Source organism: Ceratotherium simum, chromosome 32 (genome assembly GCF_057802395.1).
Source record: "Ceratotherium simum simum isolate JZ-2026a chromosome 32, ASM5780239v1, whole genome shotgun sequence".
NCBI classification, from domain to species: domain Eukaryota; kingdom Metazoa; phylum Chordata; class Mammalia; order Perissodactyla; family Rhinocerotidae; genus Ceratotherium; species Ceratotherium simum.
In genome coordinates, this window is record NC_141931.1 from 33,184,744 (window position 1) to 33,328,922 (window position 144,179).

The 144,179-nt window shown below is 42.3% G+C and overlaps 1 protein-coding gene across 3 annotated transcripts; it reads left to right on the top strand.

Annotated features, from left to right (window-relative positions):
* The first annotated feature begins 24,068 nt into the window (after positions 1-24,068).
* On the top strand, positions 24,069-118,665 carry LARP4B (La ribonucleoprotein 4B). 3 transcript variants are annotated; one of them, XM_087420882.1, is made up of 18 exons: positions 24,069-24,305; positions 49,764-49,898; positions 50,824-50,883; positions 66,859-67,009; positions 67,259-67,399; positions 81,090-81,168; positions 82,798-82,934; positions 88,789-88,892; positions 92,758-92,868; positions 93,970-94,023; positions 94,110-94,319; positions 102,062-102,168; positions 102,724-102,975; positions 107,367-107,412; positions 110,504-110,668; positions 113,205-113,329; positions 113,423-113,531; positions 114,965-118,665. In XM_087420882.1, exons 2-18 carry the CDS (start codon positions 49,818-49,820, stop codon positions 115,235-115,237), a joined length of 2,205 nt encoding a protein of 734 aa, XP_087277008.1. In that variant the 5' UTR covers positions 24,069-24,305; positions 49,764-49,817; the 3' UTR covers positions 115,238-118,665. The 3 variants fall into 3 exon arrangements, with proteins under 3 accessions (XP_087277008.1, XP_087277007.1, XP_014639186.2); XM_087420881.1 differs by lacking the exon at positions 24,069-24,305 and adding an exon at positions 59,882-62,337 and having other exon boundaries at positions 49,871-49,898; XM_014783700.2 differs by lacking the exons at positions 24,069-24,305; positions 49,764-49,898; positions 50,824-50,883 and adding an exon at positions 56,896-62,337.
* Positions 118,666-144,179: the final 25,514 nt, after the last annotated feature.

The window sequence follows — 144,179 nt, forward strand, 5'->3', positions numbered from 1 at the left end:
GGAGAAAGCCTGGCGGTTGGAGGAGTAAAAGAGGCCTGCAGTAGCTGCAGATTGCTGAGGACGGAGAGGGAGGTAGGGCTCAGGCCACGCAGGAACATTTCAGACTTTGCCGTGTGTGAAGACTCAGAATGCATCACCAGAACCAACTTCACCTCTCTGGGATTTCCCAGCCTGGACCAAGTGGCCGAGGGCCAGATGTTCTCTTGCTCTGCTGCAGGACTTAAAACCCCTGTCCCCTTGAACTAAAATCAAAATATGACAAACAAATGGGGAAAAAAGGAAAACGTTCTTGGGATTTTGAATGTTATTTGGACAAGGACAATGAATAAAGCTCCTCATTTGGCTCTGTTATCACTGAGTGGGTGTCAAGTGTTGGCTTTGTCATGGACCCTTTTGGGGTGTGGATTAAGAGAGGCCACAGTCCAGGATCTAAAGCAGGATTCACACTGTGGTTCCAAGGAAGAGCCTTTGGGTCTATGCTGACCTGAATGACAAAAATACATGGGCATTTTTCTGGGAACATGTCCATTACTTCTTCCCTCAGATTTTGAAAGAGGTGTGAGACCTCATCGACATGCTGAGACCTACTAAGACAGCACAACCCAGATCATGAAACACACTTCACCTCATGCCTACATATTACTTAGTAGTTAGGAGGACGCCATTCATTTATGTGAAAGTGTGTTCTTCAGACTCACATTCATAAAACTGCACCTCAAAGGTCCAAGGGAACTGTAGGTGGAATCCACACACCCTGCAAAGCAGCAGAACCCGGAGGTCAGTGTAATTAGAGGCCAGGCCTCTAGCATCAGCAGGGTTCTGGAATAATTGCATAGCTCAGACCCTGTACTTTCTGACATTCCATGTGTTGACTTGCCAGAAGGACTGAATCTGAGTATTTTATTTGAACGTTAGAAAAGAAATTGGAGAATATGTAATTGACGATTATTCTGAACGTCGGATAATAGTATAGGAAGAGAGTTGTTTTCAAGTCAAGAAATATAAGGGGTTTATTGTTTTTTTAAAAGGAGTGATAGGAAACAAGAGAGATTATTTATCACCCCTCACTGTCCAGAATAGCAGGAACACTTGAGAGCAATCTAGTGGAACAAAGGGGAGAAGGCTTTACTCTGGACTCCTGCAAAAAGTACACAATGATAAAAAACTCTGGAAACTATTTAGGCCACGTACTTGCTGTCAGATTTCCCAGTGATTTTCTAAGTAAAAACATTCTTGAACCTTCCCAAATGTGGAGAGAGTAGGGGCACCGGCCGATTAATATATCTTGCTGGAACTATTTGACTTCCAGGAAGGAATCTCCTAATAAGCAATAGTCTTACTTTAAGACCTTCCTCGTCTGATGTTCCATTTTTATTTCTCTCTTTTCTTTTAGGAAAGTTTGTGAAAACATTTACCATATACCAAATTTCTTACTTAAAAAGCTGACTTCTCTTTGCAAAACTAAAAGTTGAAGTTTCCGACGTTCCAAGCCAATGTGAGGAGAAGATGTCCCCGTTGCCCAAAAGGTGCCAAAAGATAAGGTTTGGGTGAAAGAAGGGATGAGCCAAAGTTGAGATATTATTTTTTGTCATAAATCCTTGTCTTTCCTTACCTCAGTTTCCTTACCCATCATGCATCAAGGAAAGCAGCTGTCATGCTATGCCTGCCCGCAACTCACAACCCTTCTTCCTCCACCTCCACATGCTCTATCAGCTGTCCTAACACATCCCTTGATCTTCCCTAGATGACGCTCTGCTTCAGCAGGCACCTCTCCTGGTCCCCACCACGCACATCTGCGTTAGATGCGTGCAGGTGTGTGTCCTGCTCTGTCTGCAGGAAGCTTCTCTTTCCTGTCCTCCTGCCTCAGAGCCTTCCACCTTCCTCCTCAGGACGACCATCCCTTGCCATAGATTCAGATCACCACAACACCTTCAAATCTTTCTAAGTTCACTCTACCACAAGCAATCCTTCCTTTAGTCATGTAAGTAAATTCATTCAATACATTCAGGAAATATATGAACACTTTTTCATATGCGGGACACTATGGGTGATGTAAAACATGTCAGAAATGTCTAGGCCACTTAAGAGATTAAAGTCTGATATGGAAAATAAGATATGTTTAGACAACTACAACAAGAGACAGAGCAAGGGACATAATGCGTTTACAGCAACTTAGAGGAGTGAGACGACTTTTACCCTACAAAATCCATGTTCGCTCAGTTCCTACACGTTGGGGAAGTGAGGAGGAAACCAGGATCTAGGAGGGGGTGCTGACCCAGGGCATAGGGCTGGCCCCACTCTCCAATATGCAGTATTCAGGCCTGACCTAGACAGAAACTCACTTCCTGGAAGAACGCAACAAGAAGACGGGACATGGCAGCAAAAGTAGACAGTGGGTGATACTCAAAACTGCAGGGAGGTGCCAGCACGGTTCCAGGAACAGGAGGAAAGAAGAGAGAGGACCAGGGAGGGAGGGAGACTGGCAAAGAGTGTCAAGGCTTTAGCCAAATAGGCCAGATTTCTGGACAAGACTGATTTCAGCAGGAAGCTGAGAGAAGCCGGCCCAAAAGCAAGCCAACACACATGGGGCAGAAGAAGGTGCAGCCTGAGAGTCCCTTCACCCAGCCACCCAAAGGGCAGACCCTTTGGGCAGACTCAACGACTTTTTTTTTTTTTTTTGAGGAAGATTGGCCCTGCACTAACATCTTTTGCCAATCTTCCTCTTTTTCTTTTTTCTCCCCAAAGCCCCAGTACATAGTTGTACATCCTCATTGTGGGTCCTTCTAGTTCTTCTATGTGGGACGCCGCCTCAGCCTGGCTTGATGAGCTATGAGTAGGTCCACACTTAGGATCCGAACCTATGAACCATGGGCTGCTGAAGCGGAATGCACAAACCCAACTGCTACGCCACCAGGCTGGCCCCGCAGTGACTTTTTATACAAGTACTTTCATTTGTGCTACTTGATTAATTGACAAAGAATTGTGCACATAAGCTAAATACAAACCATTCAAAACAGTTTATAATAAAAATAATTGAATGTGGGTGGTGGCTATATGGATGTCACTGATACTCTACCTTCAATGTTTCAGTATATTTGCAAATATTCATATAAAGTGGTGGGGAGGGAAAAAATCACGCTCCTCCATCAAAGCCTCACTGCCAGCTCACCCTCCACCCTCTCTCCTGCCAGGGCAATCGTTTTTTAAGCACAACTGATCCTTGCTCCCTAACAGTTTGCCCTCATTAGAATGGCTCAGGGACAAAGTCAGCAGAACTGAGAAGGACTTTCTACGCAGGGGTTAGGAACGGATGGGGGAGGCACTAGGCATGCCCAGGGTATGGCAGGCAGACAGGCTGGCCTAATGCCTGCCCGTGTACCTCCTGCGTCCAACACACTGGGTTAGGCAGTGAATAAACTCATAAAGGATCAGATCCTAGAACACAAGAGCTTATGGTCTACTCAGAGAGTCAAAATGCATGCAACCACGCAAAACTGTGTGAAAAATGCTAATGACAGTTTTCAGAGGCAGGAGGAATCCCATATGTAGACAGCTTCCCGAAGAGAAAAGATGTGAGCAATACTTTGAAGGAGGGGTAAGATTTGGATAATCTGAAAGAAGAAAGCAAAGTTTTCTGAGCGTGTGTACATGTGCATGCACTCGTGTAGCGGAGGGCAAGGCTGTGTAAGGTAGTGTTTCCTGGCTTTTCCTCTCATTTTGTTCAGCATAGATAGAACTACTGACTACGGTTGTCCTCCTAATTTTCTCATTATCTCTGGGCACTGGCAAGGGTGAGGAGATGCTGTATGTGGAGGGAATGAATGGAAAGTCTGTTTCTCTGTTCTCTTACTTCCTACCCACTTCCAACTACCCTCCCTGCTTAGTAGATATGGTAGGATGCTTGGTTACAGGTGGAGTTAACCTAATGGGATACTTCTTGGGGAGCAGACTGGTCTGGACCTGTTGTCTCAAAGTGATATATGAACAAAATTTTAAGACCACAGTACATACCAGTGTCTTTAAGAGTGTTTCTGCTACTGGGCTTAAAAAGTCCTCCAGAACTCCTTTCACAATATATTTTTAAGAATATATGCTAGTTGAAGCATTAAGCGCCGTGAGAACTTGCTTCCATGAAGTAACAATTAAGGGCAATTGGCTTTCACAGTCATGCTTTCTTATGTTCACCTGCCTTTTCTAGGATATCTTAGTTTTGGAGTTTTTTTTTTTTAACTCCAATCTAACATAATCTCACATTTCCCATCATGAAAAACAAATGTGAATCAGAAAAATCTGAGTTCCAAGCTTGTCTTTGCCCCTTCCTAGTTTATTAAGTGAACTTGGATGAGTCATTCAACCTTTGAGCCTATTTCTTTAACTGAAATAAATTAAAAAGGTGAGACTAATACTGCCCTATTGATTTTACAACATTGATATGATGATCAAATAAAATATGTATGCATAAACACTAGCTCATTATATGAAATGTAAAGAATTATTAGTTTCAGCAAGTTAGTATGTACCAATTCCATATGACTAATTTTTTATGAGTGCCTTTCACTGACATACCATCAAACCATACATAGAAAGCAAGCACTTTGCCCAAAATATTAAAATCTCCAGGCCCAGACAATTTCCCTGCAGCATTCTACCAAACGTTTAAAGAACTAACTCCAGTTCTACACAATCTCTTCCAGGAAACAGAAGAGGACGGAACACTTCTCAATTCATTTTAGAAGCTAGTATTACCCTGATACCAAAACCAGGCAAAGACAGTACAAAAAAAGAAACTTACAGACCAACTTCTTCATAAAGATAGATGCAAAAATTCATAATAAAATAGCAAATAGAATTCAGCATATATAAAAAAAATTTTATACCATAACCAAGTTTATTCTAGGAATGTAAGTCTGGCTCAATATTCAACTATCAATCAATGTAATCTATCACATTAACAGGTTAAAGAAGAAAAGTCACATGAGCATATCAATTGATGCAGAAAAAGCATTTGACAAAATTAACACCCATTCATGATAAAAAAACAAAACTCTCCGAAAAATAGGAATAAAGAGGAGCTTCCTCAACTTAATAAAACACATTTACAAAAAACCTACAGTTAACAGTATACTTACTGGTAAAAGAAAATGCTTTCCCCTTAAGATCAGGAACAAGGTAAGGAGGTCTGCTCTCACCATTCTCATTCAACAGGATGCTGGAAGTCCTAGCCAGTGCAATAGGAGACAAAAGGCATACCTATGAGAAAGAAAGAAAGAAAACTGTCCCTATTTACAGATGACATGATTGTCTACATAGAAAATGCCAAGGGATCTACCAAAAATCCCCTAGAATAAGTGAATTCAGCAAGATCACAGGATACACAATAAACAAAATAAATTGTATTTGTACACATAGTACTAGCAATGAACAGACACAAAAATTTAAAAATACAATGTAAGTCTCTTCAATAAAGGGTGTTGGGAAAACTGGACAGCGACATGCAAAAAAATGAAAGTTGACCATTACCTTACACCATACACAAAAATTAACTCAAAATGGAATAAAGACTTGAATGTAAGACCTGAAACCATGAAACTTCTAGAAGAAAACATAGGCAATGCGCTCTTCGACATCAGTCTTAGCAACATATTTTCAAGTACTATGTCCGACCGGGTAAGGGAAACAATAGAAAAAATAAACAAATGGGACTACTTCAAACTAAAAAGCTTCTGCACAGCAAAGGAAACCATCAATAAAACAAAAAGACAACCGAACAATTGGGAGAAGATATTTGCAAACCATATATCTGATAAGTGGTCAATATCCAAAATATATAAAGAACTCATACGTCTCAACAACAAAAAGACTAACAACCCAATTAAAAAATGGGCGAAAGATCTGAATAGACATTTCTCCAAAGAAGATATACAGATGGCCAACAGGCACATGAAAAGATGTTCAACATCATCAACTATCAGGAAAATGCCAATCAAAACTACAATGACATATCACCTTACTCCCGTCAGAATGGCTATAATTAACAAGACAGGAAACAACAATTGTTGGAGAGGATGTGGAGAGAAGGGAACTTTCATCCACTGCTGGTGGGAGTGCAAACTGGTGCAGCCACTATGGAAAACAGTATGGAGATTCCTCAAAAAATTAAGAATAGAACTACCATATGATCCAGCTATTCCACTGCTGGGTATTTATCCAAAGAACACGAAAACACGAATACATAAAGATACATGCATCCCTGTGTTCACTGCAGCATTATTCACAAGAGCCAAGACTTGGAAGCAACTTAAGTGCCCATCAAGGGACGAATGGATAAAGAAGACGTGGTACATATACACAGGGGAATACTGCTCAGCCATAAGAAACGATGAAATCCAGCCATTTGTGACAACATGGATGGACATTGAGGGTATTACGCTAAGCGAAATAAGTCAGAGGGAAAAAGTCAAATACCGTATGATCTCCTCATAAGTAGAAGATAAAAACAACAACAAACAACCGAATAGGGACAGAGATTGGATTGGTGGTTACCAGAGGGAAAGGGAGAAGGGAGGAGGGTGAAAGGGATGATTAGGCACATGTGTGTGGTGATGGATTGTAATTAGTCTTTACGTGGTGAACAAAGTGTAATCTATGCAGAAATATAAGTATAATGATGTACACCTGAAATTTATATAATGTTATAAACCAATGTTACTGCAATAAAAAAAAGAAATTCACACAAAAAAGTTTTAAAAAAATTAAAATACAATGTAATTTACAATCACTCAAAAAAATGTAATACTTAGGTATAAATCTAACAAAACATGTATAGGATTTGTATGCTGAAAACTACAAAACACCAATGAAAGAAATCAAGGAGAATTTAAATAAATAGAGAAATGTATGGTGTTCATGGATTGGAAGACTCAACATAGTAAAGATGCCAATTCTCCCCACGTCGATCTAATACAGACATACAGATTTAGTGCAATTCTTGTCAAAATGCCAGCAAGATATTCTTAGATGCAGAAAATTTTAGAATTTATATGGAAAGACAAATGAACTAGAATAGCTAAGCTAATTTTGAAAAAAGAAAAATAAAGTGATGGAATCAGTCTACCCTATTTCAAGATGGATTACAGACTTAAATGTAAAACACAAAATTATAAAACTTTTAGGAAAAAAAACCCCGGAAAATCTTCAGGATCTAGGGCTAAGCAAAGATTTCTTAGACTTCATACCACCAAAATGATACATAAAAGGATAAATTGGATTTCATCAAAAATAAAACCTTCTGCATGGTTTTGCAGAAAACCATGTTAGGAAGATGAAAAGACAAACTACATGGGGCCAGCCCTGTGGCTTAGCGGTTAAGTGCTTGCGCTCTGCTACTGGCGGCTGGGGTTCGGATCCTGGGCGCGCACCGATGCACCGCTTCTCCGGCCGTGCTGAGGCCGCGTCCCACATACAGCAACTAGAAGGATGTGCAACTATGACATACAACTATCTACTGGGGCTTTGGGGGAAAAAAAAAAAAAAGGAGGAGGATTGGCAATAGATGTTAGCACAGAGCCGGTCTTCCTCAGCAAGAAGAGGAGGATTAGCATGGATGTTAGCTCAGGGCTGATCTTCCTCACAAAAAAAAAAAAAAAAAAAAGAAAAGACAAACTATAGACGTGGAGGAAATGTTCACAAACCACATATCCAACAAAGGACTAGTATCTCAACCATATAAAGAACATTCAAAACTCAACCCAACAGTAAAAAACAATCAAATTAGAAAATGAGCAAAAGATATGAAAAGACTTTTCACCAAAGAGGGTATATAGATGGCAAATAAGGACATGAAAAGATGTTCAATATAATGATATTCAACATAAGGAACCATCAGGGAAATACAAATTAAGACCACAATGAGATCTCACTATACACCTATCAGGACAGCTGAAATAAAAGATAGTGGCAACACCCAGTGCTGGCGAGGATGGGGAGAAGCCTGTTCACTCATACACTGCTGTGGGGATGTCAAATGGTGCTGCTACTCTGGAAAGCACTGTGGCAGTTTCTTAACAAACTAAATATGCAACTACCATACAAGCTAGTAACTGTCCTCCCGGGCATTTACCCCACAGAAATGAAGACTTATGCTCACACAAAAACCTGTACACAAACTTTCACAGCAGCTTTACTGTCACAGCCCACACTAGAAACAACCCAGATGTTTTCCACGAGTGATGCAATAGAGCTCTGCAATAGAGGGAACGATCTATCGATACACACATGACAACCTGAATGACTCCCTAGAGAATTACATGGAATGAAAGAAGCCAATGACAAAAGGCTACACACTGTATGATCCCATTGATGGAACATTCCTGAAATGACACAGTGATAGAAATGGAGACCAGATTAGTGGTTGCCAGGACGCAGGAGGATGTGGGCGTGTCTCTAAGAGGACAGCAGGACCCTTGTGGTGATGGAGCCTGTATCTTGACTGTATCAGCATCCGCATGCTAGTTGTGATGCTCACCACAGTTGTGCACAGTGCTCCCACTGCGGGAAACTGGGGAGAGGGGACCTGTGACTTCTCTGTATTATTTTTCACAAATGCATATGAAGCTATAATTACCTCAAAATTAAGGGGCCTGGCTGGTGGCGCAAGCAGTTAGCTGCGGGCGCTCGCTGCGGAGGCCCGGGGTTTGCCCGTTCGGATCCCGGGCGTGCACCGATGCACTGCTTGGCAAGCCATGCTGTGGCGGTGACCCATATAAAGTGGAGGAAGATGGCCATGGATGTTAGCCCACAGCCAGTCTTCCTCAGCAAAAAAAGAGGAGGATTGGCAGGTGTTAGCACAGGGCTGATCTCCTCACAAAAATAAAAATTAAAATTAAAATTTTAACTAAAAAGCAATAAAGCCATGTGCCTTCGCATTTGAAGGTATGTTTTCATGCTGTATTACTGTGCACAGTGTGTCCAGCATAGAGAACTGCCTGTTGAAACAGTATGCTGGACGGTCCCTGCCCTCATGCTGTCTTCTCTCCCTACTTAAGTCCACTATCACACTGTCAGCAGTTTAACTGTCAAGTTTTAAGCCACTTTCGTTTGATTTATTAATTTTTAAAAATTGTATAATTAAATTCATGATTTGGGGAACTTTTTACATTTAAAGAAGAAACCAGTATTCATCAGTCAATCAAGAAATTCTGAGACTTCTTAACCTCCTCTTCCAGGGCCAGAGGATATTTCCTTCTCGGTTCTAACAGGTTAAGGACTCTTCCCTCATTCCTGATATCACACTCTGCACCACGACCAACTGTGGCAGAAGTCTGACATCCTCTGAGTTGCAACGTGTGGGTCACTTGCTGACCCTCTGCTGCCCAGAGAACCACAGCACCTCTGCCATTTGTGCTGCCAGACAGAACTGAGTCGTATTTCTTCCATGCCTGAAAGAAGCAGAAGAAAACGTTTTTTTGTTTGTTGGCAAGAATTGGCAAGATATACTGGTTTTGATGATGAAATGCTGGCTCTTGCTTCCTTTTCACCCTGAAGTAGGTTTACTTCTGGAGCTCAGCTGATAAAAGTATTTCAGAGTCAAAGTTATGGCTGTTCTTATTTCCAGTAAGCTTTGACTGAAGTCCTCATCCCTGAATGTTTTCAAAAAAAGAAAAAGAATATTTTTGGAGTTTTTTTGTGTAATATATCTGCTCTGTTTAGCCATACTATAGTTTCTAGTTCAATCCTTTGATTCAACCAATGGGAGAAATGAGGTACCAAGAGCTTAAATAATTTGCTACAGGTTCAAGATAGAAATGGGGTCCCAGGTCCTGGATTCTTCCTGTACTTATACCACCTTCCACCATGTTACCACACTGAATTAGAGGACAAACTTTAAAGGAAATGTTTATTTTCTTAACTTTTAAAGATTTTTTTAATAAGAATCTTTAAAACTGGAGAAACTACTGTACTAATTGCCCTAAAAGTTATCAGAAAAGTAATTTCCTCACCTTCCTACATCCTTTTGGATAAATGTGTATTTATTTATAAAAATAACAATTATTCCCTAATTTGACAACTTAAAAATCTTTATAAATCCTTATATTTTCATTTAAAAACCAGCCTATGTAATTAAGAGCTAATATAGAACACACAATCCATAAGAAGGGTAAAAGATGTAAAGACCTTTCCAGAAATTTTCAGACAGAATGTGGAAATTAAAAAGTTTGCTTTTATTTTTACTAGTTGATTTTCAGTATTCCATAACGTGGGGTTAGCTGAGAACAGATAAATCTGGAAAAGTACCAGGAAGCAAATAATGTCTACAGAGAGGCTTTTCCCCAGGGGTCAGTCCTTTCATAATTGAGTTTTTCCTGTCCGTAAGTGCCACAGACTGGGTGGCTGCAACGGTAGAAATTTATTTTCTCACACTTCTGAAGGCTGGAAGTCCAAGGTCAAGGTTCTAGCAGATTCCGTGTCTGGTGAGGGCCACGTCCTGGCTCACAGACAGCCGCCTTCTCACTGTGTCCTCACACGGCCTTTTCTCAGTGCGCCTCCAGGAAGAGAGCACGAGAGCTCTCTGATGTTCCTTCTTATAAGGACACTAGTCCTATGGGATCCGGGCCCCATCTATATGACCGCTTTGAGTCTTAATTACCTCCTCAGATGCCCCATCTCCAAATACAGCCACACTGGGGTTTAGGGCTTCAACATAGGAATTTGGGGCAGACACAAACGTTTAGTCCATAATAGACAGTAATGCTAAAATGTCTTTAAATTACGTTAAAAAATATAATCATACAAAATATGAATTTAACCATGATTTATAATATATGCTTACTTATATTTTTATAATACATGAAAAATTGGAAACATTTAAAAATCCATAAACATAAGAATTAACAAATATTTATTGAATTTCAAATTTTGTTAGATATTATCAACAATTTACTATCCACTAATTGTGCATACAATGTGGACTATTATGTACCCTCTGAGGCTTAAAGCATCAGGGAATCAACCTTCAGACACTAACTTTTAACAAACTCTTTATCAACTGATTTTAATAAGAAATTAAAGAAGAGCACCAGAAACAGACGTTGGCAGGAAGCAAAGCACTTCAAGATCAGATGCAGGGACGCAGAGTCACAACACAGGGCCAGGGCAGGGCACACTGAGTGGCAGGCAGTCGAGGGCAGCCCGGTGAGCGCCACACAGGAGGGCCAAGAACAACACCCCACGCACCAGTGCAGGCGGGAAGGGAAATCCATTCTCCCCGAGACTGACTGAACGACAGGCACTCGTCCATTCAGCTGAGACCGGTAGGGGTCCAGGACGGGGCCAGCGTGGATGTTGAGATGCAAATCCAAATCCACTCGCTCCAAGACTCATGCGCTCTTCACCTTCCCTAAGGGCCATGACCTCAGGCCACATTCTCCTTGCAGTGAAAACTAACCAACTAGCTACCCAAGAAGCATGCGATTGGCCAAACTCTGACACAACGTTAATAAGAATACTTAGACTTCCCTACTTACAATGCAGCAACCGTCTGGTCACGACATACGAATGTCTTCACAGGTTGCTAGCAGGTGAATCTTATCTTTAGCAGCATAGAGACAACTGTGTAAATAATTAGTGCTTCCAAAGTTCAGAACCTTATTCAGAATTCTAAAGAGATGCAACCATGTTGGTGGACAAGTTGGACTTCAGAATTCAACGTCCTTTTGGTTCATCTCTTCCTAATTCACATCTGTTATACACGAGTAAGACTGATTTTGGGGTCATACTATTAACATTCCTCGTTTTCTGAGATCTCAAAGTCAGTCATGTACACAGTCCTCACCCCATCTTTCCTCTCTCCTCTCTGTTCCCCACTCCCTGACTCGGATGTTCTCCTCTTTTACCAGGAATGTCAAGTAACTAACCTTTACTAGTACCCCACCCACCCACTTCCCTCGAGTCTGTGTTACACAGTCCCACGGTACTGGGTGCCAGGCACTTGCCAGGTGCTTGGGATAAAACAGTGTCCCTGATATCATGAGGCTTACAGGTAGGCCAAAAGGAAGATGGAAAACACCTATAATTACTACTCAAATGGCATTGCTTTCCCATCAGCCTCCTGATCTCCTGCAGCATCTCACGCATCAATCCTCAATGCTCCATTACCCTCACTGCCCACTTTCTGCTTTACAACTTTGTTAATAAAAGAAAAAAAGACTTTATAATGCCAATCTTAGATCAACCAATCAACTCTTATAAAAAAATATCTGACAGAAATCATTCTCATTCAGAAAAAGGCTGAAAACTGGCTTCTCATTCATACTGTCGGGTATGTTCAAAATGCTCTCCTGGGAATAGGCACAAACATGCATCTCACAATTAGACACAAGCTGAAGAAGAGGGAGGCTGGTTGAGCCTGACCCTTGGAATAATACCAAACAAGCAAAGGTCCAATTCACCACTTCAAAAAGGAATGAGGAATTTGAAAGTGGCTTGGCTGGGTAGTTCTCATGCAGGGCATCTCATGAGGCTTAGTCAAGAAGTGAGCTTGGGCTGTGATCTCATCTGAGGCTTGGCTGGGGCTGGAGGACCTACTTCCCAGAGGGCCTCCATGGCTGTTGGCAGGAGGGCTCAGTTCCTCTCCACCTCCAGAGGGCTGCTGGGGTGTCCTTAAGACATGTAAGCTGGCTTCCCTCAAAGTGAGGGACCCAAGAGAGGGCACCACGGTTTTAAAAATGTCATTAGATTATGAAATTATAAAAACTTCCCATATTTATGATGGCCTTCCTATAGCGGTTCCCCATTCATTCAAAGCTGAATATTAGTAATATTCCTACTATTAGAGTTGTATGTCAATATTTTCTTTTCAAAAGTGAAATATAGTAACCCACTGTCTTCTACACTTTGCAGAGGCTGTTCTATCTGAAAGAAAACCAACTTCCAGAACAAAGGCTCTTTTAACCTTCTGGCTTGAGTGTGTGCAAACAGCATGTTTGAGAAAGAAGATCCTTGTTAAAATAAATTATTTCGGAGGAATGGAGACCTAGGAAAATGGATCTGAACCAGAGAGAAGGAAAGGGGTGAGGAGAAGCATATGGAATCTGGTCCTGGAAGACATGAGGGGTCAGGCTCCTAGAAGGGTCTAGGAGTTTGACCTGGGAAGCTCTCTCTCCTTCTCTACCCGTAACTCTCTATTTCCCCTACTATACCCTCCTATTTTCCTTAACATAATTATTTTCTCCCCTCTTCTATTTCTGAGCTGTCTCCATCAGAAACGTTTCATAATAAAAATGGGTCTAAACTGGCCAAAGGAAAAGAGAAATGACTAACATACCTATGAAAATGTGCTCAAACACACTAGTTAACATAAGAAATATAAATTAAAGCAAAAAACAGATACTTTGGAGAATTTCAAACAGAGGAGAGATGTGGTCAGAACGTCTTCTAAACACCGGCACATCTTCACCCCAAGATTTTAATCAATGTATAATTCCCCAGGTGTAGTTCAAGACATACATGATGCAAATTTCAAAAAAATACACACTGAAATAATGATATAACACAACGAAAGCACTGCTGTTTCAGTATTCAAACATACCATGGCAGACTGGCTTACTAGAACACCGACCGGAACTGCGGTCACTTAAAAGGAAGAGCAAGGTCACGGGGAACTGGGGATCTCCTCGTTCATCTGTTCTTAGGTGGGGGCAGGAGAAGGACTTCCACAAATAGGATCTGTGACTACTATGGACAGGAGGGAAAAGAAGGCTGAGTCCCTAAAATCTGCACAAGTGACTTATCAGTAAAGATGATACCTTCAACATTCATTTTCTTCCAAGCACATTGCTCATGACCATTTTTACAGACCTCCTCACTTCTCCATCCTGCTAGTCAACCTCATTTTCAGCAAATGACCTGATCTGAAGTTCTGGGGTCTGAGCGCCCTTCAGCCTTACAGGAACAGGGTTCCACTTTTCTGCCAACACTAACCTCTCCACCTGAGCCAATTATTTTGTCAAGTCAAGATCTTAAGGCCCAACTTTCCACCCAACATTTAATAATTTCTCTGTAGTATTTAGATCAACCTCTAGTTGTCACCTAAACTCAACAATTTCTAAGTGAAACTTTGAAAATTTATCTTTCCAAGGTCTTCCAATTGCCTTCAGGATACAGTCAAAACTCCTTGGTTTGGTGCTGAAAGTCACAACCTGTGACTAGCTTATATTTCTCATATCACCTCTCGCCATTCCCCCATCACGCATTCTGGGATCCATCTAGTCCAGTTTTCTCACTGTTCTCCATAAATGACAAGCCCATGCTGTCTTCCTGTTCAGGTACTTTCCTCCTTTCTCTCTCCTGAGGGAAACTCACCAGTCCTCGAAGTCTCAACACTGCTATCCATAGCACTTATTTCTAGTATAACACATTTTGTCTTCTGATTATTTAGTACTTTGTTATATTTTGTTTTGTTCGTAAATGTCTCATCTCCCCCCAAACATTTAATATCTCTGAGAACACAGCCCATATCATATGTAGTATTTCTTTTGTATACTTACAAAAAAATAAGCATTTTATTGTATACCCCTTAACAAATAACATCATGCTCAGAATCAAAACAGGGACTTTATAGGCATTCATTGAATAGTCTTGTTTTTTGGGTGGGTGGGGAGCATATCAAGAAGAGCCACACTCACTTGCATATAAGCAAATACACTAGGATAAGTGATAGGATCAAGATCTTAAGACTGAAAGACTTCTAATTTCAAGTAGATTTAAAATAACCCATATCTTCATTCAGCAAAGGTTATATAACGAGAGCTGGCCCCACAGGACATGTTAATATCTCCTAGGAGAAATTAAGCTATTCTTCTCTGAGCAAATGTGTCACAGTGCGACTGAATTTTATCAGAGAGCAATATATTAAGTCTGCTTAATTCTTTATATAGAAAGCTATTTGTCTTCTGCTTTGCTATGTTAGGCAAGGTATAGCAAAAAATTTCCACTGAATGAAATGTGAAATTTCCATGATGGGACTTCCATTCTGCTGACAGAGAATACGGAATAGTATATAGTGGGAAACACACAGAATCTGGAGTTCTAGTCTGGCTTTCTACTCACTGGCCAGGGAATCTTGAACAGATTATTTTACACCTCTGAATTTCACTTTCCTTATCTATAAAATAGAAATGGTGATGACTTACATTCCAGTATCATTTTAGGGATATGAGATTCTATGTGTGAAAAACATCTTGTAAATTCAAAGCGGTAAAGAAATGGTAGTCATAATTATTAATATTATTATGTAAAAGCATTTTGGATTGCTGGATAAAATTCTATAATATTGTTAGAAACTGCAAATGACAATTTCAATTTCAACTGCAAATATCAAAGCAGAATCATGACAGTTTTGTATACTGCTGTAATGTTTTCCATACCCTCACTCTGTACACTCGAGTCTTTCCCATCTTAAAAATTTCTCCTTTCCCCCTGCGCTCACTCCTTGATACTACCATTTCTACCAGACCACCAAACTTCTTGAAACAATTGTCTGTGCCCGAGATCTCCACCTCAGGCTGTGGCTCAAATAAACCCCTCTGTGGACACAGCAGCTGAGTGTTTGTTTTTGCTGGAATGTGAGTGCCTCCAGGCTGGGCATACACTCCTCATTCAGCCCTGTTCACCACTCCCTATTATCACTCCAGTTCACAATTGATGTTAAATCTCTGGTCCCTAAGGGCATTGGCATTTGTAACCTCTAGTACTAAAGATAAAAACAGTAATCGACAGAATCACTTAGTTACCAATTTCAAATTAAGAAAGGAAAGATTTGCAAATTAAGATATAATTTACAGTTATACATGTAAGCCATATTTTCTAAATATAGTTCCAAACTTAGCCTTCAAAAATAGTGAATTATACACACAGATTTAGGGAATTATTAGCTTGCTTTCACTTTCTCTTTTTAATTATGCTGTTTCGAATGCTTTGGACAAGCAGAGAGCCCCATAAGCTATGTGAAAATCAAGTGCATAAGCTGCAGCTTCCTCACCGTCGGTTCAGCATCTCACCAAGGGCAGGTTGTGACCACGGTGAGTCACAAATCAATTCAAAGGGTGGCAACTAGAATTAACAAAAATAAAACAGAATAGAAGAGATCAGAGAAAACAACACAAGGGAAGGGTAGATATTACTTCATGAAACTTTAAAAATTGTGGTAAAATATAAATAACATAAAATTTACCGTTTAACCATTTTTAAGTATACAAATTGTGGCGTTAAGTACATTCGCAAAGTTGTGTTACCATCACCAACATTTCATGAAACTTGCTTTGTGTGTGTGTCTGTGTAGTGGGCTGTAACAGAAAATGTATTTCTTACAATGGGTCATGGTTTTTTTAAAAGGCATGAATACCCTGCATTAGCTCACTCTTCCCATATGTAAAATAATGGATATTTCACCAACTCCGTGACTTCAAGGCAGCTTGAGCATTAGAGAATGCTCTAAACCTAAATATGAGGAGATGCTTCTAAAGAAAAAGATAAAGCCAGATATTTGACATAGTGAAAAATTTGAAATGCTTATGTGTGGTGTTACGTATTGGTTCATATAACAAATACATGAAATTGGGGGATAAAGTCAGAAGACATCTTTTGAAATTGAAGGTAAAAAAGAATGGACATAAACTGGTTTAGATTCGCTTTCTACAGAAGAATTACAACTGTGGTGACTGTCGATGTGCTTCTGATAAGACACCAAGTGTTTCCCAACTGGATCAAGGAAACAGTGTTTCCTAAGTCTAATCAAAGTGACTAAAATATATCCAGAGGAAAACATGATTGTAATATAGCCGACATATGGAAAATTATCATTCACTCAACTCTAGCTTATGGTATCTAAGGTTATAATCTTGTCAACACAAACAAAGTAACAAAAATAGCTGTCACCATGGAATCCAGAAAAAAACAAGCCCAAATGATAAGAATTCCAAGTCTACTGGATTCCCTATAGTGAATGGTGTTAAAAATAAAAGCAGCTCACTAAGAACTGACAGAAACCTAATAGAGAGAGGCTGGAGGGTGACCTAGCAAAGTTGGGATGATTTCAGTTCAGCAAACGTTTACTAATCACCAGTCACTGTGAAAGATAATGAGGATACAAATTCTAAGATAAAGTTCCTGACTTTGCGAAGTTTATAAGGAGCAGGAGATAAACAACGACACATAAACTGGGGCTCCTATGCGATGCAGCAGGAGCTGTGATAAAGGTGCACCCTGGATAGGACCGGAGCACAAGTGAGAGGAACTGATCCAGACGGGGATGGGTTGGGGGTGGGTATTCAGGGAAGACTTCCTGAAGGAGGTCAAAGTGTCTGCGTTAAGTAGTGAAAAGAGTGGAAGGCAAATGGCCAGAAGGAAGAGAGGAGAGACAGAAGGCGAAACACACAGAGGTGCGGCGGCTCAGTGTGCTCAGGAAGCTCCAGCTGGTTCTACAATCAGGGAGGGGAGATTTCAAGTCCCATCAGGTGGCAGTGGTTACTGTTTAAAAATGGGGCCTGTTGTTGTTGAAGGCCTCCCTTCCTCAGCCTGGAAGCTCTTCACTATTAGGGAGCAACAGGAACCACCCGTGTTTGACTACCGGATGGGCGTGTCCATCATTAGAGAAGGCTTCGTCTGTTCGGGAAAAGAAGGGCACACTTATCAGGAGACTTCTGCGAGCCCACCACAGGACACCTGGCACCACTTCTGCTCCAGCAATTCTAGAGTGCCCAGGGCCACGCTCCAGAGAGGGGGAAGAGGGGCTGGGGAAAGCAGGGAGAGACCACAGGGGCACTGCCTGGAAGAAACAGGAGGGGACTGGGGTTGCCATGCACAGTCTAGAACTCTGCAGACAGGCAATGATGTCTAGCCATTGACCTTCTCTCTCATCAGAGGAATGCCTCTCGTTTCTCAAGAAGTTGAGTGTCCACGGAGGTCAGATTAAAAAGAATGTCCACTGTGCCAGGTCTCCAGGAAGTTAAAATGTTCTCAACATAATAAAAACAACATGCTTTTTTTTTTTTTTTTGGTGAGGAAGATGGGCCCTGAGCTAACATCTGTGCCCATCTTCCTCTACTTTATATATGGGATGCTGCTGCAGCGTGGCCGGATGAGCGGTGCACATGTCCATGCCTGGAATCCGAACCCGCAAACCCCAGGACGCTGAAGCAGAGTGCCCGCACTTAACCACTAAGCCACCGAGCGGGCTCCAAAAACAACATGCTTATTAAGTCTGGTTCTCTGCCTGAAACATCCAAACTGGGAAGTCCCTCCAAAATGTCTCATCCCTCATCAGCTCATCTTTCTGTCTACGAGAGCTATAGTCAGGCAGGCATTCATGGTGAAAATGCAGTCTTTTCCCAGGCCTCAAGTGATACATCTGCCTAAATGCAGATAGGTACCATGTAGGTCAACTATCCCAGAGGACACCTGCAAGAAATCGTATGAATTTAAGCCGCAGTCCTGGCAGCACCCTCGGCCCTGAAGGACGTTCTTTCCAAAGGAAACGCAATCCAACCACAGAAGCCTTGAAGGACCGGCCTAGGTCTTTACTCTGGTTTTCACAAAGCAGCCCCCAGGGTGTTACAAAGAGCACTACATAAAAGTTCCTCGGAAACTCTCTCCAGACACGGTCCCTCTTTCCAAAACTCCATACTCAAGCAAACTCTGCACCTGCCCTTCAGGCCCTCAGGCCTCCTCCCCCAGGGCTGGCAGCTGCCAACGCAACTCTGCCCACCTTCTCGGCCTCCCCGGCTTGGACACCCAGAGGTTTTGCCCAGGCCCCTTTGTGGCTCTAGCAGGAAGGCTGTGGAGTATCCTGGGAAACAAATTCCTTCTCTTTCACTGCCTTTTGCACAATACATGTTCACAGAATATCTACGACGAATTAAAACCCTCCATCTCATCACCATGTTTTTATTATCATGAGAAATTTAAAACATATACAAAAGCAGGGAGAAGAATTTGGTGAACCCCCATGCATCCATCACCCAGCTTCAACAAATTTCAACAGACTAGCCTGTCCCATTACTCTCTGTTCCTACCGACCACCTCCCCTTTAGAGGATTCTGAAGCAAATCCTAGACATAATATCATGTCGCTCATAAATACTTCAGCATGTATCTCTAATAGATAACTCTCCATTTTGAAGAGTTTCAGATTTATAAAACAAATTGTAACGACTTATATATCCTACACCTAGATTTACCAATTACGATTTTGTGATATTCCCTTTCTGTGTAAGTTGTGTGTGTGTGTCACAAAACTATTTGAGAGAAACTTGCAGATATCTTGACCCCTCACCTCTAAGTACTTCAGCTTATATCTCCCAAGATCAAAGACCTTCACTTATATAGCCATAAAATAATTTATAAATAAATCCAATTTGGGAAATTTAACCTTGATTATAAGACTGGAATAGAACCCATATTGAAATTCCAGTCATGTCCATTATAGCAAATTTTATTCTGATCAAGGATCTAACCTAGGATTACATATTGCATTTAGTTGTCATGTCTCCTTAGTGTCCTTTAATTTGGAAAAGTTCCTCAGCCTTTCATTTTCTTTTATGACCCTGACAGCTGACATTTTTAAAGAGCATGGGCTGATCATTTTGCAGAATGTCCTCAGTTTGAGTTTGCGACTCTTCCTCATGGTTAGTTTGTGCACTTTTGGCAGAAGCACCACGTAACTGAGGCCATGTCACACCATGTCAGGAGGCCACATCACTGGGGATGCCAACTTTCATCTCTTAAGATGAGGTCCACCATATTTATGCACTGTAAAAAATATCCTTTCCCCCTTCGCAATTAATAAGCAATAAGGAACTAATAAGCTGTGAAATGGCATACACAACCTGTTCCTCAACAAACTTCCACCCAGTGATTTTAGCATTCATTAGTGATTCTTGCCAGAATAAATTCTGTGATAGTTGCAATGTGGTAATTTTTTTTTCTTTATTGTGAAATTTTTGTTGTACATTACTGTTTGTCAGCCAGCAATGTGGTAATTTTTAAAATAATTCCTTCTCCATTTATTAGTCAGCGTTCTACTGTAAAGAAAAGCTTTCCCTTTTCCTTCCTCATCTCTACTTTTTTTTTAACTTATTTATTTCTATTCTTTAGTATGAACTCATGCATTCTTTTTTTTCAATGTATTCTAATGTATTACTGTCATTATTTATTTTGATACTTCCACGTAATTTGACTAAGCTAGTTCCTTACTGTATTTCTATTTGGGCGGCTTTTTGGGGCCAGAGATCCTCCAGAGCTTGAAATCTTTTAGGAGCCCCCTCTTGCCCCATGATAAAATCTCGACTCACTATCAAATCCAAACATCCTAAGAGACTCACTAGACCCTTGGAGTTCTTGCCTCACCCCTCTAGGCTCCTGATCATCTTCCCCATCAACTTGGCTTCATGCTCTGACATGTCCAAATACTTCTGTTCTCTGACCAGGACTGGCCTCCCCCTCCCTGCTGGAAGGTTTGTCCACGGCCCCTCCACTCTTGTCTCTTTTGCCCTCGGCTTAGTTATCATTTTCTCTGATCCCTTCCCAAGCTGGTTCCTTGCTACTAGGCACTCTGTGCACACTCGGTGGTCATCTTTATTCCTCTGTATCCCTTACGGTCTGTTCACCAGCCTTCTGGGCTGGACTGCTCTGTGCCATCTCCCCAACACTTAGGACAGCCCCTGAGGTGGAGTAGGGACCTGGTGAGTGTTTGTTTAATTAATGGGTAAAGGAATAGTTCTAAATCATTAGGAATAAAGTTTGAGCAGTGTGGTTAAGCCACAAATGAGTTTGCTAACATACAGGTAAGGAAATTTTCAATGATGATGTATACAGTGGACAAAAAGTATTTTTCACAGAAAGTGCTGGGAGAATAAAAGAAAAACAATGCCCTTAGCTACTAGTTGAAATTTAGGCCTTTCCTAAGAGAATGTCTTGCTTTCCTCATGGGTTAATTTTTAAGGAGGGCCTAGGCGCCGCCACCCACGCACGCACGCACGGTGCCAGATGTCACTCCGGGGGTCTCCACCGTTGCGGAACCGTCAGCGGTCGGCTGACGATCAGGTAAGGGAGAAGGACGACAGCCTCAACAGAGCTGTCAGCAGAGCGCTAGGAGGACCCAGAACGGAAACCAACCTCACAGTCGAGCTGTGACTTGAAACACGAGCCAGCTTTCCCAGACGCGAAGCTGACGAAGGACGCTCAGGGGGAGGGCGCAGACGAGGGACACTGCGGGACCCGCGTGCTCCCCGCGCACGTGGCGAGCAGCAAACGTCCGGCGGCCCGCGCTCCTCGTTCTGCTCTGCGCTGCCAGGACTGACCGCGCACCGTGGCGGCTGGCGGCTGATTCGCCGTGCAGCCAACAGGACGGGCCCAGCGTGTAAGGCCTGTGTGAGACCCACCTCCACACCCGGCGACGACCCGACGTCTTGAAAATGCTTCAGCGTATGTGATGGGAAGCTTATGGCGTCCAACGCCAGGGCAGGAGAGCAGACGGAAGGGACAGGCTGAGGCGGGATAGGGACAGTTGGTGAAGGGCCGTCCAGTCCGTGACACAACTTGACTTCACCGTCTGGGGCGAAGCACAGGTCGTGACTCAGAGGCAGAGGGTGAGCAGGGTTTTCAAGGACACGTGTGCTGGCACCACGCGCGATGGGGCGAGGTGACACAGCAGCAGAGAACACAGTCGGTGCTGCTAAGACCATCCCAAGGGGGAGCAGGAAAGAGTTTCTAGGTAGGATAGGTAGGATTTGTAACTGCTTGACATGGGAAGTGACTTTTTAAAATTGATCTTAACTTGCTAAGTAGAAATGCTATAAAAATGTGTTTTATGTTATACCTCACATCCCAAGGCGAAAACAGATGTTTCTTCTGAAACACAGGTCAAAAGAAAAAAAAAATCGTAGGAGAACAACAAGCCAGTTTTGATTGTTCAGAAAAGATCACACAATGTGAATGGAAAGTAAGAGATGTCATTTCAATATAGAGTATTCTCATGTCATTTAGCTTATTAGTCTCTTTTGTGATTTAGGAACTTATCTGTCCATCAAAATGTCTGCCAGAATGTAGACACAAGCAAAAAAGATGCAAGTGTGACTTACTTTGGAGAATTCCTGATCTTTCAAAGGTGGACCGCATCACTGGGCCTAGCGTGATTTCCTGGCCAAGCGGAGGGGCCTGGGTCTGAAAGGGTACAAGTGGAGGTAACCATAAATGAGGCACCTGAGAAGGATTCTGCAACGCATCCAGCAGGTTCTCTTGGAAAGTGAGCTTTAAACGCTATTTTCTTCTGAAATATGTACATGCTTTCAACATTCGTGGAAATCTCAGTCTTACTTGACTATCTTGAAAGATATTGCTATGGGGCCTGGCCGGTGGCGCAGCGGTTAAGTGCGCATGCTCCGCTTCCGTGGTCCAGGGTTCCCAGGTTCAGATCCTGGGCGCCCCCACGCACAGCTTGTCGAGCCATGCTCTGGTGGTGAGGAAGACGGGCACAGATGTTAGCCCAGGGCCAATCTTCCTCAGCAAAGAGAGGAGGATTGGCATTGGACGTTAGCTCAGGGCTGGTCTTCCTCACCAAAATAAAATAAAATAAAGATATTGCTATGAATATCATTATTTAACTTACAAGTTTCTTAGAGCTAGGATGTGACACCGTCTCACAAAGCAGGTGGCAGCCAACACTGATGGCATAGGTGATCTTCCCAAGCAATACATCAAGTCCAAAACGCAGACTTGTCAGCGTTTGAACACCGTCAGTAGGAACAAATGAGAAGCACAAGTGCACGGAGAAGTGACCACGAAAAGTCTTTTTAATAAGGGTTAAACCCCACAATTTGGACTAATTCATATTTATATCTATATAACCAATAATCAAGCCGAGCAGGTATACAGGAAATCAGGCAGCAAGCTTCAAGGAAGTGAACATACTTTAGTTTTTTCTCCCCATAAAATGGGTCGGGGTGGCTGAGAATATTCTCGCGTTGGGGAGATATCCGGAGTCTTCAGCATTCCCCGTGAAATCGCGGAGAACGCAGCTGACCTGCCGAGGAGCGACTGAGGGCACCGGCTTGACCGACCCGACACGGCCGCGCTCAGGGGGGCTATCCTGGACCCCGACCTCCACCAGGACTGCCGGACCACTCGAGGGCGGGGCTGGGAGGGGGGCGGAGGTCGCTGTCCGGAGGGAAGGGGGCGGGGTCGCTGTCCCGGGGTGAGGGGGAGGGGGTCGCGATCCCGGCGTGAGGGTGTCGGGGGTCGCGGTACGCGGTGAGGGGTCGGGGTCACTGCGCGGAGGGAAGGGGCGGGGGTCGCGGTCCCTGGGTGAGGGGTCGGGGGCCGCGGTCCCGGGGTGAGGGGTCGGGGGTCGCGGTAATAAGGGGTGAGGGGTCGGGGTCGCGATCCCGGCGTGAGGGTCGGGGTCGCGGTCCCGGGGTGAGGGGTCGGGGGTCGCGGTAAGGGGTGAGGGGTCGGGGTCGCGGTAAGGGGTGAGGGGTCGGGGTCGCGGTTCCGGGGTGAGGGAGGCGGGGTCGCGGTCCCGGGGTGAGGGAGGCGGGGTCGCGGTCCCGGGGTGAGGGGGTCGGGGGTCGCGGTCCCGAGGTGAGCGGGGCGGGGGCGCTGTCCCGGGGTGAGAGGGGCCGGGGTCGCTGCGGTGAGGGGGACAGAGGTCTCGATCCCGGGCGATGGCGCCGCCTCCTCAGGTCACGGCGGGGAGACGGGGTGGGGGGGCGGTAGGGGGCGAGGACGTGGGCGGGACGAGACGGGGCGGGGCCGGGAAGCGTGCGCGGGGCGTGGTTGCGTGCGCGCCCGCTCCAATCACAGACGCCGCCGGGAGGGGCGCGCGCGCGGAAAGGCCGAGAGGCAGCGGGGAGGGCCGGGCCCCGCGCGCGTCCAATACAGGCTCCGCGCCGCCATGACGCGAGGGTCTCCCGGGCGCCGAGCGCCAGTCTGCAGGCCCGGCGGGTGAGTGCGCGGGCGCGCGGGCGCGCGGGGCGGGACTTCCGCCGACTCCCGGAAGCGGGAGCTGTGTGTTCTCATGCGAACGGGAAGGAGCGTTGGGGCGCCGGAGTCGCGAGGTTGAGACATTTTCGGGCCCGAAACGGGAAGGAGTCGCCGCCGCCCCGCCGCCAGCCCGCGCCGCGCCGCCCCCCGCCGCTCGTCCGGGCCGGCCGCGCCCCTCCTCCCGCCTCTCCCTCACGGCCCGTCCGCGTGTGGCGCGGTCGCCGGGCACCGGGGCTGCGGCGGTCGGCGGCCGGGCGGCGGCGGCGCTGACAGGTGAGCGCGACGGGCGGCGGGCGGGCCGCTCCCGTCCCCTCGGCTCCCCCGCTCCGCGCCCGGCCCCGCCTCGGACCCGCGCCGCACCCGCCTGTCACGGGCCGCCATCTTCCCGGAGGACGCGGCCCGGCAGGGCCGGGGCCGGAGTGGGACAGGGCCGGGCTGGGGCAGTGGTAGGCCGGGGCCCGGGTCTGCACGGGGCCGGGGCCGGAGTGTCGGCGGACAGGGGTAGGGCTGGCTGGGGTCTGGGCAGGGCCGGACGGCGGGCAGGGCAGCGCCAGGGTGCAGGGCCGCTCGTCGGGGTCAGGGCACGGCTGGCGTCTGGGTAGGGCCGGGACCAGGCGGGGTTAGAGTCCGGGCAGGCCTGGGGTCCGGGTGGACAGGGCCGGGGTCTTAGTAGGGCCGGGAGCGGGGCAGGGTCCGGCAGGGTTAGAGTGCGGGCAGGCCCGGGACTTGGGCAGGGTCTGGGCAGGGCCGGGGTCCGGGCAGCGCCGCCGGTCCGGCCCGCACTGCGGCGGCCTCGCCCTGCCCTCCGCCCCAGAGCCGGGACCGCCGGCCGGCCGGGCGGGGAGGGGACGGGGTCATTCGGACCAGGAAGTGAGGATCGTGTTGCTTGGTGTGTGTTTGGGAAGCTCTCGTTCTCCTCTCGGTAGGCTTAAGCAGAGGCAGGTTCTGAAGGAATTAGAAAAAATCGCATCTAAAGATGCCCTGTGTTCGAAATAGGGCCAGGATCCACAGTCGAGAAAGGGACAGGTCAGGGATCTCCTACCACCTGCTTTTCAATAGTGTCCAATCAGAATGTAAACTTAAGAGTTACTCAGACTTAAGTGTAATTTTGTATTGCAACTCTTCGTGCAGGTAGTCTTGTTTTCCCCCTCATTTATATATAAAACGGCCTTTGATTTTGGCTGAGTTGAAACTTGAGAAAATGATCCGTAGGGTAGCTCTTCTTATGCGTTGGAGACCCTCTCCCTGGCTGCACTGTAACTTGTCCTAATCTGAAGTGGAAGTTGGAAGTTTTGGATAACTGCAGGAACAGAAGGACTTCCCTGGACTGTGCAGGGAAATTAGTTTGTATGTGTGACGGTTTAAAAAAAGATAATGCCAACTTGAAGACGAATATCGTAAGCATCGTAAGTTATTTTCCCTTTTGAAAGTTTTTGCTCTTATGATATTTAGCTGGTGTCTTAAGTTGTGTTAAGTATTTAAAATGCCCTTGAAAGAGGTGCTAAGTTGTAGTTTGCGAAGACCAAGGCGGGGGGTGGGTGGGATCGGGGAGACTGATGTTCACTTCTCTGTGGTGGTCAGATAGTATGTGCAACGTGCAATTTCCATACTTCCCCACCTGCCTGGCTCCCTCTAATTTACAGTCAGCGTAATTTACAGAAGTTGAAATGGTTGTGGTTTTTCAGCTTTTCTCTGCATTTAATATATTGAAAGGCAGTTTTATAATCAAGCTGTAAGAAATTGCTTGACCGAAGTTTGTTTGACTTGCTAACGTGAAATACTTGCTGAAAGGCACTAGATTAGCAGGTTTATTATTCAACCATAAATTTAATTTGTGTACTTCCCCTTGAAACTTGCCTTTGGTTAGGTATAGATTTCATCCTATTTTTTGAAAAGTTAATGTGAGTTGACTTATTTACATGAAAGAATGGCATGGCTTTTTATTGATTAGAAATTGCCCTCTTGGTGCTTCACTTTCTTCAGCTTTAAAAGGGGATAATAATAATATCAGCGCCATAGGGCTGTTGTAACACATTGATGTTGGCTGTTTTTAATGTTTTTTGTATTACTGAGATTGTTACTCAGAATTTTGAAAGTGGTGTTTACCTTATTACTATTTTCAGTATTCTTTCTGTGGCTCTCGATTTTAACTTATTAGCAGAGAGAAATTTTTTTTGCTTGATCACACGTATCTGGACAGAGAAAGCAGGTTCTGAGGATAGAATGTATATTTGGAGAAAGGAGTTATACTATGTTTGAGTAGGAACCAGAGAGAAAATAGATTGATAATGTGAGTACAAAAGTTTTCTAGCATTCATTTTAATGTGTTTTATAGAAGAGTAGCTGAAATTAAATGGCGGCATATTCAGGGAGAAATTTGATTTTATTTAACGTTCCTAAGATTGCACTTTAAAAAAAATTGAGATTTGGAGATTTTATTGAACTTAATATGATTTCCGTAAATAAGCACAAATTTTGACAAATACATATTTAAACTCTGGAAACAAATATTTTACTTAGTCACTTGTTTTTATGAAGCAGTCTTCACATAAAAAACATAATTCTAAAATACTTAAGTGTGAGTTGGGAACATCAGGTTGTTAATGGTAGTAACGTTAAACAGTGCCTTCCAGTGGCCCCACTACTCTACATCAATTTGCAACAATATTTACAAGTTTTTGTAGTGATAGACCCGTGGTTGATGTTACCAGCCAAGAAGTGGCTGACAAACTAACTGCTTTACACTGTTATTTCAGTGTCATGCAGGGGTTCATACTTTCCGTAGTGATAACTAGGATTATAATCCAGGTCTTCTAATTTTAGTAACATGTATTATCTTTATGATGGTTCCTAGCGATTGTAAAAAGCTGCATAGCTAGATGTTACTTTAAATTCCATTTGTCGTTGTCCTAATGTTAAAGGCACAAGTTTTAAATAAGCTTTCATAACACATGCTTGTACTCTTGCAGAGTTCTCTCATATTTAGGGGTTTTGTTTTCTGATTGATAAATGTGTGAAAATCTCAGTATATTCTTGTAATTCCTCCTGTAATACCATTGACTCAACCTTTTTCTACTGGAGAGAAGAAAACAAACACTGAAGTTGTGTTTATGGAAAATACATTGTTAAAAAACAGACACAGCTGCTGGATTTCATTGCTTCTGCTCTTTTGTAGAAACTTATTCCTGTAAATAGTTCTCTTTTTTCTGTAAGAGCTAGTTTAAGAGAGCACAGTACATGAGGCACTGCCTGGTGAGAGGGTTAAACTCAGCAGACCTGAGTTTAGTTTAGTTTCCTTGAGTTTTAACTTTTTGCTCCTAATTGTTGCACTTGTCAGTCTCTTTGGAGCTACTCTACTTCTGGAGTTGTCTTGATTAGAAAATGAATTTCTTTATTAGAATATGGAATTTTAAGGTAGAAAGCCATTAGGTTCTCTTATAAAAGAAATAAGATAATTTCAACTTCGAAATGTTTTCCTCCTAAAGTTCTAACGCTTTATTTTTCCCGCGTGTAAATGTCTTCCTTAGGAACAGGGAAAATTATTAACTCAGCTTCTGTTTCCTTCCCTTCTCATCTCCCCCACCCTGAAGCTCCCATACTTTTTGTCCCTTCAGTGCCTTTATAAACTATCTTTTCACCATTTTCCTGGTGAAGCTGTTGTGGTTCTTATTTAATCATGAAGGGTTGCAGGTGAGTGATGGCATCCCTTTTGTGCCTTCTGTGGTGGTTCCTCCTTTAGTGTCAGCCATACTTCTCCGCTAGTGAGACCTGGGCCACAGAGTGCATTGTGTAACATGGAGGACATTTCATATTTAACTCGACATTGAAAACAGACTACTTAATTTTTAGGGGGAGTTTGATGATCATTGAGGTGAGACTTAGTCTTCACTGAAAATGTTCTTTATGAAATCTGATATGCAAAAATTTTGGCTTAAAAACGGATAAATTAGGATGGTATTTATTTGCGTGATAAAAATAAGATGCTCTCTTTTATTTACACACACCGTTTTAGTCACATAAGGCTAGAGTTTGCTTTAAAGGCATATCCTGATGGTTAGGCCCTTTTGAAAAACTCCACGATGACCGTCTCTGCCTAAAGAAGAAATACCCAGGGGCCTTGCCATCTCTGCCTCCTCCTTGCAGGCTGGGCCACCTTTGGTCAGCCTGTGCTGACCACTGCCCCCCCCAAAACCATGGTGTCACAAATGGTGTTGCCTTTATTCTCTGTAGTTTCTTTGCCTGAAATTGAATGTCCTCTTTTTTTTTTTTTTTTTTTTTTAAACTCACCCCTTTCCTTAACTCATCCCTATAACGGTATTTCAGGAGTCCTTCAGGAATCCTTGCCTTGATTTCTAAGGTCATGTTGAGTGCTTCTGTTTCCATAGCACCCTAGGCATAACACCTAATGACTTGCTATAAGCTCCTTGTGGGCAAGATCCTTTTTGCCCAGTTAGGACCAGGTACACTATAGAGGTTCAGCAAACTTGGTTCAGCTAGAGGGATTAAGGTACACCTAAAGACACCTCCCACCTCAGTTTTAGAGAAATTATTTGTAGATCATACATTTTCTGCTTTTATAAGCAAACATGAAGATTTTCCCTCAGAAAGGGTGACGCAAGCGGTTAGGTGCGCGCGCTCCGCTGCGGCGGTGCGGGGTTGGCCAGTTCGGATCCCGGGTGCGCCCTGATGCACTGCTTGGCAAGCCATGCTGTGGCGGTGTCCCATATAAAGTAGAGGAAGATGGGCACAGATGTTAGCCCAGGGCCAGTCTTCCTCAGCAAAAAAGAGGAGGCTTGGCATTGGATGTTAGCTCAGGGCTGGTCTTCCTCACAAAAAAAAAAAAAAAAAGGATGCAATAGGAAGTGCATAAAAATTATATTTACAAAATATTAACTAAGCTACAGCTACATCTAGTGCATACCGTGTTTTAGGTGGAGTAATTTACAGGACTTTTAGATTATGCTTTCTCAGTCTTTAAAAATGTGCTCCCTTTTGATAACAAATATTTCTTACCTTCTTTATTTTCCTTTAAAATTAAGACAAATTATATTAACCAAAACCAAAGCAATTATAATACTGAAAATGTATTTTTAAACTTCAGTGGATTTTTCTATTTCTTATTTCCTGTTGAGAATCATTGCTACATGACCTGGTTCAGAGGATGGCCACTGAGAGGGAAGAATAGAATTTATGCCTGCCTTGAGGAGGTGTTTTTGATCAATCAGACACTAGCAGTACAAAGATGAGCAATACCAGAACTTTTTTCTAAGGCTTGTGGTCTAGGAAGAATTAAGAAAGTAAATTGTTTTAAAGTAAAGTAGACTGGCATTTGGACTCTTGAAGCTTCTGTGCATGAAACTCGTTGATGTCTCTCAACTCCACACTTCCTCGAGCAGTCCCGTTGTGACAGTTGCATTTATTATAGCACGTCCTGTGGTGGGCGCCCCTCATCTCCCTTCCCTGCTTTATTTTTCTTTGTAGCACTTACTACATTATAACGTGCCTTGTGATTTCCGTATTTTATCTATTGTCTGTCTTCCTGTACTTGAATATAAACTCTATGAAGTTAAGGGTTTCTGTCCATTTTGTTCATTGATAGGAACCCAGACCTTAGAATGGCACATAGTATGCACTAAATAACTTAAGAATAAATCCCAGGGTTGTAATGGTGAACAGAAGGGATAAATTGCCCTTTTTTTTGGAGCTTGCTGTCCACTAAGGCAGGTAGACAGTCATATAATCAGATATGAGAGTACTTTGTGCTGGGAGATCATCAGTGTAGGCATTGAGGGATCAGGAGGCTTCCTTAAAGGAAGGGTGGAATGGAGAGAGAGCCTTCTAGGGCAAGAGGTAAGTGTGCAAAGACTCCGAGCTGGGGAGGGGCAGAGCGATTTGGAGGAACTTGATGTGTGGGAGGCTAAGTAACCGGGGAGGGCGGGGTGAGGTGGCAGCTGGATCACAGGAGGTCTGGGAGGTCCCAGTGGAGGTGTGAATTTTGCTCTGTATCCTAAGAACAGTTGTAGGGTTTTGAACAGGAGAATTACATGACGAGAAGTGTCTTTTTAAGTGATCATTCTGCTTTGTGGAGAGGGATGTGAAGGGGAGGAATGGGCGCACACGGATGGGTGTTGCTTGGCCCCAAGGTGGAGAACAGTCTTGTTCACACTTGTGTTTATCTCTGTGGGAAAGGCCAGACCCCCGTCTAAGTGAGGAGTGGCTTGCTTAGAACCTCTTTCATTTGCATTACACATCAGCATGTATGTTTAAAAATACTTAAAAAGTATGCGTTAAATCTTCTAGCATTTGTCACTTTAAAGTATATTTGTTATTTCAGGTTTTATTAAGGCAGACTAATAGATTCCTTTTTTAGAAACATCTCTGAAAAATGAGAACATTTTGTTTTCAAGTTTGAAAAAGCCTTGTTTTATTGTCAAAGCTCAAAATATAGGGATAAAAATTAGTGACTAATTTGATACAGATTTACAAGTTGCCTCAATGATTATTTCTCTCTGAACATGTTAAACATTCTCTTTTCAAATATTTTTTCCTGAAAATTTCAGGTCATTTAAAAACTGTTCTTTAAAGACTTTATACTTTCTGAGCATTATTTTTCTATCTCTTTGTTGATGACTTCATATCTCTGTATTTCATTGTTGAGATTTTATCATCTGTATAATTCCTGCCTTACCATGTATATGTGTGTGTATGTGTATATATGTATACATATATATATGTATCTGTGTGTATGTGTGTGTATAGATATACACATACATACATATATATACACACACGTACACCCAAACTTTATACGGTACTATAATCCATTGCTGCCTGGCTTATCACAACTTCACATAGAGAATACCAGGAACCTTTAAAAGTAGACTTGAAGTCCTTGTGGAAAGTTACCTTTTAAAAATCTAGACATTCAGAATACAAAAGCATTTTCTCTTTACTTGTGTTTTTAGAAGGTAAAAACATTCAACAGTTGATAGTATGCTGGTTGTCATTTAGTGTGGAAGCTTAGTGTGAAAACCTTTTTGGGTGAAACTTTCCCTGGCATTATTGTAAGTTCCATGTTCCTTTTAGATTGATATGTGTATCTCCAGTGATACATGTTATCAGACTAGAATGCTGTTTCCGGTTTCCCTTCACTGGGTCACTTGGAGTGCAGACCATTGTACAAAGGAGTAGCTGGTAAATCAGCAGTATTTGCTTCTTCACATCTTAAATATCTAGGGAGGGAAGGGCCATCAGGGAAGACCAAAGGACGCAGTGAGTAACGCAGGTCACTGGAGCTGCTGTCTGTGCATTCAGCTCTTCCCATTTCTTTGTATATGTTGATGAGTTTTCATTTATTCTGCTGAAATCATTGTCTTTCAGGGTTCAGTGCAGGAGAGTTAAACCTAAGAGTGAAAGGACGGGAAGTAGAAAATAGAATTGCCAAGTCAGCCCGCAGAAGCGTTCAGGCACGTAGAATTTAAAAGTCTCGGTGACCTGGCGGAACTCCAGTTAAGAGTACAATGTTTTCCTGCAAGAGTGCCTTGAGATCCTAAATGACCATGTTTTAGTATTTTCAGTCAAGCCCACAGACACTCTTGGCATACTGTTCCTATCAAGTTCAGAATATTGAGTGTGTGTTTGATTGTAATTGTGGAGGTTTTTAAACTGTTAACTCAGTATAAGTTTTTCATGAAATCACAAGATTACAGCTCAAGATAAAAAGCTATAGATCAGATGTTTTCCCAAAGTCATTATATGGCCACAAATTGTATTAATAGGTAATTGTATGAGCAGGGCAAATAAAAGCTGGATCATTAACTTCCAATTTACGTTTGGTGTGTGGGGATGTGGTTAGGAAAGTTTATTGACAATTTGTAAAGAATATATTTACCAAATGTTTAATAATAATTAACAATACATTTAATCAGCCTTAATCCAGTTGCATGGATTATTTGTTTTTATTAGTGCCACTGTTACCTGTCTGCAATTATAAGACTGAGAGGGAAACTTTTAGTTCTTTTTGACTGTTTATATAATGTTTAGTGTGAATGAAATAACATTTTGAATTAGGACATCAGTTTCTGAGACTTAGTTTTGGTCTACATTATTTTATTAACTGAGATTTGGTAACTAGTTTCTGAAACTAACTGCTAGAAAAATAGTGTAATATTACAGTTGTAGTCTTAGGATTTTAGAGCTCTAAAGACTCGGAACCTGAAGCCCACAAGGTTAAATTAATTAGAAATACAGCTAGTTAGTTGGTTGCAGACTTTGGTCTCCTCTCTAAATTCGATTTTCCATTGCACTACAATTATAGAATACATGTAAGATACTTTTCAAGGTATACCTTTAACAATGGAGTTTCAAAAGGAAAATTGAAATGTATGCTGTAGAATTTTGTCAGCATTTTATTGTTTTTTTAAAATTATTTTAAAGCAGATTCTTAAAGTAGCTATTAAAGCGTGCTTTTAAAAACATTGAAATAACATATTTATTCCAGGAAAATTAAGGATTCTGTTTGTCACTTTAGATAATTTAACCTATTAGCTTTACTCCATTTAGGAAGATGCTAACAGATCTTCCAGTTTGTATCATATATTCAGACTGCAGTCTGCATGTCATCTTTGAGAAATAGTCTAAGAGAAATTCCTATAAAATCAGTGGCTTCCTTCCTGAAGCATTCAGACAGTTGTAAAACTTAATAGCCACACTGCTGGCGCAGGGATCCGGGTTCGGGCTTTGGAAATGTTACTACCTCTGTTCACACTGGTCACCTTTTTGTAAAGAGCTCAGAGGAGAGAAGGTGACTTGCTGTGAGCACTGCACCACCTCTCTTAGCCTTTAGTTTACCATCCTCAACAACTGTTTTTGCTTGCTTCCTGCTGTGTGTGTAATGATTTCAGATTTTAATAGCCTGCAGCTTTCCTACAAACTGGGAGAGATGAATGCAGATTGCAGTAATTCCCACCCTCAACAGTATATTTGGCTTATAATTCAGAGGACCCAAAGCCCCTCCCACCCCCTTGTCTTTTCATTTGTTCTTCAGAACACCTGTTGTACTATTTGGGAAACTGAGGCCTGAATACAGTTTGCTGTACGTCACATGATGAGGGAAGGGCAGAAAATGGGATCTATCTAGCTTTTTGCTTCCAGGTCCATTACAGATAGTACCAAACTTTTGGGAGGTAGATTTCCTGTCTAACGCCTGAGATCCAAGTAACCTGGTAGATTTGAGGGATACACCATGCAGCATAGCTAAGCATCAGAAATGCTAGCTTTAACAGAAAGTTTTAATAGTAGTTTTTATAGTTGTGATCGTTGAGGTCAGGTGTATCCCGCACCACAAGACTGAGACAAGGTCATTTACCTTGCTGAATCAGCATTGTTGGAGCTGATTCTGATTCTGATAGTTTGCTTAGATGCTGTTATTAGATTCTTCGTCTGTTGAACTATAGTTCTCACTGGCCTAGGAGTTGTGATTCAGTTATTTATAAGATGGAGATGGTATGATGCCTGGGATATATTTCCTTTGGAATATCAAACTGAAAGATTATCCAAAGTAGTATGTATTTTTGAATTCATAACTGTGGATCTTAAATTCTTTTTTTGAATGTGGTATCACTTTTGGAAGGAACACTTCATGTTAGGGGGTATTTGTTTTTTAATATTAACTGGTTTGCACTGTCATCTTGGAAAACGTGCAAGTGTGTTCAGTTGTCGCATCTAATATTTGAGAATTGTGGTTAGATTCTGTGCTTGGACTCAGTAGCTGTTACTTTCCGAGTACAGTGTGATATTTTATAGCTGCCTGGGTCTGGCTTCTGGCTCGCTAGTAATAGTAATGATAGTAATAGTAATGATTGCATTTGTTTAAGCACGTGCTCTGGACTATACATGCCGTAAAAATACATCAGGTAAACTGGGAGTGTCCAGCGTCACCATCTGGGGAGTCGGCGTTCATGCTGGGTATGGACTCGAGCTCCTGGTCTTAATGTCCTCCCCAGAGCCCAGCCTGTTTTTCAGTGATGGACTTGCTGGGTCATTGAACTTCTGATTCTGTGTTTAACATTTCTAGTATATGTATATTTTTCCAGTGAAAGGACTCATAGCTGTCAGCAGATTTTCAAAAAGATCTTTGACCTCTACCTTCAATATAAGTAATAGTTTCTATGTGTTTGTCACTTGGGAACTTCTTCAATGATTTGTTGTTATTTTGATAATTAAATGTAATTTTTTACTGTCATCATCACTTTATATTTAACTCTTCTATATGTTTAGATCCCAAGTGCACACTTACATATATGCACATACGTATGCATATACATATAGTTGTCCCTCGGTATTTGCTGGGGATTGGTTCCAGGACTGCCGTGGATACCAAAATCCTTGGATGTTCAAGGCCCCTATATAGAATGGCATAGTGCAGTGAATAAGTCGGCCTTCCATATCTGCGAATTTCACATCTGCGGATTCAATTCCATTCCTCCGTATCTGCGAAATTTGGGTCCGAGGTTGGTTGAATCTGTGAATGTGAAACTCGTGGCTATGGAGACATGACTGTATACAAAATCTAGAGAATATCTAAAATAAAACGAAAATGAACTCAAAGTAGTTTTACCCTAACCTAAAAATATTCTCTTTTCTCACATTAACACATCATTTGGAATATGCAGCAACAGAGGTTTTCACTTGGAATCACCGCATTTTCTGAGCTTTGTATTTTAAATACTAGGAATTTCTTCCCACATGTTGATTGCACGAAAGGCGAAATAAACACGGATTTCCTGAGATTCTTACTCTGTTAAGTACTGTATTAGGAATACAGCTGTGGAGAAGGTAGATGTATTCTTGCCCTCCCAGTACTGGAGAGATGGGCCTCATTTGACACACCACGTCACTGGGTATAAAGGGTTTTTGACCCCGACTTTGTGGGGAGGTTGGGGAGTGACGTCTCAACTGTCCTTGCTTGTTGTCCTGGTGTCCCGACTGCAGGCCTCCCAGGGTATAAGCTGAGAGGTGGGAGACTCGTCTCCTCTTCCAGGAAGGTCATTCTGCAGAAGAATTGGTGGGATTGGGGGAGACGTAAGAAGTTGGGGTAGTAATTTAGATCAGAGATGATGATTATCTGAACAGTTTAGTGACAGTAGAGATGGGGAGATATAAGCTTATTTGAGAGGAAGAGGTTGAAAATGTATTTGTAGGTTTCTGTTTCAGGCAGCTGGGTAGATGATATGCTTGCTGTCTTTCCTTGAGATGGAGGGATTCATTGTCATTTTCGTTTACTTGTTTTAAATGAAAAGGAAGGGTGGGAATGGATTTTTTTGTTTTGATGATTGATTTTGAGGAGTCTGTAGGTCAAAAAATGTTCACCAGGGGGCCAGCCCTGTGGCGTAGCGGTTAAGTACATGCGCTCTGCTGCAGCAGCCCAGGGTTCGTGGGTTCGGATCCCGGCATGCACCAATGCACCGCTTGTCAAGCCATGCTGTGGTGGGGTCCCATATAAAGTAGAGGAAGATGAGCACAGATGTTAGCCCAGGGCCAGTCTTCCTCGGCAAAAAAGAGGAGGGTTGGCATCGGATGTTAGCTCAGGGCTGATCTTCCTCACACACACACAAAAAAAGTTCACCTGATATTTGCGTAGTTGCACTGAAATTCAGCATGTGGTGTCAACTGAAGCCATGAACAGCTGAGAGGGAAGAGGATGAGGGAGGCGCAGTGAGGCCACAGCTCCCGGTGCGCTGTCCTGTGGAACCACGGTCGCTGTGGGCGGAGGAGGGCCGGGGCTGGCCACTCCTTGTTGCTTTTTCCTTCTCTTCCTGCCAGTTGAGTTGTGTGCTTATAAAAGCCAGTCCTGTTTGTCCCTATTAGTGCAGTTACATGATTTAACTAATATAAACTGATAAAAGGGTGCAAAAACAGTTACTCATGGGAAGACCAATTTGAAAATTTTGGAGTGTCACAATAAAAAATCACTACTGTTAAATTAGGTATATGGATAAGACAACTATAAAAAATTGGAGAATAATCATTCTAGAAGCATTGTGCCATTCAGATGATGGTTTAAGTATCTAAGTTGTACTTTAAAGAAACAAAGCGAAAGTCTTAGGTGATGTGTTATGGTTGTGGTTTATGTGAGAAAGAAATAAGAACGTCTAATAGACTGACTCAGTCTCGGAAGAAGGCCCAAGTGAAGGAGCATATACAAGTTACAGTGGTTAAGGATCCATGTCTCAGCTGTAGAATTGCCTCCTTTAACACACTTTTACAGTTACTTCCAATCACTTAAGGTAAGACAGCTTTTACTGTACTTAGTGTGGAGGAGAGCAGTCAGGGAGGGTGAGAAAGGAGGAGGAGAAAGGCAGGCATCCCCCACCAGAGCAGATGAAGAGAACTGCAGAGGCCCGCCCTGCCAGGTAGATCCAGCAGCAGGCAGGCGCTGGCCGTCTCGGAAGGAGCAGCATCCTTGGAGAGGCTGCGTCCTGCCATTGAGGCCCCCCAGCCTCTTGGTGTTGTCCTTCCCTGTCCTTGCTTCTCTCACCTCTCCATTCTCCTTCCCTGTGCCCTGTCTTTGGAGACACTGTAGGCTGGGCATGTTTACAGAGGGATGGGGAGGAAGAGGTTGAAGATACAGGACAAGCAGAAGAAATGGGATCCAGACCACAGATAAAGGACCAGTACTCCTTCAGTTAGTAGGTGGTTTTTCTCCAAACCTTCTTTGATGTTGAAACCACTGAGAAAAACTCGTTCATTTTCATCAAGTTTTTTCAAGTTGTCTTATGTACAGGCTATATTTGGGTCCCTTGCCTTGACTTTCAAGGTCTGATTTTCGAGAGCTGTATAGGATCATAATTGTTATAGAATACTTCGCTTTCTTTCACCAAAGTGCTAAAGAATATATATTAGGAATACTAAATTCAAGAAAGGAAACATGCACATTAATATAGATCTTGAAATAAAGCATATTTTTATCACCACCTATAAAACTGTTGAGTGGTTTTCAGTTTTTAAGGAAGATGATTTGCATGTTCAGATAACAAAATTTTAGCAGAAGCTCTGTAGGGCTGTAGTAACGGCTTGAGGAAGACAGGTTGCCGTAGTTATCTATTTACTACCGTCTATTGCATCAAACAGCTGTTTACTCTAAGAGCTCTGTAGACCCTTTGGAAGTTCTTCATGACTTGCTGGATTTTCTTGTCCTTCATTTGGAGAAACATTATGCATTCAAGATATTCTTGCTTTGTTTTGATTTATTGGTTAGTTGATTAATATAGATCAGAAGTACCTTTTCCCCCAAGCAAAGCTTTTCTTTTAATTTAACATACTTGAAAACTACATTTTGGTAGTACTTTAAGAAATTGGTCTGTTATAGGATGAAGAAGTGAAAATATTCTGTCAGTGTCATGTGTACAGTTTTTTACTAAATCAATTTATATATAGTTCCAGGACTTCAGAAATTCCACCCTCTCTAGTTCTGGTTCTTTGGCCCCCTCCTAAGAATAGTAAGCATGCCCCAGTCTGAGCAGCACAAGGTTACAGCAGCTCTGAGCTGCTTTCCAGCTCTGACACTCTTGTCATTCTTTAAAATGTTGAGTTCTAAGTTTGCTTACCACCACCCCCATCTTACTTTAAGTATTATGTACTTTCAATTGAAAAACTGTAGTTATGTGACTATAAATTGGAAAGTGCAATAGAATGGGATTGGCAGTTCTTAAAGAAATGCAAGCTTCATTGGAAGGGTGAGGTGAATAGAGACTTTTTCCATCGAAAAGAGTTGAAGTAATGTACCATCCAGAGCTCTTTTTTTTTTTTTTTTTTGCAGGGGAAGATTCTCCCTAAGCTAACATCTGTTGCCAATCTTCCTCCTTTTTTCTTTCTTCCCCCGCTAAAGCCCCAGTACATAGTTCTGTATAGCTATAAGTTCTTCTGGTTCTTTTATGTGAGCTGCTGCCTCAGCACAGCTACTGACAGACGAGTGGTGTGGTTCTGCGCCCGGGAACCAAACCCAGGCTCCCGAAGCGGAGTGCGCTGAACTTTAACTGCTAGGTGTCAGGGCTGGCTCCAGAGCTCTTTTTCTCTTATTTGTGAGGAACATCAGCGCTGAACTAGCATCCGAAGCCAATCCTCCTCTTTTTTGCCGAGGCAGATTGGCCCTGGGCTAACATCCGTGCCCATCTTCCTCTACTTTACATGGGACACCGCCACAGCATGGCTCTACAAGCGGTGCGTCGGTGCGTGCCCGCGATCCAAACCTGCGAAGCCTGGGCCACCGAAGTGGAGCGCGTGCACTTAACCACTATGCCACCGGGCTAGCCCCTCCAGAGCTCGTTTTTGAGGAGGACTTCTGGGTCTCTTGAAAGACTTTTTTGTGGTATTGATTCTGACTTTTCCTTGGTACAGGTGTATACTGATGCTATGTTTGGCCATCAGCATTTTTTGTCTTCAAATGTAAATGAGAGAAAATGAAGATTTTTATGGAGTGTCAAAAATCTCAAGAAAAAGCTGTGTAGTAAAAGGAGAACTACATATACACAGTTGCCTAGGGTAAAAATAAATTATAAAAGATATTGAATGAGGCATTTCTGCTCTTTGTTCAAAAGGTGATGTTACATATGAAATGTCAGCAGTAAATTGTTTTTTTCCTACTCGGGACTCTCGATATATTTTGCTTGCCATCAGTGAGGTTAGTGTGTGGCTAAGAAAAGAGATGGCACAAATAAGAGGTACAGAAGTTTGGCTAAAGTGTCTTTACAGCAAATGAGCAGACTGATCTAAAAGGACACCGCTGGATCAGACACTGCGAGTCCAGCATGGCAGGAGTCCTCATTTCCACATGGGAAGTAGTTCTTAATGAAAAAAATGTTCATAAACAGATAAATGGAGGTCAGAATACATCCTAAACAGGCTGGACTCAGGACAGTTAGCTTTTTAACTATGGAATTGAGCATCTCTGTTAACAGTATTTCTTCTTGTATTTAATCCTTCCATTTCAGGTTAAATGCAGTAGACTTGCTGCTTCGTATCCTGGGTATCCTTCGTAACCTGGCTGCAGGTTTGGGTATAGAGCTTCCTGGGAGTATTCAGGAAGATGTGTGCATGAGCTAAGCTTGCACCCTAGAAAGACACACCTCATGTGCTTGTGACCCTCTCCATTTGCTTCTCCCTCTGGTGAGGAAGGGTAGGTACTTCAGGAGATGCTCTTCTGTTGGAAAAGGAGTGACTCATGATAAGAGCAAGGAATTATACTTTGAGGGCAGCAAGGCTGTATCTCTAAGGAAGTGATTCCCTGCATCAACTTTGCACTTACTTTGACAAAATAACCATTATAACCACGTGCAAAATAAGAGGTAGGCTTTTTAAATCTTCTTCCTATTGTTTCGCTTGTTTCAAATAATATTTAATTTAGGCTTTCTTATACCCAAGTATTAGAGTGGTTGGAGTTCGTCAGAGATTTAACAGATAAAATACTTCTCTCCTAGCCAGAGGGTTAATGAGATGATCTAAACTCTCTGTTTTGTTTCGTATTGTATTTGAATAAAAATCCTAATTAAAATGGTCTTTTCAAATAATTGTCTTCCCCAGGGCAAGATAATATGTCATAAGCCAATTATAAGTCTTAAAGCTGGAAGGGATCTTTTTCATTTTTTGTGTGGAATTACTAGATAAGTTCTAAATTAAAAGCAATGAGTGGAAAATTTTAATAATGTGAATTTTTGGTATACTTCTCACGTAGATACTTTTCCAATCATATTTGGCTAAGAAATAAGCTTTTGCATCTTGTGTCTGATTTTATGCCCTCCCTAGAAGCAGAACCAGATCAAACTATAAAAAGTAAGTCACTTTTCCCCACTGCAGTAGCAGCACAGTTGTACATGTATAAAAGGAAATTAAAAAAGTTAATCTTGAAGTTTATTGGCAGCATGCTTACGAATATTTCCATACTGGGTGCCATTTTAAATGTGTAATTAAAGAACTGTGTACTCTACTGAGATTGGATTCTTCTCTTTCATTTGTAAGTGTCTTTGAGTGACACATCTACTGTGAGAAGACTCAGTGGAAAGAATGGACTATCAGAGATATTGAATCTTGAAAAACAAAGAGCTAGAATAACAGCTTTCCTGGAAACAGCCATCTGTTGGTCTGTAAATTTTTCCACTATTCAAGGCTACAGATTCAGTTGAGTATATAATCTGTGCATTAGGTGCTGTGGAAGGTGCATGGATTAATCTGCACTAACAGTCTCACAGATTATTCTGCTGTAAGACAGGAATGTGCACTTTAGGTATTATAGAGTGATGCTGATAGCTGTGAGATAAACGGTGTAATCTAACCAGCAGCACAAGGCAAATGACTGAGGAATTGTAATTCCTGTATGGTGTATTTTATTTTCTTACACCTCTCTATTTAGAGATGGGCTTATTGGGTTCATAAAAGAAAGTTGCTATTATTAACAAATGTCCTTCCACTCCTCAAATGCTATGATTGTGCTTTAATGATTTGATTTAACTTCTTTGACCGCTTTTTTTTTCTAATGAGTTTATTTAGTTTCAAAATTCCGGTCGGTAAACTGTCCTTCTACAAAGTATGTTTACACATTGATAGTAACAAATTTTGACTTTTCTAATTGATCTCAAAGGGGATCATACAGCACTTAATTCGGGCAGTCTCTGAAGTTCTTCAGAGCCCATTTTCCATATTTAGTTAAAACTGTTTACTTCTCCAGTTCAGTATTCATTTACTATTTTTCTGTAAAATGATCCTAATAGTTATGCTGGAGTTCTTAGAACACATGTCGGTAGTAGCATCTTGTCCTGTCCATCTCCTTTGCTCACGCTCTGCTCCTTCACTCACTGCTCCTAATCACAATTAGGGTAGAAGAGACCTTAGCAAACTTCACACCTCCCTCATTTTGTGGATGCAAATACAGAAACAGAGTATTGGGACAATACTGCAGTAAAACCATATGCATTTGAATGTTACTGATAAAAGGAAGCTCTTTGGGGTAAATTGTTACATATCATTGGTGGAATATATATTTCTCTTATGTCCTATACATAAGAATATGGATTCCCTTTGAGAAACTCAGGATAGTAGAGAAGAGGCACAGATGTGGTCATTGCTATAAAGAGCAGAGAAGGCTGTGGTTGCATGGAGAAGGAATGAGGCAGGAATCGGGAAGATGCTTTTGAGAGGGAGGAGCGTTGCAGGCAAGAAGGATAGAATGTGTAAAGAAAGGCATAGAAGTATTAAAGGGCTTGGTGAATATAGAGAATGGGGAGTACTGTGTTGAAGTGGAGAATTCCTGACTTCAGAATAATGTTTTTAGGTTCAGAAAAGAGTTTTATGTTTGGCTCCCATTTAGTGGAATCGCATCCTATGTGAAATGTGTACATTTTGAGGTCAACTCATGAAGTAAGAATTATCCATACACTTGAAAATTCCCCAGTAAGATGCAAAATATTTTCTCTCAATACAGCCATTTTTATTCTGGCATTGAATTAGATCACTGTTTTTGTTGTATAAAATGATGAAGTATTTGACTTATATTTAGGCACTGTGTTTTTTTTTTTTAAAAGTGCTTATTTGGAATGCCAAAATCGTAATCGGTACATTGGTGCAAGATGAGTATCACCATAGAAGGGAAGAAGGAATGAAGACCCACTAAGGAAACTGTAGGTACTTGTGAGGTTGTGTCGTAGTGGATCGTATGCCCTTTGGCATGGATTGATAGGGTGAGCTGCCTGCACTACTGAAATTCTCTCTAAGCATATAGAGTTGAATAGCAAAAATTATATGCATGTGATTCAGCTCGCTGGACTTACTAGCTTTGTGACCTTGACTAATTTATCTCTGAATTCAATTTCCCAGTCTGCTAGATGGACATGAGACCTAACTAACAGAATTAAGGTTAATTTAGTAACATGTAAAGCACTTAGAATAATCGTTGCAGAACAGAGATCCAAATGCTAATTCTTTCCCTTTCTAGATTTCTGATCCAGAGACAAATCAGCCATGTTTCCACATCACTCTTTTGTACCAAGTGAAAGAATTTCATGCTGTTTAGGAGAATGATATCTTTTTTTTATTGTTTTAGAAATTATCAAATTCACAAACTATGATACTATCATTATTTGAAAATCCACTGAAGTATGCCAGGCATATGTATGAAAATAAGGCTCTTAACCTCTAATAGTTTACTATTTGGGTTGTTTCCACTTTTTGGCTATTATGAATGATGTTGCTATGGATATTTATGTACAAGTTTTGGTGGGGATATAGGTTTTCAGTTCTCTGGGAACTGAAGTGGAATTGCTGGGTCATACGGTAACTCTATGTTAACATTTTGAAACTGTTGACCAAAGTGGCTGTGCCATTTTACATCCCCACCAGCAGTGAATGAATATTCCAATTTCTCCACATCCTTGCCAACGCTTGTTGTTATTTGTCTTTTTAATTATAGCCATCCCAGTGAGTGTGAAGTGGTATTTTGTGTTTTCATTTGCATTTCCCTAAAGACTAATGATGTTGAGCATCTTTTCATGTGCTTATTGGCCTTTTGTATATCATCTTAGGGGAAATGTCAGTTCAGACTCCGCCCATTTTTTATTTATATTTGTCTCTTATTGTTGAGTTTCAGGAATTCTTTATTCTAGGTATATGTCCCTTATCAGATAGATAATTTGCAAATATTTTTTCCCATTCTGTGGGTTATCTTTCCATTTTCTTGGTGGTATACTTTGAAGCACAAATGTTTTTAATTTTGATGAAGACCAGTTTGTTTTTTCTTTTGTTGCTTGTGCTTTTGGTGCCCTAAGAAGACGTTTCCTAATCCAAGCTCACAAAGATTTACTCCTATGTTTTCTTCTGAGTTTTATTGTTTTAGCTCTTACATTTAGGTGTTTGGTCTATTTTGTGTTAATTTTTATATAGAGTGAGTGAGAATAGGGGTCCAGCTTCACTCTTTAGCAAGAGGATATTCAGTTATCCCAGCACCATTTGTTGAAAAGAGTATTCTTTCCCCATTGAAGGGTCTTGGCACCCTTTTGAAAATAATTGACCATAAACGTAAGAGTTTATTTCTGGACTCTCAGTTCTATTCCGTAGATCTGTATGTCTGTCACAACAGTACCATGCTGTCTTGATTGCTGTAGTTTTGTAGTAAGTTTGGAAATCAGGAAGTGTAAGTCTTCCAACTTTGTTCTTTTCGAGATTATTTTGGCTATTCTGGGTCCCTTGCATTTCTGTAGGAATTTTAGGATCAGCTCATCAGTTGCTGCAAAAAAGGCAGGTGGGATTTTGATAGGGATTGCCTTGACTGTAGATCGATTTGGGGAGTATTGCCATCATAAGAATAGCATGTCTTCCCATCTGTGAACATGGGATGTCTCCCATCCATGAACACCAGGCATCTGTCCGTCAGAACTAGTTTTGGGTTGTATCAGTAGTTCTCAAACATTTTGTTCTCATGACCTCTTTATACTTTTGAACATTGAAGATCCCTGAGAGCTTTTGTTTATATGACTTTTCTCTATATTAAAAATTAAGACTCAGAAATTTTAAAAATACATTTTTCTTTAATAATGATAACAAATCCATTACATGTAATATAAATAACATTGTTTATGAAAAGAGAGCAATCTTTTCCAAAATAAAAAATAACTTAATGGGGAAAGTGGCATGGTTTTATATTTTTGTAAATCTCTTTAATGCCTGATTTAATAGAATCTCAGCTGAATTCTCATCTGCGTCTGCATTTGATCTGTTGGCGATGTGTTATTTTGGTTGAAGGAAATCTGGCCTCACACAAATACAGTATGTAGTTGGAAAAGTGAGGAATATTTAAATAGTCTTCATATAACCTTGATGATGATTCTTTGATACTACACCAGACCTCCACTGCACTTTTGTGAGGAGAAAATGAAAATGAAAAAGGCAAATAACATCTTGGCATTATTACTAAAATCGTTTTGACCTGATGGGCCCCTGGGAAAGGGTCTCTGGGATCTCTTACAAGCCCAGACTGCACTTTGAGACCTCCTGTCTTAGAGAACAAGACTGAGTGGTGTAGTTTTACAAGAAAATGATATGCCACCGAATGACAGTTTTATTAATCTGTATTGACAAACAAATGAGAAGGGACTTGGACGCTTTTCCTGCTGGGTTGCTTGCTCTTTCTATAGGAAAGGTGCCCTGGAGCCCAGAAGATTAGCTGGTTGCTCCATAAAGGTGGAATCAGCAAGCCAATGGGTTTTATTAAGTATATGTGATTATAAAAGTAAGTTATTCAAAAGATTGAGACTACAGAAGTGCAACAAAGTAAAAGTGAAACACTATCCTTGAGTTTTAACACTTAATCACATTGTCAGTCATCTGGTATATTTCCTTCTAGTTCCATTTGTTTTCTTTTTAAATATTCACAAAGTTATGTGAATTTTTAAAACAGTTGTAATTATACTGGCTACAGTTTTATATCCTGCTTTTTTTACTTTATGTAATCTTTGTGAATATTTTAAATAGTTGTAATATATTGTATTAGTTTCTGCTTTTCTATAGTGAAATGTTTTTCTTTTTTTTGCTAAAGCTGCTGTGAACATTGTTAATAAAATGGTTTATGTATTTTTGTGTAATTTTTTAGTACATATTTTAAATAGAAGTATGTGAAGTTTTAGATGTATAGTGATAACATATCCTAGTTAGATTTTTCTTTTACTTTTTTTTTTTTTTTTTGGTGAGATCAGCCCTGTGCTAACATCTGCCAGTCCTCCTCTTTTTTTGCTGAGGAAGACTGGCCCTGGGCTAACATCCGTGCCCATCTTCCTCCACTCTTATATGGGACGCCGCCACAGCATGGCCTACCAAGCAGTGCATCCGTGCGCGCCCAGGATCCAAACTGGCGAACCCCGGGCCGCTGCAGCAGAGTGCTTGCACTTAACTGCTTGTGCCACTGGGCCGGCCCCTCTTTTACTTTTTATTATGGACAATTTTAACCTCAAAAGTAGAAGGGATAGTACAGCAATCATCAATGTACCTGTCGTCTAGTTTTAGCTACTATCAGCTTGCTGCATTCTTGTAATTTTGTTTCTTTTCTTTCCTTAAACTTACAAAAAAAAATTATTAGCATATTTTAAAGCAAATTCCAGATGTATAATTTCATCTGTAGTCTTTCAGTTTATGTCTTTTGTACAGATAAGACCTTTAAAAATAAACAGCCACAGCGCCTTGATTGTACTCAACAAAATTAATAATCATTCTATAATATTCTTTTTTTGTTATTTTGTGTGAGGAAGATCAGCCCTGAGCTAACATCTATTGCCAATCCTCCTCCTTTTTTTCCCTTTGTCTCCCCAAAGCCCCAGTAGATAGTTGTGTGTCACAGCTGCACATCCTTCTTAGTTGCTGTATGTGGGACGCCGCCTCAGCATGGCTGGACAAGCAGTGCGTCACTGCGCGCCTGGATCTGGACCCGGGCCGCCAGTAGCAGAACGCGCACACTTAACCGCTAAGCCACGGGGCTGGTTCCCTATAATATTCTTTATTACCTAGGCAACACCATTCAGTTTTTCCAGACATAAATGTTATTTTAAACTTAATTTATTTGAATCCAGTTCTCACATTACATAAGGTTATTTTGGTCAAAGTTTTTTTGTAGCAATAAAAGTCTCCTGTTTTTTCATGTTTTAAATTTGTTATAGAAACGCGGTCATCCTGTCTTGTAGAATGCCCCACATTTTGGATTTAGCTAATGGCTTTGTGTTGGTGTTATTTAACATGTATTGCCCCAGAATTTCCTTTAAATTGGGAGTCAGATTTAGAGGTTTGATTAAATACAGGTTCTTTTTTTGGCAAGAATACTTCCTAGATGGTACTCTCTATCTCATCAAGAAGAATGTAATACCTAGTTGTTCCAGTTTTAGTGATGAGATTGAAAACTAGCTTTGGTCAGTGTCCATCTGATTCAACTATTATAGAGTTCCTGTCAGCTCTTCACTTAATTCTAGCAGACATCGATGATCATTGCCTTTGTTATTTCATTAGATGTTGCAATATTTTGATTTTCTAATTCTGTCATTCACTCTCCATTTATTACATGTGGTTTCTGTATGTTCTACAAAATAATTAACCAGCACTAATGGAAAGTGTAGGTGAAAGATGAAAGACTGAGGAGCTATCACAATTTGGAGGAGACTAAAGAGAAATGAGGACTAAATGCAATTTGGGATCCTAGACTGGATCCTAGAATAGAAAGAGCTCATTAGTAGAAAAACTGGTGAAAGCTGAAGAAAAATCTAGTTTAGTTTAAAAAGTTCCATTTCCAGGGGCCAGCTCTGTGGCCTAGTGGTTAAGTTTGGCGCACTCCGCTTCTGCGGCCTGGGTTCACAGGTTCAGATCCCAGGCACAAACCTATACCACTCATCAGCCATGCTATGGCAGCGACCCACATTCAAAATAGAGGAAGATTGGCACAGATGTTAGCTCAGGGCCAATCTTCCTCAAGCTAAAAAAAAAGGAAGATTGCCAACGGATGTTAGCTCAGGGAGAATCTTCTTCACAAAAGAAAAAAGATTTCTAGATGAATTTTTAGGATCTCGTGTGCAAATACTGTCTTTTAAAATCGCTTAGAATAGTTGTTCTTAATAGGTATGCCACCAACTTGATATGCGGTTGTTTATTTGAGATTGACATATATATATATTTTGTGTGTGTGTGTGTGTGTGTGTGTGTGTATGTGAGGAAGATCAGCCTTGAGCTAACATCCAATGCCAATCCTCCTCATTTTTTGCTGAGGAAGATCGGCCCTGGGCTAACACCCATGTTCATCTTCCTCTACTTTATATGGGACACCGCCACAGTGTGGCTTGACAAGCGGTGCGTCGGTGCGTGTCCTGGATCCGAACCTGCGAACCCCGGGCCGTCGCAGCAGACTGTGTGCACTTAACTGCTACACCACCGGGCTGGCCCCCTGAGATGACTTATGTTTTTAAGGATTGCTTTGAGTGTCCAAAAAGACCTTAATAAATGTTTAGTTATGAAACAAATATTTCTGGTATATGTGAAAAGAATTCTTTATAAATAGATCTAAGAGCACTATACTCTCCCAAGTATTTAATAAGATTGATAAAACTTTTTTAGATGTAGCTTTGACAGATGAGATTAAAAATGTACTGCCAGCATAGAGACCACCAGATAGGAGGGAGGGCCCTTTGATTTCATCTCTCTGCTTTTCATGTGAAGAGAGATGAAATCAAATCAGGAAAATAACTCTTTGTTCAGCTCATTAAGGCTTTGTGAAGGCTGCCTCCCAACACTATCAAGTTTTCAAAGTACTCTGTTTTAGGCTAGGAAATATTTTGCTTTGGCAATAGTTTTTTTTCCCCCGTGCATATTTCTCTCTGCAACCTAGAGAGCTGCTTTTTGGGCATCCCAGGAAGCAGTAGTTTATATAGTTTAAGGCTCAAAATAGTTTTGGTCTCTTGAAGAAGTAATGAAAAAGTTACTTTGTTATTTATTGGAACTATCGTCAGTACTTGCATCATCATACTTTAAATCTTATTTTAGATTCAGACATTGATAATAAAGTCTAGTTTTAATGGGGTTTGTATCTTTTGTAGTACTTAAGTGAGGTGAATATCAGTAACTCCTGTTGGCAAACTTTCCAGTTGTAGGACTTTTTTGAAAAACCATGTATATGTCAGGTCAGTAGTTAAGAGACATAGTGGTGTGATGTTAAGATTACTTGTTTATGGATAGGATGCGTGAGTCAGATCAGGACCACTGTTTCTGTTGTACTAAGGTACTGCCATGGTCACCTTTTTAACCTTTTATTATAGAACATTTCAAACGTACAAAAATAGACAGGATTGTATCATGAACTCCCATACCCCTCTCCCGGGAGGAACAATTGTGAACCCCCACATCTCTGCCCCACATTATTTTGAGGAAAATTCCAGACTTCATGTTATTTCTCTGTAAATATTTCAATATGCAGCTCTAAAAGGCAGGCTCTCTTTTTTTGTTCAACAACCACATCATTATCACATCTAAGAAAATACAGTAATTCTTTAATACCATCAAATATTCCATCAGCGTTACTTCCCTGATTGTCTTTTGTTTTAGTTTGTTTGAATCAAAGTTGTATAAACCAAATAAAGCCACAGTTTGGCCAATATGTGCGTCTTGTCTCCTTTTGTGTTGAAGAAGCCAGGCTGCGTGTCCAGTGCTTGCCCACTTGGCAGAACCGCATGGCATTCCTCTGAGCTTGTGTTTGCTGCAAGTTTGTACTAAGATCACATCCTGGGTTTGTTGTTGTTTGTTTTGCAAGACCACTTCCTATCCAGTGGCATTGCTGTTTCCATCTGGAGGTATGAAATTTCTGACTGTCTTTAAAAATATAGGTAGTGTATATAATAAACGACTCTTCTAGTTGGTTTTTTTCCCCTTTTGGCTATAATATCTTGTTTTCAACCAAACATTTTTTTCTCTGAGCATCTTAAAAATCTACAAGTGAATAGTGGTAAAAGCATCTACAGTGCCACCTCCTCTGACTTGTCAGTCTTGGTGCCAATCTATATCTTTATTTTCTGGATTTGATGGTTTTGTGAGAATTGATGTCAGTTTCTGTTATGATTTAGCATATTTGTCATTCATCCTACATTTTGGAAAACACTGACCTCTGTGAAACTGATTTAATTTGTTTCAAGCATTTCTTCTCTATTAGTTTACGTTTCCAAACCTGTCTTTGGCATTTAAGTGATTTTGTGCTTTTGTGATTGATGATACACTTGACAATTGGAGGAGATCAGATTATTTCGTTAGCAAGGGTTTTGAGAATTTATCATAAGCAGGTTTTTGAGAATAGGGAGCGCCCTCATAGAAACTAAAAATCTACATGATTACCGAGTGAGACAAAAATAGTTAGCTTTTAAATTTCTTTATCTGGCACTTGGATACTGTGTGTTTCAGAATAGCCTGAAAAGATAACTGGGTTTCTCTTATGGTGAAGCAGTGTAGCTTACAGTGAACAGAGGGAACTCCTGAAGTCAGGCCTGAATGTCTGAGAATCCTGGTTCTGACACTCGTAATATGGAATCATGAAAACTATCGTCCCTTCTGAACCGGTTACTTCTTAAGCTGTTTGGGAAAATCAAATGAGATATTCTATGTAAAGTTAAATGTCTAGCTGTTGAGTTGAGCGAGTGCTTTGCAAAGGTTCCATTGCAGTGCTGTGCTGCTGTGTTCAGATTGGTTTCAGTTTGTGTGGGTCAGGATTATGAAGGGCTTCCTTTTTAACTAATTATTGTTTGTTCTCCTGGTAACTGTTGTCCTGCAACAAAATGAAATTAATGGGGCTGTTCAAAAACTGTATTTATGAATTTGGGATTCATCAAATCCCCAATTGGAGTTGTATTAATTTTGTAATTTTCTGTTTTTTAAAAATGAGTTTCTGGGCATGGGTGGGTTTGTATGTATTAGCACATGGTTTCTAAGCCTTAGAATATTCACATGGTCACCACATTAGTGCGAAGAAGAAACTTTCTTATTGAAAAAACAATATTATTTCTTGGGTGAGTAAGGTGTAAGTTATGAGCAGGTTTTGTTAAACTATTTAGACTCCAGAGGGATAAACACATGTCCTGGAAAGCTTGAGGATTTTAAGACTTCTTAGTAATTTTACTTTAAGAATCAGTTATATTCTGCACTTCAGGTTACCAATTTACTGTCTTTGTCGCTTTGCAGCATCCTACGGTTAACATTAAACTTCTCCCAGTGGAGCCACAAAGTAAACAGCTCATGACTTCTGATCAGGACGCTAAGGTCGTGGCTGAACCGCAGGGCCAGCGAGTCCAGGAAGGGAAAGACGGCGCTCATCTGGTGAGTGTGTGTCCAAGGCCAGCATTGGCCTGGTGCATCTCGCTTCTCTTCTGATAACAGATTCGACATTGGACTTAATAGGGAAATCAAAATAATAACAGTACCGTATCTTACGACCTAACTATGGGTGTTATATTCTGAAGAAATTTCTGGGTAGCTTAGTGTAGAGGAAACTGTAAGTACCAGGTGATAGAGAAAACAAATGGCAGTTATAGTTCTGGATGCTTCAAGCTTTGGGTTTTAAATCACCAAGGAAAATGCAATGATTTATAAGGACTTTAATAACATTAGTGCTGTTGCAGTTCATATCTAAAGAATTAATTAGGATTATAATATAAATTTTTTATTTTGACTACTTTTGTTTATTGTAAGATTTTATCATGTCAAGCAATATGTTTAAAGTTTCTAAATGGCTTTGGGAAACGTAGATTTTCTTTATTTTCCCCTTTGAAACTACAAAAATTTTACTTACGGTGTTCAGAATTTCAAAGTATTTTAAATTTCAAGGCTCCTACATTGGTCTGAATATCTCACTGAATTTCTTTGTCATGTAAAAATGTGCTTTTCTCAGTGGCTTTTGTTTTGCTAAATTACAAATATGGTTTGTGGGCCGGCCCCGTGGCTTAAGCACTTAACCACTTAAGCCACGGGGCCTAAGCGATTAAGTGTGTGCGCTCTGCTACTGGCGGCTGGGGTTCGGATCCCGGGCGTGCACCGATGCACTGCTTCTCTGGCCATGCTGAGGCCGCGTCCCAAATACAGCAACTAGAAGGATGTGCAGCTATGACGTACAACTATCTACGGGGGTTTGGGGGGGGAAAAATAAATAAATAAAATTATTAAAAAAACAAAAAAACAAATATTGTTTGAAAATATGTTTCTTTATGTTGTAGTGATGGTGTGTTTGATGTTTTCAATTTTACAGATGAATGGTCCCATATCTCAAACCACTTCTGAGACAAGTTCCATCCCAGCTTTGAGTCAGGTAATTCAGTTCTCAGATTAATCACAGCCGAGGCTTATAGATATTTCCTTATTTTAATGTAAAAAAAATTAGAAAATGTCAATGTTTCCCTAAAGGGGAGTGGGAAGACTCACCTGGGTACGGTCAGTATTGCGTGTCCTCTTCTGGCTTCTGTGTGTGTGTGTGTGTGTGTGTGTGTATGTGTATGAGTATGGTTCTACAAATAGCAGTGCCGCATGTGTTAATTTAAGGTCAGATATTCATCACACTGTTTTTAATGGTTTACTGATTATCTGTTGCAGGTATATGATTAGTTTTACATTTTGATAGGCTGTGTTCTTTAACGCACACAAGTCATAGAAAGCTTTTACTAAGCAAATTAGTTACATTTTAGTTGTGATTAATGAAAGAATAAGGAAATGGAGATCCATTGGTTTTTAAATCCTGCTTTATAGCATTTGCGTGTGCCTACAGCAGGTGCATTTGGAGCCATTCCAAATTTAGCTTGGCAATCTTCTAAGTGATCTTCTAAATCTTACAAAATTTAAAAAGTGAATTTTTATTTCTTAAAGTAAAAGTAAAATTTTAAAAGTAATCTTACAAAATTTATAGTAAAGCTTATCTATTCCCCTAAATTATAAGCAGTTAATGTAGAAATTAAAGGAGGGGATTGAATTCTTGATCTACTTCTAATAAGGTAGAATTTTAAAAAGTGAAAGACTCCTCCAAACTATTATATTTTATTGTTGTTGTTATTCAATTATGTATGTAGGATTCTTTTGCATATTGTATTTTACATTGATTTTTTTAAATGAATTTTATAATATTTTAAGTAATTTAAAACCCAAATATAAGACCTCTGGTAAAGAGGGAAATTATACAAAAATCATTGAGAGATTTAAAAAACATTTAGCGAGGGGAACAAATCTCGCTCTTCCCCATGGTTGATTTGCAGTCCAACGTAATATTCAGATGTCTTTAAAACCTATTGCTGGGCATAAAACTAGATTTTGGATTCTGTGGGGTTTTGTAAAATTATTTTGTAAGATTTGAGATAAGACCTATCTAGAAAAGAAGTGAAACACTTGAGCCAGAATTCAATATTTCATTTCTGTGGAGAAATAATTTGCATCTAGTATTGCCTACACATGCTTTCTAAGAGTCATTTTTAAGAGTTAACATCCTATAATGGAATATCATCTGGTGAGTTCTTGGTCCAGGCCTGGCTATCAGTACCCCTCATGTCCCTTGGGCAGATTGCATCTCTGACAACAGGTTTTGTAAAATGTGGATTTACTATTTACCAGTTTTACTGGGTGTTGCACACTTTAGGTTTTCAGAGGATCATTAAATACTAGAGCTGGAAGGTACCATAAGAGACTGTCTGGGCTCATAACGTATGTGGCCTTTAAATCTTTATTTATAACTGACTTAAGCATCTTTACAGAAAATAAAAGTCTCATTAAAGAGTATACATGTTTTTATGTAGTTGTAATCAATGTATATACACTTCATCTCATTTTTTCCCACATAGCATCATTTCACCTATGTATCCTTTTGTACTTGCCCTGTAGTATTTTCTTTATTTTGATATGCCATCATTTCTTTAGCCGTTTGGTTTTTGGGGGCATTTAAATGGTTTATTTTTTTCCTGCTGTTATAAATGGCATTGCTCTCAACATTTTTCTAACTAGCATTACTCACGGCACACCTAAGTGTGTGGACCTCTTAATTGGCTTAGTGGCTCTGAGTGTTGATGCTCAGTAGTCAGCAGTTCTTATGAGTGGTGAGTATGCTTAGCGGTCTGATTTAGGAACCAGTCTCTTTAAGGCTTAGTCTTTCCCCCAAAGTTAGATGCAGTGTGAAGAGGAGGAGAATCACCATAGAGATGCTCAACTGTCTGAATAATTCAGGAGCAGGTTTGCGTTTATCCAGTGGTAATATCAATCATATTATACAGCTCCCTGCTCCCCTCCTCAGAACACTTACTGAGTAGTAACTATTTACACGCCTAGCCAATCAGTGAGCACCAAAAAGTGATCTTAACTGGAGGAAACTGAGACCTGAACAGGCCTAAGTAATTTCCCCGAGGTTACTCAACTAGAAAGCGGCAGAACCAGTATTTGAACCAGACAACCTGGCTCCCGAGTCCACACTCAAGATGAGATACTTCCTCTTTGGCATCTATTTCATTTAAAAAGAGAAAGAGCAAACAGAAAATAATACCAAAAACAAAACTCAGCTCTTGTCAGCCATTCAGCAACTATTTGCATTGTCTTTGAGTGGTTGAAATTAATTTAGGATAAAGCTGGAGGATCTTAGGTGAGGAATAGCATGACTTTTATTTTGGAAAGATTATTTTGACCTCATTATATTAAGAGAATGGATTGTAGTGAGTCAAGAATGGAAGTAAAGAAACCAAATAAAAAACTATCAAGTAACAAAGGTGAGAAATGATGGTGGCTTAGACTAGGAATAATTGAGTTTTAAATTTATTTTGGAGGTGGATTCAGCCATACCAATTTGTAGATTGGATGTAGAGATTGAGGTGAGGAAAAGGTAGATCAAGGATAGTTGAGTACCTTGATGGATGATGGTTTCATTTATTTTGAGATGGAAAAAACTGGAGAAATAAAGGTTTGTGGAGGGAATATCCACCTGGTAGAACTTTAGGCAAGCAGCGAAGTGGGCAGGTGAGGCCAGTTGGATCTCAGTAGAGAGGTTGGAACCTGAGATATAAATTTGAAGTAAACAAATAGATGTTTTACTATATTATATAGAAAAGACTATTAAAACTGCTATTGTATATGGGGATTAGGGGTAAACAATTAAAAATAACTGAGTTACCATTTAGAATAAAATCAACTCTAATACTTTTTTTTCCTCTATAACTTTCTGCCCACTGTCAAGATTTTTATATCCTTCAAGGGCATTCTTGGCTATAACTGTTATCTTCATTGATTCATCTTTTTCCTAGTCACCTGTATTACTTCCTATATGTATATTTGATTAAAATTTATTTAAGAAATTATATTCTATATTATTTTTCTAAATGTTTCAAATGTGTAAGTTTTATCTTGGGAGTTTTAAGACCCATAAAGGCAGGAGCTATGTAATGTAGTTCCTTGATAATTCTCTATAGGACATACTTTACTTGAATTGAAAAGAAATTTCATTAATATCAAGACGGTATAATTGCTAGTTGAGTCATTCATCTAAAAACTTTTTATATATATCTTTGTGGTTACCATGGGAATTACGTATAACATCCAAAAGTTATAACTATCTAATTTAAATTGATGCCTGCTTAACCTCAGTAACACACAAAGGGTCTCTCCTATAAAGTTCTCTGCCCCCAGTGTCACAAATTACATGTTAATTATTGTGTGCCCAATAGCATAGGTTTATAATTATTTTTATGCATTTGCCTTTTAAATCTTGTAGAAGATAAAAAGTGAAGCTATAAATAAAAATTACAATACTAGCTTTTATAATAATTCATGTATTTACCTTTATGAGAGAGCTTTATTTTTTCATACAGCTTTGAGTTACTGTCGCATCCTTTCACTTCAACTTGAAGAACTCCCTTTAGCATTTCATGCAGGACAGATCTAGTAGTAACGAACTCCTTCAGCGTTTGTTTATCTGGGAATGTTTTAATTTCTCCTTCATTTTTGAAGGACAGTTTTGCTGGATAAAGAATTCCCAATTGACAGTTTTTTCAGTCAGCATTTGACTATATCATCCCACTGCCTTCTAGTCTGCAAGGTTTCTAATGATAAATTGGCTGATATTCTTATTGAGGATCTCCTGTACTTGACAGTCACTATTTTCTTGCGGCTTTCAAGATTTTTTATTTTTGTCCTTTGGCAGTTTGATTATAATGTGTCTTGGTGTGCATCTCTTTGGATTTATCATACTTGAAATTTGTTGAGCTCTTAGATTTGTAAATTCATGTATTTCATCAAATTTGGGAAGTTTTTGGCCATTATCTCTTCAAATATTCCCTTTTCCCCATCCTCCCTTCTTCTTCTGGGATCCCACAATGCATATGTTGGTCCACTTGATGATGTCCTATAAGTCCTGTAGCCTCCGTTCACTTTTCTGTGTTCTTTTTCCTTCTCCTTAGACTCAATAATTTCAATTGTCCTATCTTCAAATTTGCTGATTCTTTCTTCTTGTGGAAGTCTGCTGTTGAATCTCTGTAGTGAATTTTTCAATTCAGTTATTGTGCTTTTCAGCCCCAGAATATCTGTGTTTGGTTCTTCTTTATAATTCCTGTTTCTTTGTTGATATTCTCATTTTGTTCATATATCATTTTCCTGATTAACTTTAGTTTCTTGTCCATGTTTTTTCCTTAATTCTTTGATCATATGTAAGAGGATTATTTTAAAGTCTTTGTCTAGTAAGTCCCATGCTGAGCTTTCTCAGGGACAGTTAATTTTGTTCCTTTGAATGAGCCATGTTTTCCTGTTTCTTTGTATGCCTTGTGATTTTGTTGTTGTTGAAAATTTGGCATTTGATTATAATGTAACTCTGGAAATCAGATTCTCTTCTTACCCAAGTTTACTATTTGTTGGTATTGTTGAAGGCTATAGTAGTCTCAATGTTTTGAGACTTTTCCAAACTATTTTTGTAAAGACTATTCCTTGTGTTTTGTGTTCACCGAAGTCTCTTCCTTTAGCTTATGTTCAGCTAATATTTTGACAGAGATTTTCTTGAATGCCACAAGCTGAAACAATCAGACCAAAAAACACCCCTAAAACAAGAGAGAGGACAGCTGCCTCTCCAGTCTTTGTAGACTGGCTCTGTGCTGGGACAGTCCCTCGCTGATTGGCTCAGCTTGCTTGGAGACTAGGGATCCGCCTGAGGTGAAAGCTTAAGGACTTTTGAGGACTTGTTGGAGCATGCATCCTGCCTGGATGTGGCTTTCTGAATTCCCTGTATATGTGGCTGCTTTTGAATGTCCTAATTTCCCACAGAGTTTCACCCTAGCTTCTTCTCTGGGTTTTAGATGGTTCTTGGATGTCTTCACCAATAATCTTCTGCCCCAGGTGTGTGTAGGTTTATAGCTGCCTTATAGCTTTTATGAGCAGTGCCTACCACTTTTCCCTTTGTGTTTTGAGTTATGTGAGATCAGATGAGCAAGTCAGTCCTTCAGATAACCTCCAGCTGGGGCAGAACAGATGTACATACTAATTTGCAAGTAAGGTCCCTCTGGTTCCAGGAGGGGGCTCTGGGACCTGGGCTGCTGCCACCTCAAACTAAGACCACACCACGCCACAAAATGTTCCTGCCACACAGGGGACAGCTTTTTCTTGATTGTGTGTTTGCTTAGTTGCTATAATCCTGTAATTGTTTTTCATAGCTCCTACAGAGTTGATTCAGAAGCGTCTGGTTGTTTTCTTGGTATTTCTATGGGGGAGTGAGAGTTTGGAGCTTCCTAGTTCACCATTTTGCTTGACTTCTCATAAAGTCTAAGTGAAAACTTTTTCTAGGTCTTTATTGTTGATTTATATTGTTCTTCTAATAATATAGAAGTACTGATAAATTCTTGCATGTAATTCTTATACAAATATAAAACTTGACCATCCAAAGCTATAAAATGCAAATTAATGACATTCATTTTGTCTGGCAGGTGATGTTTTGCTGAAACTAAAGCTACTTCACCAAGTACTTGTGGTACCAGTTACGCAGAATTGCTTTGCGTTTACCACGACCTAAACTGCTGAATGCCATGTGAATGATTTTCTACTATTTTTGCCAGTTTCTTTCTGTTGCACACCTTGGCGTCACCTGGCCCTCACTGGGCATGAATAAATTTATGATGTTTTAAGTCCAACTCTTTTCTCAGTAGATTAGGTCTTTAAGTATTGTCACATGGTGCCACTGCACTCTTAAACCTATTTGCAGATATGAGCAGGTTATGTTTAAAATTTTGTTTGCATCTTTGTGTGTGTGTGTGTGTGTGTGTGCGCGTGTGTGTGTGAGGAAGACCAGCCCTGAGTTAACATCCAATGCCAATCCTTCTCTTTTTGCTGAGGAAGATTGGCCCTGGGCTAACATCCATGCCCATCTTCCTCTACTTTATATGGGATGCCACCACAGCATGGCTTGACAAGAGGCATGTTGGTGCACACCCAGGATCCGAACCCGCGAATCCTGGGCCACCGAAGCGGAGCACATGCTCTTAACAGCCGCGCCACCGGGCCAGCCCATGTGTTTGCATCTTTTAATTCTTTTAGAAAGCCTGCAGATTCCCAGGGCTCCACAGACCCCAGTTGGAGATAGTTGATGGTACAGATACTAAGAGACTTGCTGTTAGGGTGCTTTCCTAGAGACGTGGAGACGTGGAGTGTGTGGGGGTAGGAGACAGTTACTTTGCAGAATTGGGAGGGATGGCCTTACAAAGGATGGTGAGATTTGGAAAGTAGGGGGAGGAGACCTGATAAATGGCTCACGCAAAGACGGGCTATGCCGGGGTTGGTTTAGTTGAGTTTTTTTGTATGAAATAGAGAAGATGAGGCATTTTAGAATGAGAGGCAGTTATGGAGGTGGGCTGGGGTAGGTTTTAAGGACTTTGAAGTGATATTGGGGTTTTATTCTAAATATTTTACTTAATATCTTCACAACAACTCCTTATAATATGTACTGGCATTGGCCCCAGTTTACAAACAAGAAAACTGAGATCAAGAGGTTAAATCATCTGCTAAAGCCTACACACATAGTAGAAACGAACTGAGACTCACACCTAGGCAGGTGAGCTCATGAGCCTGCCCCCGTAACTGCTGTGCCACGTAACTGCAGCAGATGGAAGGTTTGTGTCATCCTGGGTAAAGCATATTTTTCGTATAGATATTTTACTCTTTCTAGTGATGGAAAGAGCAGTATAACTTGTGGTGAAGCCTTGCACTGTTCTGCCCTCGGTTCTTCATTCTCCTTACCTGTAGTATGGGGTTAATATCTCTACCTTGGGTTGTTGGGAGTTTGGATTAAAGTATGTAATGTAATGAAAATATTTGGGTATTTAAAATTTTGTGGCACATAGTGTCATAGAAAGTGTTTGCTACTGTTATCATCATCATCATTTGCTGCAGTTTTGGTACCTGAACTTAAGTACATTCAAAGTGTTCCTGTTATCTTTATGTTTAATTAAGCAGAATTCCTAAACTTTTTCACCATAAAATATTAGTGTTTTATAAAATATGAGTAGGACACCAGCCTTCTGTAGACAGAAAAATATCTCTCACAGAGGAGTTAACAGAATTATTTTGTTTTTTAAATATATCAGAATCATAATAAGAAAAAGAATCGCTTATACTGAGAACAGTGTTTATGGATGTTGAAATAAGAACAGACCCACCGTGGGTGTCGCCAGGCCTGGACCACGTGGTGCAGGGGGTCTTACCACTGCATGAAGAAGGGTTTCAGGAGCTTTTGAGGGACTTCTCGTATTGGACTGGTGGGCGTAGGGTTTCTTTCTTTTTCTCTCGTTCTTTTCTTTTTCTTAATTAGAATTTTCAGACGTTTGCGGAAGTAGAGAATAATAAAATGAACCCCAGTGTGCCCATCCTGAACTTGAACAGTTATAACCACTGTCACATTTTGCTACTTTTATTTCATCTTTTCCTCCCCTCTACACACACACGTTAAAAAAATGGTGTGTATTTACTTCTTTATTTGCTGGGGTGTTTTAAGGCAAATCCCAGACAACGTGCCATTCACCATAAACTTTCCCACATGCCACTGTGACGGAGACCAATTCCAGTCGTGCCTAGCACAGTTATTCCTGAACATCCACAGACGTCATTTCCCAAAGGCAGAAAATTAGGTACAACGATAAGCATCTATAAATTTTAAAGAAAAAATTTTTTATTATTGTTTCCTCCTGGGGTATATACATGCTAACTTTGGTTGCCACCATCCCATGAAAGATAATTTAGACAATGCTGAGACACTAGGAAAAGCAGTAGTCTGAGGTTCCTTCTTCTGGCTGGGATAATAATTTCAGGTATTTTTTTATCGAGTTTATGAATCAGAAAAGTAATATGAAAATTTTTGTTGCTGTCCTGAGTCTTTGGAGTCCACGTGCTGTCTGGGTTTTAGTGCGTGGAGTAGGATGGCTGTTAGGCAGGGTCTGTTGTGATTAGGATTTTGGATTTGAGTGGCAGGAACATGTGACTGCTGTGCAAGGGGTTATTTTTGGTGTCTGGGTGTCGGCTTCTTGTCAGAAACCATAGAAAGTTAGTGTGAGATGCACTTGTGGAGGCTCAGGAAACGGCAAGCGTTGTTATGTGAGTTTTTGAACTTTCAAACATGGGTTGTTGCTTCGGCAAAGAATTAAGTAGTGACAATGACAATGAAAAAACTGGCCTGTTACAAAAATCTGTGGAGGAGGAGGAACTGGAGAACAAGATAAGTAAAACTTTATCTTCATTATTTGATACGCTTGAAGGTGGGGAACTTCACGGTGTTGGACGTGGAGCCAGCAGGTCAGCTGCTGGAGCTAATACGTGGACGAGGGTTTTCGAGAGGCCTGGGCACAAGCAAGGTCACAGACCAAGGCAGTTGTTTAACTCTTTTTCCTCTTCGATGTATAAGTTCTTACCTAAGTTTGAAAATTTAGATGAGAGTGACAGGAATTCAGATATTGTTGCTGTTGAGCAGGATTATAAAAATGTCTGTGATACTCTGTGCATGGGCACTGACAGTAAATGGGGTTTGTCTGAAGATGTTTGCTCTGAAGATGGTGAGTCTCTTTCATATGTCCCAGTGCCTTCCTACCAGGGTGTGCGGGAAGGGGCCCTTGTAAATAACCATTTGTGCCATTACCCTATCACTTGTAAAAACTCTGTACTAGAGAAAGAAAGAGCGGTAAATGTTCAACTCAGTAATGATAGTGAGGATAAGTCTTTAGGTATGTCTGGTAGGGAGATGAAAGATGAAAACCTTATTTGTATTGATCACAAACAGTGTAGGAATTCAAGAGAGAGCGAGTTTTACAGTATTTGTGTTGTAGATCCTGACTGCCTGGACATTGAAGACGAGTTGTACACTCGAGTGTGTGGAGCAGCTGCAGAAGAAGAGAGTCATTCAGCTGTCACCTCTGAGGGGACTCGCAGAGGGGCCTGGCCACCAGATAACGCTGCACAAGGGCCAGGGGAGTTAGAGGCACTGCAGAAAGAGCTGTCCCCACAGGGCATGCCAGGTCCAAATGAAATGAAGGAAGTCTTTAATGAGAAATCTAAACCTAGTGCTGAACTTTTGACTGACAATGACCCAGCCTGTAAAGTAAACATTGGTGACATGCAGGCTGAGTCTTTAAGGGCAAACGTTTACTCCAGGCTCCCTAAAGCTTATACAGAAAGTAGTGTATTACCTAATGTTGGCATACTCCCTGAGTTACATATTTACATGGACGCTGACTCACTAGAATGTGTGTGTGCTGTCCCTAAAGAAAGAGAGAGCTGCATTTCAGGACTAGTAAGTCTGGTGGGTGATTCACATGTTAATTCCATTAGTGACACTTCAAATGTGGAAAGAAATGGTGAATCTGGGGCTGTAACAACTAGTGTAGATCAGAATTTAAACTCTGAAAAGGAAGGAGAAAGTAACTCTGTAAAATCACTAAAAGATAATGATTGTTCCAGCCTAGATGTTAGCAGATCAGACAGTAGTCTCCTTTCCATAAATCTAGATAGAGTTAATTTAAGTTCAAAAAGATGTATCACTTCATTGAGCTTTGGAAATGAGTGTGTTCCCATTCATGCTAATGTCCAAGAAGCAGCCCCTAACAGACTTGATGATCCCGGACCTGAATACCTCTTGGTGCCAGTGATCAAGGAGCAGCACCAGGGTGACTGCAGCATGGAAACTGGAAGCATCCAGCTTGCAAACAAAGGAGAATCATTTTTGCAATCGGAAAATAGTTCATCTTATCAATATGAGGATAAAATTAGCATTTTTGAAGATGAGGGTTGTGGTAGGAGGGCTTTTGAATGGAGATCTTCACGTCAGGCACATCTCTGTGCCGATGCTGGGGCCAGCAAGGCCCAGGCACAGATCAGTGATTTAACTTGTGCAGTGCGAGAAACAAACGTGGAGAGAGTATTCCAGAGAATAGACACCCCAGGACTCAGAAATTCACAGGAAGTTCCTCCACATGGCGAATGTCTTGATGGCTCCGGGTGTTTTAAGAGTAAGTTTATTTCCTCTGCATTTATTTTCACCTGCACTGAAGAAGAAAGTGAAACAGGCCTGAATTATAAAACAGAAGGTGAAATGTATGTGCAGAGTTCAGGGAGTGACCGTCACAGATTAGAAAATGCTGAAAAAGAATCATTAAAAGCTAATCCCAAAGAGACAAGTAAAAATGACACAGAAAACGTCAAATCAGACTCTGAAACAACCTTTGACTGGGAAACAAATACACTAAAACTCAAGGCAGCACCCAGTCAGGAGGTACTGGCTTGTGTTAGTTCTAGTATAATAAAAATCCCTGATTTTGAAACAAATCAAATAGAAAAAAATGATGAAGCCCATAGAGTGAATGACTACAGATATGAAGATCTTAATCTTGTACCACCTTTAAACCAAAGTTTAAATTCAGGTGTACAGATATCAGAAGTAGAAGAGATTAACTCTGTTAACAGTGGTGGAAATCCGGAACTGAAACAGGGTTTCTCTGAATCAGCTGAAGAAGTTTCTGATGCCTTTGGTAGTGGTGTGTCAGGAGTGAGTGAACCAACACTAACAGGTGAAGAAGAAGAAGAGAGACTTTGTTTGGAGAAAGACGGCAGAGATCGCAGCATCATGGACTGTGTGGGACCATGTGGGACAAGCAGACCTGCACACCACTTCTCACAAAGAAATGCCAGGCCCACCCTTAATGGGCCTACGTTAAACGGTGAAGTGGATTTTATGGAAAGTTCAAAGGTGATTTTTGGAAAAATGGAGTTATATGACGCTCTTGAGGGGTATCCCTGCTTGGCTGGTGTTGATCCTGCCCAAGTGGACAGGTACACAGCTGCTCCTCACAATATGCTGCAGGTAATTCCTGTCATCCCAGGTGACAGCAAAGAAATAGTGGAACCAAGTAGTGAGGACCATGCTTTATCACTCACAGAAGATACTGTCAATGTATCTGAAAACCCCTCAAAAGGGGATTTGCAGAGCTTTCCAGAGAAATTGTACTCCCAGTTTTTGAGTGAACTTTCCTGTTACCCGATGGGAGGGTTGGCGAGTCAGATCTTTTCTGAAGGACTGGCAGGTGGTTGTGGCTATCAAGGGGGCTGTCTGTGGACGGATGCTGTTGCGAAAGATGTGGTAGAAGATGAGCAGATACTCAGTGACAACCTGCACAGTGAGCCACAGGACTTAGAGATCGCCTTGTTTTGGATGGAAAAGCCCCCTTATCAGCTACCAGTGGCAGAAGATGGTGTTATTTGGGGATGGCAAAACAGAGGTGGACAGTTAGTAAGTATGTTTTATCAGTTTTTATTATTGTGCTGTGATATGCTTATCTTTCATTTTGATTGCTTTTAACTTAAAATCAACAAAGATTTATTCTAAACAATTGGCCGTCATTTGAATGTTTATATAAGGCTTTGAGTTATTATGGCATCGATTTAACCATTTCCAAATTGGAGAATATGAATTCAATTCACTGTTTGGTATATGTAAGCCAGAATTTATGTGTCAACTTCTGTTAGCCCCAAACGCTGCACTGCTGATCATCAGACGCAGCGTCGTGCAGACCGTCTTCTGTGTGTGGACGTTGCGTGGTGTGCTCGTGAAGGCTGCCCTGCCCAGTCACGGTCCTTCCTCGTCACCAGCCCCTTGGAGCGGAACAAGCATTTGACCCATTGGGTGTGTAAAGCTGTTTCTAAAAGGTCACACTTGCAGAGGATAGGTGAATTAGAATCTGCTTTCCAATACTTTTGTATGGTAACTGTCTAAGGCATGTAAAATTTGCTGCTTTTAGCTGGCTCTAAGATCTTTGTTCTGTCTCCTTTCAGTCAGGAGCCTTTCAGACCATGGTGCTCAGGCCACTCGTTTGGAAGAATCTTCGCAGATGATTCTGCAATGGGCAGCTAGTTTGAGCATCTTTTAGAAATTCTGTAACAAATGCAAACATTTAACAAACAGGAAGTTAGTCTTGCTCTTAAGGCAGTCCTTTTGGACATGTATGACTGAAAGGGTGTACGTTTAATAGCAAAATTTCATCTATTCAACCAGTAGTTTATTATTTGATTTTTGTTGCATTAAGCAAGAAAAATGACTGATAGTAGTAAGGAGTTAGATGTGGCTCGCATGTTAATGCCTCTTATATGGAAATAAACAAGTAGAGATTAAACCCTATAATTTAGGAAATTATCCACTAACCTCCTTTCTTTCCTTTCAATGCCCATGCTTGGGAGTTTTACCAGAAAGAGTTACGTTCAAATTAATCAGTTTTGTTCCTTAAATAGTTGTGGAGGTAGGCCTTTAAATAGTACACATATGATCATTACAAAGCAGGAATGATTAACAGTTGGCTGCTGATGTCAGTGCTTGTCCATCAGTGTAGAGTGCACCCGGGTTCTGTTGCCATCCTGCTCTTAGGCCTTGAATTGAGATACATATGTACTCTTCGGAATAAGCTTTTCAGTTGTGAGATATGCCCAGCTGGTGTTCTGATTTGAGATAGTACATTTAATGATGGTGCTTTCTGTTTAAAACTCCAGTTATCAAAGTGCTTGTACAGACGTCTTTTTATAGTAATTTATATAGCAGCTCTTACTCCATTTTACAAATAAAGAGCCAGAGATACAGAGACTTTATGACTCTGAAGTCAGTGAATTACTCTGAACTATTAGACTGACTTAGTGGTAAATCCAGGAATAGCCCATGCTCACTTATCTCACCTGTTTTATATTCTCCATCTACCTTTCCCCTCCCATGATATTAGTTACTCTAGTTCCTACTCACTAACTTGTCAGTGGGACTGTTCTGTCTCGTGTCCAGAAAACACAAATGTGTGAATTGTTGGTAGGTTGTTTTTATTTTAATGGAGCACAGTGTTTGGGGGGTAGAAGAGTTTCTTTAGAGGGTCGGAATTTAGGGATGCTGTACTCCTCAAAGAGTAATGTTGGTCATTTATATAAAATTGCTTCAGAATGTGGCTATTAAGGTCCACTAACTTCTGGTTCTAGTAATCATTGCTTAGCCATGAATGTTCAGTGGAAAAATAAGACAGGTAGCCAAGCAGATGAAACTTGAGTTGTTGGTAATTCGTTGGAGTTCCATATGACTGCAAGAGAATAACCACATTTTAAAGAAAAATGTTTACTACAAGTTATTTCTCATGTGAATTACAAGAAGTTAATGAACTCTTGATAAATGTTTTATTTTTGCTGATATTAGAACACAATTTTCTAATTACAGTTGCTTTCATGGGCAAGTTACTTTAACCATTTTCTGCCTTGGTTTTCTCATTTGTGAAATGCTGGCAGTGGTAATAACATTCCCTCGTGGGATTGTTGTGGTTCAGTACAAGTACGTGCATAGGGCATGCCTGGCACCCAGCAGGCTCTCTAGTGTCAGTCCTCGTGGCATTAGCTTGTAATTATAAGTCTCCATTTTTTCATCCCTTGTCACATCTCAGAGTATCTCTTGAATTCTGGTTAACTGCTTAAAATTGTGTTTTCTCTAATACTTGGTTTGGATTTGAGTATTTACTACTTCTTAAGTAATAAGTAGTATTAGTAAATACTAATTTACTAATTTAGTAAAGGATAGGGTTCTATTCAGTTGTAGCATAAAATCTTGCACAAGTTGTCAAATAGTGGAAAGTATAATTTTCTATGTTACTACTTTTTTAAACATTCATTCCTTCAGCATATTTCTGAAACACCTCTGTACTGAGCTCAGGACTGCTGAGTATTCACAGTACAGTGGTGAACAAAATGGACATGCAAGAGTTATGGGCTGGTGAGTAAGACGAGACACATTCTAGCAGTGCTGTGGTGGCTCTCAGACTGTTGTTTATGGGCAGTTCATTTCTAGAATGGTGTGTGATCTGTGTTAGTGAACTACAGTCAACTGCAAAAGGTGCTAAAAATGGAAAAGACCAATGTTAGCTGGTGTTAGGAATTTAGAGAATGTATAATATGTACATGAGATCAGGAGAGTCAGTTCCGTCGGTGGAGTAGCACTAACATGGGAAAGCTTGTTGCGTGGCGGAAAGAGATTGGGTTTAATCAGAAGAGCTGGTTTACACAAATGTTGATATAGGAAAGAGAATAGAGACATGAGTTTAAAAACACAAGGGTTAAATGCTGAGGAACGTGGTAATGTCTGTGAGACATGGAGTATCTTCTGCATTGCTCATTTTGCTCTTGAGGGCAGGGGTTGTGTCTGCCCTGTCCATCGTTCTGTCCTGTTGCCTAGTGCTGTGCCTGGCACTTAGTGAGCATTTTGGAAGTATTTGTTGGAGAGATGGGTGGATGAGAGAGACAAAGAAAGAAGCAGTCTATGCAGAAACAGAGGCCAAAAATGAACCGGAAGTTTAGATGTTAGGTAAGAAGGGAGATTGAAGAGTCAGTGCTTCTTGAGTATAATATTCTTGAAGGAGAGGGGAACCCTAATTTCTGCCCTATCACCAATATTTAAAAAAATAAAAAGAATTCCAGATAGATGGTCACTTAGGCCTCTGGTTTTGTGGGCATGATGTTTATTGATTGCCCTTGCTTCCTAGGTGTGAACAAAGTATATCCTTAAAGTATATCCTTTAACTACCTCAGCCTCTAATCTTAATTTCAACAGTAGTTTTGTTTTTCACTGCAAGCTTTAATCCCCCCAGCCAGAATGAATTTATTCTATCTTTTTAAGATTGTTAATCCGTACGCTGTTTCCTCGATGGCTCGTTGTGCTGCTTCCTGATCCTTTTCACATTTGGAGACAGCATCGGGTAATATCTGCTCCTCTCTGGGGTGGTGCAGGGACGCTGCACCCAGCTCGGGGCTCCTGCCTGGCATTGCCTGAGGGCTCCTGGGACCAGGACCCTTGTCCCTCCCTTTGGAAGCTCTGACCCCTGGGACCAGGACCCTTATTCCTCCCTTTTGAAGCTCTGACCTCTGCACAGTGGTGTCAAGGCTTGTGGTACCTGGGAAAAGACAAATAATTTGGCTAGATTTGCTGAAGGATTGTAGTGACAGAACTGGAGTTAGTTTGGGGAGCAGCTGTGCTCCCAGGACGTCAAATTTTCTTGAAACTCGGGGAGCCACCTAAGGTTTGTAAGCAGAAGAAAAATCAGGGTGGTTGTAGATTTAATAAAGTACACCGGTAAAGACCTCTCCCATCCCCAAAGGAAGCGAAGGTGTGAGCCATGCAGGTGTCTGGGAGAGTGCTCTGGACAAGGGGAGTGGGAAGAGCAGATGGGCCTGGTGTGTCTGGAGCAGCACGGAGGCTGCTGTAACTGGAGAGGAGCAAGGTCAGAGAAGTGGCCGCACCACGCACCTCTCTGACACACCTATCAGAAGACCTTTGTTCTTCTGAGGAACTTTCCTTTTCTACATCCTTTACTTATATGAGGGTTTGAGCTTTATTTTAGACTTTTATCCATCTGTATTCTATTCACATTTGTAAATCTGTGAATTGTGTTGGCTCATCTAGAACAGAGATGATAATTGGATCTCCAGTTATTCATCTGTTAGACTGTTGGTAAGGCACTGAAATCTCCACGAAGGCAGGGACCCTGTCTTTCATTCCTGTTTCTAGAGAGTCTTGTACTTGATAGGAACTTAAGAATCTGATGGTGAATTAAGTTGAGTGATGAATGCATCAATTTTTGTTATTTTTGCACCTGATTTCATCCCAAAAGTACATGTAAATAGATAGATTCAGCCTTTTTAGCATAAATTCTTTTACATAGATGTGTTTTAACTCTGAATTAATAAGTAAAATTGCGTTTGATTGGGATTTAGATACAAATATGTATATCAAATTTTTTCTTAGGTACCAACAGCCAAGGTTTCAGAGCTAAACCCTAATGCAGAAGTATGGGGGACTCATATGTCACGTTTGGAAGGCAGTAGTACAGCGGATGGCGGTGTGAGTGCAGCGTGGGAGGAGACGCCCGGCCAGCGCACAGACTGTGGCCAGGAGGGTGAGTTGTGAGCTGAGGGCGATGAGGAGTGGCTTTGCTCTCAAGGCTTTGTCTTTGTTTCCTTTTAATCCATATTTAAGAAATTGTTAATTAAAATTTGTGTTATGGTTTGTGATAGTATTTAAGAGCAAGGAGATCTTTCAGAATCAGGTTAAAAATGAGAGTAACTGCAAGTATAAGCTTTTGTTTTGTTATAACAGAAAGTTATTCTTCTCACCCTGCCTTTTGTGGTAAAATTCCTAATTATAGGATTGGATGCCAACGGTGATGGCGACAAAAGTCATGAGAATGCAGCACTATCAGATTTACAGGAGTCGGACCAAACAGCTATGAACACTTTGGCTCTGGATCACTCAGAATATGAATCTCCACCTGAAAATAGCGAAACGGGTAAAGCTATTTTATGAATTCATTTTCGTATAGTATATGGGCTTTTTAAACTTAGCTTGTTAAATCTTTCCCTAAACAATGTGCCTTTCATTGCTTCCTTTGAGTCTACTTTAAGCTCACTCTTATGTGGATACAGAGATGAGGAGTTCTGGTCGGGGAAGGCGTCATGGAGAGTGTAAGACCTGAGTGGTTCCCAAAAGGCAAATCAGATTTAGTTAGGAAAAGCAGAAGATGGACTGTAGGGGAAAGTGTCGTAAAAGTACAGAGAGGGAACGTTAATGTTGAATTTGAGAGGCAAACCCAAAAAGAGTTGGTTCTTTGTAAAAGGGCTATTTACAGCTATTCTCAGAAGAAGGCAAAGAACAAGGAGAACAGAACAGTTCTCTTTTGGGGGCCAGGATGTGGGCCGACGTAGAAATGCCTATAGGTAACGGGCCACGGATTGCTCGCCTCTGATTTTGTTTCTGTCTTAATCTAAAAGATCAGGCAATTTTTAAAACTCCAACAGACGTAAGGGGTAGGCTGCACTCATTAACAGTTGGATGGGGCAACTTGAGTGGAAGAAATAACTCCCCTAAATTGGCAAATAGGAATTGAATGTGGAGTGTGTCCTGTCTCCCAGATGTTTCTCTGAAGATAGACTGGAGTTAAAGAAGGTACATGGATGAGAAAGTATGCCCTCCCTTTCTGTTGTTACAGTCTTACTACCAAACTTTATATTACATATGAAAGGTACATAATAAGCACCATGGAAGTGTTTGGCATTAAATGTTTGTTTGTTTTTCCCCTTAAAGGGTGACCTCCATGAAGGCTTTGTCTTCACTCTTGCTAATTTGGCTAGCACTTGTTGAATGCCTCCACTAACTTCTGTAATCGCCATGACCCACCTTGTGCCCTCATTTCCCTCCTCATTCTGCTTGGATTACCCAGACCATCATTTCACTTACTTCCTTGCATCCAGTGTCCTTCATAGTTGCTAAGCAAATGCCTCAAACTTCTTTAAATATAATTCTCTACCTTCTATGTGCCTATTCCTGAGCATATAGATAAATGTGGCTGAACAACAATGTATAGCAGTGTGGAATGGTCTCATTTTAAGTTCGTGATCTCAGACTTCCAGAGGGCCCACACCATTGCCCCACAGTGCTGCTATGAGGCCCAGTGAAGTCACTCTCCTGGACAACTACTTTACATCTCCTGTTCTCGCCTCAGACCCGAGCACTCTCCTCTTTGTTATTTTTGGGTAGAGAGAGATAGAGCGTTAGTGAAGCATAATTGATGTACAATAAACATCACATATTTAAAGCCTATCCTATAGCTTTTCTGTAAGTTTTATTTTCTCTAGCTTAAAGGACACTATTCAGTTCATTATAGAATTGATTTGCTGACTCTTTCATTCCCCATTGATTTCTCTAAGATGTGTATACACCTGTAAAACCATGATCACAATCAAGATAATGAACATATCCGTTACGACGAAAAGCTTCCTGTGCCCTCCCTCCTGCCCTTCCCTACCCCAGGCAACCACTGATCCGCTTTCTGTCACTATGGGTTTGGTTGCATTTTCTAGAATTTTATGTAAATGGAGTTTTACAGTATATGCTCTTTTTGTCAGGCTTCTTTTATTGGCTTACTAATTTTGACATTCATTCATGTTGTAACATTCATAGGCCGTTGCTTTTTATTGCTGAGCAGTATTCCCTTCTAGTATATACCATAGTTTGTTTTTTCATTCACCTGTTGGTGAATATTTGGATTGTTTCCAGTTTGGGGTTATTACAAATAAAGCTACTATGAATATTTATTAGCAAGACTTTTTCTGGACGTATATTTTCATTTCTCTTGGGTAAATACGTAGGAATGGAGTAGATTGGGTCGTCTGGTAGGCATGTGTTTATCTTCGTACGAGACCGTGAATCTGGGTTCCACAGTGGTGCCTTGTTTTCCCATCAGCAGTGGATCAAAGCTCCAGCTGCTCCACACCCTCACCAGCACTTGATATGGTCAGTCTTTAATTTTAGCCATTCTGAAAGAGAGGTAGCGGAATCTTATTGTTGTTTTAATTTGTATTTCCCTCGTGACTGATGCTGTCAAGCAACCTTTCATATGCATATATTTTTGATGAAGGGTCTGTTCAAGTCTTTTGCCCATTTTCTTATTGGGTTGTTTTATTATTGAGTTTTGAGAGTTCTTTATATGTTTTGGACACAAGTCTTCATCAGATATGTAATTTGCAAATATACTCTCCCAGTCTATTGCTTGTCTTTTTGTTATCCTAACAGAAATTTAAAAGTTGAAAAGCAGAAGTTTAAAATTTTTTATATAGTCCAATTTATCAGTTTTTTTCCTTTTATGGATCTTGTTTTTGGTGTTGTACCTAAGAACTCTTTGCTTAATCCAGAGTCACAAAGATTTTCTCCTAGAAGTTGTATAGTTTTAAGTTTTACATTTTTTAGGTCTGTGTTCCTTTTTAAGTTAATTTTTGTATATGATGTGAGGTATGGAGCAAAGTTCTTTTTTTTTTTTTATGTGGGGAGATGCATCTGTTCCAGCACCATTTGTTGAAAAGCCTCTCCTTTTTCCACTGCATTGCCTTTGTGCCTTTTTCAGAATCATTTGTCCCTACATGTGTGGGTTTATTTCTGGACTCTCTCTTCTGTTCCATCAATCTGTTAGTCTGTTTTGACAATAGTACCACGTTGTTTTGATTACTGTAAATAATTCTTAAAAACAGGTAGTGTTAGTCTTGCAGTTTTGTTCTTTTTCAGAGTTATTTTGGCTGTTCTGGTTCCTTTCCATTTCTATACAAATTAAAATGAGCTGGTCAATGTCTACAAAATGCTAAGATTTTTATTGGAATTGTACTGAATCTGTAGATCAGTTGGAGAAAATTGACATCTTAGTGAAGTACTCATGAGCAGGGTATATGTCTCCACTTGTTTAGGTCGTCTTTAATTTCTCTTGGCTGTATTTTTTAGTTTTCAGTATACTGGTCTTTCACATCTTTTGTCCAGCTTATCGTTAAGTATTTCATATTTTTTGGTGCTATTGTAGGTGATTTTTAAAGATTTAATTTTTGCATTTGTTTGTTATTAGTAGATAGAATATAATTAATTTTTTGTGTGTGTGTGAGGAAGATCGGCCCTCAGCTAACACCTGCCAATCCTCCTCTTTTTGCTGAGGAAGACCGGGCCTGGGCTAACATCCGTGCCCATCTTCCTCTACTTTATATGGGACGCTGCCACAGCATGACTTGCCAAGCAGTGCGTTGGTGCGTGCCCAGGATCCGAACCGGCGAACCCTGGGCTGCGGCAGCGGAGCGCGCGCACTTAACCGCTTGCGCCACCGGGCTGGCCCTGAAATATAATTAATTTTTATAAATTGATATCATACTGTGAAAACTTGTTAATAAGCTTACTTATTAGTTTAGGAACTTTTTTATAGATTTCATGTTATCTGTGAATAAATTCAGTTTTATTTCCTATCCAATCTGGTGCCTTTTATTTCTTTATCTTGTGTGTTTGCACTGGATAGATCTTGCACTGCAGAGATAAACAAATGTGGTGAGAGTGAAAATCTGGCTGACCTTAGAGGGAAAACGTTCAGTCTTTCACCGTTAAGTATAATGTTAGTTGTAGTTTTACATATGAGACCTTTATCAGGTTGATGAGGTACCTTTCTGTTATGATTTGCTGAGCGTTTTTATAAGGAATGGTTGTTGGAATTTCTTATATTTTTTTTCCATCTATGGCAACAATCATATATTTTTTCTTTTTTAGTGTGTTAAGATGAATTATGTTGATTGATTTTTCAAATGTTAAACAACTTACATTCCTGGGATAAGCCTCACTGGGTCATGATGTAATACCCTTTTGATATATTGTTGGATTAGATTGGCTAAAATTTTGCTTAGAATTTCTACACCTACGTTCATGAGGCATATTGGTCTGTAGTTTTCTTTTGCCTAGAGTTGCTCATAATAAATACTCTATTTATCCTTTTAACATCTGTAGACTCTGTAGTCATGTCTCATCGCTTATTCTTGTTATTGTCAATTTGTGTGTTCTCTTTTTTTCCACCCTAGTCAATCTGGGTAGAGCTTTGCCAATTTTATTGATCTTTGCAAAGAACAAGTATTTGGTTTCATTGATTTTTCTTGTTTTTCTTCTTCTTGTGTCATTAGTTTTCTTCTGATCTTTATCACATACTTTCTTCTGGTTACTTTGGGTTTAATTTGTTGTTTTTCTAATGTCTTAAGATGGAAGCTGAGCTCATTGAGGCATTTTTTCTTTTCTAAAATGGCCATTTAGTTCTATAAATTTCCTCCTAAGTATGCTTTAGCACAGTCTCACAAATTCCGATATGTTGTATGTTTTGGTTTTTTTAAATTCAGTTCAAAATCCTAAATTCCTTTTTTTTTCTCTTTGATTCATGGGTAATTTAGAAGTATGTTATTTAGTTTCCAAATATATGGCGATTTTCCAGGGAACTTTTTAAAAATTGGTTTCTAATTTAATCTCATTGTGGTCAACAGAAGTACTTTGTATGACTTGAATCCTTCAAATTTATTAAGACTTGTACTATGGCCCAGAATATGGGCCATCTTAGTAAATGTTCCCTTTGCACTTCGGAATGTGTATTTTGCTGTTGTTATGGGAGTTCTGTAAGTATCAGTCATGTCTAGTTGGGTGACACTGTTGTTCAAGTCTACTATATTCTTTCTGGTTTTGGCCTACTTGTTCTATCGATTAAGAGAGGTGTTCTATTCTGGATTTGTCTATTTCTCCTGTTAGTTCTCTCAGTTTTTGCTTCATGTGTATTGGAACTCTGTTTTAGGATTGTTATGGCTCTTGATATATTGACTCCTCTTTCATTATAAAATGACCTTTTTCAGCCCTGGTAATTTTCTTTGCTCTGAATTTACTTTGTCTAATATTAATATAGTCACCTCAGCTTTCTTTTGACCAGTTTTAACATGGTATATGTTCTTCCATCCTTTTATTTTTAACCTATTTGGGTCTTTATATTTAATAAAGTACATTTCTTATAGATAACAGTTGAGTCTTGCTTCTTTCAAAAAAAGTCAAATGTTAAAATCTCTGCCTTTAATTCAGGTGTTTAGAACGTTAACATTTACTATGGTAATTGATGTGGTTAGGTTTGAGTTTCTCATCTTGCTATTTGTTTTAGAACAGTTTTACTTCCAGAAAAATTGAGAAGATTGAGTACAGAGAGTTCCCATAGACCAGGCATCCGGTTTCTTCTATTCTTAACATCTTACATTATTATGATATATTTGCCACAATTACTGAACCAGTATTGGTACATTTTACCTAATATCCTTTTTCTGTCCCAGGATGCCACATTACTTTAGTTGTCATGTCTTCTTAGGATCCTCTTGGCTGTAACAGTTTCTCAGACTTCACTTGTTTTTGATGACCTTGATAATTTTGAGGAGTACTGGTCAATTATTTTGTACAGTACTCTTCTGTTGGAATTTGTTTGGTGTTTTTCTCATCATAATACTAGTATTATGGGTTTGGGTGTAGGAAGACCACAGAGATCAAGTGCCGTTTTCATCCCATCATGTTAAGGGTACATAATTTCAGCATGATTTATCACAGTTGATGTTATCTTGACCACCTGTCTGAAGTAGGTTTATTAGATTTCTCAACTGTAAAATTACTCTTTTTTTTCTCTCTTCGCATATTGTTTTCTTTGAAAGGAAGTCACTGTGCACAGCCTATACTTAAGGACTGTCCTCTTTATGAGAGCAGAGAATCTACGTAAATAACTTGGAATTCTTATGAATGGGAATGTGTCTCTTCTCCCTCGTGTATTCAGCCATTGATTTATATCAGTATGGACTCATGGATATTTATTTTATACTTTGGGTTATAGTCCAATAGTACATTATTTTTTCCTCAGATGTTCTAGCTTTGGCCATTGGAAGCTCTTCCAGTTGGCTCCTTTTGACGTGCCCCCATCAGTGTAGGGGTTTTTGTTGTTGTATTGGTGGTGTTTTCTTTTCTTTTCTTTCTCCCTGCTCCAGTCCTAGAATCAGCTGTTTCTCTAAGGAACCCTGGTTCCTTTTATTGGAAAATGATTTTTTAATAAGAAAAAAAGTTTCATACTTATCCATATAGTTACCATTTCTGGTGCTCTTTATTCCTGTGTATAAATCTAGATCTCCTTCTGATATCCTTTTGCTTCCACGTAAAGGACTTCCTTGGACGTTTCTTGTGGTGCGGATCTGCTATGATGAATTGTTTCAGCTTTTGTATATCTGAAAACATCTTTATTTTACATTCATTTTTACTTGGTATAGAATTCTAGGTTGTCAGATTTTTTTGTCAGCCTTAAAGATGCTGCACTGCTGTCTTTTCACTTGCATTATTTCTGAAGATAAATCTGACGTCATCCTTAATTTTGTTCTACTCTATGTAGCCTGTCTTTTTTTTATGTTGCTGCTTTTAAGATTTTCTCTTGTCATTGGTTTTGAGCATTTTGATTGTGATGTATCTTAAAGGTAGTCTTCATGTTTCTTGCAGTTGGTGTTCATTGAGCTTCTTGGATCTGTGATATATAAATGTTTTCATCAAACTTGGAAAAATTTTGGCCATAATTTCTTCAAATGTCCCTGTGACACCTTGTCTCCCACCCCGGCCATTCCTTCTTCATGATCTCCAGTTATACCTATGTTAAGCCCTTTGGAGTTGTCTTGTAGCTCACTGATTCTCTCTCCTTTTTTAAGTAATTATTTTTGTTTTTGTATTATTTTGGAAAGTTTCTGTTATGTCTTCAAGTTCACTAGTCTTCTGTAATGTCTAACCTGTTGTTAATTCCATCAAGTATATTTGTAATATCAGACATTGTAGTTTTCATCTGTAGATGTTCTATTTGGGTCTTTTTTGTATTTTTCATGTCTGCCTAACTTTGAGCAAGTGGAATGCAATTAGGATAACCATTATAATGTCTTTGTCAGTTAATGTCAACATCTGCGTCAGTTCTGGATAGGTTTCTGTTGATTACTGGCTTATATTTTTCTGCTTCTTTACATTCACCGTAATTTTTGGTTGGATTGAATTTGTCTTTGTTGGGTGCTTAATATTTTTGTATTTCTATAACTATTTCGATTATTGTTCCAGGTTGCATTGAAGTTACTTGGAAATAATTTGATCCTTTCATATCTTGTTGTAAGATTTGTTAGGTGTCAATGGAGCAGTGCTCAGTCTGGGGCTTATTATTTCCCACCCCTGAGGTAAGACCCTTCTCTCTACTTTTCCCTGTTTAGCCAGTGCTCTGTGAACATGAGGGGTTCTAGTCTAGCTGGTGGGAACAGGCTGTTGGCAGCCCTGTGTGAGAGAGAGGTATGCTACTTCTCATCCTTTCAGGTGGTTCCTTCCTGGCCTTGGGGAGTCCATCACGCCTGTGCCGTGCTTAGAGCGTGACTGCCTACTTGATGGGAGTCCTCTGCAGCTCTCTGGATGCCCTCCCTGTGCACTCTGTCCCGGCACTCTCCTCTGTGTCTCTTAATGCAGTGAGCCCACTGGGTTCCACTTGGTTTCCCACTTCCTGAGCCCAGGCTCAGGACAGTCATATGTCTCATATCTCTCAGGGACCTGTGTCCTACAGCTGGAAAACTTGTTTCATTTATTCTTTGTTGTTTCCATTCAAAAAATGTGTATTCAAAACTCTCCATGTGCCAGATTCAGTTGGAATACATCAGTGAATGTAAGTGATGAAAGCCCTGCCCTACTGGAGCTTTTATCCTTTGGGCAGAGACAGACAATTAGTAATACACGCAATAAATAAGTTCATGATATATAATCTAAGAGGATGATAAACACAATGGAAAAGACAAATCAAGGTAAGGAAAGTGGTGGGGTGAGGTTGCAGTTTTCTCCAGCTTTATTGAGGTATAATTGACAAGTAAAAATTGAATATATTTAAGGTGTACAACATGATGGTTTGATATTACATATATACTGTGAAATGATCACCACAATGAGGCTAATTAACACATTCATCACCTCAATAGTTACCTTTTTTTTTCTTGGTGTGCCGAGAACACTTAAGATCTACTCTCTTAGCAAATTTCAAATAGAGAATATATTATTATTAACTATAGTCGCCATGCTGTGTATTAGATCCCTGGAACTTATTCATCGTATAGCTGAAAGTTTGTACCCTTTGACCAACATCTTCCCATTTTCCCCTACCCCTGCCCCTGGCAACCATGGTTCTACCCTCTGGTTCTATGAGTTCTGCGTTTTTAGATTCCAGATATAAGTGAGATCATGTAGTTTTTTTTCTTTGTGTGTCTGACTTATTTCACTTAGCAATAATGGGTTCTCTAGGTTCATCCATATTGTCACAAATGGCAGGATTTTCTTCTTTCTTATAGCTGAATAATGTTTCATTGTATATATACCACATTTTCTTTATCTGTTCATCTGTCAACAGATTCTTAGGTTGTTTTCATGTCTTGACTTTTGTAAATAATGCTGCAGTGAACATGGGAGTGCAGATATCTCTTCAAGATACTGATTTCATTTACTTTCGATATATACCCAGTAGTGGGATTGCTGGATCATGTGGTAGTTCTATTTTTAATTTTTCGAGGAACCTCCATACTAGTTTCCGTAGTGGCTGCACCACTTTACATTCCCACCAGCAGTGAGTGCACTGGGTTCCTGTTTCTCCACATCCTCACCAACACTTATCTCTTGTCTTTTTGATGATAGCTATCCTAACAGGTGTGAGGTGGTATCTCATTGTGGTTTTTATTTGCATTTCCCTGATGATTAGTGACGTTGAGCACCTTTTCATGTACCTTGTTGACCATTTGTATGACTTCTTTGGAAAAATGTCTACTCAGATCCTCTGCCCATTTTTTAATTGGATTGTTTGGTTTTTGCTGTTCAGTTCTTTATATATTTTGGATGTTAATCCGTTATCAGATAGATGATTTGCAAATATTTTCTCCCATTCCATGGGTTGCTTTCATTTTGTTGGTTTCCTTTGCTAAGCAGAAGCTTTTTAATTTGATGTAATCTCACTTGTTTATTTTTACTCTTGTCTGTGCTTTTGGTGTCAAATCCAAAAATATCATCACCAAGTCCTGTGTCAGGGAGCTTTTCCCCCTACACTTTCTTCTAGTTGTTTTACGGTTTCAGGTCTTATGATTAAATCTTTAATCCATTTTGAGTTGGTTTTTGTATATGATGTAGGATAAGGGTTCAGTTTCATTCTTTCACAAATGACTGTCCAGTTTTCCCAGCACCATTTATTAAAGAGACTGTCCTTTCCCCATTAAGTATTGGTAGTCTTGTTGAAGATCAGTTGACCATATATGCATGGGTTTATTTCTAGGCTCTCTATTCGGTTCCATTGGCCTGTGTGTCTGTTCCTATGCTGATTCCATGCTGTTTTATTACTATAGCTTTGTAATATAGTTTGAAATCAGAGAGCATGATGCCTCCAGCTTTGTTCTTTTTCAAGATTGCTTTGGCTATTTGGGGTCTTTTGTGGTTCCATACTAATTTTAGGATTGTTGTTCTATTTCTGAAAAAAATGCCATTGATTCCAATGGGCATTGCAGTGAATCTGGAGATGGCTTTGGGCATTGTGGAGATTTTCACAATATTAATTCTTCCGATCCAAGAGCACGAGATATTTTTCCATTTATTTGTGTCGTCTTTAGTTTCTTTCATCGGTGTCTTATAGTTTTCAGTGTGCAGGTCTTTCCTCTCCTTGGTTAAATTTTTTCCTAGGTGTTTTATTCTTTCTGATGTAATTGTGAATGGGATTGTTTTGTTAATTTCTTTTTTGGATAATTCGTTGTTAGTGTATAGAAATGCAAGTGATGGTGTCCCATAATTCATGCAGGCTTTCTTCACTGTTTTTCATTCTTTTTCTTTTTGTTCCTCTAACTGGCTGATTTCACATGACCTGTCTTCAGGTTTGCTGACTCTTCCTTCTGCATGACTGATTCTACTGTTAAAGCTCTCTGTTGAGTTTTTGGTTTTGTCATTGTATTCTTCAGCTCCAGGATTTCTGTTTGGTTCTTTTTTATGATTTCTGTTTCTTTACTAAACTTCTTATTTTGTTCCTACATTGTTTTCCTGATTTTATTTAGTTGTTTGTGTTCTCTTGCATTTCATTGAGTTCCTTTAAGATGATTATTTTGAATTCTTTGTCAGGGTGTTTGTAGATCTCCATTTCTTTGGAATCAATTACTAGAGCCTTACTAGTTTCCTTTGATAGTGTCATATTTGCCTGATCCTTGTAACCTTGCTTTGGTGTCGGTGCATTGGGAGGAGCAAGCACCTCTTCCTGTCTTTATAGATTGATTTGGCAAGTAAAGACCTTCTCCTGTTGGTTCAGGCTAATGGGATTACTTATGGACTCACAGTCGTGGTGGGTTGGAGCCAGGTCACGAGGCTGCTCCTGGGTCTGCAGTGGAGTGCACAGTTGGCAGAACTTGAGTGGGTGTGGATCCAGCTTGGTCCCTGGGTGCTCTGGGGGCCTAGACTGGTGTGTCTCCTGGTGGGTTTCTGCATGGGCAGAACTGCTCATGGACTGGCAGCACAGCTGGGAGGGGCTGGAGTCAAGTCAGAGGTCTATTTCAGGCACTGCTGTCAGACTGAGGTTGGCTGGCCTATCTCCAGGGGCATGCCAGGGTCTTTCCCAGAGGGACCCTTGGCTGGCAGGACTGCTTGTGGACTGTGGCAGCGCGGGGTAGGAGCCCACTTCCAAGACCCTTTCAGTATCTACAGTCTGACGGAGTTTGGTGGGCTTGCCTCCAGGGGCTTCTAGACTGCAGCCAAGAGCAGCTGGAGCTTGGTCATGGACCACTTTGGGGTCCAGAGCCAGGACTGAGGTCTGTGTGCCAATATATTGCCCAGGGCACAGGTGGGCATGACTCCTCCTGTGACTCTTGGTGGGTGGTGCTGGTGACAGGACCAAGCCAAAGGGAGCTGTAGCCAAGTCCTTAGGGGTACAGTGCTGTTTCCAGGTCTATAGCCAGGACCTCCACTGGCAAGTCAGCTGCCTCTGTGTGGGCCTGCCTCCTCAAAACGGCTTTCCTTGGTCTTGGATCGCACTGGGGTTTCACTCTCTCCTACCTGGATCCCACAGCTCCCACAAAGGCACTTTAGTCCGAGGATAGATGCCAAATTGTTGTTGCCGAGAGGAACACGAGTGGGGACCTCCTATTCCACCATCTTGCTGATGGCACTCTCCATCTGTTTGGTTTTGCTGGTTGTCTTACAAGAGAGGGAAAGTCCAGTCCCTGTTCTCCATCTTGCCTGGTCGCAGATGACCTTGTGTCTTACTTAACTGTGAAGACTGGAGCTGTCAAAAGGGCACTTCTGCACCCCAACACCCCTGAATCTCACAGTCTTCTGTCTGTGACCCCTCCTCTCCTGTGTCCTCATGCTCTTTATCTGCTGTGTCAGGAATCTTCCACATTGCTGTATCCTCTTGTGTTAAATGAAACCGCCCTCAACACTCTATCTTCCCCCAGCAGAACTCTCCAGAAGAATCGTCTGGACCAGCTATCTCCCCGCTCACCTCCTGTGCCCTCTTGAGCCCCACCCATGTAGACTGTTGTCCCAGCCACATCACCAGCCCTGCATTTGTCCAGTCTTCAGTGACATGATGCTGCCAGGCCAGTGGGGAATTTACCTGACTCACCGTGTCCTTGTGATTCCCGCCATCGCCACGTCCTGCCTCCCCAGGCATGTGCTCTCAGTTTTCCTAGGAAGGCACATTCTGGGCCCTCAACTGTTCCTACATTCCTGGTTTAATTCCCACGCTTACCTTGAAGAGTCTGGAATGTTAGTGTATCCTTGATTATTGCATCAGCGTCCTAACTAGGCTCCCTGCTTCCCTCTTGTGCCCTTACCATCCGTCTTCAACACAGGACACTGGGCTTTCTCCGAGGCAGAAATTGGTTTCCCACCACATTTAGGTTAGAATTCTCGTGTCTTCACTGTGACCTGCAAGGCCCCTAGATCTGACACTCACCCTCCCCGCCTCTGTGGCCTCCTTTCTGACCATGTTTCCCCACTCATTCTCCCAGACATCCTGGCCTCCCTCCTGGTTCTTGAGGGCCCCCCCGCCCAGGCCTGTGCACTTGCTGCACCCCTGCTTAGAATGCACTTCCCACAGACCCTGGACAGGCCCACCCTCTCCTCCATCAGATCTCTGCTCCATGCCACCTCCACACCAAGACCCCTCTGACCATTCCGTCTAGAGCAAGTCTGTGGCACACTATCCCATGTGGTGTTTTCCTGTGTCAGATTCTACTTGATGCTCTGTGTAGTGTTTACTTATTTAACTGTTGATTGCCTCTCCCGCTGAGAGCAGAGACCTGGCCTTATTTAGGCTGAATAAACAAGTGCTACAACAATGCCTGGCATACAGCAGGTGCTTAGTAAGTGTTACATTTAAATGGGTGATTAGGAGAGGCCTTTCTGGACCAAGGAATGAAATCGGGTTGTGGTTTCAAGGGCCTTTTCTAATTTCCAGTCTCATCAAATTCATTGGTTTTGTTTGTTTTCTTGTCTTTTGGTGATTTTGTTTTTTTGCTCGTGGGAGTGGATTTTATTAAAGCTCTTCATATAAAACAGACACAAGCTCTCTGTCCTTATTTGTTATAAATGCCCCCACTTTGTCTTTGCTTTTTGATGGTCTTTGATTTCTAAAATACGAATATCGCTTGTCAGAAAATTCCACATGTATGATTATGCCTTGCAAATTTATATAGAAGCATACAAAAATTCTGAGTTCTAAGTGTGTCAGTGCTTTTTCTCTCCTGCCACCTAAAATGGGGTCCTCACCCCAACCTCCGGTGTGGAAGTCCTGCTCTTGCCGCATGCAGAGTGCTGGCGGTGTCGGGGCCTCACCCCAACCTCCGGTGTGCAAGTCCAGCTCCCGCCACATGTAGGGTGCTGGCAGTCCCGGGGCCTTACCCTGAGCTCTAGTTCTCTGTCCTAGAGGCCCTAGGTCTATGACAGGTGGTTCGTGTGACTCACATATGGACGGTGCCATCTAGCATCTTAGGAGAAATCTCCTGTAGAGTCTAGTCCCAGCTTCTGTTTCCTTTTGAGGATCTGTTTATTTAGTATTTTCCAGTAGGATCTCTTTAACTCCACAATTTCTTACTGTAACCAACTGCCTAGAAATTTAAAGGCAGGGTTTATAAGGCTCTGGTGCAGAAACTGCCTAGTCCTTAGGCCCTGGTGTTTATGATCCCAGCCTTGATTTTTTGGTGTGTATTTATCATTTCTTTATTTTGATTCTTTCCTTTATATTTTTTTATTATTTTAGTATCTGTGTTCTTGTAGGTTACTTGAAAATCCTTTTTGAATAGAGGCGAAGCATTAAATAAGCTTACACTTATTTTGTGATAAAAAGCACCTGCTAAATTTTGCTAATAAATCTTACTCTTCAGATTATTTTTCATAACTGTTGTTTTTCTTTGGGGGAGAGGGATTTTTTGAGTTCTTTTGCTTATGATTTCTCTTTTTTTAGTAGGTAAAATAACATTTTTCTTATATTCTCTGTATACCATGTAGATGAGTTAATATGTATATTGAAAACATTAGAATTGCTTTTACTGAATCATCTGCTTGGTACCTTTTAAGCCATTTTTCCTGAATTGATCATTACTTTTATGTAGGAAGAAATGAGCCTCAACCAGAAAGCCAGGAAGACCCTCGAGAAGTACTTAAAAAAACATTGGAATTCTGCTTATCTAGGTAAGGACGGTATTTGTTTTTCTAGTACCTAATATCTATGGTGTTCTACATTCGTCATTATAGACAAATGTGACAGGAGTGTGTATCTGTTTATGTCTGGGTACATCTATTAATAGGAAATCTAAACTATTGAGTAGTAATAACCTTTGGCATGTTGGAGAACTGAACATAATCCTCTGGGCCACTGTTCTCCACGGGTGTCCACAGATTCATCTTGATCATTATCTGGGTTGCTTTTGGAATTTGGATTCCTGGGCCTCACCCCATGCCCATGGAATCAGAGTCTGGGGGTGGAGCCTTAGGTTGTCAATCTCACAGAGACGTTTTTAGCACATTAGTTTCAGAACAGGTTTCCTATACTAGTTCTCAAAATACGCCAAACACTACAGTAGCAAATTGTTTTATTTATATAGCACGCATCTTTTTACTTGTTGGTTTTTTGCTCCCCCCAAATACCTTTTCTATTGGAGTAGAACCTTTAAAGTTCAAGTGATAGAACTGGACATAGAAGAAGATGGGATTAGATTACATATAATGTTCTTTGACTATGAAGATAACCAAATGGCTATGTGTAGAGTTTTCTATTAATAATGGTGATTTTTCAGGTTTTTCTCTGGGCCTGCCTTAAGACCTCATAGAGGTGTCTGGTGAGGGCTGCCTCAGAGACAGTAGGGCTGCATGAGGCGAAGCTGAGGGCCGTGTGCTGGCCTTCCTTCCACGTCCATATGTTCACAAATTAGGAAACTCCATATGCTGCATGATGACATACTTTAAAAGGAGAAAATGCTGCTGCAAATGTTGAAAAACCTTGTCTGCACCACTCACAAACCCTGCTCTGTCCCTCCTCTGGCCAGTATCCTCATATCTGCAAGATAGCTAACCTAGATGAGGGGGTCAGAACAGCGTTTACCTCTACAAAACAGTAGCTTTATTCAGCTTTGCAATTGTCATTGGCCTTCACCGCAGGACCAGTGAAACCGAGTTTAATTGTGTCTGGTATGGAGATGTTTTTGAGCGTAATGTCCACTTTATGGAAACAAACATCATAGACCATAGACCAAAGTACCAGGAAGTAGCTCGTCGTCACCTAACCTACTGGTTATCTGTGGCTTACCTTGTGACCTTGTGGGTCATGTTGTTGATCATGTTTCCTTCTTTTTAATCCTGGCTGCTGAAAAGTGCTAGGAAGCCAGAGTTGGATTTGCAACTTCTCTGGCAAGTGTCCAGACTGAACAGCATGCACTTTGGGTACCAACCTTTCTCAGCTTTTTCATATTTTTCTTACCGTCTTGTTCTTTCAGCTGGATTTCCTTACTTAAAAATTTGTGTCTGTATTTTTTAATAAGCTACTCAAACACTTTTTAGAACAAAGATAGGCTATAAATACATTTTTTAAAGATTTACCTGCTAATTAATTTTGATTGTATAAAGTGCAGTATACTTTTACTTTTGCTCTCTATGCCTCCCTAGATGCCTCTGAAAAAAATGTACCTACAGTCAGAGATGGCAAATACAGGTGGGGTTTGAACTCAAATCTGACTCTGAAGCGATACCATGCCACACTTGTACCTCTTGCGAAGCTTCCTTTTAAAGAAATCTTAATTAAGAAAGATTGTCTTCTTTCTGCAGGGAGAACCTTGCTAGTGACATGTACCTTATATCACAGATGGACAGTGATCAGTACGTGCCAATCACCACGGTAGCTAACCTGGACCACATCAAGAAGCTCAGCACCGACATGGACTTGATTGTCGAAGTGCTGAGATGTAAGTGAACAGCAGTCCGGCTGAATCATACCTGGTCTTCATGGCGTTTTTCTCACTGGTGTGACCTTTAGATCCACAGCCATTCAGTGCTAAGGTACTTAATGGCAAGTGGAGTCTTCCCTGGCCTTCTGGGCCTTTCTGACAGCCCCCGTGTCTGGCGCTGGGACATGGATGGGCTCCGTAACTGAAACCTCAGACGCATCCCAGATTGTAGGTCCTGGGAGCAGAAAAGGCTAACAGAGAGATTAAAGACAGCTGTGACATTAATGAAAAAAATAACGATACTTAGGGTAAAGTAGAATACATTTTAATTAGTATTCTAACCACTAAAGGAGTTTCTTTCAAATTGCAACTTCCTGCTGAAATTTGGGTGAAATATTATTGCATTTTCTCTTAAAAGGATATTGTGAATGAAGTTGTTTCTTGGACATTTGGCAACATCAAAGGAAGGTTTAAACCCTACATCAGAGACCTGCAGAGATTCAGGAAATGCGGATATTTAAAGTGTTACCTGCCGTGTCACAAGTGTAGTTTGTGGTGCCCTGGTTTGCTTTGCAGATTGAGGCTTCTACAACCTAACCAGTTTATCTATTTATTTTTAAAAAGCCACCTTACTGAAGTATAATTGACGTAGTGAACTGTGTGTGTGTTTAAAGTGTACCGTTGGATCAGTTTGGACCTGCGTATACATTGGTGGACTCTTCATCGCAGGATTAGGAGCATGTGCCCCTCTGCCCAGAGTTTCCTGTGCCCCTCCCACCCAGGATGGCTTCACTGGGAATTAGTTTTTATATTAAATGTACAATATATTGGATTTCTTTGTAAATGGGATTGGTTTTAATTATAAAAATTTACTTTTTGTAGTAGGGCTAAAAGTACCAGATGAGTTATTTCTCCATCCTCAGGACTGCTCTACTGAGCAACTCCAATGGGTACCCTTAACGAAGAACAGTGTGACGTGTGTCCCCCTACACCCTGCCTAAGTATTTCCAAATGATGGGACGTTGCGTGCCTGAATTAAAGCCTCATTTCTCTATGTCACTACCGTGACTTTCCATCACTGACACTTAGGCGGAAGTGTTCACATATTGTCCCTGGCTTAGCTGACTGCTGACAGTCAGTGAAGATTTTTTTCTTGTCGCATTTGACTTAACAGTAGTAGAAAAAGATGAACATCTTACCTTAGAACTTAGTTGGATTGTCTTTTCACAAATAAAAGTTCTCTATTTTCTGTTCCTAGGCATATGTTGTAAGGTCATTAAATTATTGAACCACATAATAAACTGGCAGACATAATCCATGAAATTTGAATTCTGAAAATTATAGCACAGTTTCCCAAGATCCTGTTTTGCTTTCTAATGTTGCTTTGTTGATGTATCAGTTGAGTTTGGTTCCATCTGACCCACTTAAAACGGCCAGTGGCTTTCTTAACCTAAACACACTTTACTCTGTTAACAGTCTTTGGTTATTACTAGGAATCCCAGATTTGGTTATTCCTTTTAGGCATTCCTCGGAAACTTGGCTGCCCCACTGAGGAAAATTTCTCAGTTGATGCTTGCTGGCGAGGGGTCATTCGTGCAGACTCCGAGGATGTTTAATTGCCCTGCATATTTGCTTAAAGGAGCTGTTTCTATCATGGACAGCCCTGTCACTCTCTCCACTCCTTTTCCAGGGCTGTGTTTTGAGGTTCTTGAGTTGTAATGTTATCTGCTATTTGTATTCAGTTCTTTAGTGTCTAATTGTCTCTCTTCAGTCAATCTTTGGACAGAAATATATGTGCATATGTAATAATCTATATGAACAGACTATAGTTAGCATATTATTATATTTGTTGTAGTTCTGAAGAGGGGGGACATAAATAAGCCTCTGTGAGCAGAGATCGCTTCTTAAATTTAAATCTTATCCTCATCCCCAAAATGCCTGGCATAGAGTCAGACACACACACAGTAGGCATCTGGTAACATTTTATTTTAATTTGGATATTCCCTAGTACAACACTGAAACTCTCGTGTTGATTGAGTTGCGTAAATTACATTTTTAGACTATTTTTATACATAATACACATATAGTGCGTGACACAGTATATCTGATTCAAATGCTTTGTTTTTACACTTAATATAATTGAAATTGCTAACTTAAAAAAACACTGAAATATTTGTCAGCAGAGTATGAATAAATACATTGCGATGTAGCCACACAGTGAATACTAGAGCAGTTATTAAAATGAACTAGGCGTACGTTTTTCAATAAGAATAAATTTAAAATCATAATGTTGCATATAAAAGCGTATTTCAAACATGCACAAAATGATACCATTTATATAAAGTTTAGGTATGTGTAAAACAGAACCATATTTTTTATGGATTTGGAGGTCCGGGGTAAGAGTATAAAAGCATGAATAGCATTGAAACTCCTGATTCAATGTGACTCTTGTGGGCAACTGGACTAGGGAGAGAGGAGAGGAACAGAGGGTTTCGCCAATACCTGTTTATTTGTTCTGTTTTACAGCTTTATTTAGGTAGAATTTATCTACCATAAATTACACATGGTTTAAGTGTACATTAGGTAAGTTTTGACGTATTTATACAACCACAGAACTACCACAATCAAGGTAATGAATATGTCCATCAGCCCCCGAATTTTCTCTTGTCCCAGGCAACCACTTGTCTGCTTTTTGTCACTATAGATTAGTTTGAATTTTCTAGAAATTTTATATAAATGGAATCAGTGGTACAGTATCACTTTTTTTTGGTCTGGTTTCTTTCAGTTAGCATAATTATTTTGTTGTTGAGTGTATCAGTAGATCATTGCTTTTTATTGCTCAGTAGTAGTCCATTGAGTAGATACACCACAGTCTGTTTATTCACCCCCTGGTTGATAGACTTTTAAGTTATTGCAGGTTTTGAGTACTACAGATGAAGTTGCCATGAACATTCGTGTAGGTCTCTGTGTGGACAAATGCTTCCATTTCTCTTGGGTCAGTAGCTGAGAGTGGAGTATCTGTATGGTATGATAGGTGTACGTTAACTTGTGAAATTCCCACCTGTTCCAGAGTGATCATACCATCTCAGAGTGGGCATCTCCCGCAGTGATGCAAGCTCCCTTGCTCCTATCCTTGCCAACACTTGGCATGCACAGACATTTTAGTTTTAGATTTTCTAATAGGTGTGTGTGGTTATCTCACTGTGGTTTTAATTTCTATTTCCCTCATGCCTGCTGACATTAAGCAGTCTTTTCATGTGCTTATTTGCCCTCCTCTTATCTTTTTTGCTGAAGTGTCTATTCAGGTGCCCCCTACCCTCGCCACTTTTTTATTACTTTTCTTACAATTGAGATTTGAGGGTGGGGGTGTGTGTGTGTGTGTGTGTAACTTCAGATATGTATTATCTGTATTCTGGATGTAAGTCCTTCTCAGATATGTGATTTGCAAATACATTCTCCCAATCTATAGCTTCTCTTTTTATCCTCTTAATAGTATGTTTTGAAAAGCAGAGTTTTGAATTTTCTATATAGTCCAGTTTATTAATTTTTTTCTTTTATGGATCTTGCTTTTGGTGTTGTACCTAAGAAATCTTTGCTTAATCCAAGGGCACGAAGGTTTTCTCCTAGAAGTTGTATCATTTTAGGGCTTACATATTTGGGTCTGTGATCCATTTTTAGCTAATTATTGTAGCTATGGATCGCAAGTTCTCTGCCCCTTGCTTGTGGATATGCACTGCTCCAGCACCGTTTGTTGAAAAGGCTCTCCTTTCTCCACTGCCTTGCCTTTGCAAGAATCATTTGTCCCTAAACGTGTGAGTTCGTCTCTGGGCCATGTGTCTGTCCTTGATTTGTTTGTCTGTTTTGACACCAGTACTGCAGTGTCTTGATTACTCTGGCTTTATAATAAGTCTTGTTTTTTGTGAGGAAGATCAGCCCTGAGCTAACATCCATGCCAATCCTCCTCTTTCTGCTGAGGAAGACCGGCCCTGAGCTAACATCTATTGCCAATCCTCCTCCTTTTTTTTTCCCTTTTTCTCCCCAAAGCCCCAGTAGATAGTTGTATGTCATATTTGCACATCCTTCTAGTTGCTGTATGTGGGACGCGGCCACAGCATGGCTGGAGAAGCGGTGTGTCGGTGCGCGCCTGGGATCCTAACCTGGGCCGCCAGTAGCGGAGCGTGCGCACTTAACCGCTAAACCACGGGGCTGGCCCGAAATTATATTTTTTATTTCAACTTCTAGTTTGGTGCTAGTATGTAGAAATAAGTTCATATTTGTATATTGATCTTGTATATTAAAACCTTGCTAAACTCATCAATTCTAGTTTTTTATGGAAATTGTATCAGATTTTGTACATAGAGATAAGCTTGTTGTCTGTGAATGAAGAGGTTTGCCTAGTTATTACCCAGTCTGGGTGCGTTTAATTTCTGTTTCTTGCATTATTTCCCTGGCTCGACCCTGCAGCACAGTGGTGGATGGAAGTAGGGAGAGTAGTGTCCTTGCCTTGTCCGGTCTTCAGGCACGTGTGATGCTAAGCGTTGGTTTTTCATAGGTGAGGAGGTTTCCCTTCTGTTCCTAGTTTGCTGAAAATTTTTGTCAGAAATGAATTGTTGGATTTTGTGGAATACTTTCTCTGCATCTATGAGAAAATTGTATGGTTTTAGTTTTTTAATCCATTATATGATCAATTACATTGCTTAATTTTCAATTGGTAAACCGACCTTGCTTTACTGAGGAAAATCCCACTTGTCATTATTTGTTGTCATTTTTATATATTGTTGGATTCAATTTAGCAAGATCTGGTAAGAATTTTTAATGTTCATGAGGGATGTTGGTCTCTAATTTTTTTGGTTTGTAATGTCTTTGTTTAGTTTGGGTATCAGAACTGCTGGCTTCACAGGTTGAATTGGAAAGTACTTTCAGGTGGTTTGGAAGAGTTTGTACTGTAGAATTGGTATTATTTTTTTCTTGAATATTTGATAGGATTCTCCAGAAACTGTGTGGCCTTGAGTTTTCTTTTCTCATAGATCTCAGTCTGTTCTGATGACTTCCTCCTGAGAGTGAGCTTTGGTCGTATGTGCCTTTTAAGGAATGTTTCTATTTCATGTAAGTTGTCTGATTTATTAGCTTGAACTTTTTCTCACTATTCCCTTATGATCCTTTTAATAATAGTACAACCTGTAGTGAAGTTACACCTTTCATTCCTGATGTTGGTAACATGTCTTTGTGGTGGTAGACAGCTCTGAGCCCCGATTGTGATGATGATGTGCTGTGACTTGAATCTACACATGATATAGTTTCGTAGAAGCGACACCAAAAAACAAAACATGGCAGAAAGGAGTGCACATACAGACTGATGAAATCTGAATTAGACCTGTCCCTGCGTTAGCAGTGTTGTCCCAACAACAGCCTCCTTGTTTTGACTGTGGACTGTGATTGTGTAAGATGTCGTCATCAGGGAAAGCTGGATGAAGGGTACATGGCAACTTCCTGTGAGTTCAAAATAAAAAGTCATAGTAAGACAGAAAATTGTTTTATTTTGGGGAAAGGAGAAAGCCGTTAACCCTGAATTGTAATCTACTTTTAGTTGTTTGAGCTGTTTACAATTTTTGTTTCCTAAACATTTATTATAGCTCTTATAGAAATTTTTAAATTCTCATGTTTCTGAGTTTTGAGAAATGTAACATGCAAGATTGGTTTAAAACCTTTTGATAGTTGTTGTATACAGGTTTCTTTAATGTGTTTAGTAATATACTATAACACTCTATATACTGTAACATCCTGCTGGAGTGTCTATATTATGTCATACTAGAATACAAATGGTTGATTTGTTTTAATATTTGTGTTTTACCATTTATTTTTCTTTTCATAGCTTTACCTTTAGTCCAAGTGGATGAGAAGGGAGAAAAAGTAAGGCCGAATCAGAATCGTTGTATAGTAATATTGCGGGAGATCCCTGAGTCCACCCCTGTAGAAGTAAGTTGTTTCTCCTCTGAAGGGCACTTGGACACTTCTGGTGGGTTTTTTGTTTGTTTTGATTTTTTTTCTTACTTCTGTGTTTTTTGGAGGGTGTATTTTAAAGAATAAATACATGCAGTAACACTTTCTCCCAGATTTACACACTCTGATAGTTACAGTGTGATTCATTTTTAAGAGTGGTTCTCAAGTTTGTTGGTCTCAGGTCTCCATTACACACTGTACATTAAAAAAATAGGGATAGTTTATGGTAATTTCAATATTTAGAAATTAAGTGAGAAAAGGTTTAAATATTCATTTAAAAAATAAGAATAATAAACTCACAAGTGAAGATAAAAACACATTTTTATGCTAAATAACTTCAAAGCAAATATTTTCATGACAAGAGGGGTACTGTGAGGAGTTCACACCATTATAGCTTGTGCTTGACACGAGCTGACCTGCCAGCATCAGTGTAAATGTCGCATCAGTGTAAGTATCGTCACAGTAAAGAGGCAGAGACATCTTTTTTTATATAAATGGAGTCTGGAGATCATAATTTGAGAATTACTAACTTAGGCAATAATTTTAGGCAACCACAGTATTTGATAGGTTAAGAGTCATGAAAAGTAATCAACCTTTCCTGCATTGCTGTAAAATCTGTTACTTGTCCAAATTTTTAAAGTTACGTTGTGTCGTAAAACACACAGATGGTTGTACCTGGAAATAACGAGGGGAAGTCTTCATAGAGAGCGCTAATCATATTAGTTACTCATGCTGCGTACTTTCTAAGTCCCTTCTGTAGAGGAAATAGATTAGTGCATGTGTGGGTCTATTAAGGATAGTTCTTGGTGGAGTGTGACAAAGATGAGGTTCCAGCAAGACCTAGGATGAGAAATTACATCACTCTTGAACATGGTCTTGCTAGCAAGTTTTCTGTTCAACTTGGGCTGTATTTATTAGTTCTGTTGTAATAGGTAAAGAAAAAGAAATTAGGATTGTATTTTTTTCGTCCTCTTTTAATTAAGCTTCTGAATATGAAGGATCAGTATATTTCTTATTACTAATCTGGATGTCTTTATTAACTCACAGTAATATTTAAAACATAGGTCCTGAGTTTCAAGACTTGAGACATTTGTAAAGACTACAACCAAGAAGAATTGTCTACTTTTAGCTGCAGACATTGATCTTGGTGTATTTCTATTATTCCAAACAGCACAACCTACCTCTGTTGTAAAACTTGAACAATGAACATCTTAAGAGAGAAGTTTTAGAGAAAGCTCTATGATAAATTAAAAGTTGGACAAAAAAGGAAGGGAAAAAAAGTGGTCCAAACCAATCTGAACAAGAAAAGGACAATAAGTTCCTGAACACGTATAGTAGAGAGCCCTTCTGCTGGGGCTTGGGACCGTAGGCTAGCAGTTTTCAGAAAATCCTTTTTCTTTAAATGTAACCAAGCGCTTGTCAGTGATTAGAAAATTTTTTAAATTGTAATTCATTTGGTTAATTCCTTTGGTCCTTTTCAAAGTGTAACTGGCTAGTAGTCTTTTATGAAACTACCCTATTTTTCTTCTGGAATCTACTTTGTCTGGTGTTAATGTAGCCACTCCAGCTTTCTTTGATTCATGTTTTAGTGTAGTAGGTCTTTTTTCCATCGTTTACTTTTGACCCTTTTGTGTCTTTGCATTTAGAGTGGGCTTCTTATAAGCAGCTTAGAGCTGGGTCTTACTTTTCTTACCCACTCTGAATATCTCTGCCTTTTACTTGGGGAGTTTAGACCATTCCCACTTATGTGGTTCATAATGTGTTAGATTTAGTTCACCATCTTGCTGCTTGGTTTCTGTTCGTCTCTACTGTTCTTTGTTTTCTTTCCTTTTTCTCCTCTTTCTTTTGAATTAAGTGAGTATTTTTTCTCTCTTTTTTGGCTTATTAGATTTAACTCTTTGTTTTGTTTTAGTGTTTGCTTTAGGGTTTATAGTTGACATCTTTAGTTTATCAAAGTCTGCCCTTAATTAATATAATACCACTTTTCACCTTTCTGAAGTTCCTTCCAGTTTTCCATATCTGGTCTTTGTGCTATTGTCATACATTTTAATTCTGCATAGTCATAAATCTGCAATGTTTTGTTATCTTTGCTTTAAACAATTCAATTTTCTTTTAAAGTAATTAAAAATAAGAAAAATATGTTATATTTATTCACTATTTACCATTTACAATGCCTTTCATTCCTTTAACTAGATCTAGACTTTCATCTGGCATCATTTCTGTCTGAATATTCCTTGAATATTTCTTGTGGTGCAGGTCTACTGGTAATGAATTTTTCAGTTTTTGTATATTTGAGAAAATCTTTATTTCACCTTCATTTATGAAAGATATTTTCACTGGGTAGAGAATCCTGGATTGACAGGATTTTTTTTTCCTTCTGTATTTTAAAGATGTTGTTCTACTCTGTTCTGGTATTCATTGTTTCTGAGGATCAATCTGTCATTTTTATCTTTATTCCTCTGTGCATAATGAGTCTTCCTTTTTCTTGCTGCCTTCAAGAGCCTATCATTGGTTTTAAGCAGTTTGATTACAATGCACCTTGATGTAGCTTTCAGGTTTCTTGTACGTGAAGTTTACCAAGCCATTGTTTCTTCAAATATTTTTTGTCTTCTCCCTTCTCTTCTTTTCTTCTGAAAGTCTCTAACTAGCTGTTAATCCTGTTTAATGTATTTTTCATTTCAGACATTGTATTTTTCATGTCCAGAAGTTCAATTTGGGGCTGTCTTTGTTTTTTTTTTAATCTTGCATTTCTCTTTAACATGCTCAGTCTTTACCTATTTGAATATAGAATATGTATCCAATAACTATTTTAATGTCCTTGCCTACTAATTCCATCATCTATCATTTCTGGGTCTCATTTGATTGATTGGTTTTCTCTTATAGGTCATATTTTTCCATTACTTTGCATGCCTGGTAAATTTCAAATGGATGCCTGGCATTTTGGATTTTACTTTACTGGATACTGAATGTTTTTGTATTCCTTCCTATAAATATTCTTAAGCTTTGTTTTGAGGTTTAGTTAAGTGACTTGGAGCTGGTTTGATCATCACTTAAGGAGTATTTGTTAGGTGCAGCAGAGCCGCCTCTACTGCATGGCCAGGCTTCCCCACGCTGAGGCAGTGCCCTTTTGAATGCTCAGCCTGATGAATTAGGAAACTTTTCTACTCCAGCTGGTCGGAAGACACACTGCTCTGTCCCGGGAGCTCTGGGTTGTTCCCTGTAGTCATTTCAGGTGGCTGTTTCCCGCACCCAGAGCCTGGGGAGACCCCGAGAGCTGTGGTGTTGTCGGGCTGGGCCTGTGCTCACCCTCCTGGCACTGCACCTGGAAACTCCAAGCATGAGCTGGGTGCTCGCTGGCTCACCTCACATGTCCCTCTCAAGGATTATGTCCTGCACAGTCTGAGGGCCACTGTCTGAAAAACGTTATTTCATATATTTTGTCTTTTGTTTTTAATTGTTTCATGTGGGAGGGTAAATCTGGTCCATCTTAGCTGGAAGCAGAAGTCCAGCTAATTTTTAAATTTCTTAAATTACCTCGCCCCCCCCCATTGTGTAGTTATCAGCCTACTGTATAAAATGAAGTGATATTTTCACATTAATTTAGCTTAATGATATCTTGGGAGTAGGGTAGTTGTGGACTTATTTTTCCACTGGCAACGGGATCCTAATTCTGAAGCCACACTGAACTCCTTAACCATTTTGAAAGAGAGGTTTGCTAGGCCATCAGTGTGTTGTACTCTTGTCTAAGGATCTGTCCTTAAGAGTAGGCATCATCTGTTTTTGGTGAGGACAAATGGTGGCATAGTTGAGAATTAATTTCTAACCTCTCTATTCCCTGTAGGAAGTAGAAGCACTATTTAAAGGAGATAATTTACCGAAATTTATAAACTGTGAATTTGCCTATAATGATAATTGGTTTATTACATTTGAAACAGAAGCTGATGCACAACAGGTAAGCTCTTTGTACCACTACCCATGAAGTACAGAGTTCACCAGTACTTAACAATTAGTACGTAATGAGACTAAATTTGGGCATTGAGATTACTATTGCCTTGTGGTGTTAAGTTTAAATATATAAAGTGCAGAGGAAATCAAGTTGTAGAAACTTATATAGATGTGTTTGTGTAGACAGTTTTGTAGCGATATGAAAAATATGTGACATAATTTTCTGAGGACATGTAAGACAAGCAGCCTAGGAAAATGAGTTCTGTTCTTGTTTCTGGGCTTTTAATATTTGGAAAGCGTTTTGGGAAATTTGAACCTAACCTTAACTTTCACTAGGCATCATCGTATGTTACAAGATAATGTGAAAAGGCACTGAGAAGCCCTGTGAGGAGACACAGGAGTTAGGATGGTTTCCCTGCCCTGAAAGGAAGAATCTTCTTTTGGGGGAAACATTAGCATGCATGAAGGAATGCCAGTATAGGTTTAAGTGTTAAATGTTGTGAATGCTACAGGTTTAGAAGAGAGAAACGAAAATCTGAACTATGGGTTTTAATTGGATGGAAGGGGAAGGTGGGACTAGGAGGAGCCAGGCGATGGGACAGAGAAAGCATGTTTGGAGCAGGTACAAGCTCTCCTCCCCACTGTGGGCCTGCAGTGGGCTGAGGCTGAATCAGAAGGTTCAGAGCCTTCAGAGTCATATAGGACAATTTGGAGAAGAATAATGAGCTACGTAAATAATGACTTTTGGATATTGCAATCCTAATCTTTTTTCTTTCCTAAACTATGTAATTCCAATTTCAGATTGGGGTTAGTACTAGGAGCCCGGTATCCCTTGTTTTCCCCTAGGTTCGGATCCTCAGGCTATGGTCTATGGGAGGCTTTTATGGTATATATTAATACTTATAAAATTGCTTACAGATGTTGTTTATGAGAATTTGGGGTAGAGGGTTCGTACCTCTTATCACGTTCTTTTAAGGAATCTGTGACCCACTGTTGTAGGTCCTGTCCACATATTTTAGCTATACAGTTCCTTGTTTGAAGTATTAACTGTTGGTTCATCTTATTTATAAAATAAACACAATGGTATTTTGGATGATTTTGCCCTCAGGCTTACAAATATTTGCGAGAAGAAGTCAAAACTTTTCAAGGAAAACCAATTAAGGTAAGCAAGACCATTGGTTATACTTGCTTTATTTGCAAATCAGTATTCTTCACTATTCTAATAGAAACTTACATATTTTCAAACAGGCACGGATAAAAGCAAAGGCAATAGCTATAAACACATTTTTGCCAAAGAACGGATTCAGACCTCTGGACATGAGCCTTTACACGCAGCAGCGATACACAGCTTCGTTTTACTTACCTCCAGTCTACGGCCCCCAGCAGCAGTTCCCTCTGTATAGCCTGATCACCCCTCAGGCGTGGTCGGCAACGCACAGCTATCTTGATCCACCCCTGGTGAGTCTTGTCTTTACTTGGAGCTTACATAGCAGAAAGTTATATTGTGGGCGCTGCACTAGGTGCTTTGAAGGATAAAGATCTTCAGCTCATGGGGGAACCAGATATGTATGCCCTTTGCCATAGTAAAACAGACCTTCACGTTCTGTTTTAAATTTAATTGGGAGATAAATATGGAGCTACTACGTACACTAACAAAACCTTCAAATACTGTCAGTGCTTTGCCCAGGTCGCCTCTCGTCCTGTCCAGCATTTCCTTTCCTAAGCTACGTGATCCCTAGTAAAGCACAGCGTGTGCTATGACTCTGGGATAGCTGGGGTACTTGTGAGCGCAGAGGGGAGTGCAAGGGGAGATGCTCCTAAGGAGAAAAAGGTGTTTTACTAGGCTTCTAACAGTCAAGGACAAGTAGAAGACACATTGTCTTACAAGCCTTATTTTTCACACTAGCCCTAGAGTTAGTTGGCATGACTGATTTTTACAGATTTTGGCCTATGTTAAGGCCTACGGTTGGAATTCATTTGTTTGTAATCCAATCATTTTTCTCCAGGTATGCTGCTGTAGATGTTAGAAAAATCAGGTGGGCCCTGACTGGGACTTGGCATGAATTTGATGTAGTGGGACATGAGGATCAGGGCTAATCTGAGGTATGAAAAGTAGTAGTCATTCAGCTCCTACCTGGGAGTATAGAGATGGGCTGCTGGAAAGGAGGCTTGTGAGGCTGCAAAGCAGGTTTATCTGGAACTGGAGATGGAAGAGTTGACCACGGGGGAGACTGGTCAGAAAGGAATCGAGTTAACAACTCTGAGGATATGGCTGTGGACCACGTCAGGGAAAGTTGGTCTGGTCTCTCAGCTGTGGGGTGCTCGGGTCACAGTGAGGGAGATGTGAGGGAGATGCCGTGAGCCGAGCCCCATCATGTGGGGACATCACCTGAGGCTCTTGTCACCACTGGTGGGTAGAACAAGATTGGTAACTCACTCGTCTGTAACTCACTTGTCTGTCAGTTGCCATGCTGTGATGGCAACTCACATAGAAGAACTAGAAGGACTTACAACTATGATATACAACCATGCACTGCGGCTTTGGGGAAGGAGGAAAAAAAAAGAAGATTGGCAACAGATGTTAGCTCAGGGCGAATCTTTCCATGCAAAAAAAAGAGGGTGGTAACTGAAGAGGGTGGCTTGAGAGAAGGTGCACTGGGATGGTTGGTGCCTGTTACATGCTGGAGTGTAAAGATGTGCGTCCTTGAGAGAGCACACAGTCTGGAAAAGACTAGTATGTCAAGCAGGCGATAATTACAGAAATGGGACATAGACACAATACTGTGAAACTTATAATTAGGGGTTTATCAGGGATCGTGTCATCATCTAAGTGGAGTTTATTAGAAGGAGTGGAAGGGAAGGAAGCTGCCTGAGAGGAAGTGGCATGTGCAGAGGGCCCTGGGGTGATTTTGTGGAGAGGAGGTTGGTGAGTTCTATCAGGGCCAGACTGTCCAGGTTCTTAAAAGTGGCCTGAGGCTTGTGGACTCGCGTGTGGTGCTTGAGGGACGTGAGAAGGACAGCCGTGAAAGAGATGAGTCGGGAGAGAGCCTCAGGGCACAGAGCCCTCAAAAGTGAAAGAACAGCTCGCAGATAAGTGCTGACATTCACAGTTGTTTTTCTTTCTTTTGAGTGAATCCTAATGGTAAGAAAATGTACTACTTTTTTGAAATATTTACTGCATTCTGTATCAGTGTACCAGTACCCATCTAGCTAATATAGCATGAGAGAACCTTAAAGGGAAACAGAGTCCATAAACTCTTGTGGTGCATAATTTCTCCAGAGGAGGCTAACCGCTATGCCTGTGCTATTTAGTTCTTCTTCACTTAAGTTGCTTTTCTATTTCTCCCTCGTGTCTGTCCCTCTCCCAAATGGGGTCCTTTGGGCTTCTGCATCAGTTATCTGGCCATTTGGGACGGTTCCTCTGACCCTGGTTTGGGGGCGTGAGGCCCTTCTGCTTGCTCTGAAACACTGTGTCATTCTGACCAGAAGTGGAGAGAGGATGCTTGTTAATTCTCAGCAAGTTGTGTTACATTATCATGTTAGTAGCCAATTTACTTGTTTTTTTTTTTTTTTTTGATGTTTTAATAGTTTGTAACATTGTGAAATTTTGAGTTGTACATTTTTGTTTGTCCATCACCATATATGTCTCCCTTCACCCCTTGTGCCCACCCCCCACCCCCATTGCCCTTGGTAACCACAGTACAGTTTTCTCTGTCCATGTGTTGGTTTATATTCCACATATGAGTGAGATCATACAGTGTTTGTCTTTCTTTCTAGCTCATTTCGCTTAACGTAATACCCTCCAGGACCATACATGTTGTTGCAAATGGGACGATTTTGTCTTTTTTTATGGCTGAGTAGTATTCCATTGTATATATATACCACATTTTCTTGATCCAGTCGTCAGTCGAGGGACACTTACGTTGCTTCCACTTCTTGGCTATAGTGAATAATGCTGCAATGAACATAGGGGTGCATAAGCCTCTTTGGATTGTTGATTTCAGGTTCGTTGGATAGATTCCCAGTAATGGGATAGCTGGATCATAGGGTATTTCTATTTTTAATTCTTTGAGGAATCTCCATACCGTTTTCCATAGAGGCTGCACCAGTTTGCATTCCCACCAGCTGTGTATGAGGGTTCCTATTTCTCCACATCCTCTCCAACATTTGTTGTTTTTTGTCTTGGTGATTATTAGCCATTCTAACAGGTGTGAGGTAATATGTTAGTGTTGTTTTGATTTGCATTTCCCTGGTGATTAGTGATGTTGAACATCTTTTCGTGTGCCTATTGGCCATCTGTATATCTTCTTTGAAGAAGTGTCTGTTCATTTCCTCTGCCCATTTTTTGATCGGGTTGTTTGTTTTTTTGTTGTTCAGTTGTGTGAGTTCTTTATATATTATGGAAATCAACCCCTTGTCAGATGTATGTTTTGCAAATATTCTCTCCCAGCTGGTGGGTTGTCTGTTCATCTTGATTCTGGTTTCGTTTGTCTTGTAGAAGCTCTTTAATCTGATAAAGTCCCACTTGTTTATTTTTTCTTTAGTTTCCCTAGTCTGGGTAGGCATGTCATACGAAAAGATTCCTTTATGACCAATGTCAAATAGTGTGTTGCCTATATTTTCTTCTATGAGTTTTATAGTTTCAGGTCTCACTTTCAGGTCTTTGATCCATTTTGAGTTAATTTTTGTGAATGGCAATAGCAGGTGGTCCACTTTCATTCTTTTGCATGTGGCTGTCCAGTTTTCCCAGCATCATTTATTGAGGAGAGTTTCCTTTCTCCATTGTATGTTCTTAGCTCCTTTGTCGAAAATCAGCTGTCCGTATATGTGTGGTTTTATTTCTGGGCTTTCAGTTCTGTTCCATTGATCTGTGTGTCTGTTTTTGTACCAGTACCATGCTGTTTTGATTACTATTGCTTTGTAGTATGTTTTGAAGTCAGGGATTGTGATGCCTCCAGCTTTGTTCTTTTTTCTTAGGATTGCTTTAGCTGTTTGGGGTCTTTTGTTGCCCCATATGAATTTTAGTATTCTTTTTTCTGTTTCCGTGAAGAATGTCATTGGGATTCTGATTGGGATTGCATTGAATCTGTAGATTGCTTTAGGTAATATAGACATTTTAACTATGTTTATTCTTCCAATCCATGTGCATGGGATGTCTTTCCCTTTCTTTATGTCATCATCGATTTCTTTCAATAATGTCTTGTAGTTTTCATCGTGTATAGGTCTTTCGCCTCCTTGGTAAGATTTATTCCTAGATATTTTATTCTTTTTGATGCAGTTGTAAATGGTATTATCTTTTTGAGCTCTCTTTCTGTTAGTTCGTTATTAGCATACAGAAATGCAACTGATTTTTGTAGATTGGTTTTGTACCCTGTGACTTTGCTGTAGTTGTTGATTATTTCTAATAGTTTTCCAGTGGATTCTGTAGGGTTTTCTATATATAAAATCATGTCATTTGCAAATAGTGAGAGTTTCACTTCTTTGTTGCCTATTTGGATTCCTTTTATTCCTTTTTCTTGCCTAATTGCTCTGGCCAAAACCTCCAGTACTATGTTGAATAGGAGTGGTGAGAGTGGGCAGCCCTGCCTCGTTCCTGTTCTCAGAGGAATGGCTTTCAGTCTTTCCCCATTGAGTATGATGTTGGCTCTGGGTTTGTCATAAATAGCCTTTATTATGTTGAGGTACTTTCCTTCTGTACCCATTTTGTTGAGAGTTTTTATCATAAATGGATGTTGTATCTTGTCAAACGCCTTCTCAGCATCTATTGAGATGACCATGTGGTTTTTATTCTTTGTTTTGTTGATGTGGTGTATCACGTTGATTGATTTGAGGATGTTGAACCATCCCTGCATCCCTGGTATAAATCCCACTTGATCATGGTGTATGATCTTTTTAGTGTATTGCTGTATTCAGTTTGCCAATATTTTGTTGAGCATTTTTGCATCTATGTTCATCAGCGATATTGGCCTGTAATTTTCCTTCTTTGTATTGTCTTTTTCTGGCTTTGGTATCAGGGTGATGTTGGCCTCGTAGAATGATTTAGGAAGTGTTCCATCTTCCTCTGCTTTTTAGAATAGTTTGAGAAGGATGGGTATTAAATCTTCTTTGAATGTTTGGTAAACATTCACCAGAGAAGCCATCTGGTCCTGGACTTTTATTTTTGGGGAGGTTTTTGATTACTATTTCAATCTCTTTACTTATGATTGGTCTATTCAGATTCTCCATTTCTTCTTGGTTCAGTTTTGGGAGGTTGTATGAGTCTAAGAATGTATCCATTTCTTCTAGATTGTCCAATTCAATTTCCCATAGTATTCTCTTATAATCCTTTGTATTTCCATGGTATCCGTTGTAATTTCTCCTCTTTCATTTCTAATTTTATTTACTTAAGTCTTTTCTCCTTTTTTCTTAGTAAGTCTGGCTAAGCGTTTGTCAATTTTGTTTATCTTCTCAAAGAACCAACTCTTTGTTTCATTAATCCTTTCTACTGTTTTTTTGGTCTCAATTTCATTTATTTCTGCTCTGATTTGTATTATTTCTCTCCTTCTGCTGACTTTGGGCTTTGTTTATTCTTTTTCTAGTTCTGTTAGGTGTAATTTAAGGTTGCTTATTTGGGCTTTTTCTTGTTTGTTAAGGTGGGCTTGTATCGCTGTGAGTTTCCCTCTCAGGACTGCTTTTGCTGTATCCCATATCCCATATGATTTGGTATGGCATATTTTCATTTTCGTTTGTTTCCAGATAGTTTTTGATTTCTCCTTTAATTTCATCAATGATCCATTGGTTGTTCAGTAGCATGTTGTTTAATCTCCACATTTTTGTCACTTTCCCGGTTTTTTTTGGTGGTTGATTTCCAGTTTCATAGCATTATGGTCTGAAAAGATGCTTGTTATGATTTCAGTCTTCTTAAATTTATTGAGGCTTGCTTTGTTTCCCAGCATATGGTCTATCCTTGAGAATGTTCGTGTGCACTTGAGAAGAATGTGTAGTCAGATGTTTTTGAATGGAGTGCTCTGTATATGACTACTAGGTCCATCTCGTCCAGTTTTTCATTTAAGTCCACTATTTCTTTATTGACTTTTTGTCTGGATGATCTATCCATTGATGTAAGTGGGGTATTAAGATCCCCTACTATTATCGTGTTGTTGTTAATGTCTCCTTTCAGGTTTGTTAATAGTTGCTTTATGTACTTTGGTGCTCCTATGTTGGGTGCATATATATTTATAAGTGATAAGTCTTCTTGGTGGAGTGTCCCTTTTATCATTGTATATTTCCCTTCTTTGTCTCTCTTAACCTGTTTTATCTTGAAGTCTACTTTGTCTGATATGAGTATGGCAACACCTGCTTTCTTTTGTTTGCCATTAGCTTGGAGTATTGTCTTCCATCCTTTCACTCTGAGCCTGTGCTTGTCTTTAGAGCTGAGATGTGTTTCCTGGAGGCAGCATATTGTTGGGTCTTGCTTTTTAATCCATCCTGCCACTCTGTATCTTTTGATTGGAGAGTTCAATCCATTTACATTTAGGGTAATTATTGATATATGAGAGCTTAATGTTGCTGTTTTGTCACTTATTTTCCGGTTCTTTTGCATTTCCTTTGTTTCTTGTCCCATTTGTTTCGGACTGCCAATTCAGTTTGGTTGTTCTGTCTTATGATTCTTCTAGTTTTCTCTTCGTTTATCATATGTGGTTTTGCTTTGATTATTTGTTTAGTGGTTACCTTGATGTTTGTATAAAAAATCTTGTGTATGAGATAGTCCATTATCTGATGGCCTCTTATTTCCTTATACTGAGTCAATTCAATCACTCTCCTCTTCCCCTTCTAAGTCGTTCTTGTTATACCTTGTTCTGTTTTGTGTTGTTTTAAACTCTTGAACAAAATTACTCAAATACTAGAGTTCTGTATGTAAAAGTACATACATGAAATGATTCTTCTTGATTGGTCTTACCATGATAACCAGTCTCCCAAACCTGGTTCTGGTGTGATTGATACATTTCTGAAGAGTCTGACTGGTGCAGACTCGAGTTTTCCAGTAGTACTCTGGCCACTCCAGCAAAGCTTGAGGTACATCTTTCTCCCCCAGTGTTTCCCTTTTATTGCTTTAATTTTTTTTTTTCAATCATGGAACAATTTTATTTTGGTCCTAAGCTATCTCTGACATCCTTCTTCTATTAAAGCTTCCAATTAGCTCTACTTAAGAGGAATTGCTTGTTTTTGTATTTTTTATTTTATTTTTTTCCAAACAAGGAGGGGCCTATATCTGTCTTTCAATTTAGTGAAAATTTAGGGTGGGAACTGGAGGGCAGCAAGGAGTTAAATACCTTTGAACCCATCATGGAATGTCATTTACACAGAAAGTGTTTGAAACCACAGGTCCAGAATCCAGACAGCTGGAGTGAACATTCTTTTCATCTTGTTAGAAAAGAACTGTGTTTCAACACTAAGTTTTATGGGGTTTTTATATGTGTCTAGATTTTTAAAATAGTTGACTGACATTTAAAATTCTGTACTTAATCTTAACTTTTGAAGATTATATTTAGGATTATATCTTTTAAGGGTACTGTGACCCTTTTTAATTTTCTTCTGAATTATGTGTCAGTGTATTTGTATGAAATATATCACTTCAAATTGTGACTTGAGGAGTAATTATTAATGATCTGAAAATATGCTAATGCTCAGAGCAAGGCTTGCATGAAGGTGAAGGCTAAAAATGGCACTCAAAGGCTGTGATTACGAAATAGATAATAAATGGTCCTAAGATTGGGAACTTGGATGAATTTCATTCAAGTCATTAGGAATAAAGAAGAATTACTGACTTCTTGCCAGTCTTGGAGGTGGTGTTGCTAGTACCGTTTGGTTGAGCATTTGGGCTCTTCAGGCGAGCGTGCAGGAGTCCTGAGCCTGTGCTTGGACCTGAGGGGTCTTGAGCAGGTGCTTCCGTCTCATGTCGGTTCCCACATGCATAAAGTGGCTTTCTCATTGGGTGGTTGTAAGGATCAACTGAGACAGACCAGAAGATAGTCTTAGCCCCAGCCTGGCTCAAGAAATATTGGCCATTAGCAATAATCTTAGACAGTGCTCTTCTCAACCTGTGAATATATAGCCTCTTTGACATGTCGAGAAATGACCCAGGTTACCAGAAGATGCAGTGTTAACCAACTCAAAGTCTGTTTATGCCTTGTTGACTTGTTTGTTTTTAATGAATCTAGGTAACTCCATTTCCAAATACTGGATTTATAAATGGGTTTACGTCTCCAACCTTCAAACCCACAGCATCTCCTCTGACTTCACTCAGACAGTATCCTCCAAGAAGCAGGCAAGTTCCCCTGAGTGATTAAAATATGGTTGTTTTTCCAGGGGTGGTAATAAGAGGTCGCTGCCATACTGTATACTTAAAAAGCAAAGCAAAACAGAATATGCTAAACCTTGGTAGTGCTCATCATATGCGTGTCATACTTATTAAGTAGAGAGGCTGTTTCTGATGATCGCTTATGATGCATTTGACCTCTAGTAATGTTCACCAGAGATAAAGCTGCTTGAAGTATAGAATTACATTCTGTGGGGATTAAACCCTCAAGTGCGTCCTATAGAGCCTACGTAAAGGATGGGTTGTCTATAGATAAAGACTTCTGGGGCAACTTGCATCTGTGTATGCCTGCTTTTAGTTTGGACCTGGACTGTAGCTAACAGAACACTGATACTTTATAGATTTGCATTATCAGAGATATTATGTGTTAAACTATTTTAAACATTTTTTATATTATTTCTAAGTAGAAAGCAAATTTAAGCTTAGACATTCCTATATTAGCATACTCGTTCTGTAATGCTGTGATCGTTTTTAACTGAGCCTGTGTGAACATTTTGTTTATAGGAATCCTAGTAAGTCTCATCTACGCCATGCCATTCCCAGTGCAGAGAGGGGACCCGGGCTGTTGGAAAGTCCTTCGATATTTAACTTCACTGCAGATCGGCTACTCAATGGTGTCCGGAGCCCACAAACGAGGCAGACAGGCCAACCTAGAGCACGGGTACAGAACCCTCCCACCTATGCCAAGAGAGACATTGGAACTGGGCGAGTGGAGCAGAGCAGTCTGGAGTCCTCTCCTGGTTTGGGGAGAGGAAGGTGAGTCATTCACAATTTTTGTTGGATAGGTACTTTGTACATATAAACGGTTCCATTAATTTAGACATGTTTTATAATCGTTATTTTCAAATGCATCACAGAAAATCAAATTGAAGGCTGTAACCACCAAAGATTTTATATAATTACTCAGAGAGGTTACTTTTAGAGCAAAGACTTAACTAGTTTTATTTTTTTTGTAGTATAAAATTGTTCAATGAGAGCCGTACATGGAATTGAACCATATTAGGTCATAGTCATTATTTGTGGAGAATTTGGAGCTCAACAGATGGCAGACGCCACGCTCTGTGAGCCTGCGGTCTCTTCCCACCCCCTCCCACTCCCGCCTGGACAGAGGGCCCACGTGTTCCCAGCATTGCTCCTTTTCCAACCAGCAGTGTTGCACGGTAGATAGGCAATGAGTTGTGTAGCCAGGCAGATCAGAGTTTAAATTCCATTTGTACTAAATTTATTTATAAACGAATGGTGTTATGGTTAAGTGGTACCTGTTGGCCACATTTAGGAGAGAGTTAGCTTATTTCCATCCTTGGTCCCGCCCTCTAGCACCCTTAGTCCCACAGTGTCTGTGGTCATTACCTGGGGTCGTTAGCGTGCGTTCTGATAGTGGGCTGCGTCCACTCCCTTCTCGCTTTTCCTTTGCTGCTGCTTGCTGTCTCGTCTTCTGCCACTTACACCTCTGTTAGAGAGATGGGCTTAGAAAAGATGGAGGTGAGTCATCGTCCAAAAGATGGATGGGTAAGCATCCAGTCGGTGATATCCTGTCCAGCGTTAACAAGTGGAAGCTGGCTTATCCAGTTTGGTCTCTCAGTGGTCAGTTCAATACATGCTGTCAGGAAGGAAATCTCTGACAGATAACTAGCAAGTGTTCAACCTGCCTAAGCTTTTTTTTTTTTTTAACCTACTTTGAAAACTTTAAACAAAAATATTTCTAAGTGTTCCATACTGAGTGTCCAGCACGGTGTCTGACATACAGAAGCTCCACTAACATTGGTTCCTTTTTCTTCCTGGCACGGTATGTTTCCAGTGCATTTTGGGAGTGTGAGGAGCCCAGAGGCAGTCCGTCACGTTTGTAGTGGTTAAATCCACCCGGACAGTCTTGGTGGGGTTGTAGGATGGAGTGAGAGTGACTGAAGGCAGCACAATCCAGGAGAACTGGCACAGGACTGTGTATCATCAGGAAATTTGATATAAAGTTGGTTCAACAGATATTGGAGGGCTGAAAGACAAAGGGTTAAATTGAGGAAATACAGACACAGTAACTTCAGGAGGCAGCTGCCACTCGGGCTGGGGGACAGCAGGCAAGTTTGGAGTTGTTAGGCTTGGGGCAGGGTCTGTGGAGCTGAGGCCAGACCCTAAGGAAGGGGCTGTGCCGCCACACTGGATGGTGCAGGTCGACGCTGGTCGAGGGACAGTGCAAAAGAAGCACCACCAGGAAGACCCTCCCTACTCCCCCCTCCCTCTGGTGGCATTCCCTGTTGGGAAACGCTTGACAAGGAGCATCCTGGCAATGGAAAGATGGGAGCTGCAAAACGCCACCCAGCGTCACAGAGGAGGGTAAAGGCAGGTGTGAAGCTGCGGAGCGTCTGGTCGGCGACATGCCTGCCTCTGGCCCACGTAGTTACATATGATCCTCCCACGGCATTCGAACTTCCAGATGACAGCAGTAACAAGTATATGCTTTTGCCCAGCTGATGGAGACTCTTGCCTCAATAGTCTGTACCTGAGGACTGCGACCACCACCAGTAAGACAGGAGAGAGCTCAGCTAACATGTACCAGTCTACACGACACGGGAGGAACAGCTTATCAGGGAGCCCAGGTTGATACTGTCACCTGGCTCCTTCCCCTGTTCCTCATGTTCCCTTCATCTCCAGATGAGGCATCGGGTGCTCAGGGCTCTTCAGCTGGAGGGTGACACTGGCCTTCTCTCCTGAAAGACCTGAGCCACAGTGGCCATACTCCCCCCAGGACTCCCCGTTTTCTGCTTTTTGTTTCATTTTCTGTTAACCTTTGTCCGTTGGGCTAGTAAGGAGCAGTATGAGGCACCCCAGGGAATTTCTTGGGACTACACACGGCTCTCCTATCCACTGTGTAGCAGCAGCCCACAGGGCAGCCACCCAGCCAGGTTTAGTGGCAGGGAGAACCCCAGCTGAGCAGACAGTTGTCACAGTTATGTCACCTGATGAGAGTGTTCCATTTTGGGGGACTAAGCCAAACCAGCGGAATTCAAAGTTGTGGGCACAGGAAGCAGAAATCATACTGGTGGAATATTGGGTGTGATAGTGAAGAGTCCCTCCCACCTCTGCTCCGTGGTGCCTGGCCGAGTGTGGTGCTGTGGTCACATGCAAAGCATATGCTGCAGCTCCTGAGTTAGGACCATCCTTTGAAGGCGTTGCCAGCCCCTCAGTCTTGCATCTTGAGCCTTCCTTGGCCGGTCTGCTCCCTGGAGTGGGGCACACGCCACAGTCTGCTGGTGTGGGATGGGTCTCTGGGTCTAAAGAGCATTGCATGGGCCCCATGGGGTGAAGGCGGCATCTCCCTAGGTCCACCGAGTGGTGCCGACGGACCGGTGGCAGGCAGAACTGCTGCCTCCTCCAGGATGGGGAAGGGCTGGCACCCTGGGCCAGGCTGGGCACTATCAGTAGTGGTAAACGGGTTAGCCTCGGCATTGGGGTGCCCGAGTGTAACTACTACGCACCTGGGGTGTCGGGGAAGAGGCTGGATGCCAATACTTCTCACTCGCTTGTTGGGGATCTCTTCTAAAGTGGATGGCTTCAACACAGATGTCTTCACACTGTCCCTTCCTTAAACTTCTCTTTGTCACCAGACTTTGCATCCTGGTCTTTACAAGTGTCTCGTCCAGCCAGGTCCTTAGCTCCGCTGCTTGAGAACTAGTGTAAATCTGTGCTTGCAGCCATTTCTGCGTCCAGACACAGTGGACAGCAAATATGTTTCTTGAACTTCTGCCCTCTGGGAAGATCCACCTGCACGCTGGCTCTCGGGAATGCTCCTGCTTGGGGTGTGATGCTGAGGTGGTCAGCATGCTGCTTGGCCATCTGTAACCCAGGTCCAGAACTCTCCCCTAGTCACTGCTACTAAGGGACTCCCTACAAGGCCATAGATGGAAAGCAAGGAAGCACCGCAGCAGGACTGTGTGGAGCCAGCTCTGACCTGCTGCTTCTGCTGGTGTGGTTGTAGTGTTGGTGCCCGTCTCCGTGGCTTTGTGCCAGTTCGTGATGGGCAGCTCAAGTCTGTGGTCGCTTGATGTCCCATAGTCGGGGATTTAGTCTCTGCTAGGAGCCAGTTGAAAGCCAGGAGCTATTTCTGGAGTAGTTTCTACAGGAGAAGGCATAGCTTTGCTCCAAAGTCCTAGAGGTTTGTATCGTGCTACTCCTAGAGGGGCTGGCCAGAGGCTCCACAGAGTGGCTCTTCTTGGCACAGAAGTCAAGGGCTCTAAGCTCATTGTTCTAATTAGGCCATCTTGGGCAAGACTGCTTGTAGGTTTTTGTAAATTAAAAGAATTAGTCAAAATTATTTCTAAATTCCTTTCTAGGTTATATACTGTAAGGCCATCAGAGAGTCTTTGCATCCAGGTGAAATGACAAAGGGATAAATAAATAAAAATAAAATTATAAATTGGAATTAACGTGAATTGTTAGACCACGTAAGCCTGTCCAAGGCTGTGAAAGGGTCTTAGTATCCTCAGGGCCCGCTGTGAAGTCTCTACTCTGTGGGTGTTTGTCACTGTGGTTATAAGCTGCAGCCCATGGCACAGCACTGCTGCCTTCAGGGTCTGATTCTCAACCATAGAAATCTACAACGGTAAGGATGCGACTAGCAGCTAGGTGGAGAAAGTGCTTGGGGTTTAGAAACCCTTGTGTGGTTCGGCCAGTGAAGGACAGGCCATGGTGAAGGGTAGGCGGTGACTCGGTAGTTGGAAGGCTAACAGGGGAGCGAGCGAGAGCGGACCAGGCTGCCTGAGATCTTTCCATTGTGGTAATAACTCTGATAAATTTTCATTGCCATTCTTTTTGAACAATTCATCTAGGCAGTTCCATATCAGATTTTACACATCTTGTCATTCCAACGGAATGGATATTCAAATATTTATATCATAACAAAAATTCTAAATAGCCACTAGGAAAATTCTTTTAATAAATGTTTTTCTTTTATTTACCTATTTAGATAACAGTTTTAGTCCTTTATTATAAAATTTTTGTTTTGCTTATACTTCTTAAGGTTGGGATTTTAGAATCAAAAGTCATCTTTAAAAGAGTATAAAGTAATAAAGACTACGTATGCACATCCATGTGCTTGATGGAAAAATGTTCCAAGTGGGAAAAAATTAACAGTCATTTGCTTTCCTTTCCTCTAGGAAAAATTCCTTTGGTTACCGGAAGAAAAGAGAGGAGAAGTTTACAGTGAGTACATCAAGCCAATGTCATTTTTGCAAGACATTTCAGTCTAGTTTATACTAAACAAACATGAGATTTAATTAAATGAATACAGGTTAAGATGTAAGAAGGAGCTTTTCAAAAGAGATTTTTCTTTTAACATGCTATCTGTTAGGTGATAACTGACGTTTTTGGTGGTCTCAAGAGGAGAAGGTGGTGGCTAGTTTCCTGAGTGTTACTCTGTAGTACCTACATGTTCACGTGCTAGGCAACAGATGCAGCCAGGAATGTGCACACAGACTCTGTAGTCTCTCTGCAGATGTCGAGATGCATTCTTTCTGGGCGGGTAACCATACACCATAAAATAACGGGACTCATTAGTTTTGACAAGCAGAATAAACTTCTCCCATGTAGGAATTTGTTCATCAGTATTTTTCCTTCAAAACAATTTACTGTGTACCCACAATGTAGAGAGCATTATTGCCTTCTGCTGTAACTTATGGTCAGGACAAACCCAAATATAAGTGATGGGTTTGTGTGAGTGGTGGTGAGTCCATGAGGCGTGCTCACATCTGCTGGGGTTGATTAAACAGTTCCTCCTGTGCATAATGCTTCTCCGGGCTTTGGTGGGGGTCATATGGTACCTTTCTTCATGAATCGGTGGGAGAATATTCTGGCAAGAGTTCCATATGCATGAAGACACAGAAGGAAGGGAGTGTGTTTCATGGACTTGCAAATGGAGAATTCCACACTTGGAGGACTGGCAAAGACCTTGAGAAAGTTCTTGGTCCAGCCCCTGAACCACTGGTATATGCTTTCTCATCACAAAAGAGATAGTTTCTTTGTCTAAAACTTGGTACAAATTAGTAGTAAATAAAACACCCGTAATCCTGCCTAATTGGTAAGTTTAGCCTAGTTTTTGGTGAACCCTTTGGTAAGGCAGTTTATGTCAGTTGATTCTAGTTGGAATTAATGAATTCCTGTAACGTTTGGGCTAATAAGACTATCATCTGAACATCTCTTCACATATTAGTTACCTTACATGAGTTATTCCCACTGGTTACTACATCATCTTCAAAAGTGAAGCTTTTTCCTGTTGCCATCTTGTTTCATTTTGTGTTCCTAATTCACATGTTCATGCCCAGATGCCACCAGAAGCCCAGGCACATGATGCAGTTATATCTGTTAGAGCACAGCTGTTGTTGCGCTGGGCTCTTCTAATGACTTCGGCTTAGAGATGGGCAACAAACGTGGGCAACGGCGTGGGCAGTTGGTCCGAAGCCGGTAGGACCAGGGACGGCATTCATGTCTCACCTAAAGCTGTTCAGATCCTAAAAAATGTTCAACACTGCCTCCAAGATCAAACGTCCTCTGTGGGCTCTGCCATTTTGTAACTGCTATGTCTGGGCAGTTATTGCCTGCCTCTTCTGTTTCTGAAAGTTGAGATTTAGTGAATTTTTATAAAGTCTTTCTCCGTAGAAATGCTTATCTTCTGGAAACCTGGGTTTACATCAGAAACACGCAGATGTTTGAAATAAAGCCTCTGAAAAGTGCTTTGGGATCATACTGTCGCTGCATAACCTACAGCTGTGCTGAATTGTTAGGGAGCATCCAACGGCCAAGGGGTAACAGCTGCAGGCTTAGTGCTGAGGGCACGTAAATGAGGCTCAGCTCAGGCACCAACACCGTAATAAAGGAGCGAAGCCTGCGGGGATGCCCGAAAAATATGTGGGATTTTTGTCGGCTTGGATCCATTTTCATCCTTTAACCTGCTCTCACTCAAGTTCTGACAGATTTTCTCTATGTTCCACTTCTGTAGGGAATAATCTTCCTGCATAAGTATCTTCCTTAGTATAAGTTTCTGGGAAATGTTGGCCCTTTCAAGTTACGTGAGCCCCATGAGAGCACTGCTTCCAGTCAGAGTAGCCCACCATTCACCTAGAAATACCTGCGTTCCACCTAAATACAAACTCATTTCCCTCTTCCTGTCTCCTGCAGCCAAGACCTGGACACTTAGGAAATGACTTCTGGCTTGTTAAAGCATGTTGATTGATAGTTTTTCAATAAAAACATATCACTGCTTTTCTCCTGAGATCTTGGACTTGTAAATTACACTCAGATATTATTCTGAATTTACTTTCTTGAAGTCAAGGAATGTCATAAGAACCTCTTACCAAATACCGTGTTTCTACATAGTGATTTAAAAATATATAAACAGTTTCAGTAAGTTAATTTTCAGATAACTGAAGCCCTCTCTTTTGTTGTTAAACCTTTTTTTTTTTTTTGTGAGGAAGATCAGTCCTCAGCTAACATCCACGCCAATCCTCCTCTTTTAGCTGAGGAAGACTGGCCCTGAGCTAACATCCATGCCGACCTTCCTCCACTTTATGTGGGACACCGCCACAGCATGGCCTGACAAGTGGTGCGTCGGTGAGAGCCCGGGATCCGAACCCAGGCTGCCAGCAGCAGAGTGCGCGCACTTAACCACTACGCCACAGAGCCAGCTGCCTGTTAAACCAGTTTTTGATGGAAATCTTTGTAAAATTTCTTATATAGCTGTAGAGTTGAGAGAGTGGCATTTTTGTTTGTTTATTTTTCTTTTACTATCTCATCTATGACTTAGATTACAAACTCTTCTGTAATAACATGAAACTTGTCTGGAGATGACTTAGTTAATGTCTAGACTCAGGCTATCCTGATTTCTGAGCAGTGGGGTCGAGTGATTTGACTGCGTCCCCTTGTCTGTAGCTGTCAGTTGGCTGCTCTCAGCTGCACACGTGGGCCGTACCCATTCTGTGTCAGCTGACGGTGTGGCCTGGGGGCTGAGGGTCTTATGGTCGTAGAGAAGCAGCTCTGGTACAGTGTGCTGGGTCGTGGCCAGCAGCAGCCTGAGGTTTCACCTTTACAGCTCTGCTCCTGATGGTTGAAGTTGCCTAATAAATGACCTTTGATTAGGTGATGAAGTGTTGGTATGGTTGGATTACCTCTCTTTTTTCATTTAGACGCGGAAATGAGAAGGTTGGAGAGCGGGTTATCTGCCTTAGCCTTCTGCTGTATTTCTTAGTACCACACTGACTGTCTACACTTGTGCAACTTTATGGGTGTTGTTCTCTTTCAGAGGAGTCAAACTCAGTCTCCAACGCCACCAAAGCCTCCGTCTCCGAGTTTCGAATTAGGGCTGTCCAACTTCCCCCCACTGCCTGGGGCGGCAGGCCATTTGAAGACAGAGGACTTATTTGAAAACAGGCTATCTAGCTTGCTAATGGGATCATCAAAAGAAAGGGTAAGATAACGTATGACAGGCCTGACCATCTCTAACATTTACTGAGCGCTCATTCATGCCAGGCGCTTTGCCGAGCTCTTTACACATATGATTTTTTTCATACGCAGAAGAGGTTCAGAGAGGGTAAGTGATTTGCAGAGGTCACACAGATTTTGAGTGGTTGGGTCAGAGTTGACTCCAGGACTAGACCCTCTTAGTTCCCTGTCTGCCAAGCTTAGAGGTAGAAACCTGTGCCGCGCTGTGCTATGCAGATGCTTTCTCTTACCCCCAGAAACTCAGATTGCACTTTTATTGGTGTTATTCAGGACTTGCCGTTATTTTACAAGTCGGCAGAAAAAAAACAGAAAAATCTGAATTATACCAGAAGTAATATAATTTTTAGTAATGTATACGAATAACAAGAAGCCCGGAATAACATTACTGTAATACTGGTGGCTTTTGCTGAATTCTTTAGGCTGCTAAACAAGTTGCTTTCACTCTTCTGCAATGATTACAATCCCAAGAGTCAGCTTGCGCTGCAGAAGTCGGAGGGTATGAGTTTCCAGTGCTTATTCTGGGTTCTCTGTAGTTGACAAGGAGGGATTTGTCCTGCAGCCAGGAGTGGTGTTGATGGCTCTGTCGTTCTTCACCTGGGCACACGTGCCCAGGAAGGCTGTGTCAAGTTGCTGTGGGAGCGTGCCTCCCCATGCGAGTTCTCAGCCAGGCTGTACACCACAGTCACCCTTCGTTTTTTTCCAATGGAAATGCACCCACCACCACCCTGCCTACCACCCCCAGACCCAAGGAGTCAGAACCTCTGGCCTCTGGAGTGGGAAGGCACTGCCCTGCAGCCGCATCCAGACCATCTACACTTACAGAGCACCACAAAGCCCTCAGGCACCAGGCCAGGGCTTACGGTGGGATTTTACAGCCAGGGGTTTAATCCTCTTCATACTGGTATGTGGTTACTGCTCCTATTTTTAACCTTCGAGGTTACATGGATTCTAAGGTTCTGTATTTTATAATAACAATCACATATTAAATTTGGCGTGTCTTGTACATTAGTTTAAGCCTTAAACTTCCAAACTTCCAAAATAATTTTTGAGTTATAAATGCCTTATAGAATGATGTTAGAAAATCAGTGCAGTTTAAAGATCTGAATTGTAGTTTTCAAACTGATCTTCCTCCCCTGGGTGGTGGGCAGGGGAGCAGGACAAGTAGGCTTCCACCCTACTTCAAAAACATTAACTACTATTTGTTACATTTTGAGTTTCTGTGTAAAATTTCTTTTGAAGAAAGATTTGTTACTTTTTAAAAAGTCTGATCCTGGTTCCACAGCCGGGTGAAAGAGTCTACATCACTGCTTCTCGGTGGAGGACCTATAGCAGCTTTTTATGGCGCCTTGACCCTCGAGTTTTAGAGCTGGCAGGGAAGGGACTTAGCAGCTGTGCAGGGAGACCTGAGATGTGCATTGGGGGCACCCCTGACTCCCATGTAGTGCAGCTGTGGTCTACATTCCAGGTGCCAGGACCGAACATGTCCTGGATTAAATGAGCTTTTACAGTAAGGTGTTTTCCATTCCCATGTTCCCACCAACGCTGAGCATAAAATCGTGAAAGATTATGGTTCTCAGAGAGGGCCTCTTGTCTCTGGTCACCCCCGCTGAGGGCGAGGTATGGAGCTAGTGTCATTTCATTCATCTCACTCCCTCGAGAAGCTCTCATTTCAGTTCACTTCTGAACTGTAAAAGTAAAATGTTAAGAACATGTCTTGTTGCACCTAGCCACACTTCCAATTATTTATTTGCTCTCCTGCCTTTTTTGTTAATTACACAACGTGAAGAAGACTGTGTATGTGAGCTGTCCCTACACATGGGGTTCACTGACTGGAGTAAGAACATCTGGTGTTAGTCAGGTCTTTGCCTTGTGACTGTGGACAAACTAACTTAAACATGCTAAGCCTCAGTTTCCTCGCCTGTTAAATCAGAAGAGTTAAGACACCTGCTTCTAGGGTTTTCTTGTAAATTCGGGTGAGAACTGCTGTCAGCACCTGCCACCCACCTCAAGGCACTCAAATTTATGTCGGTATGGAGGTGTTGATCTTTTTGGGTTTAGTTATAAGACTGAGTCATTGAATTGTGTTAGGAACTCTCGTTTTAACAGACATTTGAGTTTTCATTATATGTCAGGCACCAGGGTATGAGAGGTGAATAAGGTGTTTTTGATATCTATTCAATTAAGAAAACAAGTTTGCTGATAATTATGATGGAAGCACAGAAGAGAGGGCCCGAGACATATAGGAAGACGGGGGAGGGCTCTGTAGGCAGGACCAACTTGGGCTTTGTTTCCTCATGCTGCCAGCTGGCAGTGTTTGCCAGCTCTGCTCTCCTCCGCAGGGTCCACTCATTCAGCACCAGGCAGAGCCGCCCCTCCACCCCCATGACGAAGGCGGGAAGCCATCAGACGGTTGCCATCACTGGCATGTTTAAGATCATTATGACAAAGATCTGACAAATGCTTCTGTACCCAATTATAACTATTATCCTGATGGTTTTCAGAGCCTCAATGCGGATGCAAGCACGAACACTCCTCCCACAGTGACCCCCAGAGAGCCCTCAGTGCCAGCGCCCTGTACTGTGTCAGCCACCTGCGCACGCTCCCCTTCCCCTGCCCACCTCCCCGAGTAAGTAGCTGTCTTCTATCTCGTTTCCACGTTGACTGGTTGGAATTGCTTTTAGTGTGCGAGAGATTCAAATGTTGGGTGGCGTTTTTACAGGGATCCCAAGGTGGTCGAGAAGCAGAGGGAAACCCCAAGTATGGACAGACTTCCTTCTGCCCTGACTGCAACTGCGAGTAAATCGGTGCAGGTGAACGGCGCTGCTACGGTACGTGCCCCGCCCACCTCTCACCACCCCATGGAGACACGTGCTGTGGGAGAAGGAGCTCCTTCTCTGCATCAGCTTATTCGCAGTAAATCTGATTTGATGGGTTTTTAACTTGTGTGTGCGCGTGTTGTGCTTTCTGTACAGAATACCTTGGATATTTGCTAATAATTTTCACCTAACTACCTGGTTATTTCTCATTACCATAGCCATGGGATCTTCTATTTCAGTGCCACTAGAGTGCGGTTGTCTTTTTGAGTAGACAGTCACAGGATTCCAGCTCCTGTCCTCTGTAGGACCTGTGATCATGTAAGAATGTGCTGTCAGTAACAGACACTGAAAACAAGATAGGCACAGCCTGCCCGCCCGGCTCCTGTGGGGCCCAGCACACTGACTCCAGCTCCTCTTCCTCTCCTTCCCTCTGGGGTGAATCTGCCTTTTTATTCTGATTTGTGTTCTCCTAAATTTGATCTCCATGAGCTTTGTCATGTAGATTTGGGAGTTAAACTCTTACTGTCTTCCAGGTTGAATCCTTAAAAAAAAATTTTTTTTAGGGGCCGGCCCCGTGGCTTAGCGGTTAAGTGCGCGTGCTCCACTGATGGCGGCCCGGGTTCGGATCCCGGGCGCGCACCGATGCACCGCTTCTCTGGCCATGCTGAGGCCGCATCCCACGTACAGCAACTAGAAGGATGTGCAACTATGACACACAACTATCTACTGGGGCTTTGCGGGGAAAAAAAAAAATTTTTTTTATGTTAAAAAATTATTTTACAAATGGTGTATGGAGGTGAAATAGTTTTTACTCTTCTGTCATTTAGTTTTCATACTTCCACTTACCCGAAAACCCTCTTAACTATTTTTTTTTAGTTTTAACTGTCTTCACCTTTCCTGAACCCATATCTCCAGCCCTCGCTAGTTTCAAATGTGCTCAGAAATTTTTTAAAGATGATTTTTGAAGTTCATCTGTAGGTGATAGGCTGTGGCTTTTTCCTGGCATTCCAGGAAGCCTGTGCTGTGCTGAGTGGTGATGTGTTTGGCAGAGACCATGGGCAGAGAAGGCAGATGTTGCCTCTGCCTTTTTCTAGGGGTGTCTGGTTTTCTTAGGTCTCCTTTTAGGTTTCCATGTGGCTCAGGAATCTGTAAAGGCCAAATGTTGGGAAGAGTTCAGTCAGCACTTTACATATTAATACCTTTCCTCGTTTCATCCATTTCTACAAGATATTTTTGGAGTATCTTGGAGGGAAAGTTGTGCTGCAGGGGAAACAAAATTTTGTTGAAATGTATGAACTTTTTAAAAGTTACAATACTCTGAATTTGGAGATTTGGTTATTGTTGAGAACTTGTTTACTTTTACCTTAAGTGAACTTTATTTTCGCGTGTTGTCACTGGAGACGTCATTTTATGCATGTCATCCCAGAGTTGTGTCTGTTTCCCAGGAATTGCGAAAACCCAGCTATGCGGAGATTTGTCAGAGGACCAGTAGAGAGCCTCCGGCGTCCCCGTTGCAACCCCAAAAAGAACAAAAGCCAAACACTGTCGGTTGTGGGAAGGAAGAAAAGAAGCTCCCTGAGAGAGAGCCCCCTGCCCCCAAGTCCAACCCGGGACCACCCAAAGACCAGAGGAGGCCGCCAGGCCGCCGGCCTTCACCACCGGCTATGGGGAAGCGTCCACACAGAGAACAGAGCACCCCTCCCAAGTCCCCTCAGTGAGCGCCGAGGGCTGGGAGGGCTGCGAGGAGCTGAGGTCGCCACAACTAAGCACTGTCCCACTCGGTACCGAGAATGAGTCGCTGGTTAGGAGCTTGCAGAGTGTAGATGAGGCCGTTGAGATGCCTGCAAGTTATTTTTCTTCTGTGAGTCGGATTTTCCCCCTCTTGAAAAAATCTATTTTTCAGGATTTAATCAATATAAACCTTATTTTAGGTTGGTGCTTAACTGGAGGTGATGCATAAGTCTGATTTTTTTCAGGATAGAAAATGCATTTATCCTAACGAATTGATATTTTTTATTAAGCCTCCATGTGGCTATGAATGCAAGCTATATATAGTGAGTTTTTCTAAATTAAGTGGAACTATGCTACTTCATTTTTTAAAATAACTGGTTAGCAAGTGCATATCTCTAAGATGTCCAGACCAACAGGTGAGGCTGAGGACAGTGGGATTAAGGGCATGAGGCAACACTATAAGTGTAGCCTGGAGAAAGGATGGGGTCAGATCGAGCCACACACTGGCCTGGGAGTTGTACTTCCATTCAGAATCCTAACAAGAGATTCTAGCATTTTTTATGGGCATAAAATGAGTATAGCCCATTTTTGATCTACTGGGCAAAATGAGCCTGCAGAGAGCGCCCAAGAGAGCTCTGAAACCTCGAGTTTGATGTACTGCAAGCAGTAACCAGCTTCTCACTCCAGTCTCAAGTGGCTAGCTATTATGTAAGATAAATTCAAAGCACAGTGTGAATAGAACTTAAATGAAAACATAAACTTTGTTGCCCACTGACACGTTACTGCAAAGTTGTACCCTGATGTTGTTTTGCTCCTGAGAGCTAATAGGGAGGATGTGGGAACCTGCCCTGACTCCCGCATCTCCCCCACGTTAGTCAGCTCCTTTGGGCACCTTCCCATACCTCTGATTCGGCACACGGACCGAGACATTACTTAATTGTGAGAGAATGGTATTTGTGGTGCCCCTTTGGTGGTGGAGGATAAAAATTCCCGCTCTCTTTACCTCCAAGGTGAGGGTCTCATTGATCCCTTCTGGAAGTGCTGCACTCTGAAGAACACGCATGCACTAAAGCTAGCAGTTTATAATAAAGTTAAATATAAATTATTTTGTTTTACAATGCCTAAATTTTTTCTTTAAGTATTCTAAGCAGCAGACGTTAAAATAAGACTATTTCCTGCTAAATGTAACCATACAGTTTATTCCACAAAATGTTATTTAACAAGACTGAGGGGTTTTTTTAAAAAATTATTTCCATCCAATATTTAAAGACTTGAATTTTATTTAAACTTGAAAATGACTTTGCCTTAACTTTTGTATAAGACAGCGTAGAGTTGGTGGAGACCGGCCCCTGGGTTGGCGTGAGTGGAGTACATAGCTACTCAGTTACGTGGGATCTACTGGCACTAGTTTTACTGAGTAAGCATACTGTAGTATGAGAACTAGCAGTAGTGTTTGTAATATACCTTGAAGATCTTAAACAGTTGACCTTTTTCAGATTGTTGAAAACCCTGTAAATGCAGATAGTCAATACTGTATTAAATATGTGCACTTGGAGTGTGTGCTTTGCCTGTACAGTTGTAAATAATCAGAACATATTAAAAAGGTACCCTAAAGAGAAAATCTGATAAAAATTATTGATATATTATAAATGTTGCTATTGAGCTGGATGTAGATAAACTAAATGTTGTGGTTTGAATATTATTTTAATTTGTTGAGGTTTTTTCCTTTTTCTCTTATGCCAGTGTGTTGAACTGATTCTGCCTCTTTGCTGCTGCAAAAGGGAAATGGAAAGTCTTATTAAAGCCTTCAGATGTTTTCATGCTCTTCTTAAAAGTATGTAAATATGTACTAATCATAGCTAATGTGAAAGGGTTTTTGAAGTATAATATTGAAAGCAGAAACTGGCAGGATCTTCAAGTGAAAGTAAAAAAATCATCTACTTAAAATCATAAATAACTAAGTATGATGTCCCCTGCCGGAGGAAAGGGCACCCTGGTGTATTTGACCATCTCCTTCAGAGCGGCTTTCATCACTCAATACCTAGAAATACACACAGTGCTAATATTTTACAAATGCTGGTAAAAGGAACATGGGAATTTATTTCTTTGTGATTGTCAGACTGCTGACTAAAAAATCAGGAACAATTGACCTCTTACACCCAAACTGATGAGTACTATACACAGAGTTGGAACGGCACGCTTGAAGCCCTAGGAATTCATTAATGTTGCAGTCTTTGCTGGAGGAGGGAGCGGATATTGTCAGCCATCATCATCCCTCAAATCACAAACCCTGTGGAGCCGAGACACTGGTTTTTAATAATGACAAATCCTTTCCCTAGAGGCGGGTGTGTGCTAAAGCCAGCTGTAGCGATCTGCTGTTTGTTGGCAGACAGGATGACGGTGGGCCCCTGTGTTAGCAGCCAGTCGTGTGGCGGGCGAGTGCCTGTGAGGTGCGTGGTGGATTCTGCTGCGTCTGTGCTGCCTCAGTGTGCTGCATTTACTGCTCCCTCAGCCAGTCTGTTGCATCAGGAGTTGAAACCTTGCTCTGATGTGATTTTTATAGCATCCTTTTTAATTAAGCACAGGTGATATGCCAAATAGCTCTGTAATGTCCACAAAACGACCTTTCTGACGTTGCTCTGAGATGTCCCCTCACAGAAAGGAATGGGAGTTCACAACATGAAGCTGTGATGTGGCACACGCAGACAGCAGCTCCGTCACATGCAGGCAGTAGTGTGTGGCTTTCGTACATTTTTAAAAATTTAACTCTTTCCTTTCCCCCAGCAGTATCTCAAGGTATAGAATCAGATACAGCAGTCACAAAGGACATTTTAACTTGTAAAATTGTGTGGTGATGCTTATCATCTGGAAATATAAGAATAAGAATCTGGCTTATTTCACCAGACATGAATTTCAAGTAGAATAGTTGCTTTTTAAGCGTTAGTGTCATGATGTTTCTGATCAGGCCCTCCTGCACTCACATCACTGGTTGTCACTAGCAGGTGGCAAAAGATGTTTTATGTTGCTGTATTAGTCAGGATTGCTGCAGTTTACATTTGAAAACTGGTTCAGTTTCTCGCAAGGGCAGTGGGTGAGGAAGGTTCGTGCCTGTCTTTGTATCTGCCGTCAGCGCATTGTAGTTAGGGGTCCGTGTGCTTCGAAGCCTATTACGCAGAAAGCAGCAGACAATCGAAGACTGAAGGAGAGCCAACAGCTGCCAATTCACAAAACAGGAGTGTAACATGGAAGCTTTCTTGAAGGTTTTTGTTTTTGTTCTACTTTTTATTAAGACTGGAATCAAGCTTACATGTAAACTATTGGTAATTTAAGTTTCCTTTTGTGTCATTCAGTGTAAAACTGTCTAATTTGAAAAAAAATGTAGGTTATGAAAAATAAAGATTTAGGCACTGTTCAATTTTTCTTTTGATTTTTTTTAATTAAAATTTTCTTGAAGAATGCATCTTTTTTCAAAATAATTTTTTGTCTCTTCCCATCAGTGTACATGAGAATGAAATACGAGTTGCCTCAACTTATATGTTTGGATTAAAGGCTTCTCGGCACAGGTGTGAGTTGTGCAGCACGAGGGCTTTTCCCCAGTCGGCTTTAATTCAGAGTGAGCACTAAAATCAAGTATTCATGAGGAAACAGTTGATTAAATCCAAGGTTTACCACAAAAATAAATATTCCTGTGTCAGGATATTTTCTTATGTTAAATGGCCCTGTCTCTTGTGAGATAACTCCATAAATCTCCAAAAAGATGTCACTTGGAGTTGATGTTAGATCATCGTGGTTTTCAGATTAGAAATGAGCCTCAAAAACAAAGTGATTGACTTATCCCTAAATAATGGTGATGCCAACACTAGTAAAAGGCTGAAAATGGATGAAACTTCTTAGTGTATTATGAATTTAGTGGACAGATGGTCCGATTAGATGTTAATTGCCTGATTTTCCTTTTCTGTGAATTGCTTGTTCATATCCTATTCCCATTTTTCTACTGGGTTATCTTTTTCTTATTGACTTGGTATTCTTTATCTGTTCTTTCTGTCAATCCTTTGTTATATATGTTACGAATATTTTCTCTCAATCTCTACCAGTTGTCTGAACTTTAGAGTACCTTTTATCTTACAGATTTTAATTATCATGTAGTAAAATTTATTGATCATCTCCTTTATGGTTTGAGTGTCTTGGTCTTGTTTATGAAGTCTTTCCCCATGCTGGAGTCATAAAGGTAATCTTTTATGTCTATGTATGTCTTCAGTGCATCTGGAATTGATTGATTTGTATATGCGTGTATGGTCTGAGGTAAGAACCCAGTTTTACTTTTTGCCACATGGAAAGTTTCTTTTTCCCATCTCACTTATTAGTTTATTATTTCTCCACTGATGTGTAATGCCACTCTTGTTACTTACAGAGTTTGCACATATGCATGCATCTTTATCTAGGCTCTCTATTCTGTACTGTCTATAGTTCTGTTTCCTTGCTGATACCATAGAATTTCATTCACCTGTCATTCTGCATTCCTAAGAATTTCCTTCATAGAACTCATGACACTGATAATTAAATGTGCTTAATGAAGGCAAGAGTTAAGCCCATTTTGATCACCATTGTATCTCCTGTACTTGGTACACTGTCTGCAACGTAGTAGATGCTCAATAAATATTTGTTAAAAAGATATTTATTGAGGATGTATTCTCCATGCACAGCACTGGCCTAGGAATTTGGGAAGAAATAGGGTGATGTGTTGATTTGCTATTTCTGCATACCCAACCCAAAACTCTGTGGCTTAAAATTATACATTGAGATTGGCTGGTGTAGGCTTGGCTCGGCGGCTGTGCTGACCTTGGGCCGCACTTTTTCACAGGCACGTGCGTTGGCTGGACTGGGCCTGGGCCCATTCTGGGGGACGAGGGGTCACACCCTGCTCATCACCGTGTGCATCTCGTCTTTGGGCTAGCAGGCCAGGCAAGGCATGTTCCTCCATGGCTCTGGGAGTGGTTCAAGAGCCGAACCCCAAATATTTGAATCTCCTCCCCGCCAAGAAATTGAAGTTGTTACATTTCATTCCTTAGTATATCCACATCTTTTACTAATGTTAAAATCCTATGTTGATCTAAATGATTGGATAAAACTGACAGTTGAAGAAGCACCACCAGCAGATGGCCGTGTGTTGCCGAGCCTGATGAGCTACGAGCCGTTTCTGAACCAAGTAAACTCATGGTCTGCTTAGATTGGGATGTGAGTGGGGTTTTTTCCCCTTTAACACACTGTATTCCAAGTTTACCATAGAGAGGCGGGAGAGGAGGTAAGTCAGTCAATCAGAGAAAGGCACAGCAAGAGGATTTAGGTGACTTTCACAAAGACCTCCCCACTCGGCTTCACTGTTGGCGGAACCAGAGACACCGTGGAGCATGGCTAAGACATTGGGTGCTCAGCTGGATGGGTCAGGAGGCTGGACGGTCTGGGTGGTCGTGCTCTGAGCTGAAATATGATGAGTGTGTCACAAGGAAAGGACGGTGGCTGGACCCGTGGGGGTCAGGATGGTGTTATACAGAAGAGGCCACCTGTTAGGTGTATCTGGAACTGACTAAGGGAGGAAGGGCTTTCCATGGGAGGGGAAGAATGTCCACTAGGCCCTGGGGACTGACAGTTGAGCTTCCAGGAGATGGAAATGCACCGTCGATGGATGTTCCCTGCATGGCAAGGGCCTCCAATACCTGGGTTCATCTGAGACCAGGTTTTCCTTTCAGCCGCGGTGGCCAACTTGCATAGCTGAAACTCATTATTTGTTTATTGAACAGTTGTATGCCTGTGTGTGTGTGTATCATGCAGTGTGTGAGGGCTCTCTAGAACATTCACAGGCAAAGCTGGTCCACTCTGAAGGTGGCTGGTCAGGCAGCAGCAGTATGTCAGCTAACCCATCCTAAGAGGGCTCTGCACTTTTGCCAAGTCCATAGGAAGAGTACTTGTTAAAAAACAGACTTCTGGCACTATCTCAAGCCTTCTGAACCAGGAGCTCCAGGTGCAAGTTCCAGAGATCTATTAAGACCCAAACGATTGTTGTAATTGGACAAGTTTGGGGTCGGCTGAAGGGATGAAGATCTAAGTATGCTTGTCCTAGGGCCTGCCAGTGGGCACAGACACCGAGGAAGGGCCCTCCCCTGTGACCTGCGATGCATCCTAGCACAGAAATATTGGGTTCACCATGTCTTCCTCTGAAGAACTGAGTTGTCAGAGATTGAAAACCAGATGGCTGGCCGTGGGATATGTGGCTGAGATCTCCGGGGAGGCCAGTGGCCCACGAGGCTGAGAGCTAACAGCCCGTCATGGAGCTTTCACTTGCATTCCACACAAAATAAATCCTGTCGTTCTTTAGCGACCTGGACTGAATCTCTCTCTGTTACTTGCAGCCAGAAGAGCCCAACTAAACATCAAGAAAAAACCAGGGATGTGGGATATTAGAGCTGGCTACCAAGGCCTGCCCACGGGAGACTCCAGGTCCCGACACCCAAGGCCAGGCAGCAGCTAGGCTCCCAGCTGCCTCTCCTCGGACCCACCCAGAGTCCGGCTCTAAGGGACCCAGCGCGGAGAGCGGCAGAGGAAGTTTCCCAGCACTTAGCAGTTAGAATTAATTGGCAAAGAGAATCGCTCTGAGCCGGGGCCCTAACTTGCTCTTGCAGGTGCCAGGACTACAGCCCTGTGCACAACACCGGTAGAAACCACACCAAGAAAAACTTTATCTTGGGACAAGCTTCCAAATTAGCATGAGCCTAACCACTCCTGCCATGAACATGGGGCTGGGGGTGGGGGGGCAGTGCTGGCTTATCTTGTTAAGGATGTGGGAGTGGTCACCCAGCACACCAGCTGCTGTTGAGAATAATGGTCAAGAGGTGCTTTTGGTTTATAGGCAATCGAGTCACGGGAGAAAAAGCAAGCAGCTCCCACAGAAACCCCCGGACTAGTGCCCAAGTCAAGTCAGCACAAGTGGAACTCGCCAATCCTTTATTTTTTCCTTCCTTCTGCTTGCTTTGGGTTTATTTTACTCTTCTCTTCCTAGTTTCTTGAGAAAAGAATTTAAGATGATTAAGATCTTTTCTAATGTAAGTATTTAGTGCTATAAGTTTCCCTCTTCAACTACATCTCAGTTCTATGTATTTTTAAATTTTTCTTTGAACCATGGATTATTTAGAAGTGTGTTGTTTAGGGGACCTGCCCGGTGGCATAGTGGTTAACTTTGCACGCTCCACTTTGGCAGCCCGGGGTTCATGGGTTCAGATCCCAGGTGCAGACCTACACACCACTCATCAAGCCATGCTATGGCAGCATCCCACATACAAAATAGAGGAAGATTGGCACAGATGTTAGTTCAGGGCCAATCTTCTTCACCAAAATAATAAATAAATAAAAATAAATAGGGCCAGCCCCATGGCTTAGCGGTTAAGTGTGTGCACTCCGCTACTGGCGGCCCGGGTTCGGATCCCAGGCGTGCACCAATGCACCGCTTCTCCGGCCATGCTGAGGCCGCGTCCCACGTACAGCAACTAGAAGGATGTACAACTATGACATACAACTATCTACGGGAGCTTTGGGGAGAAAAATGAAGGAGGATTGGCAATAGATGTTGGCTCAGAGCCGGTCTTCCTCAGCAAAAAGAGGAGGATTAGCATGGATGTTAGCTCAGGGCTGATCTTCCTCACTAAATAAATAAATAAATAAATAAATAAATAAATAAATAAATAAATGTGTGTTGTTTAGTTTCCAAGTGTTTGGAGGTTTTTCTGGGGTCTTTCTGTTACTGGTTTCTAGTTTGGTTCCATTATGGTCAGAGAACACATTCTGTATGATCTGAGTCCTCTTAAATGTGTTTTATGACCCTGGATGTGGTCTGCCTTGGTGAGCGTTTCATAGGTGCTGGAAAATAACATGTATCATGTACAGAACGTGTTTGAACATGTGTAAATGTCAGGCAGATCCTGGTGGTTGAGGGTGGTGTTCAGTTCTCCATCCTTGCTGACTTTCTGACTAGTTCTCTCAATTGCATCTCCAACTATAATAATAGATTTATCTATATTTTACTCTTTCTCATTCCAGCTCAGTGAGTTTTTGCTCTGTGTATTTTGAAGCTCCATTGTTTGGTGCCTGCACTTTTAGGATTGCTGTGTCTTCCTGTGGGATCCACCTTTTTTTCATTTGGTAATCTCCCTCTTGGTCCCTAGTAGTTGTCTTTGCTCTGATGTTTTGCTGTATTTGACCCATACCTGTTCATCTTTTCCCTTAATGTCTGTGAGATGCACTTTTCCCACCTTTACTTTCACCCTGGCTCTGTTGTCATATTTGGAGTGAGTTGCTTGTAAATAGCATATAGTTGGGTCTTGTTTTTTAATCCAGTCGGTCAATCTGTCTTTTGTCTGGTGTGGATAGGCCATTTACACTTAAAGTAATGATTGATATGTTGGTGCATATGTCTGCCATTTTATTATTTGTTTTCCATTTTCTCCCTCTGTTTCTTGTTTCTCTGTTTCTTTTTTTCTTGCCTTCCTGGGGGTTATAATTTGCTGATTCTTAAGTCCCAGATCAGGAATTGTTTTTTAAAAAAAGTCAGCTCTGGAGGCGAGCCCCGTGGCATAGTGGTTAGGCTCAGCGCCTTCCTCTTTGGCAGCCTGGGTTCGCAGGTTCAGATCCTGCGTGCACACCTACACCACTTGTCAGCCATGCTGTGGGGACAACCCACATATGAAAAACAGAGGAAAATTGGCACAGATGTTAGCTCAGGGCTAATCTTCCTCAGCAAAAAACAAAAGTCAGCTCTGTATGCCTGAAGGTGTATTGCCAGAGTGGGCTCTGCAGGAATACAGCCTCTCATGCAGGGATCCTTTTCTCACACATAACCTTGGGCAAGTTATTTAGTCTCTCTAAGCCTGTTTTTTTAATTTTTCTAATAGAATTGTTCACGGTGCCCACCTCATATGGTTACTATGAAGGTACAGCAAACATTTGAAACATCCCCAGCACCTGAGCTCCATGCCCCAGCCGTCGGTATCCAGGTTCTTTGAGAAATTGTCCCTCCTCTGTTCTCAGCAGGGTTGGGTGGTGTGATCCCAAGTCCCAGGTACTGGGGTGTTCCCCTGTTGGCTAAAACCAATGAGGGCATCCAATGCCCTTGGCCACTGTGATTGGCTTAGGGTGGACATGTGACCAAGTGCAGGCGCGTGAGACACAAGGAACTTGTGAGAGTGCCTTCTTTGATAATGACCTGAAAATTCTTCCTCTGCCTCCCAGTGGTGTGGGGTGAGGATGTGAGACAGAACAAGTATGACAGAGTCATGGCTAGAATGAGCTACCATGAAGAAACCGTAAGGAAGATGCACAAAATAGGGCAGAGCCTAGAGAACATGAGAATGGACCTGGTGACATCATGATCCTGAGCCGAACAAGAACGGAAGCCAGAACTACCTTTGGAGTTTTCAAGTATACATGTGAACAGATCACTTTTTGGTTTGGGCAAGCTTATGTTAGGCTGCTCTTGGCACCCAATGCAGTTTTAATCAGTAGAGTGCATTAGGCAATGCATGTGAAGTATTTAGAACAGTAGCTTACAGTAGCTTATTGTGCCCAATAAATTCTGTCACTAAGACCTGCCACAGCCAAGGGAGAATGCATTTCACACTGAGTTCCAGTCTTGCACCCAAGGCCTTTTCCAAATGAACGATTCTAACACTTGACCTGCTGAGGGAGGAGCTAAGGCAACCCAGATGTCTGGTGGGGTGGATTGAAGTGGAAGTGTACCTCACAGAGTCTGAGGGGGTGGACTGAAGTGGAAGTGTATCCTTCACAGAGTCTAAGGAGTGGACTGAAGTGGAAGTGTACACTTCACAAAGTCTGAGGAGTGGACTGAGTGGAAGTGTACCCCTCACAGAGTCTGAGGGGGTGGACTGAAGTGGACGTTTTGCCTTGCTGAGTCTGAGGGGTGGATTGAAGTGGATGTTTTCGCTTCACAGCGTCTGAGGGGGTGGACTAAAGTGGATATGTACTCCTCACAGAGCCTAAGGGGTAGACTGAAGTGGAAGTGTATCCTTCACAGAGTCTTGAGGGATGGACTGAAGTGGATGTTTTTGCCTCACAGAGTCTGAGGGGTGGACTGAAGTGGAAGTGTATCCTTCACAGAGTCTGAGGGGTGGACTGAAGTGGAAGTGTATCCTTCACAGAGTCTGAGGGGTGGACTGAAGTGGAAGTGTATCCTTCACAGAGTCTGAGGGGTGGACTGAAGTGGATGTTTTTGCCTCACAGAGTCTGAGGGGTGGACTGAAGTGGAAGTGTATCCTTCACAGAGTCTGAGGGTGTGGACTGAAGAGGACGTGTGACTACACAGAAGTGTGGGCAGCCAATCCGTAGGATCTCATGTCGCCTGCGAGGAAGTACACCTGGTAAACCATGTTCTCTGTGTCCTCACCTGAACTGGGAGGTTGGAGAGATACAAGTTTTGCTCAGTGGATTTGCTGAAGCCCAGGGCAGCATCTCATCAGCTCTCCATTTGAGCTTCAGCTACAGGCACATGAGCTGCCTTTTTTTTAAGGCTGCTGTATGAGTTTGTTCTTTGCACCCAAAATTGCTAAAGCAAAAACCAAAGACATTTTAGGGACGTTCACAGTAGCTCAGATGTAAAGCTGTGAAAATGGAATTGGGGCCAAATCTGATGCAACCAACTCAGTTCTCCTGTGCCTGGGGCTCTCAACCTCACATAGCTAACCTCCAGGCGCTCTGCCTTTCAGTTCCACCGTTTTTTTTCCTCCTAAGCACTGGCCCTTCCCTCTTGGTTTATTGCTGGCTTCTCTCCCTGACGTTGATTATTGCGGGGTCCTCTTGTCTATATCTACAGTTTCTTATAGGGCAGTCTCATCCAGGTTCGTAACTTTATACTTCATCGAAATGTGGATAATTCCATGCCACTTGAAATCCAAGCCCATCCTTGGATAAGCAACAATAAAACTTACTATGTCACTGAAGAGGAAGTGCAGAGCTCAAGATGTCCCTAAGGAGCCAAGCCCTTTCCATTGCCCTGTTCTGCCACATCAAAGTCAGCTTCTTCCTCAGACAGGGAGCAAGAATGCCATAGGCAGAAATGTTAACATCCAGGAGGAGACAAGGGAATTCCTTTTTGTGTGGCATTTAGGAATAATGTCAAAGCTGCCAGTAAATTTCACATCTCATTGGCCAGAGTTGGGACCCATTTCTATTCTTGAACCAGTAACTGTCAAGGGAAATGGGATCTCTGACCAGTTAGGTCTACCTTTGGCACTCTAGGATAGGGCCAAGGAGGAATGGGCCCCTGGACACATTGAGTCTCCATTAGGAAAGAAGAGACAGCAACCAACCGCGTCCGCTGCTGACACTCAGATATATTCCAGTCCTGGCTTATATATCTGACTGACCACGTGACATTGCCACCTGAATTTAGTCAATATCTCAGACTTAATACGCCCAAAGTTGATCCAAAATAGGGCCCTGTTTCCTCCACAAAACATCATCTCTTCTGGTACCACCACCCCACCAAGTTCCTCAAGTCAAAAAGCCGCACCATCCTTGATTCCCCATTTTCTCTCTCCTCATATCTAATCCACCAATGACCCTGTCAACTCTACCTCTGTAAGATACCCCCAACCCTCCCTTTGCCCTGTTCAGCCACATTTATCTCTTATAAGCACTTCTTAATTGGCACCCTCCAGTCCTCTGACACTCGCAGCTGCTCTTCACACCAGCCAGAGAGATCCTTTTGGTGTTCCTTGGCCTCAAACCCTGCAATTGTTAACCGTGATAGAATGAAGTCCAAACACTTAGCATAGCCTCTAGGTCCCTTGCTCGTGAGCTGTCCAATTTCGCGTCTGACCATTTGCCCTCGCTCCATCCACTCTGCCTCCTTTCTGTTCCTCAAACATACCCAACTTGCTCCATCTCAGTGTTTTCTTAGCTTAGAATACTCTTATCCCTCCTTTTCATATGACTGGTCTTCTCATTACTCGTTTCAGTTCAGATATCGACCCTTTGCAGAGCCTGTCCCTGGCCACCCTCTCATGCAGCCATCCTGGGTCACGTTATTCTCAGTCCCTCTCTTATATTCTTCATGTTTCATCTAATTTGTTTACTTGCTTTTGGCCCAAATTCCACAGGACTTGTCTGCTTCTGTGCCTCTGTCTCCCCAGTGTCTGGAGCACCACCTGGCCCACATGGATATCTTATAAATCCATTCATGTGTTGATTGAGCAGCCATGTGACAAAGCCTGCTTTGTCCCAAACAGTGCCTTCTACAGGCTGAAGGCCACCAAAGTTCTGTCTCCCCCAGACCTCTCTCTTAGGCTGCCAGCTCACCATTACTGCCCAGATGTCTGAAAAGCAACTCAAACTCAACGTGTCCACAACCGAATTTCTGACGTTCCCTCACAAATCTTTCAGTGACAGCCCAAGCCTAGGACACATCCTCAATGGCTCTTTCCCTCCCATACCACATCAGGAAATCTGGTAACCCCCCAAGCTGCCACTGATGTCCCTTCTCCAGAACCCGAACCTGCCTACTCTGGATTAACGCAGTGACCGCTGATTCTACGCTGGGCCCTCCTCCGTCTGTTCTCACACAGCCACCAACATGGTCCTTTTGGCCTCAGTCCTGCCAGAACCGCCCAAGAGCCCACCTCACTTGGAGTTACCTGTACGACCTCAACGCCGTTCCTCAGACACGGCAAAGTTCCCGCCCCACTGCCCAGACCAGCACTCTATTCCAGTTATCTGCGTGATTGCTTTTTCTTCCGCCAGCCTCTGTTCTAATGTCACCTTCCTGACCACCCTTTTTAAATTCCACCTCCCTTGTGAGAAGTTCCTTCCCCGTCCTGCTTTACTGTCCTCATGGCTCCAATTGCCATCTAATAGGACATACCTATGCATCTTGTTTGCCGTTTGCTGGCCTCCCCTAGAATGCAGACATCATTGGGGCACGGATTGATTTTTTGGGGGTATATTTTGTGTAGTGCTGTTTCCCCAGTGCCTGGAACTGTTTAAAAAGTGTTTAATAATATTTTTGAATAAACGTTGAATGGAACAATTTACATTTTAAGAAGGCCGTTCTTGCTGCCTTGTGAGAAATGAGATGGAGACTGGTGTCAGTGGAGACGTGTGGCCAGACGCCCAGTGTAGCTCCAGGAGAGCCTGTGGGGCCCGTGGATGGTCAGGTGTAGGGCGGGAGGAACATGAGGCATCAAAGGTAAATCCAAGGCCTGGCTTCAGCGCCCGGGTGCACAGACAGTGATGGCGTTCACTGGAATGAGGAAGACTGCATGGAGGCAAGCTGGGGAGAGGGGGAACAAGAGTTCTGTTCCGGGCATTTTAACTTGGCAATGCCACTGAAATCACGGAGCAGAATAACGGTGCCCAACAGACAAGCAAACCTGAGCTTGGAGCTCAGAGGAGGGATGGTCAACATACATTGAGTGCGTGGGCTATGATACGTGCCCAGGACAAGCCAGACAGAGGACACGTCTGGAGCCCAGGGGTTTAAACATGCAGAGGCCCAGCTGAGAGGAAATATCCAGAGAAAGTCTGGAAGGACAGGCCAGAGGGGGAAAGCAGGAGGGTGCGACGTGCGGGGACCCTCAGAAGGAGCAGCAGCTGCTGAGGCCCCGAGAGGTGCGGACAGCGTCTGTTGTATTTGGCAGCACAGAGTTTCAAGGTGCCCCTGACCAGAGCAGTTCTAAACATGCCTAATATTTCCTCCAAGAGAAGAAAGTCATTGGGGTCAGGAGGCAGCAGAGTCTCAGGTTCCGAGCCACAGCTGTCTTCTGAAATCCTGGCACCAGCCCTGGTGGGTAAAATTGTGATGTTTCAGCCTGAAAAATGGCAGTTCACTGTGTCCAGGGAATCACAGAAGTGGCCTGTTCTTGGCCTTCTCACTGCCCAGGAGAACTATCCTGATCTCTTCCTTCCTTTTAGAGCTCAGGCTGACAGCCAGTGTCCTTCGGGAGGGAATAGCGGCTGAGGACAGCCCAGTAGGAGACCTGCACGCGTGCCCGGGTGGTGGCTTTGTCCTCACAGTCCCGCCTTGTCCAGCGCAGCCTCTCACTGCCGTCACAACTCACATGACCACAGAGCAGGGGCCTAGTCTGCGCCGCAGCTCAGGACGTGGTCATTTACACAAAACAGCGAGACAGCAAGCAAGACAACGCAGACCCCTGCAGAGGGCTTCTGCGATGAAGGGATGGGTGTGCGGGGCCATGTCCCTCAGCGCATCTGCAGCGAGACGTGACCTGTGCGTGCCACTAATGGAAGGATTTCCCGCGCCTGCTCCGCTCTCAGCAAGTGCGCTGTCACTTTTTCGTGGGTGGTTCTACAAGCTTCTTGCTAGTTTTTGCCTGAGCACTTTTAGTCCTTCTCTCACCTTTAGTGGAAAACTCACCAATGTCATCCCAAAACCTTTATTTTGTCCTTGATATAGAAAAACTCAATTGACTTATTTAGGGAGATTGATCTACTTGCTTGAAAATGACGCGAGTTGCCCGTGGCTCCTGCCTCTCTGAGTGAGGTTTCGTGGCATATACCTTGGGTGACTAGATCGTGAAGCTAAGAAAGTCTAGCCCCAGGTGTTCAGCCTCGCTGTTGTCATTGTTACCACCGTCAGCTGCACATGCAGAATAATTACAGCCACAGCTTTCTTCGTCCAGCTCATACAGACCCACATCTCAAGTCCTGGTCACTTTCTATATGTAGGTTATTTTGAGTTGTATTTGGTTAAACCATCTGAAATTACCATTTTGGGAGATCAGAAATGGTCAAATATCATCAAATTTATATAGTTCACCTAATAACATTTATGTTACATTTATGTTTTGTGCCACTGACCCATTTTGGAGGATTAGGGATATACTGCAACCAAATGGTAACAGTTAAAACTTCAAATGTGAGTGTAAAATAATTACACATCATTGATGTCAAAATCTACTAGCCAGGCTCAGTCACAGGAAACGACCAATGCAGTTATTATAGTTCATGCACAATATTTTAGACGGTAAAATGCTTTAAGAACTCATCAATATTTCTGTGAAAATCACAATTTTTACATTTCAAATTTGTTGAAATTTTTTGCTTTTTCTTCCTGAACTGCAGACGGCCGGCGGACCTCACTACAGCACGGGGGTTTTGAGGCACACCGATGTAGACAGGAGTGGCCTTGTTCAGTCCCGGGTAATCAGGCTGGTAGGTGCGCCTCCACGGGGAGCCATCCCTGATCCTCACAGTCAAGTCAGTAAAGCGCTGGTGAATCTTCCAGGGCAGAATCTTTGAGGATTTTGTTCAAAACGAGCATCCTGAGGGGAAAGAGAAGAGAGGACCCCCCCGCCACCCGGCTGCCGCAAGCCTTGGGGAGCGCTCTTGGACAACGCACGAGGGCCAAATTCACTGTCCTAGGCATCGGGTATTCAAGACCTCTCCGTGCGCCGGAGCTCAGGCCTGTTGGAGCAACGCCCTAAAGGGAAAGGAGCTGTTGCCTCATTCAGGACCCACTCCAGCCGCCCGTCTCCGCTAATGCCAAGACACAGCCATCCAGGAGGGTCGGGCTGCAGAGCTGGTTAGTGGTGTGGTGGGTGAGGTGGGGCCTTTTGCTCCAGAAGGCACTCGCCTGAAGGGGAGCCAGGAGGCAGAGGGATGGAGGGGGGCTAAGTTGGGCGAGTCCTTCCCAAGAAGAGAAGGGACCACACACTGACCCCCTTCTCCCTCTGATGCCTTTCCCGGGACCCGTGGGCATCAGTCTTGATTTCCTGAGACAAAATAGGCCTTGCCCCGGCCCGGCTTTACATTCCGTGGTTTGGCAGAAAGGACACGTTTCCAGATCTTCTCAGCAGAGCCGACTGTGGGCCCTGAGAGCAGAGTTGTGGGTCGTTTCCTGTGACCACTCGAGCAGAGTTGACAAACTGAGTGGGACCTGGTGGTCCACAATGTCTTCTCTGTGCCCGCTCCTTGGGACGGGAACACACAAACTGCCACCAGGACCTGGAAACGTCTGGCAGGGCAGGGCTGGCTGCCGTAGCTCACAGGGAAAGCTTGTCCCCAGAACCTCACCAGGGCCTGGCACAGGGGCACTGGCCCTTCCCCATGCTGTGTGTGTGAAGAGGGGACAGAAGGGAGACCTGACCCTTCTCCCTCCATCTTGGGCCCACCTGCCCCAGCCTTGGCCAGCTCCCACGGCTGGCCAAGCACTCAAGGCCCTTTTTCAATAAACCCAGAGGGTCTGGCTCAGTGCTGCCCAGGGAAATGCAGCGCGAGCCCATGTGTCGTTTTGAACGTCCTGGTAGCCAAGTAAAAGCATGAAGAGAAACAGGTGAAATTAATTCTGAAATATTTTATTTAACTCAGTATATCCAGAATATGACCATTTCTACATATAATCAGTAAAAACATTATTAACGAGGCAGTTCACATTCTTTGCTTTCTTCACGTGGTCTTTGAAGTCTGCTGTGTGTTTTGCACTCACAGCATCTCTCAGTTGGGAGTAATTTTGAACGCCCAAGGGCCTTGTGCAGCCGGTGGTCCATCAGGCAGTGCAGGCCAAGGGGCCGGAGGATGCCACATGGCTGCTGGCCCAGGTTTTACTTCTGTGTGAGATTGTCTCCAGGGTTTCCTCTAAGAGTAGGGAGCCCTGCCCCTCGAGGCCCACGCTCTTGAGGGCCCAAGTGGCCAGGACCCACTCAGGCTTGAATTCCTTGCCCCAGGGTTCCTGGGCTACTGGGGAGAGCTGCGCTGTCCCCATGTCGGCATTCCCCACCTCTGGCTTTGGGAACGACAACTTGATTTGCTTGCTCCATGAAAGTGAGCCAGGAAGAGCTCGGAGAGACTGGATTTTGCCACCGTGAGGGGCTTTGCTTGAACGTTTCGGTTTGAGCAGCTGATGCTGCCCCTACTGGCGGGGATGATCAGGGTCTAGTGTTCTTGGACGTAGTGGCAGGGTCTCTCGGCTGTGCACCCAGCTGGGTCAGGGTCCCTATGGCCTTCATGTCTAAGGGTCCACACTTGACTTTGCAACTGAAAGCTGCTGGCCCACGCTGGGGCACCCGCCCCCACCTAAAGCTCTTGCCAGCTTTTCCGTTGTCCCCGGGCCCAGGAGGAGGTCGCATGTTGCTTCTTGTGCTTGTTTAAAAGGCAAGGAAGTGCCGGCCAGCCTCCAGAGCGGCAGTGCTATATTTCCTGCAGGGTCTTGCTATCGTCAGCCAGCTCTGTGCTCCCTTTCTCGAAGGCCCTTCAGAGGCTCCGCAATTCCACCATTCCATGTTAGGTGTTGTCTTGGCTTTGCCCCAAGGGCTTGTGGGCTCACAGCTGGAAGCCAGATTGAGGCCCCATCTAGAACCTGATCCTCCTAGTGTTCAAGGGTCGAAGCGGGTCACTTAAAAACGCAGGCCCACATAGCCTGAACAATAACCCATTTTCTGTCAACTCCAAGAGCTCTTTCTACGTTCCAGATACCGGTCCTCTGTCGGATATACGTGTTGCAAATATTTCTCAGCGTGTCACTTGCCTTTTCATACCTGTGTCTTTCCAAGAGCAGAAGTTCTTAATTCTGATGCAGAAAGCTTTGTCAAACACAAGATCACTAAGGTTTCCTCCCATGTTTTTTCCTGGAAATTTGATGGTTGTAGCATTTACACTTAGGTCTATGATCCATTGTGAGTTAACTTTTGCATATGGCGTGAGGTGAACACTGGCATGAGGTAAACACTGGCGTGAGGTGGACACACTGGCGCTCCCGTGGATCCAGCACCATTTGTTAAAAATACCTCTTCCCCACTGGGTTACTTTAGCGCCTTTGTTGAAAGTCCATTGATCGTGTGTGTGTGTGGATCTGTTCCTTGACCCTGTTGTGTTCTGCTGGTCTGTATTTCTATCCTTTTGCCAATACCACCCTCTTGTTGACTGCAGCTTTATAATCATCTTGAAATCAGCTAGTGTTAGCCCTCAGCTTTGTTCTTCATTTCCAAGGTGATTTTGGCTATTCAGGTCCTTTGTATTTCCATGTAAATTCTAGAGCCAGCCTGTCCATTTCTACAAAGAACCTTGCTGGGATTTTGATTGGGATTGCATTGGATCTGGAGGTCTGTCTGGGGAGGATGGACATCTCAATGGTACTGAGTCTCCCGACCTTTACTGCGGTCTTCATTCCTCTCAGTGACGTTTTGTAGCTTTAATGCACAGGTCTTGTGCATCTTTTCTTAAATTTATCCCTAAATATTTCATATTTTGTTGCTATTGTAATGACATTTTTTCCAGTTTCTTATTGTTCATTGCCAGCATATGGAAATACAACCAACTGGCTCTTGTATATTGAACTTATTTTGCTTTGACCATCATTGCTGCTTCAAACTCCAGCCCCACTGCTTACTGTGGCCCATGCTGATTAACACTCAGGACAAGTCTGATCTCGACAGCCTGTGTGAATTTGTCTTTAAACTGAACATAAGCAGCTACCCCTGCCCATTTTCAGGATCAAATAAGCCCCTTGGAAAATGGGAAAGCTCTCTGGGGACTGATGTATTAAATTGTCCATACAGACAGCCGCTGACAAGGCCCTGCGGTGAGCAGCCCAGTCGGCGTTCCGGCCCTGGGGCCCGTGGCATGTCCTCTCCCTCAGGAGCCTCCCCCTCAGCCTCGAGTATTAAAAATATTCAAAAACATGGTTTAAAGTCTGAAAAGTGTGGCTTGCATGGGTTTTTCCCTCAGATTCATCTACTTACGGGAATGAAACTGTAGAAAGTCGGGGGGCCAAGGAGAAACACCAGATAGAAAACCACGATTTTGGCCCAACTTCTGATCATCTGTCACACCATTTCCCCTCTGGTTTCCGGCCCCATCTCACCCCAACTGTGTGTTTTTCTGGAGTGTTCGATCCTCCAGAAATCCACAAGAACGTAGCTGCCGTCACACAACAATCTCACTTCACTTGACAGGGCGACCGGAGTTTGGGCCTTTGGGGCAGCTCCCTTCAGCATAAACATGAAAAGAAACACCAGAGAGGTTTTAAATTAATTTTTAAATATTTAACACATACTTTTATTTTTTCATACATATTACAACAGTGGGTGGACCACACCCCGATGCTGCTGCAGCCACACCCACCTTCCGAGGGGCCGCCCGCCCCCAGTTTCCACCCCTCCCCAGCCGGGCCGCCCTCCTGACCCAGCCTGAGGACCACAAGTGTTTCCACTTTCTAAACAAGCTTGCAGAGCGCCGAGCTGTGTGTTCGGGTTTCCGCTCGTGCTCTGCACTGTCAGCCTCGTTAGAGTTGGAATTCCCTGGAGCGCTTGTTGGCGCCCGGAGTCCTGCGGTCTAGAACCACGGCTGCAGTAAAGTCAGGTTAATTGGAGTTAATTGGTTAAAGGGAGTTCAGGTTAATTGTTGTTTAGCATGGTATTGTCATCGGTAGGTGTGACCCAAACAAATCTAAGACGGCTACAGTGCCTGCACACACACACATATGTGCACATGCACACCTGTACACCTGTGTCCACCTGCACACACAGAATTCCAACGCCTTCCTTAGCATCCTCGCCTAATTCCAAGTAGCTCGGTGCTCTCAGAACCACCTGGGACGACGTCAAAGCCTGGGCGCCACGTGGGGAGTCTGGTCTAGTCAGTCCAGGTGGGGCCTCCAGAAGCTCCACAGCAAGGCTGCCTCTGCGCCCTCTCGGGTCTGTGCCTCTGTTGCCTAGGTGAGCTCGGAGTGCTGGAGGAAACGGACTGCCCGCCTCTCACACCCTCATCCTTCCCTTCCCACCATGAACACTCACACATTGGCGTCCAGTCCCTCTCAAGGTGGGGTCTCCAGGCCAGCTCCCCTGGAACTTGTAGAAATGCAGGTTCTCAGGCCCTCATGGACCTGCTGGGTAGGACCGAGGGGTGGGCCCAGCAACCTGTGCCTGCCAGCAACGCACTGGAAGGTCAAGAGGACAAACACCACTCCACTGACAGTCCCAAGGGCAAGCAGTCATCTTTCTCAGGAACAATTCCTGAGCCTAGGCACGAAGTGCACATCTTGCGAGACCCCCAGGAATGCTGGCTCCCAACGCCCACCAGAGCCGTGTCTTGTAACAGATGACGCAGACACTGCTGCCGGCAGGTAAGGAGCCGTCTCTGAAGGACTTCTCAGATCACACCCTGGTGGCCAGGACAGCTAGGGAGCACTCCCCCTACGGCGAGCTGGCCTCAGGGACGGGGACAGGCCGGGTGGTGTGATCCTGGTAGCTCTAGGGGTGTGGGCAGCTGGAGGAGATCCAGCCCAGGCCCCCAAAATCATGTCTCTCCAGAAGTGGGCAGAGGGCCCAGGCGAGCAGCCTAGAAAAGGGGAAATTAAAGAGACGAAAGTGAAGTGAGCTGGTATGGTGTTTGAGATTGCCGTGTGGAAGAAGGGGACCAGAGTGCTGTGGCGGAGAGCCGGTGGAGCTCAGGGGTGGGAGAAGCATCCGGACTCTGGTCTCCAGAGCTCTTTGCTGATTCTCCTCGCTGCAATGACCCAGGAGGTAGAACTAAATGATTCTTGATTATTGAGATATAATTGACACCTAACATTGTATTAGTTTCAGGTGTACAACCTAATGATTTGATATATGTATATATTGTGTAATGATCACCACAGTAAGTCTAGTTAACATTCATCACCCCATATAGGTACAAATTTTTTGTGTGATGAAAACATTTAGTATTTACTCTCTTAGCAGCTTTCAAATATACAATACAGTGTTGTTAACTACAGTCACCATGCTGTACATTAGATCCCCATGACTGACTTATTTTATTTTGACCTCCTTCATGCATTTCACCCACTCCTCACTCCCTGCCTCTGGCAACTACAAATCTGTTCTCTGTATCTATGAATCTATGAGTTTAGGTTTGTTTTTCTTATTTTTTAGATTCCACATATAAGTGAGATCATATGGTATTTGTCCTTCTTATCATATGGTATTTGTCTGACATATCATTTAGCATAACACTCTCAAGGTCCATCCATGTTATGGCAAATGGCAAGATTTCATTCTGTTTTATGACTGAATACTATTCCATTGTGTGTGTGTATATATGTGTGTATATATACACACACACACACACACACACATATACCACATTTTCTTTATCCATTCATCCATTGATGGACAGTTAGGTTATTTCCACATCTTGGCTGTTGTAATAATGCTGCAATGAACATGGGAGCGCAGATTCTTTTTGAGTTAGTGTTTTTGTTTTCTTTGGATAAATATCCAGAACTGGGATTGCTGGATCATGTGGTAGTTCTTTTTTAATTTTTTGAGGGACCTCCATACTGTTTTCCATAGTGGCTGCAGCACTTTACATTCCCACCAACAGTGCACAAGGGTTCCCTTTTCTCCACATCCTCACCAATACTCATTTCTTGTCTTTTTGATAATAGCCATTCTAACAGGTGTGAGGTGGTATCTCATTGTGGTTTTGATTTGCATTTCCCTGATGATTAGTGACGTTGAGCACCTTTTCATGTACCTGTTGGCTATTTGTATATCTTGTTTAGAAAAATGTCTATTTAGATCCTCTGCCCAATTTTTAACTGGATTGTTTGGCTTTTTGCTATTGATTTATATGAGTTCTTTATATATTTTGGATATTATCCCCTTCTCAGAGGTATGGTTTGCAAATAATTTCTCCCATTTGGTAGGTTGCCTTTTCATTTTATTGATGGTGACCTTTGCTGTGCAGAAGGCTTTTAGTTAGATATAGTCCCACTTGTTTATTTTTGCTTTTGGTGTCAGATTCAAAAATCATTGCCAAGATCAATGTCAAGGAGTGTACCACCTATGCTTTTAGGAGTTTTATGGTTTCAGGTCTTATATTCAAGTCTTCAATCCATTTTGAGTTAATTTTTGTGTATGCTGTAAGATATTGGTCCAGTTTCATATTTTTGCATGTGGCTGTCCAGTTGTCCCAACACCATTTATGAAGAGACTGTCCTTTCCCCATTTTATATTCTTTGTTCCTCTGTTATAAATTAATTGAACATATATGGGTGGGTTTATTTCTGGGCTCTCTGTTCTGTTCCATTGGCCTATGTGTCTGTTCTTATGCCAATACCATGCTGTTTTATTACTGTAGCTTTGTACTATAGTTCGAAATCAGAGAGCATGATGCCTCCAGCTTTGTCCTTCTTTCTCAATGCTTTGGCTATTCGGCGTCTTTTGTGGTTCCATACAAATTTTAGGATTGGTTGTTCTATTTCAGTGCAAAATGCCATTGAAATTTTGAAAGGGGTTGCATTGAATAGGTAGATTGCTTTGGGTAGGATGGACATTTTGACAATATTAATTCTTCCAGTCCATGATCATAGAATATCTTTACATTTGTGTCTTCTTCAATTTCTTTCATCAGTGTCTTGTAGTTTTCAGTGTACAGGTCTTGTACCTCCTTGGTTAAATTTATTCCTAGGTATTTTATTCTTTGTGATGCAATTGTAGATAGAGTTGTTTTCTTTCTTTCTTTTTTTTTTTTTGAGGAAGATCATCCCTGAGCTGACATCCATGCCAATCCTCCTCTTTTTGCTGAGGAAGACTGGCCCTGGGCTAACATCTGTGCCCATCTTCCTCCACTTTATGTGGGACACCACCACAGCATGGCCTGACAAGCGGTGCATTGGTGCACGCCCGGGATCCGAACCTGGGCTGCCAGCAGCAGAGCACAAGCACTTAACCGCTACAGCACAGGGCTGGCCCATAGAATTGTTTTCTTAATTTCTCTTTTTGATAGTTCATATTAGTGTACAGAAACACTACTGATTTTCGTGTATTGATTTTGTATCCTGCAACTTTACTGAACTCGTTTATTCGAACAGTTTTTTGGTATAGTCTTTAGGATTTTCTATATATAGTAGCATGTCATCTGCAAATCGTGACAGTTTTACTTTTTTCTTTCCAATTTGGATGACTTTTATTTCTTTTTCTTGCCTAATTGCTCTGGCTAGAACTTCCAGTACTACGTTGAATAGAAGTGGTGAGAGTGGGCATCGTTGTCTTGTTTCTGACCTAAGAGAAATAGCTTTCGGTTTTTCACCATTGAGTATGACATCAGCTGTGGCATTGTCATATACGGCCTTTATTGTGTTGAGGTACGTTCCCTCCATACCCACTTCGTTTAGATTTTTTATCATAAATGGATGTTGAATTTTGTCAATTCTTTTTCTGTATCTATTGAGATGGTCATATGATCTTTATCCTTCATTTTGTTCATGTGGTGCATCACATGATTGGTTTGCAGATGCTGAACCCTCCCTGCATCCCTGGAATAAATCCCACTTGGCCGTGGTGTTCGATCCTTTTAATGTATTGTTGAACTCAGTTTGCTTATATTTTGTTGAGGATTTTTGCATCTGTGTTCATCAGGGATATTGGCTTGTAGTTTTCTTTTCTTGAGGTGTCCTTGTCTGGTTTTGGTATCAGGGCAATGTGGGCCTCATAAAATGAACTTGAAAGTGTTCCCTCCTTTTCTATTTTTTGGAAGAGTTTAAGGATTGGTGTTAGTTCTTTAAATGTTTGGTGGAATTCACCAATGAAGCCTGGACTTTTGTGTGTTGGGAGATTTTTGATTACTGATTCAATCTCCTTGCTAGTAATTGGTTTGTTCAGATTTTCTATTTCTTCATGATTCAGTCCTATAAGTGACTTTTAAGGTACACACACACTGACAAATTATCTGGACAGATACCAGATATCTGAGATTATCTGGATTTTTCAAAGCTAGTGGTTCTAACTGCTCCTTGGGCCTTTGAGTTGAGTCCCTTCAGCTGTTAGGTCTGCAGCTGCTGGAAGGAGGTGTGGAGGCAGGGTTGCAATAATCTCTTCCTGAGGACTGAGCAGTCTGCTGGGGAGAGAGGTGCAGAGAGCGCAACACCAGGGTGGGCGGGCGGGCAGCCCTGTTTTCTGTCTGCGAAGAGGAGGGGAGCATGAGATGGCTGCAAAGTTCCATAAGAGGAGGGCCAATGAGACTCACCACCCCCACAATGGTTTCACCAGCACGGTGGTCCTGACCAGTCCACGACTTCAGACTCAAGCTGAAGGGGATGAACCCCCAGCAAACGGACTAATCCGTGCTTTCTCCTGTGCTGGTCTGGTAATGGACGGCCCCCACACTGCTCCTCCCAGGGCCCTGCCCAGCTGCTTACCTCTCGGTGACATCAGCACCTGCTGGACCCAGACACACCTGGCCAGTCCTCGCTCCATGGATGGGACAGTGTTGGCCCTGAGTCTGTGCCCCAGTTCTGTCACCAGAGGGCGGTGGAACGACTCCGAGGGCTGCAGCCTCTGTTCTGTGGAGGCGAAATCGTACAAGGCCCGCTCTGCAGACGCCGCGGCGCTTCTGTGCCGTGGGCTGGCCGGGCAGCTGTCTTCTGTCGAGGCCAACTTCTGGGATGTGTGTGGTTTCTAACCAAGACTGGGTCAGGCCCCCTGGGTCCCCAGGGGGTCCCAGAGGAGGGAGCTGTGGGCTCACTGGACCTGGGTGTGGATCACAGGGGCATCCGGGAGGGCTCATCCTGTCTCCTCAGCTCGCCACACACTAGAGCTTTCCTGGAGATGTTGGCAACATGTTTTTGTCTACACCTTTCCTCCTACATTTTCCTCTCCTAAAATGGAAGCCTCTTTCCTGATAACCAGTAAGGGTTAGACCAGCCGCAGTCTTTGGCAGGCTTCCTTGTCCCGTTGTCCCCTTCAAAGCATAGTTAGGGTCTTCCTCCCCGGGCCCTGTGGCTCAGTCTCTGGGGTCCTCATGTCTCCAGCACAATAGGAACAAGGAAACTGTGTGCCAGTTCTGGGCCGGCAGCACGGGGAGGTAGATGGAGCCACACGTGGGAATACATGGGGCCTCGGGAAGGGCCAGGACAGGCCATGGGTGCTCAGAGACAGCCCCAAAGCAGAAGGACACACCAGCCCCATTAGCAGAGCCACCTCCTTCCTTGCCCACCTTCCCTCCTTCCCTGGAGCCTGCTGCCCCGAGGTTGGCATGTGTGTTTTGAGGAGCACACACCATGGTCCACCCACTGGGCCAGGCCACCGGGCCAGGCCGAGGCCCAGGCCACCCACTGCTCTCTGCGGTCCCATTTCATGCTCCATTGGTTACGATTTCAAAGACCACCCACAAATTTCAAATGCGTAGGGTCAGGGGAGGCTGGTGGAGCTGTTGTTATGGGGACTGGATCAGGCTTAGTGAGAACAGGACAGCGGGGCCCCAGGTACGTTTTACGTGGGGAGAAAGGAGGGAAAGATCTGGACACCAGGAGCTCGCGGCCCAGGTGGAATGTGGCTGTGGGATGAGGGTCGGTGAATAAAGCGGGTGCAGACGGGGACACAGGAGGGCGGCAGGGAGTCTCGGAAGCTGACTCCCACCGCCTCCCAGGCTGGCCCGTGGGTGGGCACACGTTCTAGCTGCGTTTGCTGTGCACCTGTCCGTGTGCCCACCACATCTGGAAGGACGAGAAGGACCAAAGAACAGAGTCTCTCCTGTTGGGGAGAGGATGGTGCCAAGGTCTCATCTAGACCCTTCCCGCGGGTTGGCCTCATGCATTGAGGGCCTGGGACCCTCCTCCACTGGCTGGGCCACCGCAGCAGCCCAACGTGTGACTGCGTAAGAGACCGTCACCACTGGTGTGAGAGGGCGGACCCTGGTCACAATCCATCTCAGCAACAGCAGCAAAAACAGATGCTGTCTGCTGCATCCCTGTGCGTATTTCTCCTGGTGCAGCGGGGGCTTAGCAGGAACAGCAGCACTGGGAAAGGTGCGTGGGTGCTCAGGGCTGCCATCTCAACGTAGTTTCCTAAAGCTTTAATTTAGTAGCATATTGGCCGATCAAAGACAGTGTGAATTTCCTGTTAGGAGGTAGAAGATTCTAGAGGTGGGAATAATTCATTACCTGGAATTTAAAAAGCATCGGCAGAAGCCACCACCAGAGTTTCATTTTCAGTTTTCAAAGGACTAATCAACTTTACCAGAAAATGGTGATGATTCTATAGACACTGGCTGCAGGACTGTCCCTTCCGAGTCAGAATCGAGCATCTGTGCATTCTTCAGAAAATACTTTTTGCGCATCTATTTTCCTCTAGATTCTGCACTGTCCACCAGAGATCTGAAAATGAACAGGACACCGTTCCTCTCCTGCAGAGCCCCACAGACTGGGGGTGGACACTGAACAAACCCCGGTGAGAGGAGGCCGTAGATACATGTCTTAGCCACCTTGAGCCACGGTAAAAATACCTCAGGCTGGGGCTTAAACAAACATTTATTTCTCACAGTTCTGGAGGCTGGAAGTCCAGGATCAGGGTGCTGGCAGTGTTGGGTTCTGGTGAGATCTCTCTTCCTGGATTGGAGACGGTGCCTTCTTGCTCTATCCTTACACAGCCTTTCTTGTGTGTGCAGAGACAGCGAGAGAGCTCTAGTGTCTCTTCCTCATCCTATAAGGACACCTGCCGTATTGAATTAGGGCCCCGCCTCTTATGATCTCATTTAAACATAATCATCTCCTGAGAGGCCCATCTACAGATACAGTCACCTTGGGAGTGAGGGCTTCAACATAACGAATTAGGGAAGGCACAATTCATGGATATTCAACACGTGATAACAGAGGAATGTGCAGATGCTGTGGAATGAAAGGAAGGAGAAATTATTCTGCAGAATCAAGGAAGATGAAGCATGCAATGTTAAGTTGGGCCTTGAAGAATGTGTGGAATTGGCCACTGGAGGGGGGAAATCATTCCAGGGGGAATGGAGCAACGTCACATGCAGAGATGTGAGTGCATTACAGAGCTCAGCTGATGGGGGGTGGTGACGGTGGGTCTGACGAGAGAGGCCAAATGAGGGAGGACTCAGCCACGCCGAGGGGTTTGGACCCTATCCTGTGGGTAATGGCAGCCATGGAAGGTTTTGAGCGTAGTAGTGATGTTGTTAGCTTTACATTTAGGAAGTTCATTGCAAGTTGCAAGATGGATAGATTGCAAAGTGAAGGGTTAAAGAAAAGGTTGGAAGTCATGAAAACAGCCCAGGGAAACAAGTGGATTTGATGTGAATGGAGCAAAAGAAAGAGGCGTCTGTGGGGACTGGCCCTCCAGGGAGACGGCGGTGCCACCTGAGGTGTGGGCAGTGGAGCAGGGCTGGCGGTGAGGGGCGGAGGATCTGAGGAGGCCTGGAGCGGTCATCGGCGTCCGGAGGATGACGTGAAGGCCCCGAGAAGAGTGTGATGAGAGGAAGGCCAATGGGAAGCAGCCAGGTCCTGGGGTCTCCGTGGGTTTATCTCCCCTGTGGACACACACACAGGGGAGAGCCACACACGCCGGGGGTCGCGACCCAGCAGGCCAGCAGCTGGTCAGTCACCCGGGGAGATGGAGCCCTGTGTCCCTGGGTGTGGAGGCCCTAGGGGGAACGGGGAACTGCCCCTCATCCTGGTCCTGCTCCTGGTCCAGTTGCCCCGGGGAGATAGAAGCTGGACAAAGCCCAGGCGATGTGCGGGTGTGGTGTGAACATTAGCACATCCTGCCCCAGGGCAAGAGTCCCTGATGAGCTCAGTGGGAGAAAGGAAAGCCTCTCCTTGGCTGTGCACACCAGTACCTGAGAGGGACCCTCCTAACAACCAGCAAGCAGGGGTTCAGCAGACACGGATGCTGGAGGTTGCCTTTGGGGAGGGGGCTGGAGAACAGGGGTGGAGAGAGACCTGCATCTCACTGAGCGCCCTTTACTCTCTGGGGTCCTTGGCACTGTGCACAACTTTTTGCCTATAAAAAGCAAAATTAATTTCATTCTGTTTTGTGTTATAAAGGAAGAGTCTGAGAAATGTTATCCAGTAGGAAGAATTGAGTTTTTACGTTGAAGAATTCTAAATGGCTCTTTGGATTGAAAGCTCCTAAATGCCGCCCTCTGTGGGCTGTCAGCTCCGTCCTGCCTGGTGCCCAGTGTTCACTCCGCCGCATGCAGCAGGAGGCACTGAGCGCACTTTCCCCAAACCCTCACTCCGTCTGCTCTGTTTCACTGACGAGATGCTACAAGGCCCTGGAGCTGCGAGCTCTCTCCCTGAAGCTGCCGTTGCGGGCTCCGTCTGGGTCTCCACCCTGAAGGAAGCCGGGGCATTAAATCTAGACGCGGCCCTGGGGTCTCTTCTTACTTCATCATCCGCTTCGTGGTATAATATTTGTGTTTGCCATAAATATCACCACACTGTGTCCCCCTAACCACGCAAAGCCGATTTTGATGTTTTGCATTCTAGCGTCAGAGCACGTTCCCTTGTGGTGAAAACCTCCCAGTCCGTCTGTTTCACCTCTTTTTCTGCTTCAGTTCTTAGACTTGCTCAGGCTCACGGGATGACCCCACTCTCCTGCCTCCTTGAAGGTGGTAAGGCCAACAAAAGTAAGGCGGTGACATGTGTCACCTGAGGGAGGAGTTTACCAGCCCGTTCTTGATCCTCCATGGTCTTTCTTTGTCGGCCCGTGGACGTGCAGCTTCCAGGAGATCAGGCGCCTGGAATGAGGACATGTGAAGCCGGCTGCCCTGGAGAGCCGAGCAGGCCCCTCACATGTGACCTCACGTAAGCGAGCAGGAGCGAAACATGTTTGTTAAGCTATTGGGTTTGGGGGTATTTGTTACATAGCGTAACTGAGCCCATCCTGACAGCACACGATGGCTTTCTTCTCGGAGGCGTCTCTCAGAGACCTGGGCCCCTCTCCCTCAGAAGCGATGCTCATGTGGGGAAGGAGGGACGGCAGGGGCATAGAAGTGACAACACATCCTTCCTCTCAATACAAAATATGCTGTTTCTGGGGTGGGGCTGGGGTCAGAGCTATGAATGCAGTTAGGAGTTGTGCTCTCAAGAGCCTTCCTGAAACCCTCTTCAGATGGGCTCTGACCAACCACTTTGAC

Coding starts and splice junctions, on each gene's coding strand:
- LARP4B (XM_014783700.2), top strand. CDS start 59,179: ATGGGTTGTTGCTTCGGCAAAGAATTAAGTAGTGACAATGACAATGAA. Junction 110,669..113,204: donor TGGGATCATCAAAAGAAAGG/GTAAGATAACGT, acceptor GATGGTTTTCAG/AGCCTCAATGCGGATGCAAG. Junction 113,532..114,964: donor AGGTGAACGGCGCTGCTACG/GTACGTGCCCCG, acceptor TCTGTTTCCCAG/GAATTGCGAAAACCCAGCTA.